The following is a 144,179-nucleotide window of genomic DNA, read 5'->3' as shown; positions in this document are numbered from 1 at the left end:
AGAGAAGAAGCGAATGTACCACCAGTTTATCGAAGAGTACGTGAGGCTTCATCATATGCGGGAGATCGGCCCTGATGAAGCAGATGACCAGCCACAATACTTCCTGCCGCACCATGCCGTCATGAAGCTTGACAGTTCCACAACCAAGCTCCGTACCGTTTTCGACGCTTCGTGCCGCTCAAAGTCAGGGCTTTCGTTGAATGACGTTCTACTTCCTGGTCCTACCATTCAGGACTCCCTGGTCAAGATCATCATGCGCTTCAGGTTCCACCAGTTCGTTGTCTCTGCCGACATCGAGAAGATGTTCCGGCAAATCCTGGTTCACCCATCGGACCAGCCGTTGCAGCGAATCGTATGGCGCGATGATCCCGATTCTCCATTGAAGACGTTCCAGCTGTGCACCGTCACATACGGCACCAACAGCGCACCGTTCCTATCGACCAGGGTGCTCCAGAAGCTTGCAGACGATGAAGAAGCACAATTTCCACTGGCCGCTCCATTCCTCCGTGATGACTTCTACGTCGACAATCTCCTTTCTGGTTCGAATGACGAAAGCTCTCTCGCCGTGACCTGTGAACAGCTCATCACAATGCTCGCTTCAGCAGGTATTACTCTCCGTCAATGGTCGTCAAACAGTCAAGCCGTTCTCGACACCATCCCGCCGGAGCTCCGAGAGACTAACACACTCCGAGATCTGGACCACGACGCTTCTGTAACCACACTTGGTCTGCGATGGGAACCGTCAACCGACTTCCTACTATTCAAGCCACCGCACTGGGTTGAATTCCCGGTGTTAAGCAAACGAGCACTGGCGTCGCAGATCAGCAGTCTGTTCGACCCGCTAGGATTTGCATGCCCGACGATTGCGAAGGCGAAGATGAAGCTCCAAACCCTTTGGAGACTACAACTCGATTGGGATTCACCCGTACCAGACGGGTTCGCACGCGACTGGGAAGAATTCAAGCAGAAACTTTCCGGTTTCGATTTACTCCGAATCTCTCGACACGTTCTTCGTCCCAACTATCGACGGCTGGAGCTTCATGGGTTCAGCGATGCTTCACAGCTGGGGTACGGAGCATGCGTGTATATCCGTTCGACCCACGGCCAGGAACACCACACAGTTCGCCTACTCGTTGCAAAATCTAAAGTCGCGCCAATCAACATTAAGACCATCCCTCGCTTAGAGCTGTGTGCAGCTCTCCTCCTATCGAAGCTACTGGGCCCAGTGCTGGAAAATTTTCGCTATGACGCTCAAATCGTTCTTTGGACGGATTCGACAATCGTCCTGAACTGGATCTCCGGACTCCCGCTCACGTGGGCTCCTTTCGTTGCCAACAGAGTGGCCGAAATTCAAGAGCTGACCAGTCAAGCGACCTGGAATCACGTACCGTCTCAAGACAATCCAGCAGACCTTATCTCGCGAGGAATGGACCTCGATGAGCTCACAGAGAGTGAACTGTGGTGGCATGGACCGCAGTGGCTGCATTCCAACCAGCATCAATGGCCAGCGAAATATGTTCCCAAGGCGAACATCGACGACGAAAGAAGGCGAGTGGTTGCCCTACCGGCAATCGAAGAAGTTCACGAAGATCTGATCTTCCGATACTCCAGTCTGCGACATCTACTCCGCATCGGCTCTCTGCTCCGTCGGTTCTGTGAGAACTGTGTACGCCGCAAACACAATCACCCTTTAGTGACTGGACCACTCTCTCCACAAGAAATCGACCGCACTCTTCTCGACCTTCTCCGTCGAGTTCAACGGCAACACTTCAAGGAAGAATACCGTCTGCTCAGCTCTGGTCGACCAGTCAGTCACCGGTCGAAACTTCGTTTTCTCAACCCGGAGATCGTGGATGGTATAATTCGAGTTGGCGGCCGGCTCCACAATGCTAGCATACCGGTTGACGAGAAGCACCCCATCGTTTTGCCGAATAAGCATCGCTTGACTGAGATGATCGCCAGAAGAGAACACGTCAAGACACTTCACGCCGGTCCTAGTTTGCTACTTTCGACACTACGTCAGCGATACTGGCCTCTTGGCGGCCGGAATCTAGTGCGCAGCATCGTCAACCATTGCATGACCTGCGCGCGAACGAAACCCAGGAACCTGGAGCAGTTGATGGGAAATTTGCCCCGAGTTCGGGTCAACCAGGCGCACCCATTCGAGAATGTTGGAGTAGATCTCGCTGGCCCAATCTACGTTCGCAGCACACTACGGAACACTCGTAACCCGTTCATCAAGGCGTACATAGTCGTTTACGTCTGTCTGGCAACGAAGGCAGTCCACCTAGATCTGGTCACAGATCTGACGAGCGAAGCGTTTATAGCCAGTCTCCGGCGATTCAGCGGACGGAGAGGAATTCCCGCTCATATCTACTGTGACAACGGGACCAACTTCGTTGGAGCACACAGGGAGCTGAAAGAGCTCCGAAAACTTTTTGAGTCGCAGCAGCATCAGGAAGCGGTAGCGAAGGCATGCGCGGATGATAGAAGTCACTTCCATTTCATTCCGCCGCGGTCGCCGACATTCGGCGGCATTTGGGAAGCCTGCGTCAAGTCTGTGAAGCAACTACTACGCCGAATCCTTGGAAATGCTCACCTGACCGAGACAGAATTACAAACCGCGCTGATCCAGATTGAGGCTCAACTAAATTCGCGTCCAATAACACCGTTGCCAGCCAGTCCGGCAGACGAAATGGTCCTCACTCCCGGTCATTTTTTGATTGGGCGGCCGCTGAACGCAGTTCCTGATCCAGATATACGAAACATTCCGGAAAACCGACTGTCCCGTTGGCAACGTGTTCAGCAGCTTACGCAGCACTTCTGGAACCGCTGGCACAGGGAATATCTGGCAACACTCCAAAATCGATATCGATGGACCTCGGAACTGGACAATCTTGTCGTCGGTTCAGTCGTCGCCCTGATGGATGAACGATATCCACCGCAGAAATGGCTTCTGGGACGAGTTCTCAGCGTTCATCCCGGCGCGGATGGCCTAGTTCGGGTAGCGACCGTCAAGACAGCTTCCGGAGTCACTCAACGAGCCATCGGGAAACTTTGTTTACTGCCGGTGGAAATCGATCCGGCCAGTGTGTCGTCGTACCCAACTCAAGCAAACAACACTGTGTCGCCAGTCGAGGTGACTCCTGGCCCAAGCTCGGGGGAATCGAGCGTGTTCCTGGAGCATCTGTAAAGAGGAACGAAGCCTTCCGTTGGGTCCTTGGACCCAACGGACTGGACTTCGCCCTAGGCAAGTACCAGTTCGTTCCCTTTCCATCCAGAAATTCAGCCGTTCATCCCTTCCAGAGTCGCCCAGCTTCCAGAATCATGTAAACTTTGTTCACTGCCGGCCAAACTATAGCATTCCGTCAGTCGAGAGGACTCCTGGCCCAAGCTCGGGGGAATCGAGCGTGTTCCGGGAGCATCTGTAAAGAGGAACGAAGCCTTCCGTTGGGTCCTTGGACCCAACGGACTGGACTTCGCCCTAGGCAAGTACCAGTTCGTTCCCTTTCCATCCAGAATTTCAGCCGTTCGTACCTTCCAGAATCGCCCAGCTTCCAGATCCATCCAACAAGCCCCCAAACCTTGTCCATTGCCGGCACAGGTCGATCCGGCTAACGTGTCCTCGTGTCCAACACAATCAAGCTACAGCAGTCCGTCAGTCGAGAGGACTCCTGGCCCAAGCTCGGGGGAATCGAGCGTGTTCCGGGAGCATCTGTAAAGAGGAACGAAGCCTTCCGTTGGGTCCTTGGACCCAACGGATTGGACTTCGCCCTAGGCAAGTACCATGTCGTTCCCTTTCCATCCAGAAACTCAGCCGCTCTCCCTTCTAGGATCGTCCAGCTTCCACTAACGTCAACTTGACTACAAGCATTATCAGAAGGCCGGCTCAACGTCCACCATCGGCTGCCGGAGCAACCGTAGAAGATTCAAATTTCATTGGCGGCCGGGATGTTTAATACTTAAGTGTTACTTGTTTATTTGTTAAATGTTTATTGTTAAATGAAATTTGTAAATATTGTTAATAGTACTTACCTGTTACACTCGAACACCTGTAAACATACAAAAACACAAATCACCTGTAAAACACAAACATATAATCACCCAATACTTACCATTTTTTACCATGCACGCACCCACTGTGCACCGAAACATAACTGTTATACATTAGGAACAATAATGTATGTATGTGTAATGTGTACCCAAAAACGTAAATATAAACAGAAGTAAAACGACCGTCGCGAATATCAGTCGACCGTTCATCTCCAATCGCGAATTTGTTAAAACGAAATCCGAAATCCCCCACTTTGGGACGTAAAACCCGTGCGGTAGTGTCGTGTCGGTGGTGGAAAACTTGAACCTGCAAAGTGCAAATAAGTAGCATATCTATGTGAAGAATTGCTACTGGGGAAAGTGATAGTGCAACATCAAGGTGAAGAAAAGTAGCCGTAGTCAAACGGCGAGTGCTTGAACAGAACCCAATAGAGCTTGCTGACGTTTATTCACCTCTCTCTTTCAAGCATGCAGGCGGGATAGGATTTGTTTTCATCGGGAAACCTTTCCTGATGACAACAAATCCTATTCCGCCTACATGTTTAAAAGAGAAAGGTGAATAAACGTCAGCAAGCTCTATTGGCTCCATTTAAAAATACCCCTTGAAAATACCCATTTTTATGAGTTGGGCTGCCCAACTTGAAAATGGGTATTTTTAAATGGAGCCTCTTGAAGTGCGGCAGAGATAGCAATGAAAAAATGGGTATTCTGACGAGAGTGTGTGGTGTTGCTAAATTCAAATTTGCACCGATTGCTTCCATGCTTCAACAACTTTTGCCCTTATTTAAACTCAATCTGTCCCTGATAAAAAATATCATAAAAATACGATAAATTATATTGTTACAACACCATTATTTCGAAAAATATTCACCATTAAACGTATTGTAATTTGCACAGCACACTCACCATCACCCCTATTGTTCTATACCATTCGGTAAATGGTAAATGGCACTTTTACAATAAAAAATGGTGGTCGTTATGTATCTTAACCATAAAATTTTGAGAAAATTTTCATACACTTTTTCGCGAAAAACAATAGAATGTATTGTGTTTTTATGAGACATTTTTAGGGCAATTTTCAAAAGAAAACAATATATCTTAATGTTTTTTCATTGTTCTTACAATACAAATACAATTAATTGAATGGCGTCAAATGAATCGTTGTTAGAATAAAAATACAATAATATTTGTTGTTATTTGTAAGCAGTTTTTGCTTTTGGTAATCCATAGAATTTATATTTCTCGCTAACATTTATATCCAGCATTTACGAACACTAACGGCCGCCAGAATGATATGCACATTTCATGATAAGAATCAAACACTCTGATGTCTGTCTGGTAAGTATTGCTTGGCAGCTGTTGATAAGATCTATCTTCAATCTTTTCAAATAACTGCCAAATATCACAAGTCAGACCTCAAGTCGTATGATCCATACCATAAATCGTTCACAATTCATGTGGCCATTAGTATCTGTAAATGCTGGAGAAAATTGTTACAGAGAAATATGAATTCTTTGGTTTTTCAAAGGCGAAATCTGTTTACATAACAACAAATATTATTGCATGTTTATTTTAACATCGGTTCAATTGACCCCATTAAACTAATCGTATTGTTATCAATGGTAGTTTACTATTTCCTAGATTCCTTTAATTTATTGGAAAACATTAGAAAAATGATTGTTTATCTTTTTCTTGTCGTAACATCCTTTTTTGGCTAAACCTGCTTCAGCTAGTTTTCTATGAGTACTTCCTCAGTTATTCATTGAGAGCTTCCTCTGCCAACACGGCTTGACGTCTGTCAGTCGTTGAAGTTTTAGCGAATAACATTCGATAACCAAAACATCTACTGTACTCAAATTTAAAAAGAAAACTATAAAAAAATATGTCAAGTGATTTTGTATTTGATTATTCAAAAATTATCCAAGCAACAATAATATTTATTGTTATTTATTTGTTACGAATTGTTTTTAAGTGTAATTAAGAAATAAACTCTTTTTTAATAAAAAGTCCATGAGAACTTTGCACACACTTTTGCAACTATCTAAAAACAACTTAAATTAATTTTTACTGATAGTAACTTTAAATTATTATAGAACTATTGAAAAACAATCGAATCAATTAGTCACTAATAAACCTAATGTTCACTTATTGTACGAACTATATGGGCTTGATTTCTATTATAAAAAGTAACAATATATCTACTATGTGTTTTATTGTGAACAATAAAACCAGTCATATGTTAATAATATTTACCATGTAATGAATGGTATTTTTTTATCTGGGGTGCAATTCAGTTTTTAAAACTCAGTCACTTCGACAAAATATTTTTCCGTGTATGCATAGCTTTTTTTTCTCTTCCTTATTGGCACAGACCTACTGGTCCATCGAGCGCATTTTTGTCGACTCACACGGTTGTTTGCGAAAACCCATTGATGGGTAAAAAAATACCCAGTTTGGAATAAAACATGTTTCTGTCACAAAAGGAGTAAAATTGAAAATGTAAACTGAGTAAAAAAATACCCGCTTTTTGTAGTCCTATTTGGCATTTATATGGGTGTTTTTTCACCCGTTGGTGGGTGAAAAAATAGTTGGAAATAAATTTGTATCGGAGTGGGAATCGCAAGGAGGAGGAAATCTTCAATAGTGCTGCTGTGCTGTTTAAAAACTTTTTTGATTATCACCACCGGTATGTATCAATTGTGTAAGTGCAAAAGTCCATGAATGTTAACAGATTCTTTGGTTTCACATTCCAGACACTTATGGCAACATAATTAACTACACAATCTTCCTACTTCGCACCAGGCAGGGAAACGCGGTGAGCCTTTTCATTGGAATAAGGAAGCCGATTTTGATCAAATTTAAGAAGACACACAAGGAGCCGAGCCCCAGAGAATGAAGAAGAAAGTTGTCGTCGGATAATGCCCGAAAATCCGGAGAGTTCCGGAAGAAAGCGTACCCCGCTGATGGAACACATACAGACAAATAAAATTCAGTGTTAAAATAACTTATTATGTAATATTTCAGTGAAGAGTGAATAAAGATAGAATTTATTCTTTAATATTATCTAATGAGCCATTATTAACATGCTAACAATATATTTTGGATTTCCTCCCCGTTGCATGAATAAAAATGGGTAAATTTTTACCCATTTCGCTGAGAGATTTGGTTTTCAATAATGGGTAAATAAATACCCATCATTTGACATAAACCATCTTTACCCGTTAATGGGTAAACAGCCTTTACCCATTAAATGGGGAGAGGCAGTTCTAAAGAAAATGGGTGTTTTTTCACCCATTAATGGGTTTTCACAAACAACCGTGCAGCTAATGTCGACCGTAACTGTCAGGCGAAAAAAATTAAAATGTCACATTTTGACAGCTCTCTTCTCGCAGAGAGTGCGGGTGCGAAGAAACAAAAACATTGTGGTCGGATGGTTACTATCGATTTTATATCGGAGGATTAATTTTATGAATAGTTTGTTCAACACCGGTTTTTGAAATGTCTCTTATTCCTGCAAGTGGAACCGGAAAGTTTTGGGCTCATTCCGCCAAAATTATCCGTTTCGCACGACATGGTTGTACCAACAGACCCTTCTATCACATTGTCGTTATGGAGGTAAATGGAATTCATGTTTAAAATATTCAACACGTATTTCTGAACAGGATTATTATTTTTCAGCGACGGAAAGGCCAACATCAACCTGTGATAGAACAGATTGGAACCTACGATCCCATCCCAAACGAGTACAACGAAAAGCTGGTTTCCTTCAACTTTGAGCGCGTGCGCCACTGGCTAGGCAGCGGAGCTCACCTTTCGACACCGGTCGCGGAATTGTTAGGTAACAGCAAAGACAGATGGTAGCCTTTGAATAAAACACAAAATATCCAATAATCAATACCATTCTTTAGGTATAGCCGGTCTGCTTCCGGTTCATCCACGGACTTACATGAGCGCATGGAGAAGCCGACAAACTGCTGAGAAACTGGCCGAACTTGAAGCGGTAAGCCAAAAAGCTGGAGGATCCGCCCAAACCGCCGAGACAAGCAGTTGAAGAGTTTTGTCATATAGGTAATAGCGCTGTTCTCGTGAAATTCTGTAGTTGAATAAACGATTTTTTTTTTCTTTAAACATACATTTTTATCGCAGTACCTGCCTATCAAGCGTATGTGGCAAATAAATCCATTCTCTGTTTAAGAATCAGAGGGTTGTCTAACCTTTCTATACCTATCTTCAACAAATATTTATTGCTCGAATGTTTTTCATCAAAATCATTATTAATGCACATCACATGCAAACTAGCCTTCCTCAGTTAGTAAACGAGGGCTTCCTTCACCAACTACATACAGTGTATCAAACAATTGCCCGTACAGAATTTTTTTCGCCAATATAATTTTTCATTCAAATGTTCAACTTTTTTATACGTCAATCAAAAACGCTGAAATTTTGACCAGTCATAAACAATTTAATTCATAACAATTAAAGGTCCATTGGTAAAATTTTGAGCAAGATTGAATTGGTTTTGTGAAAGTTATAAAACTTTCAATGAAACTAGTAAAATTTTTGAACAAATTTTTAAAACATTGTGTTTCAATATGTACTATGAAACTTTTTCATTTTTTGTTGTGTTATACTTAGCTTATTGCATCTAAGGCTGAGATATGGGAACGTCCATAAATTACGTCACGCTTTTAGGGGGGGGGGGGGGGTTGTTTAAGCAAAATGTGACGACCGATACAAAAATTTCAGAGGACTCATACAACAAGTGTGTGGGAGGGTTGGTTTGAAAATAGGCAGTTTTTGCGTGACATAATAGGAGGAAATCAGTGAAGTACTAGATTGAAAGTAGTGAGCTGGATTTTTGTATGGTGAGATGATCAATTCTCCATTTCTGCAATGAAATGGTGCAAACAGCGTAGGTTATATGATTTATTGACTAATTTGATGCTGTTTGAGCAAAAGTTTGGATAACTGTGTTGTTGAAGTTGCAGGAAAAAATAATACAACAATACAGTTGTTCAAACTTTTGCTCAAATAGCATCAAATTAGCCAATAAATCATATAACCTACGCTGTTTGCACCATTTCATTGCAGAAATGGAGAATTTATCATCTCACCATACAAAAATCCAGCTCACTACTTTCAATCTAGTACTTCACTGATTGCCTCCTATTTATGGACGTTCCCAGAGTATTGAAGTTCTGTTTGATAAACCATCAAGCTTCCTATTGATACACTGTATACTAAGTAGTTCCTCTCATTCTACATTCGTTATCGTAGAGCAGGCACAAAGATACCCTATACTCAAGGAAAAAAAAAGAAAATTTTCACTGTTAAAAATTGCTAATAGGACAGATCGATGAAGTACTAGATTTGTAGTAATGAGCCGAATTTTAGTATGGTGAGAAGGTCAATAGGAGAGATCGGTGAAGTACTAGATTTGTAGTAATGAGCGGAATTTTAGTATGGTGAGAAGGTCAACCCAAGTAACCACAGTGCTGAAGCCTTATTGCATGCAGATATACGGTGTATTTAGTGCAATCATTACTTTACATGCAAACTTAAGGTTGTTTTAAAGTGGAAGTGGGCAATTATAGAATCAAATTAAGATTATACCACAGAGAACAGACATCCAAGTCCAGTTCCGAAACTGTGTAAGAAATTTAACGGCCATTTGAAATCGGCAACTCAAGTGGCAATAGCGTGGCGCTGCAATCGGTTAATTTCCCATACTAATTGAATTCACCACTTGAAATGTTTCAATTCACCACTGACTGTGGCAATATGGTGTTTGGTGGCGTTAGTGTTGTCATCGTGTATTGGTTTGCAACCTTACTCAAGTAAAGATTCAAATCCTTACACAACTTTCCGAATGATATTTGTTCTAGCCTGGATGTCTGTTCTCTGTGATTATACTGGTATAATCGTGAAGCAGCCGCATAACCGTCTTCGGCAACATTCATCATTGAGATCTAAAAAATTCAATTTAGCTTTGACTCTGTGACTTCATCCATGTGGTAATGTTCTACAGCGCGGAGAACATTTTTCGAAAATTCTCCATAGTAATTCCCATATAAACCTATTTTGCTTTTGGGCCACCATTAAATCACCACCGAAATGGCTGAAAATTTGACAGGACTTTAGTTTTGCACCAAGGATTGCAGTGAACATATGGGAGCTTTGAATTTTTGACATGTATAAAGTCTGAACTGCCCTATTGCCCATTTCCACTTTAAATCAACTTCAAGTTTGCATGTAAAGTAATGAATGCTCTAAGTACACCGTATATCTGCATGCAATAAGGCTTCAGCACCGTGGTTACTTGGGAATTCTCCGTTTCTGCAATGAAATGGTGCGAAAAGCGTGGGTATTATGATTCCTTGCCTAATGGGGCACGTTCGGTGTAGTACTAGATTTGTAGTAATGAGCTGAATTTTAGTATGGTGAGAAGGTCAATTCTCCGTTTCTGCAATGAAATGGTGCAAAAAGCGTGGGTATTATGATTCCTTGCCTAATTTGATGCTGTTTGAGCAAAACTTTGGATAACTATGTTGTTTATGTTACAAGAAATGGCGAGAATAACAACACTGTTGCCCAAAGTTTTGCTCAAACAGCATTAAATTAGGCAAGGAATCATAATACCCACGCCTTTTGCACCATTTTATTGCAGAAACGGAGAATTGACCTTCTCACCATACTAAAATTAAGCTCATTACTACAAATCTAGTACTTCACCGATCTGTCCTATTTGATGCTGATTGAGCAAAACTTTGGGCAACAGTGTTGTTGTTTTCTCCATTTCTCGCAACATAAACAACACAGTTATCCAAAGTTTTTCTCAAACAGCATCAAATTAGGCAAGGAATCATAATACCCACGCTGTTTTCACCATTTTGTTGCAGTAACGGAGAATTGACCTTCTCACCATACTAAAATTCAGCTCATTACTACAAATCTAGTACTACACCGAACGTGCCCCATTCTCCGTTGCTGCAATGAATAGGTGCAAAAAGCGTGGGTATTATGGTTCCTTGCCTAATTTGATGCTGTTTGAGCAAAACTTTGGATAACTATGTTGTTTATGTTGCAAGAAACGAAGAAAACAACAACACTGTTGTCCAAAGTTTTGCTCAAACAGCATCAAATTAGGTAAGGAACCATAATACCCACGCTTTTTGCACCTTTTCATTGCAGCAACGGAGAATTGACCTTCTCACCATACTAAAATTCAGCTCATTACTACACATCTAGTACTTCACCGATCTGTCCTATTGCTGAGAAAATTTGCTTACGACGAAAAAACATTGTGTACGATGCTTCGTCCTAATGTCATGTTTTTTTTAAACAAACCGCTCATATAGTACATCTGGGCAAATTCCACATAACTCAGGAACGGAGAAAAACCACTTCTTGAAAATTTTACAGAATATAGCTTATAAAATTTCCTTTCAAAAACATTTTTCTTGTGAATTTTTGCGGATTTCGAAATAGTTTTTTTCCGACTTTTCCAACCGATTTTCCTCAACCGTGGAAAATTTTGTGGAAAACAATTTTCATTTTGTACTTTTTTTTAAATTGCTGAGAAAGTTTCACAAAATAAATTGTGTCTACGATGCTTCGTTCTTGAGTTATGATTTTTCAAAGTAGGTGGTGTCTGTGGAAAATGTTTGTATACCACAGGAGTTATCCGAAAATTATTATTTTTTTAATCTGTATTAACGAGATTTTTAACCCTAGGCTAGTTCATCTCGGGACACACGCTTTACTTCCATTCCGAAGGAAGGACAAAAGGTAGGGCAAATCCTACCTGTTAAAAAAAATCAATAAATTCTGAGAACCTTCGTACCAGTTTGTACGATAATAAAAAAAACCCCTCATGTCCCTCTTACCGAAGAGAACAAAACTGCCCAAAATACCCTACATTAAAAAAAGAGGCGAAATGGTTCGAAAATCCATAATTTGCTGAAACGACTTTGCTAAGGCCAGTAGTAGAAAAATGGACATTTCTTTCGAACAAACTTTGACAAGAGTTTTGATGGTACTATGTCTTTCATATTTTCTATAATTCAAATACATTTTTCTGTTAAAAATATCTAAACATACTTTTCATGTGTCTTTTCCATGAACCACTGCTGCACCCTCTTCTCGAAGAGTAAAGCATGCTGATTCCTAAGTGCTGTTCAACTCGATACTTTTGAGAATCGAAATTTTGCATTGTTTTACAATTGTATGTTTGCTTGTGTTTTTCTTTTACTTTCAACAAATAATGGCATGATGTTTTACTTTCAATAAATAGGCCTGCGATAGTATTTGTAACATGCGTTGCAGAAGATGGATTAAGGCAAGTGCGTACACAGGTGATTATGCTTTTGGCTTGAAAAGTTGTTGCTAATGATCACTTAATTATCCTACCATCCCGTTACCAGGATTCGTCACGGTTGAGGCGTTTTACTTCAACCGTCTAATATATACTACCATATTGTACAATCAATGCGCTAAGCTAAACACCTTGTTCATGTTCGAATAAGAGAAAACATACCTATCGAATTGGATTTCATTTAGTGAAAAGATCGTTCTTTTTTTTCGCGTGTGATGTTATTACAATACCTGCCAGATACTATAGTAAAAATGAGTGAAAATGATGCAACCGCAGACGGATAGTTGTCGCTATGTATACTACGTACAAGGAAAGTATCTTAAGTTTCTAGGCAACATGCTACAAAAATTCTGATAAGAGCTACGTATGGTGTGGTGCTTTAAGACAGCTTCTTGGAGATCACGTCACCGGCCACCTGCTTGATCTTATCAGTAGCCTGTCCGATCAGATTGTCCGCACCTTTCGAAAGAGTACAATATTGTCAGTTATGAATGGAACAATTTTTCTATGGAATTATTAATCATGTTTAAATTTTCGATACCAAAAACATTCCCCAAATAAAAATAAATAAAGATAATATAAAACAAATGAAGCTGCGAATGAAAAACTTACCATATTTCTTGAATGTGTTTTTTTGAATGCTTGAACGAATGTGCTTGAAAACTTCTCTTGGGCGCGTTACTTACTTTTTTCGTATTTCTTGAAGTATGGCAGGATGACCTTGTGGTACATGATGGTCGATCCGTTGTTCTCAATTGGCACCATGCACCAGACGAAGAAGATGCACTACAAGTGTCGGAAAGAAATGTTTTTTTTTTTCGATTAATATTCCTCAAATGGAAAAGCAAAAAATAGCCAGCATTACCTTCAGCAGCCAGTAGAAGGGGATGATCTGCACCAGGAAGAAGGAGAAATGCTCGAACACCGACAGAACACCGTAGATGACCCAGTAGGTGAGCCATCTGGTGTCGTCCTCCTTTGTGCGGGTTTCGATTGCTTTCATGGAAATGTACGCCGGATAAGCCACGCCAATGGCATTACACAGGATCTGTGCGGCATAGCCGAAGGCCAGATAGAGAACCACAATGGCAACACCTCCTGTAAGAAAAGCATGTATACATTTGTTAGTGGTTTAGTATGAATTGCTTTGCTACATTATGAATAACTGGGTTTAAAAGTTTATAAAATATAACTTAAAATAACTGCAAATAGGAAGTAATCCCAAGTAACTACGAAGCCGTATATACAGGGGATGGCCAAAATGTTTGGGATAGGCAACTTTTTTTCTCCCACAAAAAAGTTCAACATGCTGTAACTTTTCATAGAGTGCACCAAAAAATCTAAAATTTTGACTATTTGTCGTCCTATTTTATGTGCATCATTGGTACAAATTTGAGCTCGATTGATTAATTTTCCGCGAAGTTAGAACCGTTCGGGTAAAACACTATTATTTAGACAACTAATTTTTTAACTGTCATATCTGGGAAACCAGTGAACCGAATTGAATGAATTTTTTAACGTTTATCAACAATATATTGATACTTAATACGACGTTATAACATGTAATATTTTCTCACGGCGAATTAAGTTATAAAGGATTTAAATTTTTACCCATATAGAGGAAAATAAGTCAAATTTACAATACCACACAAAAATTACTAAATGTGTTCTTCCTTCAATCCAAATAGGCTCTAATATAATCGAGATAATTTGAGAACAGAAGTGGAAAATCTTTGGATATCAACACTAAAATTTAGTGACATTGATGTAAAAAAAATACATTTTTTCGAGAAAAGTCCAAAAAGTGTTAATCTATGATAACTTTTTTCAACGTTTAAAAAATACCTATATTTTAACAGTTTGTGAAGCATTTACATATTGTTAGTGTACGTTCAAAATTTCATTCAATTCGGTTCACTGGTTTCCGAGATATGACACCTCAAAAATGAGTTGTCTGAAAACAGTGTTTTACCCGAACGGTTCTAACTTTGCGAAATATTAATCAATCGGGCCCAAATTTGTACCAATGATGCACATATAATAGGTTGACAAACAGTCAAAATTTGAGATTTGACCATCCCCTGTAAATGCATCAATTTTGCCATATAGTGATATTTAAAGTTGTGAATATAATGCTGCATTACTTTAAACACCTTATTTCATTTTCATTTTCATTTTGCAGCATTTGATGGGGCAATGAGAGCGCAAGTCAGTCCAAAGCCGATGATAAGGAGGGGTAATGGCTGAATAGTCTTTGCTGACCACATAAACGCCATGGGATAGGAAAAGGGTATTTTGGTGTGGGATTAGGGTGTTGGTACAGACTTGACAATATCAATGCTATTCAGATGCAAAATAATGTTAAGGCTCAATAGTGAATCGCATACCTTCCAAAACCAAAAAAAAAACAATAATCCACAAAATGCCAAGCAAGTCATAGAAAGAAAAAACGCCCGATTGTTTATTTTGTCAATTATAACAAACGGAAACTTCCACCCTCTCCGACTCACCAGTCACTCGATAAAAAATGTTCCTTCAGTTCTGGAAAATATATTTTTTGCAATTTCTCATCGTAATAGGCTGTTTTACCTCATGCAAGTCTGACAGGAAAAAGCCTAATTTCCCGCACCAAATAAACAGTGCTGTAATGGTTCATTACAGCACTGATTTGCGTTGCGTAATGAACCATTACAGCACTGTTTTCAGTTTTGGTCAACTTCTTGATGCTTTGTGGATGCAGTTTTGAAAAATTGTGACAACTGCACAGTATAACCTGTTATGTTCAGATTTTCTTAAACATGGCTATGAACATCAGTGTGCAGTTCGATGAAAAAGTTTTGTTAAAAACTATCCTCAAGGGTAATTTATGAAATTGCAAAAAACGTTGTACGCAACTCGGTGCAGAACTCGATTTTTCCAGCACTCGTCGTAATTATCCAACTCGGCAAGCCTCGTTGGATAAATGTACGACTCGTGCTGTAAAAATCGTCATTCTGCACCTTGTTGCGTAAACTACTAATCCCCAATTAAGCCTTTAATCGAATTGTCCGCGTGGTCTTGTAGTACCCCTGCTAGGTAAGAACCGGTCATTGCCATACATATTAAATGCTAGACATGACCCCATGGATAGCATTTGCATATGTAAAAGCTTTGCTGATGTGACTTTCCTATTAGGCAATTCTCTCATTTCATGTTTGTCTTCAAAACCTTGTCAAGCTTAGAAAATTGAAGTTAATAAACAATACATTACAAGGCTCGAATTCCCATAGAATGAGATCATTCATTCGCACTACAACACCATAGGAGATAATATCACATTGGCTGATTACAGTACAAATGCGAAAAATCTCCCTTTTCCCCCTATCCGGCGCAACCCGGGGACGCGCCCTGTTGGATTTCGAAAGCCTCGGAGAATATTACAAACCTTCAATGGCATTCCCATACACTAACCCACATTGCCCATTCAGGGGTCTGTCTGCCTATTACCCTCCCTCAGTTTGTAATATTCTCACCAACTTGGAATTATATTTTCCCGGCACATAAATGACTTCGACAAATGTTCGATATACTATGCAGCATCATGATCAGTATAACTATATCAGATGATTTGAAGATCTGATTTTTACAGAATTGTTTGCCATTGATTATACATTCAGCTATTCCAATCATTACTGCAAAGCACATCGACCACATGCCTGAAATTAAAGCTTCCTGGAAGATATAATCCAAGCCCAGGGCATTACTTTAAACACCTTATTGAAGCAATATTAAATTCGAAAAGGGCCCCACGGAAATTAAATTAGTGTCACATATTGCAGCATGTTGACAGCCATTGCTAAAGTATAAGGAAATTAAAACACTTTAAGCACACTGCTCATATGCAAATTGTAATTTTCATCATTTGGCATGTGATAGCAGTCAACAGAAAAGAGAAAGGTCATCTCTAAAAAGTTTTTGCTGAAGAAAGTCGTCGATCGGTGGTTCAAACGGGGATTAAGTTAGTCGGGAGTCGAGCCAGAAGTGTTGAAGACCGCGAGGAAGACCGCAAGAGTTGACCGTAAAGTTATGCACTCTTCTTGATTTCATTTGTTTACCATTAGAGTCAAGCTTTTGTAATGGTATTGTTAGAGCAACCTTTTCTAGTTTGTACATCGCATATATTCAGTTTTTGCAGTGTTGAATTATTGAAATATCGTATATCAACTTTAATGTAATGCATCATTACATTGATAATGTCAATCTAAAGGATGCAATGATATAATACTTGTAGTTACTTGAGGTATTTCAGATGACATCGTATATTACACTGATGGCTCCTTTCTTGAAGGTCGAGCAATTGCTGGTGTTCATTCTCGTGAGCTAAGACTGTATCAGTCTTACTCGCTTGGTAGACACTGCACCGTTTTTCAAACCGAAATCTTTGATCTTATGTGCGGAGTACAATCAGCACTTGAACAGCACGTAATGGGCAAAGTAATATACTTCTGTTCAGATAGCCAGGCTGCTATTAAAGCACTTGCTTCGGCCAACTCTAGGTCGAAGATAGTTATCGCTTGTCGAACTCAAATCGAGGAGCTGAATTCAGCAAACGTTGCTCACCTTGTATGGGTACTTGGGCATTCTTCCATCGCTGGAAATTAATTGGCTGATGAGTTAACTCGCACTAGAACATCACATGACTTCATTGGCCCTGAGCCAACTATTCCGACATCGAAGTGTTAGGTGAAGCTTCAGATTCACACCTGGGCGGCCACTCAATACAGACAATACTGGAGTAGTAGGGGCACATATAGCCGAGGCGGTAATCGCACGGGTATTCAGCATGACCATGCTGAGGGTGACGGGTTCGATTCCCGGTCGGTCCAGGATCTTTTCGTAAAGGAAATTTCCTTGACTTCCTTGGGCATAGAGTATCTTCGTGCCTGCCACACGGTATACGCATGCAAAATGGTCGTTGGCAGAGGAAGCTCTCAGTTAATAACTGTGGAAGTGCTCATAGAACACTAAGCTGAGAAGCAGGCTTTGTCCCAATGAGGACGTTACGCCAAGAAGAGAGAGAGAGTGGAATAGTTTGGAGTCATGTCGTCAAACCAAATTGTATGGTACTGAGCCATCTCCAAGGGTGGCGAAGTATCTTACAAATCTGTCAAGGCAGAATTGCAGCATTCTGGTCAAAGCATTGACTGGCCACTGCCGACTCTGCTATCACATGACGAATATTCAGCAAGCTGATTCATTTGTATGTGATAGGTAGCTGTGAATCCGATTATGGAACTTCGTATCATTTGATATGTAACTGTCCAGTTTTTGCGCAACTACGTTTCCGAATACTCGGGTAACACTTATTAAGAGAAACTGACTTCAGAAACCTGAATCTTCAGGTTATTTTGATGTTCTTAACCCACTGTGGTGAAGGGCTATAGGCTCCTTTTCGCTTTATGCGTTATTATAGTGCCCTTTGAATTCATTGTGGTACGCTTATGCGTTAGGTTCCTCTTCCAGGTTTTTTTTTTATATTTCCGTACCTGTCCTTATCCCCATCCTTATCCTTATATCCTATATCCTTTCTTTTCCCTCAGGTAGATGATGAAATAGGGTAATAGGATATTATTATGGCAATCGTACAAATGTCCCAAATGGAGGATAACGTGCCTCTGGAGCCGGTTTTCTGATATCTGATACGTCGGAAGCATTGTGCTGTATACCCCATCTGATGTTCTGTATAGTGCACCACTTCCGACGTTTTGTTTTACGTATAGAATCGGCATCGGAAGTGAATCCCTGCCCTTCAGTTCAGAGAGGGTTTGGGCAGCGTCCTGCCAACTCGGTCGAGGCAGGATTCTTGGGAGAACAAGTAAGAGGTTGTTGAAAGATTATGTAATGTTATTTATTTTGTGTAATTAAAATCTAATTTCCTAAGCATGTTACGTAATATTTGAACAGCTTCATCAACGCTGATATTCTAAAGGGCTAGAATGATGCATCACTTGTAGTGATCCCTTGAAGATGGGATGTAAATCATTATCTCGCGATCGCGTGTTTTCGTACTTTATGGAAAGGGTACATTACATAAACGAGCAATTTTAAAAACACATCCGATATGTTACAATATTTAATGATTTGCTATCCATGTCCGTGGAACCATTCTGAATAGCCATTGAGTGAATACACTGGATTGTTTTATATTTTCATCTTGCGAATCGACCAGCCATATAGAAACTGAATCCAATGTATCACCACAGCCTCTCAAACTATTGTACTGAATAACAACTACTAATCATATCCTTTCCTTTCCTTCTTTTCTTTTCCCTTCCTTTTACATGAGCAAAATAAATACACCGAGTATTTCTATCACCACGTCCAAAGGCAAAACACCATGCATCATAAACAGCGGAATCGAATGAAGAGGAATCGTGAGTAAAAATCATAAAAACACCTAAGGTAAGAACATAACTATTCTGTTTCCAACGTGTGAATAACCATCAAATAGATTCACTGGTCACGTGTAAGACGGATTTTTGACGCCGGAACGTCGCGACTTGACTAAATTCGACAGAAATGGCTCACTACTTGACTAGGTTGACATCGTGACAGGTTCTATGACGTTTTCAATGTAGTTGGCATTATAAAAATAAGACAAGTTTGCTTACAGTTGAAGCTTTCATGTTAACCGTTATGTGTCCGACAAACTTTTTGCTTTTTTCTACATCGTGCATTTTAAATGGGCGCTGGGTACCCGGGTACCCTGTCGGCCACATAAGGGTTAACATTCAAATTAACTGCTATTAAAAGATTATGAAGAAAATCATTATTTTAAAATGAGTTAATTTCTCATTTTTATAGATTCCGTTAGGGATGAGTACACCATAGTTGATGAATGATCTGTATTAGTTTTAATTGCTAATACAATAACCGACTAACCGACCTTGCCTTACGACCTTACTTAGACGATATTATGTCAATAAAAGCAAAAGAGCAGGAGTTATGTTGCTTTAAACAATGGTGTGATCAGAATTAAAACATAATCTTGTTCTTTTGTCAGGATCTAGAAACATGGAAAACTTTAGTAATTTGAATGTAATATAAACTATGTTATGATACGGTGGACATAAGGATAATTCAGACTTCATAGGGATACAAGAGATGAACACAGAGGAGCAAAAGACGACTAGCGACGACATAAGATACATTAACTGTATATTAACATAAGGCGTTCGACTGATAAGTTTTCTGTCCACAACATCGAATGGAAGCTCAAAAAGAGAGTTATTTGAAGATGATTCCAGTGCTGTAGATGACCAACATCGGGTCATCATAACAAAATTGGTATTTAACTTGAAATAACTTTCAGAATGCACAATGTAACTTGAGATATTTTTTGATTATTGTTTGGAGATGATGTCAGAAAATCTAGTTGCCCATACCGGCTAAAAACGCTAGTTCTGAGAATTGTCACTGGGTTGTCTTCAAAAGTATCAGAACATTACATTTTCAGAGCTTCCACAAAATACGGGTGGGATGGGAACAGTAAGCGACACTGTATTTTTGATAACTACTACGACCCAATACTAAATACTGCACACTTTGCTCAAGTTGACGACATCGTCTAGTTCATCGTGAGTTTTGGTCATAGTAGGGGGAAAGTAGGGAAAGGGTCCAGGCTTTGCTTTCAGCTGCCCTGCAGCTCCACCTGGTTACTCTTAAAAAAAAAAAAAAGAATCGGCATCGGAAGTGAATGTTTCGAAGTTTCGACTGTCAACTTAAATCTGGTGCTAAATCCACATTATAATCTATACACACATTCGAATGCGCAGGTCTCAATTAAGGAATTAAAATATTCGAATATAATTATATGAATTAAAGGGCCCATATAGCCGATACGGTCAGCGCACGAGTATTCAGTAGGACCATCTTGAGGGTTCGATTCTCGGTCGGTCCAGGAACTTTTTGTAAAGGAAACTTGACTTCTTTCACACTTCTGCCACACAATATACACATGCAAAATGGTCATTGACAAGGAAGCCCTCAGTTAATAACCGTGGAAGTGCTCATAGAACACTAAGCTGAGCAACAGGTTTTGTCTCAGTTGGGACATTTCATTTTCATTTTCATTTTGCAGCATTTGGTGGGGCAATGAGAGCGCAAGTCAGTCCAAAGCCGATGATAAGGAGGGGTAATGGCTGAATAGTCTTTGCTGACCACATAAACGCCATGGGATAGGAAAAGGGTATTTTGGTGTGGGATTAGGGTTGGTGCAGACTTGACGATATCAATGCTATTCAGATGCAAAATAATTTTAAGGCTCAATAGTGAATCGCATACCTTCCAAAACCAAAAAAACAATAATCCACAAAATACCAAGCAAGTCATAGAAAGAAAAAGCGCCCGATTGTTTATTTTGTCAATTATAACAAACGGAAACTTTTACCCTCTCCGACCAGTCACCCCGGAAAAATGTCCCTTCAGTTCTGGAAAATATATTATCCCCAATTAAGCCTTTAATCGAATTGTCCACGTGGTCTTGTAGTACCCCTGCTAGGTAAGAATCAGTCATTGCCATACATATTAAATGCTAGACATGACCCCATGGATAGCATTTGCATATGTAAAAGCTTTGCTGATGTGACTTTCCTATTAGGCAATTCTCTCATCTCATGTTTGTCTTCAAAACCTTATCAAGCTTAGAAAATTGAAGTTGATAAACAATACATTACAAGGTTCGAATTCCCATAGAATGAGATCATTCATTCGCACTACAACACCATAGGAGATAATACCACATTGGCTGATTACAGTACAAATGTGAAAAATCTCCCTTTTCCCCCTATCCGCAACCCGGGGACGCGCCCTGTTGGATTTCGAAAGCCTCGGAGAATATTACAAACCTTCAATGGCATTCCCATAAACTAACCCACATTGCCCATTCAGGGGTCTGACTGGGCCTATTACCCTCCCTCAGTTTGTAATATTCTCTCCAACTTGGAATTATATTTTCCCGGCACATAAATGACTTCGACAAATGTTCGATATACTATGCAGCGTCATGATCAGTATAACTATATCAGATGACTTGGAGATCTGATTCTTACAGAATTGTTTGCCATTGATTGTACATTCAGCTATTCTAATCATTACTGCAAAGGCCATCGACCACATGCCTGAAATCAAAGCTTCCTGGAAGATATAATCCAAGCCCAGGGGTTTTGTCTCAGTTGGGACATTACGCCAAAAAGAAGAATGTGAAATTAAAATAGGTAAGGGCCGTCCATAAACCATATTGTCTTTCAGAGGGGAAAGGAGTCTAGGCCAAAGATAAAATTGGGTCTTTGGCCTAGGCTCCACACAAAATTTTCATTTTTTTTTTGTATGCACAATATTCTTCAAGAGGAGAGCAGGTGAATAGCTCCCTAATCTGGAAACTTCCAAATATACAACCATATTATAATTAAATTATTACCGATTACAACACATTGCGTCTTGATATCCTTCTTCGGTTCGCCATCCTGTGAACTGTTCTCCTGCGACATATTTCTTTCACCAAAAGTTTCTCGGCTTCTAGAACAATTAACCTATTAGCACCAACCACTGCACAGCTAAAGAAACGACACCGGCTTTTTCCAGTCAAAACAACTTGCACAAATCCGGAACCACACACTCTGACGCTACGGACAACCCCGACCGATCGGACGCGACCCCCAAACGACGGTCTACGTTCTTCAGACACCTGTACCACACAAAGGATGGCAGAGAATTTTTAAACTGAATTATCATATTCACAGTCATCATCGGGGATGTGGAAAGGGGCAGGACGAGAGAGTGGGAATATTGGGCGCAAACAGAAGAGTAAAGAGCAAAAGTTCCCCGGGATCATTAAATTTGCGCTGAAGACAAACCACCAACAGGAGGAATTCCTCGCCATGCTTTCGTCCACCACAGGTCGTCGCAGTTATAGAGGAGGCAACAAACGCGTGGCTTGTCCCAAGTTCTATGTTTCTAATAATAACCGCATTTCTAGCGAGTGTACGTACAAACTGCTCGGTGGTCATATCAACCCGCGGCAGGCTGAGCGAAGTGCCAAATGGTAATTTTTCGCTTCAACCGGCTTTATCTACACTCCCGATCGAAAGATTGGGGTAATGTCCTTAAAAATATTTGACTTTAACATGATTTGGCCAAATTATTCTACTTTTTTGTAGGAAAACTTCACCCAAACATGTTCTGAAAAATGACGAAGATATCAACAAATCATTTTTTCTAAGTTTAAAAAAATGAAACTGAAACTGTTGGCTGATACATCATATTGAAGGTTAACCCCAAACTACAAATCGATGAGATCCATAGTTCATTTTCAAAAATTACTTTTTTTAAGATTTTTACTCAAGTTCAGTAACAGCAAATATATTATATAAACAATATGATTCACTTCCGCGTTCCCCATACATTGAATTGGCGAATAGCTTACAGCACCATCTAGCGTCAAACGTGGCAATCAACCCTAAATTAAACCACATATTTGATAAATATGTTAAACCGTGTCTCCATGACATTTACGTTTCTTATTGTCGTCAATCATATTTAGGGATGTACAAGATTAAATTTGCACAAACAAAATTATGATATTGGACAAAGCAAATATTAAGTTTATATTTTGTAACTGTCGTATATCAGTGATGGAACATGCACAATTTGACGTTTCGCAATTATCATTTTTTTCCAGGAGCATATTTGTTGGAAGTACCGATAAGTGAAATATTTTGGTCAAATTGCTATAGCTAATGGGGATACTTGTTGATTCATTTTGACTTAAAGTATATTGTGTGCGAAAACTATTGCGCAAAGAATATGATTTGTTTATTTAAACGCTAAACATTTTGATATTATTTATCGATAACTGAAGAGATTATTGACATCCCTAGTTCATTAATATTGACAACGTGTGTATTTCTGAAGGGCATACGTTTTTAGAGTGTAATAGTTGCCACGTTCGTCACAAGCGGCGCCACAAGCACAGGATAAAGGGTCGCCAGAAATAGCTGGAAGTGAGTTATATTATTAATATAGTATATTTGGTAACAGGCAGCGTCCAATAACAGAAAATAGGTTATGTTGCCGTTCTTTGGTAGATTTCCAGCGACTCAGCCAGCTCAGTTTTAATATATATTGTCTGAATCATGTCCAAAGTTTATTTGACCATAGCTCGTTATATCGGACACCGAACTATACCTAATCAACCGGCGATCAACCGGAAGAACAAACTTTCCATCCGCACTACCAGTGTCTGTTGGATTTGTGTACAATCACAAATCTGAAAATCAAAACAATAACACAAACAGAGTTGCCAAATTTCATCGACCAGCTTGACGAATTAAAAGTTTACCGGGTAATTCGACAGCAATGGTTGTCGAATTATCGGGGTAATACGGCGTACCGTATAGTGTAATACGCGGATCGCCTGTTTCGGTGATAAGGGGTCGTCCATAAACCACGTAAACCACGTTGGTTTGAGTTTGCTAAATTTCGGTCTACGTGGTTTATGAACAGCCCCTAAGAGACCATTAACAGTTGACCTCTGATTCATGGTGTAATACCGCTTCATGTTTACCGTACCAAGGAACGGATCTAATAAAAAACTCAACCACAAGCGGAACCTGTGGAGAAATCGGGCGTCCTCCACAGTATTATGCCCTTCTTACTGCATTAACCGGAGCAATGGTGCAGTGGACTGGACCGTGTGTTTCTCTTAGATGATCAGTCTCAAATTTTGTAGCCTCAAATTATTAATTTGAGGCGGGATTATTAAAATGTTGTCGATTAGCTTACATGATTTCGTTTTATATGCTGTGAACTCAGTTTTTTCTTAAGGTTACCTTGAGAACCCAGTCCTTTATCATACATGCACGCGAAAAAATCCTTTCTGATAAACGTGAACAAACAAATATACACCGTGAACTGGAACTAGTTCCAGCTATCAATATGGGCGTTCTAGAGAACGTGACATGTAGTTCACGGTGTATATTTCTTATTGTTGTTATGGTTGCTATGCATAGTTCCCGTTGCCGTGACTGGGAGTGCACGTATATCGGAACGGATTTTTTTTGCGTTTGAAATAATAGAGAATTCGCGTGTTGTGCCTCGAGCATGCTATACTTCAGGTTAACAGTTGGGTGAATCTTTCTTATGGATGCTTTCAAGCAAGTTGTTGCATATTGTTTTCAGCATATTTCGCTTATTTTTGGCAGTGTTGCTAGGATGATTACATCATACGAGGTAACTCAAATATTAGTTTGAGAGGCTTCCTAACTCTGGTTGTGCAGAAATTGTCAAGAGTTGACTGATTGCCATGAGTCAAATGAGAAGTCTCCTCATTTGAGTGTTCCTTTGCAAACTTTGCGTATTCCAGCATCCCTGCTCAACAGACTGGGGAACCTGTACTAATTTGGTTGCGAACACATTTCATTAATAACTCGCTTCCATTTGGCACTCCACGAGAATTTCATGATGGTTTTGTTATTACAACTACTTCCATTGGAGTATACCATTACTATTGCTTTAAAAGAAGTTTGTCCTCTGCGGTCTGTGAGGATCTCAAGAGGTACTCCTGAATGGAACTTTGATCTGGTGTTGTTCAAAATATCTTCGGATAAACCAGTCTTTTTACATAGTTACGAAGCTTTAGCATCCGCTCTGAGTTTTGTAGCTTCTTCTTCTTCTTCTTTATGGCACGACGTCCCCACGTCGACTTGGCCTGTCTTGCTTCAACTTAGTGTTCTTTGAGCACTTCCACAGTTATTAATTGAAGGGCTTTCTTTGCCTGCCATTGCATGAATTTGTATATTGTGAGGCAAGTACAATGATACAATATGCCCAGGGAGTCGAGAAAATTTTCCCGACCAGAACGGGAATCGAACCCGCCGTCTCCGGATTGGCGATCCATAGCCTTAACCACTAGGCTAACTGGAGACCCCGTTTTGTAGCTATAGAATCGATTTGTGGGCACTTTAAACAGGGTGTCTACTCATAACTCAAAATAATATTCCTTGAGTTTTTCAGGTTTTTCCAGGGGAAATATTAAAAGTTTATAATTAAAAAAATTACAATTTTCAAAAACTATACAAGCACATCCCCAAAAATTATGTAAACATCTTTCAAGATTTATGAGAGTTTCCAAGGTTTCCAAAAGAGTTTCATCTTGGATTTCACGAGAGTGCCTACCTACCGATACTTCTTCCAGAGGCTTTCCGATATGCTTCCAAAGTTTCTCGCTGAATTGCTCCTGAAGATCCATCCAAAATTATTCCAAGTTTCTTAACGAATGTCATTTGACCCTCCTAGGCTCTTGGGATTGGCGTACCACGCTGGCTGTAAGCATGCCCAGCGTGCCTGCTTGGGACATTATTGACTCCAACATCTTACTAGGGTTATGATTTACGGGATTTCTTTACGACAGTTTATCTCGGGATTTTTGCCGATAGTTTTCCGATATTTCTCTTGGATTTCCTCACGGAATTTCACCCGTAGCTGCTCCCAGGATTCCGTGAAGTTTTCAGAGTTCCACCTTGGATATCCTTAACATATCCTCTCGGGATTACTCTTACAAAGTTCTTCCTGTCGAGTTTTCTTCAATAAGACTTTATGGAGTTTCTCTCAAGATTATACACCTAAACCTCGTTTTACGTCCACTATTGGCTTAGCGAAATAAAATTCTACTGCCAAAATAATAATTAAAATATACATTTTTATATTTTTGTACACTTCTCCTAATCACGGAGATATTTAAAAAATATAAAAATGTTGAATTTGCTCATTGTCTTGGCGGTAGAATTATTTGTCGCTTAGCCATGCATGGACGTAAAAAAAGGACGAGGTGTACTTGGATTCCTTCGAATATTTCTCCGGGAATCTCTTCTAAGGAATTTCGTAAGTTATCCCATGAGGCATTCTGAGGAAAACTCGTGAAAATACCCAGCAAGAACTCTGGGAGTACCTATTAAAGAAATACCTAAAGTAGTATCCAGAATCTCGGGACAATTGAGTTTTTAAATTTAGAAAAATTCAATGATTTTATATTTTTAAACGAAAAAGCACCTTTTACTAAGCCTCTATGATTTTTTTCAGATTTTTAAAACTTTGTTTTGATACCTAAAATCAATTTCAAAAAGATTTATTCAAAACACCTTTTGACAGCTCGGCAACTGCTTGACAGCTCCGCCCAGTACAAAATCCGACGAGGGGTGATTCGACAAATCGCTCCCATACAAACTTCAAATTGATTTTTAAATAGGTTCCCGGGCTCCAAAATTCATGAAAATTTGGATTTCGGCTCAGTTTGGCGTGCAGCTTCAGAATATGGAATTATCTCAACATTGCTTAAAAAGCCAATTTAACTTCTTAACTGTATTTCTTCATATTCAAATGAATTCATCAGTTGTTAGATACTTTCAATCTAATTCGGAATCACCATCATAAAGTTTAGCATACCAATTACAGTCATTGAACAATTATGGGTCACACTGTCACAATTATTATTAGTCAGTCAGTTTGGAACACTTTGTCGATAATTGATCAACTTCACCCCGGATTTGCGGATTTGAAGTTTTGAATTTGAACTTTAAAATATGCTTTGCAGAGTTTTTCAATTATTTGTGGAAATTTAGTTAACGTACCTTGAAAACAGCCCTGTCAGAGTCAGTGCAAGCTTTAAAAATATTTAGTGGGTAATATTTTTGCTTGTGAAATCGTGTAATTTCATCGAATAAAATAGTTGAAAATGATCAATTTACACCCCCCCCCCTGCCGAATTATACTACCATGTTTTCGAGGGGGCGATCCCAAACTTTCAATCTTCGGTGTACATCATCGTCGTTAGTGCCTCTCTATATGCCTACCTACTATCTGCAGAGACCGGCTAGCGCGTCGTCGTCATCGTTATTATAATTCTTTTCTTCTTCGAACCAGATTGGCTTTGTTTCGCGCTCTGGGAATGCCGACGAGTGACGGATATTGTGAGGAAACTAATGCCAACGCCAACAGCTGATTGATTTTGACAGTTGCTCGATCGAAATGATATTTTAACTCTTCCGTTAAAATGAACATATGTAGAATGTAGATATTTCGGCGGTTTTGATAGAGTAACATGTGCAATGAACGAAAAGTTTAAATTGTCAATACTTTGCATAATTCCCCATGTTGAAATTAACACTGAAAGTTTCAAAAATAACTATTAGGTATGCATTTAAGAAAGCTGAGAAAAATATGTATGGTAGTATGTTTTGAGCACTTGACTTTTTCGCTTTTGCTCAGCTTGATAAGCATGCTAAGAACGTCTACGTTTGACTCCAGATACGATCCAGAATATTTTCGCTACTTCTTGATATTTATTGGCATATAGTGTAAAATCGCGCCTTACACATGATATGAAATCAAATAATAAGTGTGTAAGTGCTCATAGAACATGAGGCCAAGAAACATGCTCTGTTCCAGTTGAGTCATCTATAGTCGCCAGAAATAAGCGCATTGTGCTAAGATGGTAGCCTTGTTCAAATCAGTTTTAATTTAATTCAAGTTCAATCACGTTTGCTTGCGATCAATCGAAATGTACTTTCCAATTACTCAAAATCACACGGTATTAGGACAGCTCGTAGATAAGGTTCACTCCACTGCAGCTTATCTTATCTACATCTTTCACTTTTATTTTCATTTCTCGAGCGGTTTATTTTGTTACACTTCATGAAGCACATAAAATGCCCTACATATAATTCTGCACGCTCTCTGCGTTTAACATACGGTGGAAAGAATGATGCAACAGACACTTTAACACGTGGAAAGTTTAGCCACCGAGGAGATCGCACTGGATGCGTGCATATGACAAGCAAACAGTGTTGAACGCCGACAATATCCAAGAAAGTGATAAGGTGTCCCAATGGAAGTAGATCATCGAATGCTTTTACGGAACTACAGATGTTACACGTCGTCTACCACCGAGCGTAAATGATAACCACCGCGCCGAAACTGAAAATCATACACGCGTATTAGCACAGACGATCGAACCTGGTACGTACCCGATGCCAACTGAATGGTACGGTACGTCTCGTACAAATTTGGCAATAAGTGCCGCGTTGCAGTTGTACCTACGTATGACAATCTGTTACGCTATTACAAGTACAACGTGCGTGTCTTTTTCTTTGCCGCAGCCGTTGGGGGTCTTTCAAGGGTAGACAGCACACCTATCTAACAACCATCTGGAAGTCATTGAAACACTCACAAGAACATATGAGCGAAGTTTGCAGGTGGTGATAGGAACAGAGCCATGAATTCACGCATTCCGTAATTCTGACATTTGGAATCAATCCAGTTCATGGATTACTTTGTTCAAAAATTGATTCTCTCTGGGATTAATATTCCTATAATATTATAATACTGCCTAATACCGCTAATTAATATTAGAGCTGTCCCGCCCCTAGACAACAGATCACGATCACAAAAGATGATTGCAATCATTCAAACTTCACAATTTGCTCAAATTATGGTAGAAATAAATAATTTTCCTTAACTTTTCGGCCTCCTTGCACCCTATTTCGCCATAGTGTATCAGTTATGGCAACTCCCATAAGGAATGCATGTAAATAGTGCGAAGTGGAACCCAAATTAACAAATGTGTCCATAACTGGTACAGGGTTCCTATCATTGGCACACGCCGTAATAAATACTAAAAGTGGTTTTGGCTCCATTTCTATATTTTTCCTGTAAAGTATTGAAACAAATCAATCATTTGACTTATTGTTTACATTCGTCGGTCTTCTTATTTTTGTAGAAATAGTTTTTCTTAGGTAGTGCGATAACTGGTACAGGCACCCTAGTATAGAACCGGTACTAAGAATTTACACATATATAAGACCATTTACCTGTTGATCGGGGAGTAGGTAACGTGCTTTGGTACATGTTCATAAAGTATGGGCTTCCTGTCTAGTGAAAATATTGATCGATTCGTTTAGCTCTTCCACTTTAACTTACAACAACACTGTTAAACTTCCCTCTCCTCTTCTTGACGTAACGTCCTCACTGGGACAAAGCCTGCTTCTCAGCTTAGTGTTCTATGAGCACTTCCACAGTTATTAACTGAGAGCTTCCCCTGCCAATGACCATTTTGCATGTGTATATCGTGTGGCAGCAAATATATTATATAAACAATATGATTCACTTCCGCGTTCCCCATACATTGAATTGGCGAATAGCTTACAGCACCATCTAGCGTCAAACGTGGCAATCAACCCTAAATTAAACCACATATTTGATAAATATGTTAAACCGTGTCTCCATGACATTTACGTTTCTTATTGTCGTCAATCATATTTAGGGATGTACAAGATTAAATTTGCACAAACAAAATTATGATATTGGACAAAGCAAATATTAAGTTTATATTTTGTAACTGTCGTATATCAGTGATGGAACATGCACAATTTGACGTTTCGCAATTATCATTTTTTTCCAGGAGCATATTTGTTGGAAGTACCGATAAGTGAAATATTTTGGTCAAATTGCTATAGCTAATGGGGATACTTGTTGATTCATTTTGACTTAAAGTATATTGTGTGCGAAAACTATTGCGCAAAGAATATGATTTGTTTATTTAAACGCTAAACATTTTGATATTATTTATCGATAACTGAAGAGATTATTGACATCCCTAGTTCATTAATATTGACAACGTGTGTATTTCTGAAGGGCATACGTTTTTAGAGTGTAATAGTTGCCACGTTCGTCACAAGCGGCGCCACAAGCACAGGATAAAGGGTCGCCAGAAATAGCTGGAAGTGAGTTATATTATTAATATAGTATATTTGGTGGCAGGCACGAAGATACTCTATGCCCAAGGAAGTCATGGAAATTTCCTTTACGAAAAGATCCTGGACCGACCGGGAATCGAACCCGTCACCCTCAGCATGGTCATGCTGAATACCCGTGCGTATACCGCCTCGGCTATATGGGACTGTTAAACTTCTCCAGGGATTCTTTCAGGAATTCCTCAAGGGACTCCTCCAGGGATTTCGCCTTCGTGGGCATCTTGCGGGATTCCGATAGTGATTGTTTCAAGAAATGCTTAAGGAATTCCTCCCACGATTCCTTCAGAAATTTTTACAGATGCTTCTGCAAGCATGCATCGAAAATTCCTTCAGTATTTTTTCATAGCTTTCTTCAGTGATTCTATCGTGGATTGCTCCAGAGATTTTTTTAAGAATAGCTCTTTCACCAGACATTCCTCCGGGAATTGCTCCTGGATACCTTTAGAGGTTCCTCCAGTGATTGTTCCAGTGCTTTTTTTGCGAATTCCTCCAGGAATTTTACCAAGGATTCCCAAAGACATGTCAACAGAATTCCTTTTAGGTATCTCTGCAAGAGTTTCTTCAGAGATTTCCTCATATATTCTTTCAAGAATTCCACTAGAGATTGCTCCAATAATTCAATCTGGAATAATTTCAAGTATTTCAGCAGGAATATCTTTACGAAACCTGTACAGAAAATTTTCCCAGAGATTATCTTATAATTAATCCAGGAATTCCTTAAATCATTGTACAAAGCATTCTTTTGGGAGTCCCATCCAACGATTCCTACAATAATTCATCCAGAAATTATTGCAGACATTGATTCCTTCATATCTTTTTCTAGGTATTCATACAGAAATTCAATCGAGAATTTGTTAAGAAAGCATTCCTGGGATTTCCTAAAGAATTCCTCCAGATTTTCCTCCAAAGATTCCTCCATGGATTCTCCCATGAACTCTTTAAGATATCCTTTTGGAATTCTTTTAGGAACTTCTTCAGTACTTTTTCCAGGAAATGATTAGGGATTCTTTTAGAAATTCCCCTTGGTATTGCTTCCGGAATTCCTTCTGGGGTTTCTTCAGGAACTCCTCTAGGGATTCCTTCTGGAACTTCCACAGGGATTACTCAAGGAGTTCTTCCACGAACTCTTCTTAGAATTCCTTCAGGATTTCTCCATGAACTTCATCTGCGATTTCTTCAGTAATTCGTCCTAGAATTTCTCCAAGAATGCCTCCAGAGATCCGCCCGCGAATTTCTTCTATGATTCTTTCAGGAATAACTGCAAAGATTATTTTAAAAATTCCTCCAAGGATTCTCCCAGGAACTCTATTAAAAATTCCTCAGGAGTTTTCTTGGAATTCTTTTAGGAAGTCATCCAGGAATTAATCCAGTCCTTCCTCCTGGAACTGTTTAGGAATTCCCTTAGGAATTCCTCCTTGGAATTGCTACCGGAATTCTTCTGTGATTCCTTCAGGCGCTGTCCATAAACTACGTAGACTCATTTTGGGCCATCTCAGAACCCCCCCTCCCCCTCCGTAGACTTTTGTTCATACAAAATTTTCGAAATTTGTATGGAGCGTAGACTTTGGCCAGACCCCCCCGTCCCCCCCTAAGAGTCTACGTAGTTTATGGATAGACCCTCAAGAAGTTTTCCAGGGATTTCTCGGGGAATTGCTGCAGGGATTACTCTAATATTTTTTTCAGGAATTCTCAGGAATTTTCAGAAAGATTCCTCTAGGAATTCCTCCAGGAATTCTTCTAAAGATTCCTCTGGTAATCCCTACAGGCATTCCTTTGAGATATCCTTCAGGGATTCCCCCAAGAATTTCTCCAGGGCTTCACTCGAGAATTCCTTCTGTGATTCTTTCTGGAGCACCTTATTGTGAAAATTCCTCCGAAAATTCCCCCACGAACTCGTCTTAGGATTCCTTCAGATCTCTCTCTTTATTCTTGGCGTAACGTCCTCATTGGGACAAAGCCTGCTTCTCAGCTTAGTGTTCTATGAGCACTTCCACAGTTATTAACTGAGAGCTTCCTCTGCCAATGACCATTTTGCATGCGTATATCGTGTGGCAGGCACGAAGATACTCTTATGCCCAAGGAAGTCAAGTAAATTTCCTTTAATTTCCTTTAGATCCTGGACCGACCGGGAATCGAACCCGTCACCCTTAGCATGGTCATGCTGAATACCCGTGCGTTTGTTCGGCTGTTCGAGTCCGTATGAAGTTGATCATCAATATTAACTTCTTTTCTCGATCAGCCTAGATAGCTGTGTAGTGTCGGTAGCGATTGTCTCAATTGGCTAAGAATAACACTACGGACCGCCTGTTCCGGTGGTAAGAATCCACCAACAGGTGACCCCTAATTCATGGTGTGATGCGGCTTTATGCTTACCGTGCCTAGGAATGAATGGCTAGGGGGGTCTAATAAAAACCTAACCGCTAACGGAGCCTGTGGAGTACCAGGGCGCCCTCCACAGTATGTAGCCCTTACTGCGCTAACCGGAGCAATGGTGCAGCGGACCTTGTGTTTCTCCGAGACAATCAGCTGCCCTTCTTTAGTCTCACTTGAGGCTAAATAAGGGCGGGATTATGAAGATGTTGTTAATTAGTTTAAATTTTCACCTATATGGTTTCGCATTATGCGATTTACACAGTGTATTCTGTGTATCCTCGCCTTTGGCGTTTTCCAATCGATACCGATTTGGTTTTATTGTTGCTGTTCTTTGTTGTGCTGCTGTTGCGAAGAGTTTAATCTTACCTAGTTTGGGTAGTGGCTACGGTTAGGATAGCTCAGATCAATCTTCAGCATAAAAGAACAGCAACGATCAATCTTTGCAGACTTATGCAAAATGGTACAGCCCAAGTGGCCTTGGTACAAGAACCTTACTTTCGTAAGGGAAATTTCTATCTAGGAAACCTTGTGAACCCGGTGTTTGCCACTTTCAGTAAACATGAAATGGCAAACTCGCGTGTCATGCCTCGAGCCTGTGTGCTTGTCAACAACGCAATAGTTGCTATACTCATCTCTGAACTAACCACCAGAGATGTATGCGCTATCACAATTGATGTATCTGTTGGAAACCTCAACAGGAAATACGTCTATTGTTCTGTGTATTTACCACATGATGAACCATCCCCTACGGATGCTTTCAAACAAGTCATCGCATACTGCACTTCAAAAGGCCTTCCGCTAATTGTTGGCAGTGATGCTAATGCTCACCATATCATCTGGGGCAGCTCAGACATTAACTTGAGAGGCTCCAGTTTGATGGAGTACTTAAGTAGTACAGATCTTGCATTACTTAACATAGGCAACCGCCCAACCTTCATGGTATCTGCTAGAGAGGAAGTGTTAGATATAACGCTTTGCTCTAGCAGAATTAGTCACGAGCTGACCAATTGGCATGTGTCAGATGAAGAATCTTTATCTGACCATCGCTATATCTTTTTTGAACATTTAAATGTTACTTCGCAAACATTGCGTTTCAGGAATCCTCGGTCAACAAACTGGGATCTTTATACTGATTTGGTTGCAGCCAAATTTCATGGATATTCACCATCCATTGACACTCCAAGTGATTTAGATGATGCCGTTGATACTACAACGACCTTCATCATGGAAGCTTTTGAAGAAGCATGCCCTCTACGGTCTGTGAAGATCACAAGAGGAACCCCTTGGTGGAACTCTGATCTGGCGAAACTCAGGAAACAATGTAGAAAGAGTTGGAACAGACGACGTTCGGCTGGTTCGGAGGCTTTCAGGTCGGCTCGCAAGGCCTACAGGAAAGCTCTCCGGTCTGCTGAACGATCCGGCTGGAAAAACCTTTGTACAAATGTTTCCAGCTTGAGTGAAGTCAGTCGGTTAAACAAAATCCTTGCGAAATCTAAGGATTTCCGGGTGAACGAACTTCGTTTGCCAAATGGCGATCTGACTTCCTCTGATGAGGAAGTTCTGGAATGCTTATTCAGCACACACTTCCCTGGATGTGTGGATATTACATCTTCGGATGATCCTGATGTCTTTTCTTGTAGTTATGATTCTTTAGCTTCGGCTCGGAGTATTGTAACTATAGAATCGATTGAGTGGGCTCTTAATAGCTTTGCTCCTTTCAAATCTCCTGGGGCAGATGGGATTTATCCTATTTTGCTTCAGAAGGGATTTGATTATTTCAAACATGTTTTGAAAAAACTACTTGTTTGCAGTTTTGCTACAGGGTATATTCCCAAATCCTGGAGGGATATTACTGTAAAGTTTATTCCGAAAGTGGGTCGTGCGTCGTATGAAGAAGCAAAGAGTTTCAGACCTATCAGTTTGACCTCTTTTCTTCTGAAATGCTTAGAACGCATTGTAGATCATCATATCCGTGATGTTCATCTGGCCAACGTGCCTCTTCATGTGAACCAACATGCCTACCAATCTGGTAAGTCCACTGTGACTCTTTTACACAAGGTTGTTTACGATATCGAGAAAGCATTCGCTCAAAAGCAATCTTGTTTGGGTGTTTTCTTAGATATCGAGGGTGCCTTTGACAACGTGCCTTTCGATGCCATATTGGAAGCCGCACGAAGTCATGGTATATCTCCAATGATTTCCAATTGGATTCACCAAATGCTCAAAAACCGATATCTCTTCTCGACATTGCGTCTAGCAGGGATTAGGAAATTGAGTGTTTGTGGATGCCCCCAAGGGGGAGTCTTATCACCGCTTTTGTGGAATCTCGTAGCAGATACGCTATTGAGGCAACTCAATAATAGCGGTTTTCCTACTTATGGTTTTGCCGACGACTACCTAACATTGTTAGTTGGTATGTGCATCAGCACCCTTTTCGACCTGATGCAAAACGCCCTTCAGGTAGTTGAGGGTTGGTGTCGCCAATATGGCCTTTCGGTTAATCCGAGTAAAACATCTATTGTTCTTTTCACGGAAAGGCGAAACCGTAATGGCGTTCGACCTTTGCGTCTCTTTGATTCTGAAATCGATGTGACTGAACAGGTAAAGTACGTTGGAGTCATTCTTGATTCCAAGCTTTCCTGGACACCTCATATTGAGTTCAGAATCAAGAAAGCTTGTATGGCCTTCGGGCAATGCCGGCGTACTTTTGGTACAACTTGGGGTCTAAAACCCAAGTATATCAAATGGATTTACACAACTGTGGTTCGGCCAATATTGGCTTATGGATGTCTTGTGTGGTGGCAAAAGGGTGAAGTGAGAACGGTCCAATCAAAATTAGGCCATCTCCAAAGGATGTGCTTAATGGCGATGTCTGGAGCGTTCTCTTCAACTCCTACGGCAGCGCTAGAAGTTCTCTTTGACGTTGCCCCACTACACATTCATCTCAAACAAGAAGCCCTTTCTTGCACTTACCGGTTACGGGTACTCGGTCTACTAGAGGAAACTCCTGTGAACCGCAGTTCAACGCACACCTCGTTGTTTCCACTTTTGGTGAATTGGGACAAAATTGTCCTTGCTCCAAGTGATCTTACAATTGCTTGTAATTTTCCATATAGGACATTTTCCACGAAATTCCCTTCCCGGGAAGAGTGGACATCTGGTTATCTGGAAAGAAGTATTTCAGACGGCATCGTATGTTACACTGATGGATCCCTTCTCGAAGGTCGAGCAGGTGCTGGTGTTTATTCTCGTGAGCTAAGGCTGTATCAGTCTTATTCACTTGGTAGACACTGTACCGTTTTTCAGGCCGAAATCTTTGCTCTTATGTGCGGAGTGCAATCAGCACTTCAGCAGCACGTAATGGGCAAAGTAATATACTTCTGTTCAGATAGCCAGGCTGCTATTAAAGCACTTGCTTCGGCCAACTCCAGGTCGAAGATAGTTATCGCTTGTCGAACTCAAATCGAGGAGCTGAATTCAGCAAACGCTGTTCACCTTCTATGGGTACCTGGTCATTCTTCCATCGCTGGAAATGAATTGGCTGATGAGTTAGCTCGCTCTGGAGCATCACATGACTTCATTGGCCCTGAGCCAGCTATTCCGATATCGAAGTGTTGGATTAAGCTTCAGATTCACACCTGGGCTGTCACTCAACACAGACAATATTGGAATAGTTTGGAGTCATGTCGTCAAACCAAATTGTATAGTGCTGAGCCATCTCTACGGGTGGCGAAGTATCTAACTAATCTGTCTAAGCAGAATTGCAGCATGCTGGTCAAAGCATTGACTGGCCACTGCCGACTCAGCTATCACATGGCGAATATTCAGCAAGCTGATTCATTTGCCTGTGATAGCTGTGAATCCGATTATGGAACTTCGTATCATTTGATATGTAACTGTCCAGTTTTCGCGCAACTGCGTTTCCGAGTATTCGATAAACACTTATTAAGTGAAACTGACTTCAGAAACCTGAATCTTCAGGATATTCTGTTGTTCTTAACCCGCTGTGGTAAAGAGCTATAGGCTCTCTTTCGCTTTATGCGTTATTACAGTGCCCTTTTCAGGGCGCTGTTTGAACCCATTGTGGTACGCTTGTGCGTTAGTACCCTCTTCCAGGGTATTTTTCCTATTTCCCTACCTGTCCCTATCCCCATCCAAATCCTTTTTCCTTCCTTTTCCCTCAGGTAGATGATGAAATAGGCTGTTATTTTGGCGATGGCACAAATGTCCCAAATGGAGGATAACGTGCCTCTGGAGCCGGCCTTCTGATACCTGATTCCTTTAGATCCTGGACCGACCGGGAATCGAACCCGTCACCCTTAGCATGGTCATGCTGAATACCCGTGCGTTTACCGCCTCGGTTATATGGGCCTTCAGGTATTCTTCAGGAATCGATCCAGAAGTTGCTCCTAGACATTCTTCAGAAATTATGTCAGCAATTTATCCAGGGAACCCTCTAGGGATTTATTCAGAAATTCTTCCAGGAAACTCTCCAAGAATACTTTGAGGATTTTTTTGAGGACTTCTCCAGCAATATCTCCAGAGATTCCTGCAGAAGTTGCTCCAGGGATTTCTCCACGATTTTCCCCAGGGATTTTCTTATGGATTCCTCCAGGAAATTCTTCGAATATTCCTCCAGAATATGCTCTAGAAATTCTTCCAAGGATTCTTCCAGGATTTCTTGATAAATTCTTTCAGGAAACTCTCCTTGCATTCCCCCAGATTTTCCTTCAGGAATTGCCACATGGATTCCAACAGGGATTCCTTCAGAAATTCCTTCGAGAAAATAATAGGAATAGAAATAGAAATCTCCCAGATTTCCTCTAGAGATTCTCCAGAAATTCAACCAGTAACGATTTCAAGAATTCCTCTACGGATTCCTCCAGGGATTCCTCCGGCAATTCTCCCAGGAATACCTCTTGGAATTCCTCCAGCCATTCATCGAGTATTATATCCAGGAATTTCTCCAGGAATTGCTTCTGGACATTTCTTCCAGGAATTTCTACAGTAAATCCTTTAGGGATTTCTTCAGAGATTTTTCCGAGAAATTCTCCAAGCATACCTTCAAGAAATTTTCAGGGATTCTTCGAGGCATTCCCAAAATAATTCCTCCATAACTTCCTTCAAGGATTATTCCTGGAAATGCTCTTGGAATTTCTCAAGCGATTTTTTCAGAAATTTCTCCAGGAATTCCTCCCAGAATTTAACTGGAGATTTCTCCTGGAATTCCTCCAGAGATTGTTCCAAGAATTCATGCAGGAATTCCTACTAGATCTCATCCAAGAATTTCTCCAGGGATTACGCCAGGAATTTATTCAGAGAATCCAGAGGCGTCTCGTCGGCGTGTTCAACCAGTTCATTGCACAGGTATTCGATTTGGAAGAAAATAATTAGGAATTGTTTCACCATCTCAGTCTTTGTCATTTTAAATTAACCTAAATTATATGAATTAAATTTTTTATTATCACAGAATTTGAAAAAAAAAAAATGTTTTTACAAGCCTTCAATACATTGCATATCCGTTGGAACAAAAAATCTGGTGCGTACCACCCATCCCACCACTATAAGACAGTTGCCCAACCACCCACTGTGAAGCGGACGAGAAGCAAAACAAGCACACCGCACCGTAGTTCAACTTTTTCTGTTGAACAAGCTCCCATATATGAATGCCCCAACACACTGCAATAGGTCGGATGTTCGTATACGGCTGGAGGTGTAAATGTGTGAGATCAACCCGTTCTACAGGCGAATTTGAACAACGTTTGCTATCACATGCTGAGAGTCTCTCGTGCGCGTTTTTGTTTGACGCTAAAAATGATTCGCATAGGATTGAGTTTAAACACTCATATAAATCGCACATGACAATGCTTCCGCAGAAAACGGATTTCAGCAGAAAACAGTTTAATTACGTGAATGTCGTCATGTTCTTATCTCAATATCAAAAAGCGCTCTATGATTACAACTTAATTCTAACAGAACCATTTTTGCTAAACCGACATACCGCTGCGTGAACCACTCTTACCGTGTTGTGTCAAAAAGCGCGGTAAACTTGCATGCAGCTTGGCGTCGGTGTCTCTCATCGTGTTCAACCCACCGGCTTGAACGAGAGAGAAAAAACGAAGAAAAAAGAGATACTTTCTCACCGTAATCATTGCATGCTTTCAATGCGCGTGGCTTGCGCACCAACCAACCATGCGTACCTGGCAGGTCCTGCTACTGAAGCTGAATGTGCTTTCATTTGGCGTATATTGCGTACATTATTCAGTGTAAAAATGCAATTTAATTAATTAGTTAAATTGTTATTAAACTTTTCCTAGCCGGGCTAGCTTGTATTGATCAACATATATTTAGTTATGTTCTACTCCGCGAATGCGCAAAGAAAAAGCCACGCTTCAATATTTTTTGGCAAGAAATTTGAAATGCAACCCGTTTTCATTCTACACATCACTTGTTTTCTGATAGAATGCGTTTGGAAGCGTAAGATTAGTAATGGTACTAAGACCCCAGTCCCTTAATTTTCAAACAGAGCTGAAAAACTTATTTTGATCGGCTTTAACATTGAACCAAGTTAACCCAGATGATTATAAGGATTATATTGATTAAGGTCCATTTCAGAATCTTTTTCATTATCTGGAAAAGTAATTTTATGATTGTATGTTTTGTTAATCACGTCAGACGGACATTCAAGCACCACAACATGGTGGTCATGCGAAGGATTTGTTGTTTGACGAAAGCTTCCTTCCAGTAGTGGGAAGGAAAATAAACCCAAACTCCAAGTATGACGTCGATAATCGAACGGCCACGAATTCATTTTGGCTCCAACAAATCTGCGATTATTCAGAAGAAAAGTGCACCACTTTCAGTTTTGGAATGCATTATAATATATAATTCTCAACTCTCATACCTGTTCTTAAACATAAGTGTACCAAATTCCAATTTTGAATTTATCCTCAATGTTGAACAGGTCCCCTATTAGACCACGCGTCGCCTCTGAAATCCTCCAGACATTCTCCAGGATTCTCTTTAAAACTTTTTTCCAGTAATTGCTTCTGGGATTCCTCCAGGAATTCCTTCAGGGATTTTTATAAGAATTCCTCAAAAGATTTCTTCAGAAATTTTTCTGGTGATTCTTCTCAGAATTTCTCCAGAAACTTTTAGAAATTTATATAGGAATTCCTATTCCTCAAGAGATTTCTTCAGAAATTTCTATTGGGATTCCTCCCAAAATTTATCCAGGAATTCCTCCAGATATACTTTCCGAAATCCCTCCTCTGGGAATTCCTCCAGGGATACATCCAGGTGTTTCTTCAGGTATTTATCCAGGAAATCTTTCAGGGATGGCTCCGAGAATTCTTCCAGGGATCGCTTTATGAATTTTTCAAGTGTTTCTTCAGAAATTCATCTCAGATTTTCTTCAAAAATGTAATCTGGAGTTCCTTCAGAAACCCTACAATCCTCTTTTCCAGGAATGAATCCTAGAATTTCTCCAGAATAACCTGATGTTTTTTTTAATTACTTTAAGAATTTTTGGAGGAATTCTTTCAGCGAATAGTATTGGAAGATAATATAAAAATGATACATACAGGAACCTGGACATCATCTAGGGATTGTTTCAGGAATACCTTTTCTAAAGAGACGAACCAGCCAAGGGCTGAAAGTCTCTCTAATAAAGACAAATCAATCAATCAATACCTTTTCTTTAGCAGTTTCTTCAGAAGTTTACTCAGGGATACCATAAAGAATTCTTCCAAGCAACACACATGCTACAAAAGAGTTACGGCTGTGCAGGTTTTGATTGCGCAGAAGTCACTGTGACTTACTTTCAACACGCAGAAAAACAATTAAATTATAGTTCAAATCAAACAATTTTTCAGTTTGTTATAGCGACAAACTGATTTCTAGTTTAAACTGAACTGTTCTATTGTTTGATAATACAAATATTTTCATTTGCCGAAATTTTTAACAGTTTGTTAGAACAAACAGATATTTGGTAATTTCAACATGAAATAACAGATTGTTTTGAACGACTGCACTTTTGCAACTAACAAAGCCGGAATGTGATTGTGTTGGTGACGGCAGCTCCTGCGGCAGCTCGGAAATCTATTTTTAGACACTCGGCAAGCGAATGGAAGCGAGAACGAATAAAAAAAGGCAAAACATCGAAACCGACCAACTTTTTGTGAATGCTGTCTTGAGTACAGGCGCGTTATCCACCACGGCCAAAACTGCACTTGGAGGTTGGAGTGATGGATTTGCTACACTTTCTTCGTTGTGTCGATGTTGGGGTAAGGATTTTAAAGATGTGTGAGTGCTTCCGGGCCATGTTTATGATTCTAATTTTGTTGAAACAATTGAAGATTTAAACGTTATATGGAATGATGGGAATTGGTTGTTTTGATCGATAAACTATAAGTAAGAACAAAGAAAGATAACTTTGGAATAATTAGGGTATTGTACCATTTGGGCAGGTGTACCTATTTTGGGCACTTGCCGCTATAACTAAGCCAATTTCAAATCGATTGATTTGAATTTTTGTATAGAGTTAGGCACGTACAGTATCTAACTCTGTACAAAAATTTAAATCAATCGGTTTGAAATTGACTTAGATATAGCGGCAAGTGCCCAAACTAGGTACACCTGCCCAAATGGTACAAGACCCTAAATGCTCAGTTTGAAAATCAATCATGCGTTTTATTGTTTTAAACAAGCCTCATTTTTCTGCGTGAACATAAGTACTTACACGATAAAACTACTTTCAGACATTTCTCCAGGGAATCCTTCAGGAACTCTCCCAGAGATTCCTTCCGGAATTTCTCTAGAAAACGCACCACGTATTCCTTCAAAAATTTCTCCAGACTCTCCAGTTTCTTTTTAAATAAATTTCGGGGTTTTTCATAAATTCTATTATTTGAGAATTTTTCGGAAATACTTAGAGGAAATTTCTCCAGGCATTTCCTGGCAATTACTGAAATAGATTTCTATAGGATATACGCTCATAATACACACTTAAAAGTATTTGAAAATTGAAAGTGACATTGCCAAAAAAGCCCTTTTTTTAAGAAAACAATATAACTGTCTAAAAGTTCGCCAATGTGTGCATGAAAAAAAGAAATACTAAATTTTTAAATATATTTTTTAGCGTGTAGTAGTCGTATTTTCAATTTTTCAATTCTTTTACATAAAGGTTAAGATTTTTTTCAAAAATACTCTTATTTTACTTTATTCTAGGCCGTGCGGTTTTTGAGTTACACTGATTTAGAAAAAAAATCAGTCAAAAAACTTTAAAAATCATAAGTCAAGAAAAAAAAAACAGAGTATGCGAAGTCTTCATTCTCACAAACTTCCATTCGATTCTAAGAGGGTGCTGCCAATCCTAAAAACAAGGTATTGTGATATTCATCTGTGTCGATGTTTTGTATACCCCCCCATATATTTTTTCTTTGCGTGCATCTGTTTTACTGCCAACATGACGAGCAGCAATCAACTGGCTGGGTTGTTATCAGAGCGGTTGGTTGAACTTGAAAATCGAACCTGTGTGTTCCATAGAGCGTACGTACCCTTCGTTGCCGATAGTAGCTTCAAGTGCCACACGGCACGCTGCTACCGGTAGGATTACGTGAACGAAAGCGAGACGCGTGGGAAATGATAGGAAAATTAGTTGACATCCGTCTGGCTGCCACTGAGCAACAGAAAGTAGGGATCTTACGATTTAATTCATACAATATTTTCAAGAAGTATTTGAAAATCACACCAATAATAATTCGACAAATGTTCAGAATATGTAGTATCAAACCTCTTCAACAGTTTTTAAGAGAGATCTACATTAACGTATTACTCAAATATCAATACAGTAACTTCATTTGAGATTACACAAATTTGCTCTAACGCTGGTACATATGTACCAAGGTACATATTCTTACATTTTTGTTTATCAAAACGCCTTTTTTATATGGTTATCTGGTTTGATACATTTTGAACCTTTTGAAGAATCAGCATTAAGTTAAAATTCAGAAATACAAAAAAAAAATAAAAAAAACCTTTTGAACCTATTTTAAACAAGAAAACCTTTGAAATTTGTATTTTTGTCAGGCGTATTGTAATCAACCATAAAAATATTGTATTTTATTCAGAATTTAAACATTCCTAGTTTGACAAAAAGTTTTATTTTATCTCTTATTCTGATTATATATTTTTCAAACCACTACTTCAAAAATGTCTTACCTTGTCATAGTTCTCAAAATGTTTTTTTTCGTCATTTATACTTATATTTTAATTAACAAGGTATTATTATATCTACTTTACATTCCATGTTAAAAACCATCAATTGAATTTGCCGATCACTTCAATACAAATGTGAATCCATATTACTTTATATGGTGGTAGTGTTCATGAACAGAGAAATGTATTTAGTCTTTGCTTATAAATATGTAAGTGCCAGCAAAGTAAGCATGTGAAAAACCACCAAGCCGGCACTAGCAGTTAGACGGGGATGCGATTAAAAGGTTACCTCTGCAAATCACTTGCTGAGTCGTGTACATATATGTGGCTTGACTCGGTGACGTCTACCCCAGCAGCAGCGTCGTGATGTAAGCGCAATTTTCCACACGCATGGAAGCGTTAGGGTGTCTCATAAAAATGTCAACTTTTATCTTGTCTTAACCCTTTCCTTTCAACGAGTTTGAACGATTATTTCTATACCAAGAAAGCATTTACGAAAAAAAAAAAATGCTTGAACAAAAGTTATTGAACATTGGGTTGATTTTTCGAAATCAATGAAAAAACAAATTATCTTTTCACACGTGCAGCGGACCTGGTGTGATGGGTAGAACACTTGACTATCACGCCGAGGACCTGGGATCGAATCCTACTCCCGACAAACTCACAAAACGTGGGTTCTTCCTTCGAAGGGAAGTAAAGTGTGGGTCCCGAGATGAACTAGCCTAGGGCTAAAAATCTCGTTAGAACAGATAAAAAAAAGTTGAAAATCAAAACTTTTGATTGTATTCTAATAGTTCCATTGATGAAACAAGTATGTAGTTAGCATTTCGGTTCACTCTCAGATTGTTATCTCTTTCGACAATATGAGCGACAATCATAAATATCAATAGAAAGTTCAACCTTTAGCGAAATTTTCAGTTATATACGTAGTTGAACTGATCTTTTGATATATACAAGATCTTTTGATATATACAAAAAAAAACAGCATCAACGTACATTATTTACCAAATTTATGTTTATGAGAGCATCGAAAACATTACCTAGAAGCCTGGCAATGTTTTCGATGCTCTCATAAACATAGCTTGTTATGCGTTTGTTATGCGAAAAAGTTCTAAAGAAGGATGCATAAAAGATCTTACAAATAATTTGTGAAGCATATCTTCAGGAACCTAGTAATTGTTGTTGGCAAAAGATCATCCAAAAGCATTCCAGAAATTCGAAATAAATCATGTCAGGGTATCGATGAGGTTTTTATCTAAGAATTCATTCTACATTTTCCATTTCACCATTTGGGTGGCCCATTTAATAGGGTACGAGTACCGGTTTGGGCCAGTCTAAGGAAAATATTTTTTATAAAAATAACCAATAATTATTTGAAAATTACCAATGTGCCAAATGAAAGGTTTCAATCTATATTTTGTTGGAAAAATGCAGAAATCAAGCTAGTACTTGATTTTTGTATTGAAAGTGCCCTGACCAAAATAGAAGCATTACCGCAGGTTTGGCCATGTTCTCAACATTGGTTTCTATTTTGGCTAATCACGTGTATTTTTTAATTATGCGAGAGGCAAAATTAGAAGCACCCTGACAAAAATAGACATCTGGGAGCTGATTTTTTAAGGAAATTTCATTTTCTTCCAGTTTTAACTAAAATTTATGTTTTTCGAATGAGTGTAATCAGTTTCGTACCTTTTCGACGCGACCTATTTCGACGCGTATCTGTCAAAGGATAAGCAATTAGGGCGAAATTAAAAGGTACGAAACTGATTACACTCATTCGAAGAGGGTATTCTGCTTAGAGGGTTCGAAAAGTCGGTACAAGATAAAATGTATGGTTTTCACAACTGAAATCATCATATTATATTAGGATCTACTAGTAAAACATAAATTTATGCCGATTTAGATCGCAACAGGCTGAATATCGTACTATGACCCACAACTCCGGACTGGCCAAAACTGAAGCTTCTTCATTTCTCATCTTTACAAACCTTTATAACTTTAGTACCAATCGACCGATTTGCAATCTTTTTTCACGAATGAAAAGATTATTAGTTCTAGATTTAAGAAAAAAAGTAGTACCGTCTACCCCCGTTGATTTGAACGACACCTCATGCAAACTGTGGTACTTATCCAGTTGACGTCTCGACTAATAATAATAATTCCAAGAGCTTGGCCTACTTATTGACGTGCTAAATTACCACATCTCCTTTTCTTTAACAACAGCATTATAATTTTGGCGTTAATTAGAAACGTGAAGCCTCAACTTTTGATGTATTTGCGTTTTAGAAGATTTTTTTTTAGAAATATCCTTCCAAGACAGCCACGCAGTCACCAATAGAATCGCACGGATATTCGATAGTTTGGAGCGTTGAAAACTTCAAACTTACATGGGAGAGACTTTGAATTCGAATCCGGCTATCATCCGTTAGCCGCAATCTTTAAGCCGATGTCACTTACTTCCTCTCAGTCGCATCGAGAGATGGGTGCGTAGACTACAACGCTACAACCGTTCGAATTTAGGAATGAACATATGCCCGAAAAGCAAAACGAAGCAGATCTATCTCGTCTCGAGATTCACCTTACTCAACGGAAAACTCCGTTCCTGAGGCAGTCTACACACTTAATTTTGATTACCGAGTTCGGTAATTTTTTGACGAGATTAAAACTGCTGAGCACCGAACTCGTTCAGCAAAAATGCATTGTTTACCTTTTCCATACGATTTTGACAGTTGTTTTACTGAGCCTCAGTAAAATCGATTACCGAAACTACCGAGATCGTACTGCTGTTATAATCTCGTCAAAAAAGTACCGAACAGGCAATTCAGAAATAAGTGTGTACCTTTTAAGCAAACTTTGTAATTTTGTCGCCTAACTCCACGGACAGAAGCCGTTCCTGAGGCAGTTCACCTCTAGGGCTGAACTTGGTAATGATGTCGCCTAACTCAACGGGTTGAATCCGTTCCTGAGGCAGATCACTTTTGATTTGAACTTCAATATTTTTCGCCTGGCTCAACGGATTGAATTCGCTCCTGAGGCAGTTTACCTTTAAGGTGAACTTGAACATTGTTTCGCCTAACTCAACGGATGGAATCCGTTCCTGAGGCAGTCCCTTGCAAAGGAACTTGAACTTGGTAATGTTGTCGCCTAACTCAATGAATTTAAACCATTCCTGAGGCAGTCCACCTTTGAGGTGAACTTCATTGTTTTTTTTCTCGCCTAACACAACGGATTTAATCCGTTCCTGAGGCAGTCCCTTACAAAGGAACTTGTTATTTTGTTTTCGATTCAGGGAACCGAAGTTCGTTGCCTAGGCACTAACTTGTTTGGCTTGATTTTTTTTCTTGCAGGATGTCCCATATTTTCGGCACAGCAGAATATTTCCTTCTTGATGGTCAGCTTCACTTGCAGCACTTGCACGTCCTTCCACGGACAACGGATCTTGATTTTTTTTTCATTGTCTGGATCCCCAAAACCGTTGAGACGTCTTGCCAATCGCTCCGATAATCGTTTTGAAGGTTCAAAAAGCAAACGGTGTTCGTTCGTCGCCAATGTGGTTCTTATCCAGTTGACGTCTCGACTAATAATAATAATTCCAAGGGCTTGGCTTAATACTTATTGATGTGCTAAATTACCACACAAACCAACGGGGTTCATTTTTAATTTGGCTTCTAGCAATCTTGTGGGCGTCGGAAAAACACACTGCTGGCAACCTTATTTCATGCTGTTTTGATTCTGCGTTCCGTTTCACCCCGTTTCATGAACAGAATGACGTTTTAACCATTTATAATTTGAACGATGTTCAGATTAGCGGGGGTCGAAATGTTCAGATTAGTTGCGATCAAACCAACGGTGGTAGACGGTAAACTTTAATAAGTCAAAAATATTTAAATATCAGTTTTTTATGCATTTCACAATGTTGAACCATAACGACTATACTTTTTTATATTTTTAAGGAAAGTTTACCTATTTTTACATAACATATCGAAATGATAGCAATGTTCTTCAGTCGTTTTTGTGCTGCACTTTTTGATAATTTCAAGTTTTCATATACGTATGGAATGACCATGCGTCTTCATCACTTTAAAATTGCCGTTTATTCTATTTATTGTTTTTTTTTATGTTTTTATATACAGCTACTGGGATAACCTCAGTTAGTAAAAAAAATGCCAACGAATTCGCCTGCTGCAGAGTGATAATCCTCCTTGAATTGGTTTAGGCAATCAGAAGTTCCTTCTGAATTCTTCCATAAATTCATTCTGATTTTCCTACGAAAGTTTCTTCTCAGATTCCTCCTAGAGTTTTTTTCCAAGATTATTTCACGACTCCTTCTGGAATTCCTCCAGGAGTGCCTTCTGAGAATGATCTAAGATTTCTCCAGTTTCCTCCGAGAAACCCCCAGGAGTTCCTACTAAAATTATTCAAGCAGTTTCATCTGGTGTTTTCTTCCAGGAATGGGGCACGTTCGGTGTAGTACTAGATTTGTAATAATGAGCTGAATTTTAGTCAGGGTCTCCAGGTCAATTTTGGTCAGGGTCTCCAGTTAGCCTAGTGGTTAAGGCTGTGGATCGCCAATCCGGAGACGGCGGGTTCGATTCCCGTTCCAGTCGGGAAAGTTTTCTCGACTCCCTGGACATAGTATATCATTGTACTTGCCTCACAATATAAAAAATCATGCAATGGCAGGCACAGGAAGCCCTTCAATTAATAACTGTGGAAATGCTCAAAGAAAACTAAGTTGAAACGAGGCAGGCCAAGTCCCAGTGGGGACGTAGAGCCAGAAAGAAGAAGAAGAAGAAGAAGCTGAATTTTAGTATGGTGAGAAGATCAATTCTCCGTTTCTGCAATGAAATGGTACTAAAAACGTGAGTATTATGATTCCTTGCCTAATTTGATGCTGTTTGAGCAAAACTTATGATAACTATGTTGTTTATGTTGCAAGAAATAGAGAAAACAACAACACTGTTGCCCAAAGTTTTGCTCAAACAGCATCAAATTAGACAAGGAATAATAATACCCACGCTTTTTGCACCATTTCATTGCAGAAACGGAGAATTGACCTTCTAACCATACTAAAATTCATCTCATTACTACAAATCTAGTACTTCGCCGATTTGTCCTATTATATCTGGGAATCCACAATAAGTTTCTTCTTGAATTTGCGAGAAGTTCCTTAGGATTTCCTTTTTTGAGAATACCTCCAGCAGTTCCTTCTGGGGATTCTTCAAATGTCTAGCTTAGCGTTACGAGCCATACAAAATATTATTGGTTCTCATACAAAAACCGTTACATGAGGGAGGGGGGGAGTCTGAAATCGCTGATTTTAGCGTTACGTAATTAAAGTACCATGCCTAAGTCAACAACGATCTTCGTAGCTTGGTAATTTTTGAGAGTCACTCCACCGGAGATGACGTAAGGCGCAGCGCACAAATTTACGTTGAATCGCCTCGATACGACAAATACTATTTTGTACGGTGCCCACACAACTGCTGAATATTCTATGACTGACCTAACTAGGGAGCAACAAAGAGATTTTAGACTCTGTACATTTTTAAAACTTTTAGCCACGCGGAAGATGAAGCCTAACATCTTGGAAGCTTTAGAGGTAACGTATGCGACCTGATCCGTAAAAGTGAACTTGGAATCTAATAATACACCTAAGTCTTTGACTACGATGTCTCGCTTGAGAATAGTAGATCCGATCGTGTAGTCGAAGAGAAACGCTGAGCGTTTACGGGAAAAGGATATTACTGAGCATTTAGAGGCGTTGAGATCCATACAATTCGTATCCATTGGTGAATCTAGCTTTTTCTTTTTTCTCACTCATCCTCCTTGATAAACACGAGAAAGAGCGGGATGCAAAGGGGTGCGGCGGCATGAAACCATGCTGGTACTCAGAGATGACTTGATACTTAGCAGTTGTAAAGAAGAAAATCATAGACTATTTTTTCGAATGGCGCATAGAGCAGCTATACCACGGTAATTGCGGACTTCCTGTTTGTTTCCCTTCTTATAGACAGGAAAGACATACGATTTCTTCCAGTGACTTGGGAAAATCCCGGCTAGTAGTTGAAGAGACGAGATAGAGGTATGGAAAGACTACTGGAGCATTTTTTTCAGAACAATCGCTGGAACACCATCAGGACCGGATCTAATTATTATTATTATTTATCTTTATTAAAGAGATTTTCAGCCGGCGGCTGGTTCATCTCTGCGGATCTAATTGAAGACTTCAATAATGGAAAAGCATGCATTTCCGACTGTCTCTGCATCGACAGTAGGGTGGTCTCCAACTGGAGGACGAAGAGGAACATTATCTGCGGCATCGTTCACTTATTGTTGATGAAGAGATTCTTGTGTAAACACACTTGAAAATCGATACAGAAAGATCTGGGAATCCACAAGAAGTTTCTTCTTGGATTTTCAAGAAGTTAATTAGGATTTTTTTTTTGAGAATATCTCCAGCAGTTCCTTCTGGGGATTCTTCAAAAGTTGTTTCTGTTTTATATCAAGGATTCTTTCTGAGATTCCTTAAGGAGTTTTCTTAGAGGCTTTCTTGGATTCCTCCAGAAGCTCCGTCGAGGATTTCCTCAGGAGTTCCTTTACGAATACCTCCTAAAGTTTCTTCTGGGATTCCTCCACAATGTTCCAAAATTGATCAGAAGTTGCTTTTGAGATTCATCCAAGAGTTCCTTCGAAGATTCATCCTTCAGGAAATTTTAATCGAGGTTTTTTTTCCGGATTTCACTCCTTTCGTTTAGGATTTTTTCAAGAGCGTTCTGGGATTTTTCTAGGGGTTTCTTTTGAGATTCTTCCTTTGAAAATTTCGAGATTCCTTCCAGGATTTTCATTTACGAATACCTCTTGAAGTTTCTTCTGGGATTCCTCCACAATGTTCCAAGATTGACCAGAAGTTGCTTCTGAGATTCATCCAAGAGTTCCTTCAAAGATCCATCCTTTAGAAAATTTCAATCGAGTTTTTTTTCCGGATTTCACTCGTTTCTTTTAGGATTCCTTCAAGAGCGTTCTGGTATTTTTCAAGGGATTTCTTTTGAGATTTGAAAATTTCGAGATTTCTCTAGGAATTCCTTCCAGGATTCTTCCAGGATTTTTTTCCCGGATTGCTTGGATTTCTCGGAAAGTTCCTTCTGAGATGTCTTCAAGAGATCTTTCCTGGATTTCACCAAGAATGTCTTGCGGGTTTTTCCATTATGACTTATCGTGATTACTTCAGAAATTCCTTCAGGATTTCCTCCGGAGATTACACCAAAAGTTCATTGTGGGATCCTTTCAGGAATTTCCCCTGGATTTGTTACAGGTTTTCTTTTGTAGAATATCTTCAGCAGTTTTGTATTAATTGCTCCAGATTCAAAAGTTCCTTCTAAGATTACACATCTCCAGGATTTTCTTCTGGGAATCCCGGTAAATGTACTTCTGAAGGTACATATTTCAAAAGGAACCCCAATCCCTAAAGGAACCTTTATAGAAATCTCAGGAGGAATTCCTGGAGGTATCACAAAAATAATTCCTGGGGGAGTCCTGGTACTCCTGGATGCCTGTCAGATTGAACCTCTTTAGGAATCTCAGTCAAAAAAAAAACTCGTGCAAGAATCACATAGGGCACTTCTGAAGGAATCCTGGATAGACCCGTTGGAAAATATCAATTGATTCACTCATATTCAATCACGTTGTAGTTTTCCAGAGTCATTCCGGAATTTCCCCGGTATCCCAGAAAAAATGGTTGAAAAATCCCAGAAAACTCTTGAAGAAATCATAACAGGAAGGGGTGAATACCGAAAGGCACATCTAGAGCAATACCGGAAGAAATCACGGTTGAAATTCTCAGAAAGAGGAATCTTTGAAGGAGCTCTTGGATAAATCCCAGAAGCAACTTTTGATCAATCTTGGAAAGTGTTGGAGGAATCGCAGATGGAACTTTAGGATGTATTTGTAAAGGAACTTCCTGAGGGAATCCTCGACGGAGCTTCTGGGGGAATCTAAGAAAACTCCTTGAGGAATCCCAGAAAGAACTCATTGAAAAATCACACGTTGAACAAATTTAGATTTTTATATTCCGCATAAGCACGGAGCTGGCGGTGGTGGCCAAACGCACGAGTTACGGCGTTTAAAATGACAAACAAGATAAATGAATCACATTTCATATGCATTACAGTTATTGAATCTTTGATTGATGGAGCACCCTAACGAACGTACAATACAATACAATGCACTTGTTTGATGTGTGCGCATATAAAAGTTGCATGACGTTTAATACCTGAAGCATTATCACCGGCAATTATCGTGCCTGGATTACGGAAGATGACTAGAATATTTTGAAATTGTCAAAAATAAAAGTATCGCTTCTGCCCAAAGTTTCAGCTCATACAATAACCTCAATGAAATTGCAGTAAGTTGGTCATCGATTATTCATAGGCATTACGTTCACTAAGTAAAATACATGCAAAGAAACAATCCGAATCACTTACCCAGGAAAATGTACAGCCTCGGAACGCCGGTTTTCTCTTCGGCCAGCTTGAAAGCCTGTGTCCACGGTTTGGTGTCGTCCTTCAGGGACGTTTCGATGGACGTTCGCACCTCTTCGATTTTGTTGGCCATTTTTTCTGCTGGAGATAGATAGATGGGTGACACTCACACGCGCGTTCAAGAGCTAAATTATCAACGAGACAGGGAGGTAAATGCACAGCACACAATGTGACTGCATGCACACGGCAGATATTGATCCGGGACAGGAATACGTCTAGTTTAACATGTGAAAAGCTTTAGGAAGAGAGTATTTTTTTTGTGTATTTGCAAAACTTTACTTTCGATCAAGAAAAAAATATTCAAATTTCACCTTGAATGGGAAAAGTAAATAATAATGCAGAAATTTTCAACAGCGTTGGGAGCTTTTCAAATGTTACGCTAGAAGTGATTCCCACCAGCACTGACGGTCGGCGGTTGTCCAAAAAAAAAAAACGCGATTCGGGATCTTCACGGACTCGCGGACACTTAGAGCAAGTGACAAACTCACTGCTTCTGAGAAAATGATTATTTTTAGACCGTGAGCATCAAATCTCTCGACTGACGACAGGGAAAGTGCTGCAAACCCGTAAGATAGAAGCGACGCACAAAAAGATCAACGCTTTTTTGTCTGTCCGTCCGCCGTCACACAGGAGGAAAAACTCGCAAACACACTACCTTTTTACTGTTGTGCCGACGCTGCTACTACTGAACTTCCACTGGTGAGTTGAGTCACTAAAGCGTTTCTACTATACGACCGCACGCGGAGGAACGATAATGCGAATGTCCGATCCGATGGAACCTATACGAGACGTGACGATGACGACGCGGTGGTGGCAGATGCAAACGGAGGGAAGATGCGTTTTTTGCGATTGTCTTTTTCAAAACCGAAGCCGACAGCTGTCCAAAATTTGATCTGTCATTTTGAAAGTGACATTTCGAAAACATTTCATGGTTGGCTTGTTCGAAAACGTGTTGTCTGTTTATGCTTTTGGCAGAAATTTCCACTCAAAGAAAAATATTTTTGCTTTTTTCACTGAAAATTTTCGTTGCTTCGGTTCATTTAAATATTACGTAACGCAAAATTTGTCCATTTTAGACCCCATCCCTCCCCCACGTAACAACTTTTGTATGGGAAATTTTGGAATTTTGTGTGAAGCGTAACGCAACGCTGGAGCCCCCTTGGGAGCCCCTCCCTCCCCCCTTAGCGTTATACCCCTGACAGACATGTGATACGAGTGTGATACACGTACAACGGTACTCACTGTCAAGAAAATTCTAACAAGACTGACTTGAATGGAGAGAATTCAGTGTGGCACTCATTTCAAGTGCAAATTTACAATGATTCTTGTATCACATGTGTGTCATAAGTATTACGTAATATTTGAATGAACGCCTTCGCTGAGCGGGGAATTCGATAGGAATCGCGATAGGTGAATTCGGATGACCCCCAATTGTAGAGGTGCTACACTCAGAAATAAAAGTACACACTAAGATCAGCTCGGTATTTTTCCAATGTTTTTACTGAGTTCTCAACAGCAGATTCAAGTGTAGAATTAGCATAAGTTAAAATACACGTAAATACAAACAAAAAAAAAAAAAAAAAAAAACAGCAGATTTAACTCGGTACGCTCGGTTGTTTCTTTTGCAGATATTCTGTAAATGAGTTCCCGAGCTCAGCTAACAAACTGTCAAAAGTTGCTGATGCACGGTAAATATCGTTACTGGTGAACGGTAAATACGATTACCGAGTGTACCGAGATAAATATGCTGTTGAAAACTCAGTAAAAAGATGGAAAAAATACTGAACTCAGTGAAAAAATTACTGAGCTGGTACATCTGAATCTTAGTGTGTATTGTGGATTTACCGGCTACTTGTATTCTACCGGTCGCTTCAGTATGGCCTCCAAAGTAGCCGTTTTATGAAAAAAGTAATTTAAAAATGTTTTTAAACATTTTTATTGTATGCGCTATTCCTTGTTGCCACTAGCTATTCAGCGTCATTCATTTTTTGACAATCATGTTGATTTTTATATGAAAACGGCTACTTTGTAACGGCTACTCAAGTAACCGGTAGAATACAAGTAGCCGGTAAATCCACAATATACACGGATACTATTAAATATTTATGCATTTTGTATCCGCATCTCTCTCACTCTCTTTTTGTTTTCATGCTATCCGCTGCTTCGTCTGGGTAGACATATCACTTTGCTTCAACCCAGGCTAAACGGCAGATAGCATGAAAATAGAAAGAGAGTGAGAGAGATGCGGATACAAAATGCATAAATAATAGTAATTCCGTGTATACTTTTATTTCTGAGTGTAGGTGAGATAAGGTGAAAATCGTTTGTATTGCACAGTTCCCACTAAATCGAACTGCACAGTATGAAAGTGTGACGGTTGAAAAGTGTGACGAAAAGTGCAACCGCGCTCTCTGACAGCATTTTGACGTCGAGAAATGTCACAAATAAGCACGTGGTGTGTGTTTCGCCTGATTCTTTCTCGATTTTGTTTTGATTCTCATCCATCTGACAACCCGCGTATTTGGCTTTCTTTCTTTTTTCTCACCCAGAGTCATGACCGGGTGGTCAGTTATACAGGTTTATACATTTCTCTTGTGGAAAAATAAATCACAAATTGTTCATAAGTACCTACCGGATCTAAGCGAATCTGAAAGATAATTTTTTTTTATGTCTTTATATATGAGATTTTCAGCCCGAGGCAAAGAGAATTAAATTTTCTTTCCAAAAAGTGCTCGTTTGTTTCTCTCCGATGCGGAATTCGATACGAAAAAGTGAAAAAAGTGCAGTTTGCCTATGCTGCGCCATGGCAAATTTTGGCGAAGTCACGTTTTTCATAGGGTTCTTATTCCTACCACCAGAGAAAAGAGTGATCGTTACAAGGGGTTGGTCGCTCCCCGCATAGTTGAAAACTGCAAGCGTACTATGTCGCTTATTGTTAACAACCACTTACAACTATGCCTGCACAACTTCACATGTTATCCGGCAGCACATCAAGTAATAATGTTTGTATATTGTAGTATACCATTTGGCAAGTTGTAATGGGCCAATTCACAATATGGCGAATAGGCGGTTAAGTTAGGTTACAATAAAAAATCGGAATTTTTCTCGAACAAAATTTTCGCAAAACAACAAGCTGTGTTGTAGACATATAGTTCATTTTCAGCAACAAAAACAATAAATCAAGTTGTTGCAAAGACGTCGAACCATAAATTTAAAAGAAAATTGTAACTATCAATGAAAATGTTCATTTATTGTCCTTTACGTTATAATTAACAGCATACTGTATTGTTTGATTATATTTTCGGGAATATGGTGTTATCGTATTATAAAGCAACTTACTGTTCTCGAGTAAATGTTTTCACAAGCCAACAATTTCCATAATAATTTACAAAAAATGTTTTAGATAGCATGACGCTATTATAATGTTTGCATATAAAATTGCTTGTTTAGTTTATATTAGAAAAAATGTTTGTTTGTGAAAGCAATTACTCAAATACAGCAAGATGCTTTAGTTTCTTAAGAAAAAAAAAACGAATAGCAATATTAATGACACTTTGAATTGAAATATTATTTGTTTACATTGTTAGTTTGGAAAAGATCGAATCAAATGATAAATAGCACTATGATCTTTCAGTACGAATTGGTCGCCTTTCTCCTAAACACCGGACGTCTGCATGCGAATTCGAATTCCTGGAAAACTTGTTTTGTCGTCCGGCAAGGAACACTGTAGGACCGGTATAACCTTTTCCAACTTGAAATTTTTTCGACCGCGTATTCCTTCCGGCTGTGCTTCTTGGGCTTCTTGTCGGTGGATACTCCCGGATTTCCTCGTCGTCGTTCGCACACTTCAACTGCACATGATTCGCCACCCCTTTCACGAAAACCGGTTTCCTCAAGATCTCCTCCAGCTATCCCAGCACCGTCTCAAAAGCAGCTTTATCGACACATCCGGCGGGGTATTCTACCGCGATAACTGACACAGGTGACACATCGGTATACCGGAATCCTAGGACGTTGGACTACCCCCAGCACGGTAAACGAGGGAGATTTTTTGTCTGCGACACAGTGCCCTCATCGGTGGTCGATTAGTGGCTGCCGATGCAGCCGAAGCCGGTGATGATGTTCCGGGGGAAAACGTTTCCGACTGCAGGAAGAAAATATCTGTTTTTGTATGATTGAACCTGCGTAAACAATTTTTATCTAAAATACTTACCGCTAGTGGCACGATAAGGATCGCTTTGGAGTAATGTCCTGATCTTGGACCGGTTTTTAAAACGGACACAAATCAAATTCAGAATTGAGTCCGTTGCTGTTCGGTACTACTGCAAAATGTGAAAAATTTCACAACAACAATCAGTTCATCGGTACCCCTTCGCTCACAAATACCGATGCGTGCAACAATTTGTCAAATTGTTCAATATCAGTTGAATATATTGAAATGTGCGTGTGTAAGTGTGTTTGTCTGAAACAAGCGTTAACAATTTGACAAGATGTGACTTAATTTTTAGACAATTGCTCGTAACCCAAGAAACATTTTTTGCTTTAAGAAATGTTTCTCAAAGCAACGTTATTAAGCTGCAAGTCGTATTATATTTGAATAGTTTTGAAATAAAACTGTTCTTCAACTCTTGTTCGCCCAAAAATGAGAATCTATTCAACATCAACCGTTATATAAGCACGATTAAATGAATGTTTATTCATTGATAGTTCATCGGTTGTGAAACTCTTGTTCAACGTTAGAACCATCAGCAATTTACACAAACATCACAAACTTTTCTTCAACGTTTATTAAACAATGTTGTATGACGCCATTTGTTTAATAATTTAAGAATGGTTTCAGAAACCATTATTTTGCACTAGCACCATAGTGCATAATAACAAGCTTTCTTCGATATTTATTCCACCATAATACAATCAAAACATGCTGAGGCCGTGATACAACTCTCGAAATTTTTTTCTATTAATAGATATGGTTTAACAATTGCTACAAAAACGATTATTAAACGTTTCATCAATATCATTGTAACAATAAAATAGCAAAAATGATTTAACTTTCTACATTTCTGCATTTGTATTGAATTTTGAATATTTCTCTCTAATTATCTACCCCCAACATCTTTATTTTATTACATTTTATGAGACAAATCACATCAATGGAAAGACTCGAACTCTGGACCTTTGGGTTCACACTCGTCTGCATCCGCTCTGCTTCAATCCGAATTACATGAATCGGCAAATTTCAGCAGTATATAAATAATAATTTCCTGAGTCGAATACAAATGCCGCTTAAACATTGCTTAAATATTTTATTCAACTAATTATCTTCATAAACATTGAAGCTGATCAATGTTGGAATAATTGTAACCGCAACGTTTAATCATAAGGCATGCATGCTAATTATTTTGCTAGTCCGTCAGTAATTCACGGTGTTGTGTTGTGAGATTGGTATCTTTCCGAACTTTTGATTTATTTGAACGCCCAAACAAGTGAATTTTGTTTTATTTTCACTGCTTTTGTTTTGTGTCGGGAGAAGAATATGTAACGCTTGTGCATATCTCCAAGCAGCTATAAAATATGAACATAAGGAAGCTGAGCCCGGTTTGACCGGTGCCTCCAAAGTGGGTACCAATACCAAACAGAGGAGCCGACCAGGATCCACTTCAGCTGCATTCTCTGGTGTTTTTGTTGCTGATTATGGTGTCGTTGGAGCGGGTAGTGTAAAAGGTGAGTCAGAATGTTTGTGAAAAGTGAATATTTTGAGCTGCTGCAAGAAGTTTGTTTGATGTTCAAGCCTGTAGCCGCGGTTGCTTTTCTTAGGCTGCTAATCAGCTATCGTGTTTACAAAAAGAGGCAGGGCGAACAATGATAATTAAGTGATACAGTACCACTGCTAATCAACGTTGCTGGAATAAAAGTGTAACATTTGTATTGAAGAAACATGATAACAACTTGTTGTTAAGCTATATCAGTGTTGTTGAATAAAATGATCAAGCAAAAGTTGTTAAACTTTAAATAAGCTACTTGTTCAATTGATAATCATACCGTATTACCCCGCTAATACGACACCGACTGTTGTCGTATAACCGGGGTATACTTTTAATTCGACTAACTGGTCACCCTACACCACCATGCTCATTGAAATTTGGCAACTCTATGTTTGTTTTTGTTTTGATCTCCGGATTTGCTATGAAACATTATTTTATCAAATATTGCTGTGGCGCGAATGAAAAGCTCGTTCTTTCTACGATTGTTGCCATCCTCAGTTCATTCCGGTTGGTCTCCAGGCGGTTTGGGTGTTGAATAGCACCAACTCAGAACTTCCGTAATTTGAGGCTGCAAGAGGAGTTGCTGGGGGTGCGAGTATAAGCGCAATATCAAACTGTTTTGCATTTACAGTGTACATCGCTGTGACATTTGCACATTTTTTAATTCGACATGTGTCGTATAAGCGGGGTACGAATTAAAAAGTGTCGTATTAAAACGTGTCGAACCAGAGGGGTAAGACGGTATGTGGAATAGCGGCATCTAATAAGTCGGAAGCAGCTTGTTTTCTATAATTATTAGAGCACTATTAGATAGATGATGTGAATACCTAAGCAACTGTCTTTCAACTTTTGTACCATTGGTTATTCAATGAGCAGAAAAATGTTTAACAAACGTGCAGTTTTCACTGCATGAAACATTTATTTGCCATTTTGTTCAACATTTACTCTTGTACAACTGTCGGCGCCTTTGTAGCACATTTAATCAACTGGCATGCTTATTAATGATTTTGAATTGTTACTTGGGAAGTCTCCATCTTTCTACCGTTCAACAAAGTCTGCACCTTATAGTACATAGCTCCCACTTGGTATGAATTACCTAAACTGTGATATATAGTTGAGTGCTTTAAGTTTCATGTCATTCAACACCAAAGTAACCCTTTGACATAGACTAACCCTATCAGAGAGAAGAAATTTATTGTTTGGAGTTCAAGACAAATTGTATTTCTCTATGCGGGTCGGCACATTGTGCCCGGCACACATGCCGGCACAATTCGGCACACATGGGCACAACAATAAAATCCAACGTTGCTCTATAGAATCAACCTGTCAAAATACTCACGATTGAAAAAAACCGTTTATTTACATTTTTATCAAGTATGCTGGGTTGGATTTTGTTGGTAAACACCAATCAGATCAACAACATTCTACAAAAATTGACAGGGTGCTTCATTAGCGCAAAAACATTCAAAGAAAAAACCCCACTGGGCACGTGCGGCACACCTTCGGCACGTTCGGCACACTTGGGCACACACTGAAAATTATCCGGCACAGTTTTGGCACACATTGGCACACGCTCAAAAATAATGGCACAAACGAAGTGTGCTGAATGGCCAACCCCTTGGATCGTTAGCTTTTGTCAGATTTGCCTATAGGATGAGCCATTTTACGAAGTGACATCAATGTTGATGATGATATTGATTTTTACGGGTTTGGACACTCTCCTGTCAAAATTTCATTCATAAAATCGGCTCGTAAAATGGACTATACCCGGATAAAAACTAACCATAGGGTGTTTGGTGAAAACCATTCCTGCACCATACAGTGTACCACCCGGATAAAAAATACAATAGAAAAACATAGGATTCTAATGTAACAGAACCATTGAAAACAATGCTCGTACAATAGAATTCAATGTTAAAATAACAATAGAAAAACAATTGAATCAAATGTTTCTAACAATAGAATCAAATGTGAATGAGCATTTCACATTGAATTGTATAGGTTGTTAAGTATCGTAACAATACAAAAAAAGACTTTTTTCCATACAACTTTTTTCACAAAACAGAAAATTCCAATGTTAATGAAATGTTGTAAATGCCGATACGTGAAATGGAATATACCGTAGATTTTTATGTATTTGTATTGTTTTGAACAGTTAAATATGCCGAGAACTGTCTGTTTTGAACTGTGAATTTACATTAGATTCAATGGTTTGGGGATGGTTTTCTATTGTGATACAGATGATTCTTATGTTTTCGAATTGTTGCAAACAGTGAAATGTACGGTAAACGTACTGTTTTAGTAGTGATTTTATTGCTAGTTCCACATTCGATTCAATTGTTTTGAAATTGTTTTCTAATGTGAAGCATACTGTTTGTACTGTTTTTACAATGAAGTCAATGGTTTGAGTATTGTGTTACAGAGTTTTCTATTGTGATACAGAAAATTCTTATGTTTTCGAATGGTATTAAACAGTGAAATGCACGGTTAACGTATTGTATTGGGTAGTGATTTTATAGCTGGTCCCACATTCGATTCAATGGTTTGGGAATTGTTTTCTACTGTAATACAGAAGATTTTTATGTTTTTATATTGTTCTTAACAGTGAAATGTACGGTAAACATATTGTATTAGTAGTGATTTTATTACTGGTTCCACGTTAGATTCAATTGTTTTGGAATTATTTTCTATTGTGATACAGAACATAATATTTTTACATCAAATCCAATGGTTTGGAAATTGTTTTCTATTGTAAATCAGGAAATTCTTGAACTGCTTGAACAAATCCTGAACGAAGCGACACTAAATTATCATTATGCATTTGGTCTAGAAGCTTGTGTTAGGCTACATTTCAAAAACACAGATCGAACAATTATCTAATATTTGGATCAATCATGTCATAAATCGAGTAATGTTTAATTGCATTAATGATTGAAGCTTAGGCTCCCATGCCCCACTGGCCAGATAACTGGGTTTAGCAGACTTAGCATTATATGTGGCAACACTACCCAGTACGGAGGGTTAGCCTAACATTAGCCTAATGTGAGACTAACTGGCCAGCATGTTAGGCTAACTTTTTGTCTCACTTTTGGCTAATGTTAGTCTAAAATTAGACAGATATGACACACTTTTGTTAGACATGTTGCAAATTCGAAACATGTTTGTTAGTCTAACATTAGACTAACGTTAGACATGTTTTACTATGGGCTGTTAGACATATGTTAGGCATAATTTTTATGCTGCTTGTTTTCATTCCAGCTGTCATCCGAGCAAGAAGTATGATTGTAGTAGTGAAATTTTGTCGACGTTCACTACTACAACCGTACTCTTGCCTCGAATGAAAGCTGGACAAAACAAACTCAATAAAAAAAACTCTGAGCCTGTTTCAATTTCAATTTTAATTTTAACTTTAATTTTAATTTTAATTTTAACTTTAATTTAAACTTGAATTTGAATTAAATAAAAATTAAATTAAATATTAAAATTAAATTAAAATTAAATTAAAATTAAATTAAAATTAAATTAAAATTAAATTAAAATAAAATTAAAATTAAATTAAAATTAAATTAAAATTAAATTAAAATTAAATTAAAATTAAATTAAAATTAAATTAAAATTAAATTAAAATTAAATTAAAATTAAATTAAAATTAAATTAAAATTAAATTAAAATTAAATTAAAATTAAATTAAAATTAAATTAAAATTAAATTAAAATTAAATTAAAATTAAATTAAAATTAAATTAAAATTAAATTAAAATTAAATTAAAATTAAATTAAAATTAAATTAAAATTAAATTAAAATTAAATTAAAATTAAATTAAAATTAAATTAAAATTAAATTAAAATTAAATTAAAATTAAATTAAAATTAAATTAAAATTAAATTAAAATTAAATTAAAATTAAATTAAAATTAAATTAAAATTAAATTAAAATTAAATTAAAATTAAATTAAAATTAAATTAAAATTAAATTAAAATTAAATTAAAATTAAATTAAAATTAAATTAAAATTAAATTAAAATTAAATTAAAATTAAATTAAAATTAAATTAAAATTAAATTAAAATTAAATTAAAATTAAATTAAAATTAAATTAAAATTAAATTAAAATTAAATTAAAATTAAATTAAAATTAAATTAAAATTAAATTAAAATTAAATTAAAATTAAATTAAAATTAAATTAAAATTAAATTAAAATTAAATTAAAATTAAATTAAAATTAAATTAAAATTAAATTAAAATTAAATTAAAATTAAATTAAAATTAAATTAAAATTAAATTAAAATTAAATTAAAATTAAATTAAAATTAAATTAAAATTAAATTAAAATTAAATTAAAATTAAATTAAAATTAAATTAAAATTAAATTAAAATTAAATTAAAATTAAATTAAAATTAAATTAAAATTAAATTAAAATTAAATTAAAATTAAATTAAAATTAAATTAAAATTAAATTAAAATTAAATTAAAATTAAATTAAAATTAAATTAAAATTAAATTAAAATTAAATTAAAATTAAATTAAAATTAAATTAAAATTAAATTACAATTAAATTAAAATTAAATTAAAATTAAATTAAAATTAAATTAAAATTAAATTAAAATTAAATTAAAATTAAATTAAAATTAAATTAAAATTAAATTAAAATTAAATTAAAATTAAATTAAAATTAAATTAAAATTAAATTAAAATTAAATTAAAATTAAATTAAAATTAAATTAAAATTAAAATTAAATTAAAATTAAATTAAAATTAAATTAAAATTAAATTAAAATTAAATTAAAATTAAATTAAAATTAAATTAAAATTAAATTAAAATTAAATTAAAATTAAATTAAAATTAAATTAAAATTAAATTAAAATTAAATTAAAATTAAATTAAAATTAAATTAAAATAAAATTAAAATTAAATTAAAATTAAATTAAAATTAAATTAAAATTAAATTAAAATTAAATTAAAATTAAATTAAAATTAAATTAAAATTAAATTAAAATTAAATTAAAATTAAATTAAAATTAAATTAAAATTAAATTAAAATTAAATTAAAATTAAATTAAAATTAAATTAAAATTAAATTAAAATTAAATTAAAATTAAATTAAAATTAAATTAAAATTAAATTAAAATTAAATTAAAATTAAATTAAAATTAAATTAAAATTAAATTAAAATTAAATTAAAATTAAATTAAAATTAAATTAAAATTAAATTAAAATTAAATTAAAATTAAATTAAAATTAAATTAAAATTCAATTAAAATTAAAATTAAATTAAAATTAAATTAAAATTAAATTAAAATTAAATTAAAATTAAATTAAAATTAAATTAAAATTAAATTAAAATTAAATTAAAATTAAATAAAAAATTAAATTAAAATTAAATTAAAATTAAATTAAAATTAAATTAAAATTAAATTAAAATTAAATTAAAATTAAATTAAAATTAAATTAAAATTAAATTAAAATTAAATTAAAATTAAATTAAAATTAAATTAAAATTAAATTAAAATTAAATTAAAATTAAATTAAAATTAAATTAAAATTAAATTAAAATTAAATTAAAATTAAATTAAAATTAAATTAAAATTAAATTAAAATTAAATTAAAATTAAATTAAAATTAAATTAAAATTAAATTAAAATTAAATTAAAATTAAATTAAAATTAAATTAAAATTAAATTAAAATTAAATTAAAATTAAATTAAAATTAAATTAAAATTAAATTAAAATTAAATTAAAATTAAATTAAAATTAAATTAAAATTAAATTAAAATTAAATTAAAATTAAATTAATATTAAATTAAAATTAAATTAAAATTAAATTAAAATTAAATTAAAATTAAATTAAAATTAAATTAAAATTAAAATAAAATTAAATTAAAATTAAATTAAAATTAAATTAAAATTAAATTAAAATTAAATTAAAATTAAATTAAAATTAAATTAAAATTAAATTAAAATTAAATTAAAATTAAATTAAAATTAAATAAAAAATTAAATTAAAATTAAATTAAAATTAAATTAAAATTAAATTAAAATTAAATTAAAATTAAATTAAAATTAAATTAAAATTAAATTAAAATTAAATTAAAATTAAATTAAAATTAAATTAAAATTAAATTAAAATTAAATTAAAATTAAATTAAAATTAAATTAAAATTAAATTAAAATTAAATTAAAATTAAATTAAAATTAAATTAAAATTAAATTAAAATTAAATTAAAATTAAATTAAAATTAAATTAAAATTAAATTAAAATTAAATTAAAATTAAATTAAAATTAAATTAAAATTAAATTAAAATTAAATTAAAATTAAATTAAAATTAAATTAAAATTAAATTAAAATTAAATTAAAATTAAATTAAAATTAAATTAAAATTAAATTAAAATTAAATTAAAATTAAATTAAAATTAAATTAAAATTAAATTAAAATTAAATTAAAATTAAATTAAAATTAAATTAAAATTAAATTAAAATTAAATTAAAATTAAATTAAAATTAAATTAAAATTAAATTAAAATTAAATTAAAATTAAATTAAAATTAAATTAAAATTAAATTAAAATTAAATTAAAATTAAATTAAAATTAAATTAAAATTAAATTAAAATTAAATTAAAATTAAATTAAAATTAAATTAAAATTAAATTAAAATTAAATTAAAATTAAATTAAAATTAAATTAAAATTAAATTAAAATTAAATTAAAATTAAATTAAAATTAAATTAAAATTAAATTAAAATTAAATTAAAATTTAATTAAAATTAAATTAAAATTAAATTAAAATTAAATTAAAATTAAATTAAAATTAAATTAAAATTAAATTAAAATTAAATTAAAATTAAATTAAAATTAAATTAAAATTAAATTAAAATTAAATTTAAATTAAATTTAAATTAAATTAAAATTAAATTAAAATTAAATTAAAATTCAATTAAAATTCAATTAAAATTAAATTAAAATTAAATTAAAATTAAATTAAAATTAAATTAAAATTAAATTAAAATTAAATTAAAATTAAATTAAAATTAAATTAAAATTAAATTAAAATTAAATTAAAATTAAATTAAAATTAAATTAAAATTAAATTAAAATTAAATTAAAATTAAATTAAAATTAAATTAAAATTAAATTAAAATTAAATTAAAATTAAATTAAAATTAAATTAAAATTAAATTAAAATTAAATTAAAATTAAATTAAAATTAAATTAAAATTAAATTAAAATTAAATTAAAATTAAATTAAAATTAAATTAAAATTAAATTAAAATTAAATTAAAATTAAATTAAAATTAAATTAAAATTAAATTAAAATTAAATTAAAATTAAATTAAAATTAAATTAAAATTAAATTAAAATTAAATTAAAATTAAATTAAAATTAAATTAAAATTAAATTAAAATTAAATTAAAATTAAATTAAAATTAAATTAAAATTAAATTAAAATTAAATTAAAATCAATTAAAATTAAATTAAAATTAAATTAAAATTAAATTAAAATTAAATTAAAATTAAATTAAAATTAAATTAAAATTAAATTAAAATTAAATTAAAATTAAATTAAAATTAAATTAAAATTAAATTAAAATTAAATTAAAATTAAATTAAAATTAAATTAAAATTAAATTAAAATTAAATTAAAATTAAATTAAAATTAAATTAAAATTAAATTAAAATTAAATTAAAATTAAATTAAAATTAAATTAAAATTAAAATTAAATTAAAATTAAATTAAAATTAAATTAAAATTAAAATAAAATTAAATTAAAATTAAATTAAAATTAAATTAAAATTAAATTAAAATTAAATTAAAATTAAATTAAAATTAAATTAAAATTAAATTAAAATTAAATTAAAATTAAATTAAAATTAAATTAAAATTAAATTAAAATTAAATTAAAATTAAATTAAAATTAAATTAAAATTAAATTAAAATTAAATTAAAATTAAATTAAAATTAAATTAAAATTAAATAAAAAATTAAATTAAAATTAAATTAATATTAAATTAAAATTAAATTAAAATTAAATTAAAATTAAATTAAAATTAAATTAAAATTAAATTAAAATTAAATTAAAATTAAATTAAAATTAAATTAAAATTAAATTAAAATTAAATTAAAATTAAATTAAAATTAAATTAAAATTAAATTAAAATTAAATTAAAATTAAATTAAAATTAAATTAAAATTAAATTAAAATTAAATTAAAATTAAATTAAAATTAAATTAAAATTAAATTAAAATTAAATTAAAATTAAATTAAAATTAAATTAAAATTAAATTAAAATTAAATTAAAATTAAATTAAAATTAAATTAAAATTAAATTAAAATTAAATTAAAATCAATTAAAATTAAATTAAAATTAAATTAAAATTAAATTAAAATTAAATTAAAATTAAATTAAAATTAAATTAAAATTAAATTAAAATTAAATTAAAATTAAATTAAAATTAAATTAAAATTAAATTAAAATTAAATTAAAATTAAATTAAAATTAAATTAAAATTAAATTAAAATTAAATTAAAATTAAATTAAAATTAAATTAAAATTAAATTAAAATTAAATTAAAATTAAAATTAAATTAAAATTAAATTAAAATTAAATTAAAATTAAAATAAAATTAAATTAAAATTAAATTAAAATTAAATTAAAATTAAATTAAAATTAAATTAAAATTAAATTAAAATTAAATTAAAATTAAATTAAAATTAAATTAAAATTAAATTAAAATTAAATTAAAATTAAATTAAAATTAAATTAAAATTAAATTAAAATTAAATTAAAATTAAATTAAAATTAAATAAAAAATTAAATTAAAATTAAATTAATATTAAATTAAAATTAAATTAAAATTAAATTAAAATTAAATTAAAATTAAATTAAAATTAAATTAAAATTAAATTAAAATTAAATTAAAATTAAATTAAAATTAAATTAAAATTAAATTAAAATTAAATTAAAATTAAATTAAAATTAAATTAAAATTAAATTAAAATTAAATTAAAATTAAATTAAAATTAAATTAAAATTAAATTAAAATTAAATTAAAATTAAATTAAAATTAAATTAAAATTAAATTAAAATTAAATTAAAATTAAATTAAAATTAAATTAAAATTAAATTAAAATTAAATTAAAATTAAATTAAAATTAAATTAAAATTAAATTAAAATTAAATTAAAATTAAATTAAAATTAAATTAAAATTAAATTAAAATTAAATTAAAATTAAATTAAAATTAAATTAAAATTAAATTAAAATTAAATTAAAATTAAATTAAAATTAAATTAAAATTAAATTAAAATTAAATTAAAATTAAATTAAAATTAAATTAAAATTAAATTAAAATTAAATTAAAATTAAATTAAAATTAAATTAAAATTAAATTAAAATTAAATTAAAATTAAATTAAAATCAATTAAAATTAAATTAAAATTAAATTAAAATTAAATTAAAATTAAATTAAAATTAAATTAAAATTAAATTAAAATTAAATTAAAATTAAATTAAAATTAAATTAAAATTAAATTAAAATTAAATTAAAATTAAATTAAAATTAAATTAAAATTAAATTAAAATTAAATTAAAATTAAATTAAAATTAAATTAAAATTAAATTAAAATTAAATTAAAATTAAATTAAAATTAAATTAAAATTAAATTAAAATTAAATTAAAATTAAAATTAAATTAAAATTAAATTAAAATTAAATTAAAATTAAAATAAAATTAAATTAAAATTAAATTAAAATTAAATTAAAATTAAATTAAAATTAAATTAAAATTAAATTAAAATTAAATTAAAATTAAATTAAAATTAAATTAAAATTAAATTAAAATTAAATTAAAATTAAATTAAAATTAAATTAAAATTAAATTAAAATTAAATTAAAATTAAATTAAAATTAAATTAAAATTAAATTAAAATTAAATTAAAATTAAATTAAAATTAAATTAAAATTAAATAAAAAATTAAATTAAAATTAAATTAATATTAAATTAAAATTAAATTAAAATTAAATTAAAATTAAATTAAAATTAAATTAAAATTAAATTAAAATTAAATTAAAATTAAATTAAAATTAAATTAAAATTAAATTAAAATTAAATTAAAATTAAATTAAAATTAAATTAAAATTAAATTAAAATTAAATTAAAATTAAATTAAAATTAAATTAAAATTAAATTAAAATTAAATTAAAATTAAATTAAAATTAAATTAAAATTAAATTAAAATTAAATTAAAATTAAATTAAAATTAAATTAAAATTAAATTAAAATTAAATTAAAATTAAATTAAAATTAAATTAAAATTAAATTAAAATTAAATTAGGTTCAAGCTCTTGCTGCGACCAGACGTGTTTTCAATCTCGCTTCGTATCGCTTTTTTCGATTTTGCTTTGTGTCTCCCACTGCAGTGTGGAGAACGTCTATCGCGTCAGTGTTTCTGGCGACTATACAGTTTGTGCTATCTACAGCGTTAGCAACCATGACCACCGTGCGTGCGCGTGAAAATACCTTTAAGGTAGACCTCTCGAACTTTCCCAAACGTCCCTCTTTTGAGGAAATCCACGCGTTCATCCATGAGACGATTGGTCTCACCGTGGACCAAGTGCTGCGTTTGCAGATGAACCACGCGCAAAACTGCGCGCATGTGAAGTGCCGTGATTTGAAGACTGCCCAAGATGTGGTCGAACGTCACGACAACCGACACGAGTTTGAAGTGAACAGGAACAAAATCAAAGTTCGTTTGGCGATGGATGACGGGGGTGTGGAGATAAAAATCCACGACTTGTCCGAAAACGTTCGGAATGAGGACATTGCTACATATCTACAGCAGTTCGGCGATGTAGTGTCAATCAAGGAGCAAGTGTGGGGAGAAAACTTCGCCTTCAAAGGCGTATCATCCGGAGTGCGAGTAGCGAAAGTCATTCTACGACGGCACATTAAGTCTTTTGTGACAATTTGTGGTGAAGAGACTCTCGTTTCGTACCGCAATCAGCCACAGTGGTGCAAGCACTGCACCAACCCATCACACCCCGGGAGTACATGTGTCGAAAATAAAAAGCTATTGGGACAAAAGATCGACCTCAACAACAGGCTGAAAGCAGCGCAAAATAAGTCGAGCTACGCCAGCGTGCTAAACCGGGCCTCAAATGTAGAGTCACTTATGCCTGAGTTCGTAGGAACCAATCTAAATCAACTGAACGATGCCGCTCGATCAGCTCGGGCACACGTAGCAGTTGATGAAGCTGCTACGTCCCACGCCGTAAACGTCTGCGCACCCCTGAAATACCATGAACGAATGGAGGAGAACGAAGGAACAGAAAACACCGTTGTGCCTACTTCTGCTGCTGCTGCTGTTGTTACTGCTGTTGACGATGGAACCCCTGCCACCACTAAAACTGCCGCCCCTGCCGCCGCCGCCCTCGCCGTTCATGCCGCTACCGATGCCTTCACAGCCGTCCCCGTTGTTGCTGCTGCTGCTACTGTCTGCCCCATGGTGAAAGATCAATCCACTCAAAAGACTACGATGATTCAACCGGATGACAACCTTGCCGCCGCTGGTCATGTGAGTGCGTTCAAAATTCCCTCAAATCCTATCTCATCCAAATCCATCATCATGGAGATTTCCGAAAGCGAGAGTAACGAATCGTCCACTGAAAGTGGACCATTCACAAAAGTCAAACGTGGTAGGGGGCGTCCGAAGAAGCAAAAAATGGACTCTTCTCTGAAAGTTGCTGTCGATTCTGTTTAAAATACTAATCATTTTCTAAAAGCTATCCGATATACTAATTATACAGTACTAACACAAACCATATCCAATCCCAATTATTAACCTCGAGTCAGCCGCGAGTATGTCGGTTTCCCGTTTAGTAACATGTTGGAATGAACCACTCGCCGATTATTAGTTACAATATTGGTTCTATAAACGTGAACGCCGTTTCAAACGAAAACAAAATTGCCTCTCTCCGCTCATTCGTTCGTCTGCTCGAGTTTGATATTGTTCTGCTGCAAGAGGTTGAGTCTGCCAATTTGCGTATCCCTGGTTTCAACATCATTTTCAATATAGACGAGAACAAAAGAGGAACTGCTATCGCTATTAAAGCGCATATACCCTATTCGAATGTTCAGAGAAGCCTAAACAGCCGAATTCTAACAGTCAAGGTTTCTAATTCTGTAACTATCTGCAACGTCTATGCGCATTCCGGCACCCAGAATATTGCTGCGCGTGAGAATCTGTTCAGAGAACAATTACCCTTCTACCTTCAAAATTCTGCAGAGCACATTATACTGGGCGGCGATTTTAATTGTGTTATCGCTGCTAAAGATGCCACTGGGTCGAGTAACTTTAGCATGTCTTTTAAACAGTTGGTAGAGAATTTACAGCTTTCAGATACGTGGGATTGTTTGCATAGGAACATAATTGATTATAGCTTTATTCGTCCAAACACAGCGTCGCGTTTAGATCGGATTTATATCTCTAGGTCGCTTGTTCCGCATCTCCGCACCTCAGAATTGTTTGCTACATCTTTTTCTGACCATAAAGCCTACAAGATTCGGTGCTGCTTGCCAAATTTGGGTAAGCCACATGGTCGAGGATATTGGTCAATTCGTTCGCATATCTTAAATGAAGAAAACTTGGAAGAATTCAAGCACAAGTGGAATCGCTGGTTGCGTGAACGACGAAATTTTGACAGTTGGTTGTCATGGTGGTTAGATTTCGCAAAACCAAAAATCCGAAGCTTCTTTAGATGGAAAACAAATGAAGCGTTTCGTGAGTTTCATAGTACTAATGAACTGTTATATCGTCAATTGAAAAATGCATACGATGGATTACATCAGAACCCCAACGGATTAACAAGAGTGAACCAAATTAAAGCAAAAATGTTGCAAGTTCAAAGTCACTTCTCAAAAGCATATGAACGTCTAAATGATCGTTTTGTATGCGGTGAAAAAATCTCTGCTTTCCAGATTGGCGAAAGATACCGTAAAAGAACAGTGATTAACTCCATTCAAAATCAAGAGCGCTGTCTCACCGATGTATATGAAATAGAAAACCATGTACATGAGTATTTCAAGGACTTGTATACAGCAGAAGAACTCAACGGTGGCGACAATTTTCCAACCAATCTAGAAATCCCTCCAGATTCTAACACAAATAATGCCATGATGGATGAAATCACGACCGCTGACATTTTTTTCGCAATCAAAGGAAGTGCTTCCAGAAAATCACCGGGAAGTGACGGAATTCCTAAAGAGTTCTACTTAAAGGCTTTTGACATTATCCACCCGCAACTTAACATGATATTAAACGAAGCTTTGAGAGGAAACATTCCTGAGAAATTTGTCGAGGGAGTTATTGTGTTATGCAAGAAGAAAACGAATGATCAAACGTTAAAAAGCTTCCGACCAATAAGCCTTTTAAACTTTGACTACAAACTCCTTGCGAGAATACTTAAGCAGCGTTTGGAAAAAGTCATGATTGAGAACGAACTTCTTACTCCCAGTCAAAAATGTGCAAACTCCGACCGCACTATATTCGAAGCAATTCACTCAATCAAAGACCGAATTGCGGAGTTCAACTGCCGTCGTATATCCGGAAAACTTATCTCGTTTGATTTTGATCATGCTTTTGATCGGGTTAACAAAAATTTTCTCTTGGTTGTGATGCGGAACTTTCGTTTGAATCCCAACTTTGTGGAACTTTTAGGGAAGATTATGTCCGCCTCAAGCTCTCGCATACTGATTAATGGAAATCTGACTCCCAAATTCCCAATCCAACGCTCAGTCCGTCAAGGAGATCCGCTAAGTATGCATCTCTTTGTCATTTACCTCCATCCCCTCCTAGTAAAATTACGCACCATATGCAACAATCCGATGGACCTGGTAGTGGCATATGCTGACGACATATCCATCGTCATAACAGACATCCGCAAACTAATCGCCATTAAGCAAGCTTTTTTGGACTTTGGACGGTGCTCAGGATCGCTGTTGAACTTCGACAAGACGTTTGCTGTGAATATCGGAATCGAAAGTGAAGGAAGAGATTCTGTATGGCCACGAGTATGCAAATCAATCAAAATATTAGGAGTAACTTTCTTCAACTCGCAAAAGAAATTGATCGATTTCAACTGGGGCGAAACCATTAGGAAAACGTCACGGTTGATGTGGATGTTCAAACCAAGGAACCTCACGCTTCAGCAGAAAGTGGTGGTGCTTAATACGTTTGTTACTTCAAAGCTGTGGTTCCTATCATCTGTAGTCAGCATCCCGAATCAAGCTATGGCACGGCTAACATCGCACATTGGAAGCTTCATCTGGGAACGCTACTCCTTCAGGATCCCTATCGAGCAACTCACCTTGCCGAAAAATAAGGGTGGGCAAAATTTGCATCTACCAATGCATAAATGCAAAGCCTTGCTCATCACGAGGTTCCTTAAAGATCTGCAACACGCACCATTCGCTAGCTCGTTCAATCACCATCTTCAGAACCCACCGAACATACGCGCTATTCCAGCCCTCTACCCGTGTATGAAAGTCATTGCCAAGGATCTTGCTTACGTTCCCCAGCAGCTTAAAGAAAACCCCTCAACAGCAACTCTACACAACTTCAATCGGGAAAAGCTGAAAACTCCCAAAGTAACAGAAGAAAACCCTGGACTAAACTGGACGAGAATCTGGAGGAATATCAGAACCAAAGGACTCACGTCAGCCGAACAATCCACATACTACTTGCTAGTAAACGGAAAAATTCCACACGCTTTACTTCTACATCGGCAGAATCGAGCAGATAGCCCTACGTGCCAACAATGCCCAAACAACGTGGACGATCTAGAGCATAAATTTTCCGCATGCCGAACAACAAATGGTTTGTGGAGACATCTTCGACCAAGGCTGGAAACAACTTTAGGTAGGAGGATTACATTTAACGATCTCCGGTTCCCGGAGCTGGAAAACGTTGCCAGTAGAAGGAAATATCAGGCGCTAAAGCTATTTATTACCTACATAAATTTTATTTTAGATGCCAATGACGATCTTTCCATTGATTCGTTAGAATTTGTTTTAAACTGTTTGTAAATGCGTATTTGTAAAATCCGACTAGAAAAATAAAGTTCAAATAAATGTGTTAAAAAAAAAAAAAAAATTAAAATTAAATTAAAATTAAATTAAAATTAAATTAAAATTAAATTAAAATTAAATTAAAATTAAATTAAAATTAAATTAAAATTAAATTAAAATTAAATTAAAATTAAATTAAAATTAAATTAAAATTAAATTAAAATTAAACTAAAATTAAATTAAAATTAAGTTAAAATTAAATTAAAATTAAATTAAAATTAAATTAAAATTAAATTAAAATTAAATTAAAATTAAATTAAAATTAAATTAAAATTAAATTAAAATTAAATTAAAATTAAATTAAAATTAAATTAAAATTAAATTAAAATTAAATTAAAATTAAATTAAAATTAAATTAAAATTAAATTAAAATTAAATTAAAATTAAATTAAAATTAAATTAAAATTAAATTAAAATTAAATTAAAATTAAATTAAAATTAAATTAAAATTAAATTAAAATTAAATTAAAATTAAATTAAAATTAAATTAAAATTAAATTAAAATTAAATTAAATTTTTTTTTTTTTTTTTTTTTTTTTTTCATAGTGATTACGGCGGTAGCACGCTGTGCTTATGTTCTAACACCGCACCCTTTCCCTACGTTTGCTTCTATGAGCCTCTATTTTTGTTTCAACACACAGAAGTACGTAGGCATATCGTGGCCCAAGTCGACACTGTTTTGGCCTGCGTTGAACAAAAATAGTTTTAATAAAAGTTTCCCCTTTTTTTCTTTTTGCAAATTGTTTTTTTTGTAGTATGGTCCATGTATTTAGTTAGGTTCTTGTCAATTTGTCAGTTATTCGAAGTAGATCTCCAAAATGTAGTCAATAAGTCAATTAAGTCATTCTGATCTGTTCTATCATAGCAGCTTTAGTCTTTGCTTTATTGAAGTGTAGTTTTATTGGAAATATGCTGAATATCGTTATTAAAAAGAGACGTCTGGAGCTGTGTCCTGCTCCGTCATGCACATACTACATATTAAAAAATGAATATTAATGCTGTCTAGCGCATTGTTTCCTATCGGCTATTATTGTAGTATAGTCCCAACTGCAAGCTTTTTTTCCAATCTTAGCGTCAATTGTCTTCTAGTTACTTCTAGACAGATTCATCGAATCAGTCGAACCCGCATGTTAAAATACAGTCGATTCTGTGTCAAATTGTTTTTTTTTTCATATTTACTTCTCTGTGTTCATCTCTTGTGTCCTCAAAATGTCATCGGTCCAAAACCCACAGAAACATGTAACTGAACTTCTAACACTTTTTCTGTTGGTGTCATAACATCATCTAAGAGATAAACAAAAATTGCTTGTCAACTATTATGTATTCATCCCCCTACAAATACTATGAAAAATATTCAAATTCGTTCTGTCCTATCGGTCCTATCAAGATAAACCATGTCATTTTCTCATGCGTGGCCTAGAAATGTCAACCTAGTCATACAAAAGTAACGTTGTTCAGTTAATAAAAAGCAGTCAGTTTTTTGTCCAGTCCAAACTGTCACGTCAAGTGTTCGCACGTTAGCTTCGAATCTATCAGCACAATTAAGTGCTGCAAATCTCCTTCCCACTATTAATTTTTTGGTTGATTTTAATTGCTTTATTTAAATAAAATATAATAAAGTATAACATTGTAGAAATTCGAAAAAGCGACTATGACATTAATAAATTACTAATCAAAATCAACCAAGAAACGTGGGAAATAGAGCCCAAACAACATTTTGAAGTCAGCTGGCTGTAAAAGGTTCCAAAACCAGTCACAAATCCTATAAAACTTTTATTAGGATTTATAACGATCATCAAAACCTTCTCAAATCCAACCGATTTGGAACTATTGCTTGGGAATAGACTCTACTGAGCCCTGGCGGTTCCTCCGTGTTTATCGAGCATGTCTGATGCATATGATCAGCCATACTCCATCTGCAGCAGCCGGTTCGTGATGAACCGTTGGAGGCGCATTAAAGTGTTAAAAAGGTGATATGTTTCACTAAAGAACACTACATTGCAATAATCAAAATGAAACTCCTTCACTTTAATACCGTCAACCCCTGCGAACTTGGCCAGGGAAATTAAAATTAAATTAAAATTAAATTAAAATTAAATTAAAATTAAATTAAAATTAAATTAAAATTAAATTAAAATTAAATTAAAATTAAATTAAAATTAAATTAAAATTAAATTAAAATTAAATTAAAATTAAATTAAAATTAAATTAAAATTAAATTAAAATTAAATTAAAATTAAATTAAAATTAAATTAAAATTAAATTAAAATTAAATTAAAATTAAATTAAAATTAAATTAAAATTAAATTAAAATTAAATTAATATTAAATTAATATTAAATTAAAATTAAATTAAAATTAAATTAAAATTAAATTAAAATTAAATTAAAATTAAATTAAAATTAAATTAAAATTAAATTAAAATTAAATTAAAATTAAATTAAAATTAAATTAAAATTAAATTAAAATTAAATTAAAATTAAATTAAAATTAAATTAAAATTAAATTAAAATTAAATTAAAATTAAATTAATATTAAATTAATATTAAATTAATATTAAATTAAAATTAAATTAAAATTAAATTAAAATTAAATTAAAATTAAATTAAAATTAAATTAAAATTAAATTAAAATTAAATTAAAATTAAATTAAAATTAAATTAAAATTAAATTAAAATTAAATTAAAATTAAATTAAAATTAAATTAAAATTAAATTAAAATTAAATTAAAATTAAATTAAAATTAAATTAAAATTAAATTAAAATTAAATTAAAATTAAATTAAAATTAAATTAAAATTAAATTAAAATTAAATTAAAATTAAATTAAAATTAAATTAAAATTAAATTAAAATTAAATTAAAATTAAATTAAAATTAAATTAAAATTAAATTAAAATTAAATTAAAATTAAATTAAAATTAAATTAAAATTAAATTAAAATTAAATTAAAATTAAATTAAAATTAAATTAAAATTAAATTAAAATTAAATTAAAATTAAATTAAAATTAAATTAAAATTAAATTAAAATTAAATTAAAATTAAATTAAAATTAAATTAAAATTAAATTAAAATTAAATTAAAATTAAATTAAAATTAAATTAAAATTAAATTAAAATTAAATTAAAATTAAATTAAAATTAAATTAAAATTAAATTAAAATTAAATTAAAATTAAATTAAAATTAAATTAAAATTAAATTAAAATTAAATTAAAATTAAATTAAAATTAAATTAAAATTAAATTAAAATTAAATTAAAATTAAATTAAAATTAAATTAAAATTAAATTAAAATTAAATTAAAATTAAATTAAAATTAAATTAAAATTAAATTAAATTAAAATTAAATTAAAATTAAATTAAAATTAAATTAAAATTAAATTCAAATTAAATTCAAATTAAATTCAAATTAAATTAAAATTAAATTAACATTAAATTAAAATTAAATAAAAATCAAAACAAAATTGAATTAAAATTACATCTAAATTTAATAAAAATTTAATTAAAATTTAATTAACATTTAATTAAAATTTAACTAAAATTTAATTAAAATGTAATAAAAATTTAATTAAAATTTAATTAACATTTAATTAAAATTTAATTACAATTTAATTAAAATTTAATTAACATTTAATAAAAATTAAATTAAAATTGAATTTAAATTTTATTAAAATTGGATTGAAATTGAATTCAAATTAAATTAAAATTTAATTAATTTTTTTAAAATTTTATTAAATTTTTTAAAAGTTTTATTAAACTTTTTTAAAATTTTATTAAAATTTTATAAAAATTTTATTAGAATTTTTCTAAAGTTTTATTAAAATTTTATTAAAATTTTATTAAAATTTTATTAAAATTTTATTAAAATTTTATAATTTCATTACAATTTTATTATAATTTTATTGAAGTTTTATAAAAACTTTATTTAAATTTAAAAAAAAATTGAAAATTTAATTAAAATTAAATTGAAGTTTAATTAAAATTTTATTAAAATTTGATTAAAATTTATTTAAAATTATATAAAAATTAAATAAAAATTAAATGAAAAATAAATCAAATTAAAATAAAAATGACTCACCGACACGATGAGGCCAAACTTAACGGAATCGGACACTGTTTTGGAGATGACTGGTTCCGGCAACGGTACGACGAGAACGAACCGGACTTATTGGCCAGTAGCAGCGGCGAGGAGCTGACGGGTCGGACGACGGAACGACCGAAATGGTTCTTACCAGGTTGTTACGGTTTTAACTAATTGAAACGCGCAATTTTTATCATTTTCCCGACCGACGAACGCTGCCGCAATCAACAAAGTTATTTTTTTAACTGCCGTTCAGGGAACTGTCAACAATGCGCGAAAGAATCGAACACTGAGCATAATTTCGGGGTTATGATTTATGCTCTCCAGAAATTTTCGATGAGCAACATATCTAACAAATGCCTAACAGTGTCGAACGCCTAACTTCCTCCGTGCTGGGTATAAGCGGCATGTTGGAACCGTGCCGAAGCGCGCTAGTGTTATTAGACCACTAATGTAGTTGCATTTAGTGGGTGATGAGGTACAAAAGTAGCATTACAGCGTGCCTCGCCATTATTCTAGAACTTAAATATACTCGATATACTACAACTTGAACCTATACTTGAAGATCGTTCGAATGGTTTAAAATGCAAAATATTACATAGATTAAGTTCGTTAAATGTTGACTATACACAAGCTTCTATGTAGTTTGAATAGTTCTTCAAATACTCGAATCGCTCATTTTATTGTTCAAGAAACGTCTAATTGCATTAATGGTTTAAGCTTGGGCTCCCATGTCCCACCAGCCAGATAACTGGGTTTAGCAAACTAAGCATTATATGTGGCAACACTATAAGCGGCATGATGGAACCGTGCCGAAGCGCGCTAAGTGTTATTAGACCACTAATGTAGTTGCATTTAGTGGGTGATGAGGTACAAAGGTAGCATTACAGCGTGCCTAACCATTATTCTAGCACTTCTAGACATTAAATAAACTGCAGCTTGGAGAACAACCATACAATTGAGTCAAATTTAATAGTTGTCTCATGAGAAAACTATTAAATTGGACTCAACAGCATGCATGCTTTCCAGGCTGAAAGAGCGAACCTATATAAGAAGACCTAGCAAAGTGGCCAAATACAAAACAATAATTCAATTTCAGTAACAAGCTTCACCAAGAGTTTGGTATAAATGAGTCAAACAATGCTAATTCTAATTCTATTTCATCGGAAAGATTCCCGTCGATGTCACCTCAGGATGTGATCGAACAAGTTCTGGGTTAACTGCTCCTGCATTGGCTTCACGTCCTTGCTGAGGAATAAGAAAAGATGGTTAGTTGGACACTTACTTAAGAACCATGAAGATTTTACATTTTGAAATTTTGTATGAAGCGTAACACAACGCTAGACCCCCTCCCTCTCCCATTTGCGTTACGTAATATTTGAACGAGCCCTAATTGTACAGTCCTGAATCATTTGAAGATACAATGACATTTTCAGGTCATTAAAAAGTTATCACAAAAGGAAAGTGATTTCCGCTCACACAAACTATAAACATACCTACAAACCCCATTTTACGGTAACTGCACAACTAGATGTAAATTTCGAACATGTAAAAACCTGATTTACTTCGTGAATCATTTTCACGCATAAGGCAGCATCCATTCATTACGTAACGCTAAAATCTACATTTTTTGAACCACCTCCCCCCTCCGTAACGCTTTTTTGTATGAAAACCCTCAAATGTTTATATGGGCCTAGAGCGTTACGTAATTTGTGGACGGCACCTAAGTAATTCAACAGATCCAATAAACTAGCAAAAACTAAAAGATCCTACCTTCGTGCAATGACATTGCGGTTCGTTTCACCTGCAGCTCCCCCGCTGGAAACACTACTATGCCCTTACAGAAGCTTCCATTGCTTTGCTCGAAAATTCGCCAACTTCTCCGGAACACGAACAGCCACCATCCCCACCAAACTTTCCGTCCTGCTAGAAAGCAATCGAATCGGTTAAACACTTTCAAATTCCTCCAAAATAGTTGGTCAACACTACTTACTCAAGCCCCGCCATCACTGCACCACTGCACCTCCTTTGCTTCCAACGGGAAACAATCCTGTTTCGGCCCATGGAAGTGCGATACCACCGGGTAACGTTCATCACTGGTCCACCGGATCCCACTGCAAGGGATCCCCTGCGGCGTCAGTGCAGGTTCGATGAAAGGCCCCCGGGAAGACGATAACTACGCGGAGGTTGCTACTTTTTTTTCTGCTGCCGCTGCGATCACAACAAACACGCTTAAAAATCAGAACACTTAAATGCGTGAGTGCTACCCAAAATCAGTCAATGCAACTCATCTGAGTGTCATGGAGTTCGGTGTGAAATATATTGATAACAATGAAATCTAATGTTACTCTATTGTACGCCCATAGAAAATAATGTAACAGTGAAATCAAATGTTCATCAATTGTAATTGCTTCAAAGATTGAAAAATATTTTACAATACATTTACAATAGAATTCATGGTTTACATAAGAATCTTCTGTTTTTTAAAAGTTTTTCCAATAGGTTTAATGGTTCATTTTTTTACGGGCAGCTACAATAATGTATATTGTAATGAAATGGTTCACTAAAAGCTTCGCACATTGTAGCTACTATACATTTACATTCGATTTTTATGTAACACTATATTATATACTGTTTTTCTTACGTTTGAACCATTAACTTTTCCGAAACATTATTTTTCCGTGCATTTTTAATTATTTATTCAGTTTTAGATTTTTTCCGTGCTTTGTTTTGTTGATCTTTGTGACTTTTATGATGCAAAGGAAAGGAAAGAAAAAAGTGAATATGTAAGTTGAAACATCAATTTAAAGTCAATAAAATGTTTAAATAAGTAGTAAACCAGATGTCTTAATAATCGCAGATCCAAGAGATATGGCGGGCTAGGTATGTAGAGTGCGATGAGAGGAATACGATTGACGAACTTTATCTTTGACGTAGAGCCATCTTTAACATATGGACTGGACTGAATACTGAACGAAATTCTAATATAGGTTCGTCTGTGGGTTCGCTTTTTAACCTAACTTATACTTGAATCGAACTTGACAGTTTTATAATGAGTTGTTAAATACATACAGGGTGTTAGGTTTCTGAGTGCAAACTTTTTAAAGGGTGATAGAGGACCATAAATGGTGAAAAAAATTGTTCTACGCATATGGTCAAATCTCAACCGTTACGTAGTTATTGAACTTCCCATGTTTTTGACTCTTATTGCCTTAATTGGCAATAACTTGAAAATGGTCAAACTTTTCGAAGTTTTTTTACCCTTATTCGAAAGATTATTGAATTTTCTATCAAATGGCATCTTTGAATCGATTGGTTTAGTTAAATAAGTAAGTTTTCTAGAGCAAAATGGCTAAAAATAGTGTATTTTTATTGGTTTTTGTCGATTATCTTTGAAACATGCGTAATAAATTAAAATTCTTTCTTAGGCAAATTTGTGGCCCCTGTTACACTCTACAATTCGTTCTTTGACACTAAACTTCTAGCTTTTATCGTTTGCTTGCAATTTCGATTTAAATGCGTGGCACAATGCGCAAAAAAGTGCTCTCCATGACAGTTTTGATCTGAAATGCGATGTTAAAATCGAAATTGCAACAAAACGATAAGAGATAGAAGTTTGATGTCAAAGAAGGAATTGTAGAGTGGAATAGGGGCCACAAATTTGCCTAAGAAAGAATTTTAATTTATTACGCATGTTTCAAAGATAATCGACAAAAACCAATAAAAATACACTATTTTTAGCCATTTTGCTCTAGAAAACTTACTTATTTAACTAAACCAATCGATTCAAAGATGCCATTTGATAGAAAATTCAATAATCTTTCGAATAATGGTAAAAAAACTTCGAAAAGTTTGACCATTTTCAAGTTATTGCCAATTAAGGCAATAAGAGTCAAAAACATGGGAAGTTCAATAACTACGTAACGGTTGAGATTTGACCATATGCGTAGAACAATTTTTTTCACCATTTATGGTCCTCTATCACCCTTTAAAAAGTTTGCACTCAGGAACCTAACACCCTGTATGTACGTGTATTTCAAACTTTAGTCAAGATGGAGCCTCAGTATTGCAATAACGGTTAAGCACGCTGTAATGATACTTATGTACCTCGTCACCCACTTCATGCAACTACATTAGTGGTCTAATAATGCTCAGCGCGCTCGGCATAGTTCCATCATGCCGCTCAGAGTGTTGCCACAAATAATGCTTAGTTTGCGAAACCCGGTTATCTGGCTGGTGGGGCATGGGAGCTTAAGCTTCAACTGTTAATGCAATCAGAGACTACTCACACCTCGACTCAGACTTAGACGTGGGCGATCCAATATATGAAAGGTTATCCAAAACGCTCTGGAGAATTCCCAAAGCGCATTCTCATAATGCTAGTAAGCCTAAGATGCCATTAACAGGAGGAAAATGACAACATAATATTACATTATATGGTTTATGTAATGTAAACCAATACAACATAACGAAAGAGAACCATTCCAAAACCATTTAATTAAATGTATAACCAGTGGTGAAACTACAATTAAAAACAATATATTTACGGTACATTTTTTGTTTGAAACCATATGTGTACCATACAATGTACGGTTTATTAAAACCCACGTATCAGTATTTATAACAATTCATTTACAATATAATGTATGGTTTTGCAAAAAAATATATATGGAGAAAAATAATTTTTTATATTGTACTTAACAACCCGTATAGTATATTGTAAAAATCTTATTTACAATTTACTGTATGGTGTTCTACATTACATTTTATTGTTTTTGTATTTTTATTTTTACAGTGGTTTCTATTGTAAAAATATGGTTTTGAATAGTACTGTTACAATACAACGTTCGGTTTCTCTACTGTATTTTTTATTCGGGTACTGCAAGACTGTTTTTAGATATTTACAATTTCAGTGAAACTGTTAAAGGAAGGTTCATTTATTACGTCCATCGTTTTTCGGGATTTCTAACCCCCCTCCCTTCCCCCTCTGTCACGCTATTTCCCTATCCACTTATCCGCGAGCGGTAATGGCGGCGGCGGGCACAATTAACCGATTCGAATTTTGACGTTTCTTGGGGATCATAATCGGTTGGCGCCACTAAACGGTGAATGAAGGGGTGAGGAGGAGAATGAAACTGTTTTGACTTTCCCCCATGAAACGTCAAAATCTAAACCGGTTGGATATGCCCGCCGCCGCCATTACCGCTCGCGGATAAGTGGATACCTTATATATTTACAAGTACTGTCACACTTTCCTAGAAACCCCCCCCCCCCCGTAATTTATGAACGTTCCCGAATTACACAGCAAAAACAGTTGTGTAATATTACATATGAACTGCTGCAACCCGATCAATATGTCGGTTGCATGAATATTACATCGGACGATGTATTGATTGATGCACCAAGCGAAAAGAAGAAGAAGTTTTGACATCTAAGGGAAGATTCAAATATTACGTCCATCGTTTTTCGGGATTTGTAGACCCCCCCTCCCCCCTCTGTCACGCTATTTTCCTATACCCAATACACGTACTGTCACACTTTCCTAGACCCCCCCCTCCCCCAAAAGTTGGACGTAATTTTTGAACGTTCCCTAAGCGGTGTGCCGTCGATTAGATCCTCATCGCTGATTGGTCGATGGATGTAAACGGCACACCGCTTGGATGTCAAAATTCTTCTTCTTACCGCTTGGTGCATCAATCAATTATGTATTATCACAGACAAACAGACGTAACACCTTGAACGATTTTCATGAAAATCCATCGCCCAGTTTACACTACCATCACCTGGTGGAAAAGCTGCACGAATCACTGTGTTGTGCAATATCGTCAACAGAAGTCGCTAGTGTGAAACGTCAAACGCATAGAAAAACCACAGACAAACAGACGTAACACTTCGTACATTTTTCGATTCAAATCATAGTCACGGAAACATATTTGCCCAATGCTAAAATGACTAAGTTTGGCCGACCATCAACTAGGTGGCGGTAGTGAGCAAACGTCAAACTCGAACAAAAACGATGTGAGCGCCACAGGGGGGTAGTTGGCCAACTATCAAATTTTGAAAAAGATCGTTAAATCGAAGTACGATGGGAATTATTCAAGGAATTATTAGAGTGTTACGTCTGTTTGTCTGTGGAAAAACTATGCGCGCGCCTCTGGTTGTGAAAGTCACAACTATGAAAATTTAAAATGATCGTTAAAAGCGTGGTCGATGGAAAATTCGCAAGTGTTACGTCTGTTTGTCTGTGGTATTATCATAGACTTATTATGCCTCATCATAGGTATTTACTTTTGACATGAATTAAAAACGTCGCGAGTTGGGTCAATTGATTGTGTGATGTCCGGTTTGGTGGCGGCCCGACAATAACACCAGAAAATCAATATCAATCATCAACATTGTTGGGGTTCATTCACAAATTTCATAACGCCAAAATTGTCCTTTCCTGACACCCATCCACCCCTTCGTAACACTATTTATATGGGGAAAATTTTTATTTGTTCGGGCTGTAACACCATGAAGGACACCCACCCACCCCCTTCAGCGTTATGACATTTGTGAACAAGCCCTTGTCATTTCGTAAAATGTCTCAGTGTCGTTCCCCTTACTTCCGAACTGAATGAATTTTGACCAAAGTTTATAGAAAATGTTCCGATGTGATTTTCGAAATGTCAGTTTGCTAGTTTGTTTACAAAACATTAAATACATTTTTTACTTGTTTACATAGGCTGGCGGCAGCTTGTTCTATACATTTCACAACCAGATTTTTATTAATTTTTTAAAATTACTAATATATATTAGAAAAGTTACAGAAACGTTAGTTCAGTATGGCAAATGTAATGGACATCGATGGAAGCTTGCTTGAAGGGGTAAGTTGTTTTTGTGCTACTTTCAGTCATGTTCTCAAATTTGAGCGATGATTCACCGACAGGGCGGACAAATTCTCCGGATGGCTCTCTGTTTCAGCATATTGTGCAAAAAGCCCATCCGGGTGTTCAACATTCGTGCAGGGCGAAAGAAGCCCGGTCTAATGGCACAGCACTTGAAAGGTATTGAACTACTCAGGGAAATTTGCAACGCTCAGGTCCGAGGTCTGGAGCTGGGCTCGACGGAGGTTGAGTTCCATCCGGGTGACATCGGACGAGGAAAGTTCGTGGCCCATGTCCAGACGGCCGGTAGTGTGAGCTTATTGTTGCAAGCGGCACTGCCGGTGGCCATATTCGGGTCCGGTCCGATAACGCTGGATCTTAAGGGGGGCACCAACGTGGATATGGCCCCACAGGTTGACTTTATGACGGAAATCTTTCGACCGAACATGGAGAAGTTTGGGGCAACGTTCGACTTTGACATGTTCCGAAGGGGATACTTTCCTAAGGGAGGAGGCCACTGTGTGGCTCACATCAAGCCAGTGCGGTCTCTGAAGCCGGTGACGCTGGTAGATTTCGGAGCCATCAACAAATGCTTCGGATGGAGTTTTGTTGCCGGGGCTGTTCCTATTAGGGTAAGCGAAATGGATTCCTAAAATGTTTAGAACTCTAACCAGATTTTTGCCTTTCGTAGGTGGCTAAGGATTTAGCCGACGGTGCCAAAAATATGTTGAAACGCATCTATCGGGACGAGATTGACATTGAGGAGTACAGAGAGAGTGTCGATATGGCTCCAGACAACTGTTCTGGTATAATGTAAGTATAACTTGAGAATATTTTTTTAGGAAAAGTATACCGGGAGCTGTGTGGATAAATGTGCAATGTTACTCAGTATAGCAGATATGGCTGTGGTTACGAGTATAGACCTGAAGTTCTCCAAGGTAGTTTGGCTGACCTGGAATATCCCTGTAATGTCTCTAAATGACATTTGAGATTTCAATAGCTTTGCGGATCCCAGCAGATTATTATTTATGGCGAAAACCATTCTTGTTGATTTTAAGGACTTCATTATAGAACAATTTGGAAGACCCTGGATATCCGAAAGGTTTATAATAAGGTAGTTGCCTTCAGATTGCTCCAGTAACTGTGGTTGATTATACAACCTTCAGAAGGCCGGCTCCAGAGGCACGTTATCCTCCATTTGGGACATTTGTGTAAAATATACTTATAGATTTGAAGGACTTCACTATAGGACAGTTTGGAACACCTAGAACATCCCAGAATATGCAACACCTTTTGATATTCTTGACGAAGGCTAAATGAATACATATAAACGTAACCCATATCCTAGTTCAGCTTTTATAACAACTGATATGCAAGTTTATTTCGTTTTTTCCAAATTTCGTGATGGTTAATGATAGTAAGAAGGCAACAAATATGAAAGTCAGGATTACTCTTTCCTCGGCCCACCTTCTCGTGGCCGCTAAATCCTTCGTCTCCTCAGCAACGGACATCAATGACTCGCTTTGAAGAGTCCAACGAGGTAGCATGCTGGCTAGGGTGGCCCACACTTATATGAAAAACAAAAAAATTGAAAAAGGCCAAGTCTTATAATTACACAGCGCAACAAAATTTATCTATTTATCTGTTTCAAGAGCAAACTTATGTGTCTCCGACTGATTTTGGGCCGCTGATTCCGAATCTGGGTTCAGATTTGCTACAGCACGTCACAATTTTGCAAGGGGAATGACATATCCTTTTCTAACCGGAATATCCGCATTTATCCGCTTCTAACCGTCGCTAACCGTTGCTAAGCGAGCTGCTAAGTGAGCAGAAGTTACCGACGGTTAGAAAAGGATAAATGCGGATATTCCGGTTAGAAAAGGATATGTCATTCCCCTTGCAATTTTGAGCTATACCTATAATATAGGGCAAAATATGCGATTTTGGGCTTTTTTGTTTGCAAGCCATTAGACAAGGATTTTTTTTAAGCAATGAAAGGGTAAATTGGTCAATTTACATCTTTTTGGACTCCCAGAAGCTTCGTTCAAAATTTGAGCAAAATCGATAAAGCCTAAGGGGACGCTCAATAAGCTTGAAGTTTGTATGGAAAATCTTGGCCAAATGTATGCATAAATTTTAAGTTTTCGAATTTTGCCGCTAGGTGGCGCTGTAAGCGTTAAATATTCAAACCCTTTGGTATTTTTTAAGGTGACTATATACCAAACAACTTTGTCAAAGACCGCAAAGTGATCCAACGTCTGTGAAAAAAGTTAAACCCTAGGCAACGTGAGGCAAAGTATTGAGATTTCATTATTGATATTATTCCTTTACATGTACTGGAAAAATATCAATAATGTTTCACCTCACTTTACCTAGGGTACAACTTTTATCACAGACGTTGGATCACTTTGCGGTCTACAAAAATGCCAAAGGGTTTGAATATTTAACGCTAACAGAGCCACCTAGCGGCAAATTTTAAAACTTAAGTTTTCTGCATACATTTGGCCAAGATTTCCCATACAAACTTCAAGCTTGTTGAGCGCCCCCTTAGGCTTTATCAAATTTTGAACGTAGCTTCTGAGAGTTCAAAACAACTGATTCCGGAGGCAAGACTTGGCATTTTTCAAAAATTTTGTTTTTCATATAAGTGTGGGCAACCTCAATGCTGGCGCTTAGCCAGTTTCTTGAGTGATCAGTCAGCGATTAGACCTTCTCGTAAGTAAGACCCTAGGGGCTGTCCTTTTATTACGTAAGGAATTTTCACGATTTGCTGGCGTCTTCTTCCCCTTGTAAGATTTTTTTGTATGAGAACCCAAATATTTTCACTCTTTGGCGAGCGTTCGTGCGAGACAGTCGCAACTTTTCGTTCGTCCGGTTTGTCTCCCGATACTATCCAGTTCGGTGGCTTTTTCCAGTGCTAGTTTTCCGAGTGATCAAGTGTTGAAGTGAAAATCCCTAGTGGGACGCGTGCGGTTGGCTAGGCCACAATTTTTGCCGCAAAAGTTCGTTTAGTTTGAGTAAAGTTCACGTTTTCATTTTATCACGTGGCGCATTGACCGATTATCGAGCACATCAGTGCAGCACCCCCCGCACACCGCGCCGCTCGCGCGGCCGTGATCGGCTTCTTCCAGTGAGTACCCAAGCTCATCGTCGTCGACAGCAGCAGCCCACCGAGAGAAGAGCACACTCAGAAAAAAATCTATACTATTTAGTATAAATCCCACACTAAATACATTTCTCCTGGTTGACCCTAGACTCCGTTTATATGCCGGATATACTGGCCAAGTATAACTTGAATATACACGTTTTCTAGTATAACCACGGTATACCGCGACTAGTATAATCGCAATTTAGTAAAAAAAATGATTAGGATTTGTTTTGTTTTGCTTTTTTTTGCTAAGAATCAAAATAATTTCGACGAAATGAAACAAGAAGCTCAGTTTTATTCAGAATAATAAATTAAATTATTCAAGACCTCTTCGCTCTCTAGACCTTTAGGACGTTCTTTGCGGAAAAAATCTGGAATCTGTTTCCGGCGACACTCGGTGACTTGGGCTCTTCTTGAAATTGTTATGGCGTTGTCCGGTCGCTCAGTATCCATGGTAGTACCTAACCAAAACCTTCCATTATTAGCAAACAGCAGGCGGCAGTCATACTAAATAAAAAAAACCTACCTTTTTTACGAACATCCGGCAAATCCGTACACAGCACTGCTAACTCCTAAGGTTGCTCTTGATTCATTAAAATGCCGGCAATTATTCTCCGGTAATGATCGTTGCAAGCGGGAATCGAAGGTGATGCCTGCAATAAAAATCCATTTAATCTTTGCCCAAATTTTCATTTGGTGATAGTCGCGTTCAGTTCAACACTTACAATTCCTTATTAAAATACTCCAAATCGAAGACTAAAAATTACTGAGTACTTTAAAGAATTCAGCATGCTGTCGTGGAATCACTGCAGATAATTTATTTTCAACTTTTTGCTGGTGGGAATAGCTGTTGTCGTTGACTCGTAACAATTTTCGTTGTCGGGATTAAATACACAGCATTAAATATTCTCGTGTTATTCTAACACAGTATAACTTTTTAAGCGAATGCAGTATAGTTGTTAAACTACGAGAAGTGTAAATTGCGAGAAAACAAAAAAGGTGTAAATTTAAATCGAACAAAGTTTTATTTCATTTCTGAGTGCAGAGAGCGTTCAACCGCCGCACACCAGCGCAGCGTCGGGCGCTCAGCAGCAGCTCGCTTCCTCCCTGTGCGGGCCATCCGATCGCTTGGACCTGTCGTCGTCGAGCCTGTGGCTAAACAGAGTGCACAAAGATAAGTACATAAAGTTACCTCTCGTTGTTCCCCCCCTCTCCACTGACTCTTTGATTAGATTTAATTTGGTACATAAGCAGTTTTTTCTCACTTTTCCTGTAGCGTTAATTTTGTCCCTTGTTTTTTGATTATTTCTCGTCCCTGTGATAGTGGTAGTTTAAGATTTTTGAGTGACCCGTGGTGGTAGTTAGCTACCACAATGGGCGATGATGATGATGGCGGGGGAACATCGTACCGCATCAACGAAGCTTCGTTATTGGCATCGGACTGCTCGAGCCAACAAGGCGATGTAAATGCTAATCCCTTTGTCTCCCTTCACCCTGGTGCTTCTGCAATGGACACCAACAGTAAATCTGTTTCGACGTCCCCCCGCCTCAAGGCCTACCCTCCCGACTTTGGCGGGCCATATGTTGTTTTCTTCCGACCCAAAGGCAAACGTTTGAACACCGTTCAAATCAGCAAGGATCTGACTAAGCGGTATTCTTCCGTTGTCTCCATTGACATGGTCGGTACAGCTAAGCTTCGGGTGACAGTAGGCGACCGAAAACACGCTAATGAGATTGTGGCCTGCGAGTTGTTTACACTTGAGTACTTCGTTTACCTACCAAGCGCGTCGATAGAGATTTCGGGGAAGGTCGCCGACGCATCTTTGACCTGCGAAACGATCATGCAAGGCTGTGGTCGTTTCCATAACCCTTCTCTCCCTCCTGTCCAGATACTGGATTGCCGGCAACTGCATTCGGTGTCCCAGGAGGGCGAGAAGAAGGTTTACACACCATCTGAAGAATTTTCTGTGACCTTCTCCGGATCTGCATTACCAGATCTGCTGGTGATTGGCAAACTTCGGCTACCTGTGAGGCTGTATGTACCGAAGGTAATGAATTGCATCAATTGCAAGCAGCTGGGCCACACCGCTCAGTACTGCAGCAATAAACCTCGCTGTGCAACATGCGGGGAGAGACATGTGGACGGTGCGTGTAAAACGCCGCCCAAGTGTGTTTATTGTGGCATCGACCGTCCACATGACCTGATTGATTGCCCAAGGTACATACAGCAGAAAAAACATCAAAAACGATCGCTGCAGCAGCGATCACGGCGAAGCTACGCCGAAATGCTGAAAAAAGCTGCCCCGACCGTTGAATCCCGTAACATCTACTCGTCTTTATCTCTCGATGATCAGGGCTCTGACTCTGAGGTCGGGGACGGGGTTCCCTTTGTTTTCAAGGGTGAAACGAGGAAACGGATGAGGCTCCAGAGACCCACCAAGAAACCTCGGAATCTGCCTAGCAGCGACCCCCAACCCACCATGACAAATTTGAAGAGTGGTAAGAAAGCCACAAAACGTTCCCCTCCGGGATTCAAAATCCAGGACGAACGAGACTTTCCATCACTCCCGGGAACATCTAAAATCCCAGATGTCCCACGTTTTTCGAATTCTCAACCGGAAAGACAGCATTCGGAGCACCAGGAGCAACCTCAGGGTGCGCCATTGTTTACGCTCTCTGGCATTGTAGACATCATCCTCAGCTTCTTCAATGCTTCAGACTCCGTGAAGAACATTGTAAAAGGACTTCTTCCTTGCGTGACCCCTCTTTTGAAGCAGTTGGCTTCTAAAATGCCCCTCCTTGCGACAATCGTATCTTTCGATGGCTAATTTAACCACCGAGGTCGAAGATACGATTTCGGTTCTACACTGGAACTGTCGTAGTATTACACCGAAATTAGACGTTTTTAAATTTTTAGTTTACAATTTACAATGCGATGTTTTTGCACTATCCGAAACATGGCTGACACCTGATGTAACCTTACCTTTTCCCGATTATAATATCATTCGCCTTGATCGATCCGACTCTTACGGAGGGGTGCTTCTAGGGATCAAGAAGCAGCACTCATTTTACAGAGTCGATTTTCATCCGATGACAGGCATTGAAGCCGTCGCATGTGAGGTGACTATCCGAGGTAAAACCCCCAGTGTTGCCTCCATATATCTTCCACCGAGAACTGCAATATTTCGCAGGGATCTCGCCCACATCTGCTCGGTTATGCCCGAGCCTCGGCTGCTCATGGGAGATTTCAACTCCCATGGTACAGGCTGGGGGGAACTGTACGATGACAGCCGTTCAACGTTGATATATGACCTCTGCGACGACTTCAACATGACAATTTTGAATACCGGAGAAGTTACACGAGTGGCACCTCCAGCTCAAGATGGCAGCCCTAGAAACAGCCGATTAGACCTCTCAATCTGTTCGAGCTCACTATCGCTGGAGTGTACATGGAAGGTTATCCAGGATCCTCATGGTAGTGATCATCTGCCGATTGTTGTTTCTATTTCCAATGGGTCACATCAACCTCCATCTATCGACATCGCCTACGATCTCACCAAGCACATTGACTGGGAGAAGTACGCAGAAGCAATTATCGACGGTGAACAATCGGTAGAAGTCCTTCCACCGCGGGAAGAGTATCAGTTTCTATCAGAACTGATCATCAGTAGTGCGCGTCAGGCACAACGTCGACCAGTGCCAGGTCCGTCGGTTCGCAGGAAACCCCCCAATCCGTGGTGGGATAGTGAGTGTACAGAAATATATCGCGAGAAATCCGCGGCGTTCAAAGAGTTTCGGAAACGCGGTTCGGTCGAAAACTTCAAGCGGTTCGCTTCCCTTGAAAGCAAGTTCAAGAACTTGATCAAGGCGAAGAAAAGCGGTTACTGGCGTCGGTTCGTCGAGGGTTTGTCGCGCGAGACTTCGATGAGAACTCTTTGGAACGTCGGTAGAAGAATGCGTAACGCGTCGTCGGTCAACGAGGATCGAGAAAGCTCTCCTCGATGGATCCTCAAGTTCGCAAAAAAAGTTTGTCCAGATTCCGTGCCCGTGGAGCGAATAATTCGTGATGTTTCCGACGATAGGGACGACATGGATAGGCCGTTTTCAATGATTGAATTCTCACTTGCTCTTCTTTCATGTAACAATTCCGCTCCAGGAATGGATCGAATCAAGTTCAACTTGCTTAAAAACCTCCCCGACGTCGCTAAGAGGCGCTTGTTGAACTTGTTCAATCAGTTCCTGGATAACAACATCGTTCCGGATGATTGGAGACAAGTGAGGGTGATAGCTGTTCAAAAACCCGGGAAACCCGCGTCGGATCATAATTCGTACCGTCCAATCGCGATGTTGTCTTGTCTACGGAAGCTGTTGGAGAAGATGATTATCTTTCGACTGGACAAATGGGTTGAATCGAATGGCATGTTGTCAGACACACAGTTTGGTTTCCGTAGAGGCAAAGGTACGAACGACTGTCTTGCGTTGCTTTCTTCAGAAATTCAGCTTGCCTTTGCTCAAAAGCAGCAAATGGGCTCAGTGTTTTTGGATATTAAGGGTGCTTTTGATTCAGTTTGTGTCGATGTTCTTTCCGACAAACTACACGATTGTGGCCTTTCCCCAATTCTTAACAACTTTTTGTATAATTTGCTGTTTGAGAAGCAGATGAGTTTCGCTCATGGTGACTTGACAGTTTCACGAATTAGCTACATGGGCCTCCCCCAGGGTTCATGTCTAAGCCCCCTTCTTTACAACTTTTATGTTAGAGACATAGATGATTGTCTCATGGAAAACTGCACGTTAAGGCAGCTTGCGGATGACTGTGTTGTCTCTGTAACGGGATCAATAGCAGTCGATCTGCAAGGACCACTACAGGATACTTTGGACAATTTGTCTACTTGGGCTCTCAAGCTGGGTATCGAGTTCTCTCCGGAGAAAACTGAGATGGTTGTCTTTTCTAAAAAACACAAACCGGCAAAGTTTCCGCTCGTTCTGATGGGTAAGACAATCACTCATAGCATGTCTTCACAATACCTCGGCGTCTGGTTCGACTCCAAATGCACCTGGGGGAAGCACATTGTGTATCTGATACAGAAATGCCAAAAACGAATCAACTTTATGCGAACTATTACCGGAACATGGTGGGGAGCACACCCGGAAGATCTGATCAGGCTGTACCAAACAACCATTCTATCGGTTTTAGAATACGGTAGCTTCTGTTTTCAATCCGCGGCGAAAACACACTTGCTGAAGCTTCAACGGGTTCAGTACCGTTGCCTTCGGATCGCGTTAGGTTGCATGAACTCGACTCACACAATGAGTTTAGAGGTACTTGCTGGTGTACAGCCTCTGACAGACCGCTTTGCGGAGTTGTCGTTCCGGTTCCTCATCCGATGCGAGGTTGTGAATCCGTTGGTCATAGAAAACTTCGAAAAGCTGCTCGAACAGAATCCCCAAACTCGTTTTATGAGTGTGTACTACTGGTACATGACGCTGGAGGTAAGCCCATCTCCGGTTAACACCAATCGTGACAACTTCTCAGACTTCGACAGCTCCTCTGTGGATTTTGATCTCTCTATGAAGGATGAGATCACCGGTATACCGGAATCTTTTCGTTCCATAGGTATTCCACAAATTTTTGCAAGTAAGTTCGGGCATGTTAGCGGGGCCAGACAGTTCTTCACAGATGGTTCCAAAACCGATGATTCGACTGGATTCGGTGTCTACAACGAATTTCATAGCGCCACCTTTATGCTTCAAAAGCCATGTTCGGTATATATTGCTGAGCTAGCGGCTATATACTACACCTTAGAGTACATTCGCACTCTCCCACCTGAGCACTACTTCATTTTTACCGACAGTCTAAGCTCTCTGGAGGCTGTTCGGTCAATGAAACCGATGAAGCACTCAGCGTACTTCCTGAAAGGAATACGCCAAGTCTTGAGTGCTTTGTCCAAACGCTCATACATCATCACCATAGCTTGGGTCCCTTCACATTGCTCAATTCCGGGCAATGAGAAAGCGGACTCTCTGGCTAAGGTGGGCGCTAGCGAAGGCGATATTTATGAGCGTCAAATCGCCTTCGACGAATTTTTTGCATTGGCCCGTCAGGAGACCTTGATCAGCTGGCAATACAAATGGAGAGATGGAGAGATGGGTAGATGGTTGCACTCCATCATTCCACAGGTGTCGAAGAAGCCATGGTTCAAAGGGTTGGATTTGAGCCGCGATTTCATTCGTGTAATGTGTCGGTTGATGTCCAACCACTATTTGTTGAACGCACATACCTTCCGTGTTGGGCTCTCAGAAAGCAATCTCTGTGTCTGTGGCGTGGCTTACCAGGATATCGAACATGTCGTGTGGGGATGCAATGAGTATCGTGAGGTCAGATCTGAGCTACATGAAATTCTCCGGGTCCGAGGAAAACAACAGAAACCCGTTAGAGAAGTGTTGGCAGGACTTGATTTGGAATACATGAACCTGATTTACCAGTTTTTGAAACGTGTTGATGTCAGAGTTTGATGTAGTACGTTCCTTGTTTTCGTTGTCCGCCTTTTGGTTTTGTTGTTCGCCCCTGTCTGTCGTCACCCCCTTCCGTTTGTCCTCTTCTTGTCGTTTTCTACCGATAAAGTCCTTTCTTTTTGGTTCCGTTACAGATATGGACAATTTGTCCCATCAAAGTTTTAGTATAAGTTAGCAAATAATTTAGTTTTAAACCCATAAATCCGTCCTTCCCATTTTTTTTTTCTTCAATCCTTAACCTCGAAACAGCCGCGAGTACTTCGGCTTCCCAAACTAACATAGTTTTAAGGCAGTAATAAATTGTAAAATGTATAACCATTGTAAAAAAAAAACAAAAGATTTCGGCTCAGTTATGCCCATGTGGCGCCCGAGCCTTCCAAATAAACGAATAAGTAAAAAAAAACCCAAATATTTTTGTATAGAACGTAAGATTTCTCAAACCCTCCTACCCCCACAAACCCTTACGTAATTAATGGACGGCTCCCTATCAGCCAGCACACAGACGGACTTGCCGACATGGAGCCTCCACCTGCCCTGACCTTGGTGGGGACCCCTTTAAAAAGCGGGCTCGGATCCAACCCAGTAGACCGACGCATGGCAGCAACGCACAGTGGTTCCATTTGTTCAGGGAAGCGGTCATAAATCATTTTCTTCGTTTTTTGAAGGACAGAATCATTATAAATGACCAAAAATAGCATATTATGACTAAAAAAGGATATTTCAGTACGTTTTCTTGAACATCACTTGAAAAGTAACAACTTTAGACATTTTTATTAATGATAATGAAAATACCATTAAAAAAGCTATATTTTGCACAGAAATCCGAAATAATATATTTCCAATTATTATAAAGAGTGGTTCGAATTATATCAGTTTCTGCTGAGTATAACAAGTTAAAACATCTATCACACGATAGCATCATAATAGATTCTTGTGAATAGTATAAGTACTAGCATTATAATTGCGATTTTATTTATTTTTTTTTTACACTAAAACCTCCATTTAGGTAATGAGTCGGGACTGCCTAAATAGAATTTTTACCTAAATGGATTCATTACCTAAATGGATTCAGTTTATTACCTAAATGGATTACAAGGTTGCAAAGAAGTTCAACAAGGGAGAGTTACTAGGAGATTTAAAGGAGATCATGCGGAGTTTCAGATGGCTTTCAATGAGTTTCAGGAGGGGGTGGGTTTCAGGAGGGGAGGGGCTACAGGGGCGTTTTCGGGGGTTTTGGAGGGTCTTAGATCAGAATTGTCATTCAAATGACTAGCTGGGAACGAAACACGAAAAACCTTGCGAAAAACCCTGCAAAATTCCGCCAGACTGAAAAAATATTGAATGTCGGGTCAAAGTCGGGTCAATTTTTATCGTATGTTGGGCCATTGTTGGACCAACATCGAACAACTGTTGAGTCTATATTAGGTTTGGTGGCCAAAATAAAAACAGGTGAATGATAGGTTGATGTCGGGTTTGACGTCATCAATGCTGGAACTGAATCAATGGAATGATGGAAGGATGGCTGATTATCTCAATTTCAGCTAGAAATGACGCTGGATATTGGCACTTTTCAACACTGCATGGGGGGGGGGGTGTTTAGGGAACAACATTGCACCCCCCTCCTCCCGTACCCACCCCCTAACACCACTCACTACTTCACTTGCCCATATACCAGTCTTATACCTAATCTTAAGTACTCCAACTGAATTGAACACATTCAAATTCCATTTAGGTAACGTTACTTAAATGGAGGGACCTAAATAGATTTTACCTAAATGGATCCTACCTAAATGGAGGTTTGAGTGTAGTAGGTTTTATTTCTACTGTAATAAAAATAATATAAAATTAAAGAATTTCCTCAGAAAATAACTACCTCATAGTAGAAACACAGAAAAATCATCACAAATCGAATTAGTGTGTATAACTACAGTATCAAATAACCAATAGTAATAATTTTGAAACAATAGTAGAATAATTCAAGTACAGTAGCAATTACTTCTTCAATTGGGTTGTTTAGTGAATAAAATATTGCTATTTTCTCTACCCTAATCGAAAGAGCTCATTTTTCTGAGTATAACGTGATTTTATTGGATTATGGTTTAATTGACAAAACAGTTTTAATTTTCGTGGATAGAATGACAGTTCAATCGCTAAAGTGACAGTTCGACCCGAACAAAAAAAAAATCCCCATACAAACTTTGAATGCATTTTAAAAATAATTCCCGGACTTAAAAAATTATGAAATTTTAGATTTCGACTAATTTTTGGATGGAGAATCCGATTATAAAATAATCCGGATAACCCTAAAGAACCCAATTGCAAAATTTTAAACGATTATTCGGGATTATTTCACGATACGTACGTAAAAGAAAATTTAAAACTGTAAGTATAATGCTAACTGTGTGTCATACGATTCATGGGCCTTCGTTTTGAAGTATTCGAGTATTTCCAGTCGTTTTTGTTTCTAGCAATTGCATTGGAAATGCTATCCAGTAAAGAAGTACTTGGAATTTTTATCAAAGATAGCTCTAACCCAAAAAAAAAAATATACAAATATCGCTCTATATTGCTATACATTCGACAATGGGCCTGCAATAGTATCAAAGAAATCAAAATACAAAAAAAAAAACGTAAATAAATTGATAGAATATTTAGATTTGGGAAGGGAATATGATGAATTAGGCCCAGTAAATATTACTCAAAGAACGTATTTACTCCTTCGTCTTCCAGCACTACAGTTTTAGGTACTGGATAAGTTTTGACGAGGCCAAATGAGGATGGTTGTTATGAAATTACTCATACCTCAAGCTATACCTCCAGAACTATATTTTTTTTATAATTAATAAAATAAAAACATTTACAAAGTATGTTTTCAAACAAAATATCCCTCAATTATTGCAAAAAGCATTGGATTATCTCCTGTAAAAAAATTAGTCATTTTGGTACGCATTTCAGAAAGTTACAGAAGGACTAGTATGTATATATAATTTTGTAGTTATTTCAATACATATTTTTATAAAAAATTGCGGGTAACTTCCAATACATCCTGCAAACTTGTATGCAGATATTTGCAGCTACAACCTTCACAGATTGATTCTCCTACTCAAATCTGATCATTTGATGGCTGACGATTGATTAAATGTGATTAAGAACATGTTTGAAATCAAGGTTGCGACCATTCATTTGCAAAGATTTACATTCATTTGCTATTATCTCAGTTCAGAAGCATGCTATCGAAAAACAATGTATGGATGAATTTAACCTTGAAGTTTTATCTGAAAGTTTGCCGAATAACATTGGGGTCGCACACGCATTCCAAAGTCGTGAGCGAGCTGTGAAGGCAAGTGGAAAGTGGAAAGACATGTCCAAACACTGCACTGCACGAGGTGTCGATGCTCAAACACACCACCGTGGGTGCCAAGCCACCACCTAGCTCTCCGTGCTTCAGAACGAACACGCTCCGTGTCTGGCTCAACACCGGTGTCGGTGGCGGTGCTCAGGCACTGGGCACGGTGTTTGACGCTTCGGGTAACACGGAGCCCGAGTGTTTCCGATTATGCAAAACACTCGTGCGAGTTCAAGCGCTCGGTGCCGTTCATTCTCCAGCACCAGTTGCAAACTTGCAAATGCTGTTGGTCGACGACGAGAGTGAAGTACTTGGCGGCTCCTTTTGTGTCTTTCTCGTCCCTTCTGACTCAGTGGCTCTGATGCAGCCAAGCTACCACGCACTGTGGCCGAGCTCACTGCTTTGGTGTTTCATACAATCGGAAACACTCGGCCTCCGTGCCCAACCAAAACTGAAACACGGAGCCGAAACTGAGGCTCGAGTTATAACACCGACACGAGTGTTTCGCCAGTCGCACTGCGTGTTCATCAGTAGAAGCTGAACGAAGGTGGTGATATGAACACACACGGTGGTGTTGCCTTCACAGCTCGCTCACGACTTTGGTATGCGTTTGGGATCCCAATGTTATTCGGCAAACTTTCAGATAAAACTTCAAGGTTAAATTCATCCATACATTGTTTTTCGATAGCATGCTTCTGAACTGAGATAATAGCAAATGAATGTAAATCTTTGCAAATGAATGGTTGCAACCTTGTTTGAAATGTTAAATGAAGTTTTATTATGTATATATTCTATGGGTAAAATTATGTGCCTATGAATCATATCCCCATTGGTTCAAAAACATCCAGTGCCACTTCTTGGTACATTGAATTTGAAAGATAAACATCTATTCTGATTCTCTGCGTTGAAAACCATTTGAAAATCCATTTGGTTTTGTAATACGAGGACGCGGTGCACAACTCAAAAGTCATGTATTTTTTCGACAAATTTTGAGAATGTCAAATTGCATAACAGTACTCATGCTCTCAAGCAGAATATGGAACAGAAACTTGCATAAAAATAGTTTTTCTGCATTCTTGGGGGCATCATTGATATATAAAAAATATACAAACTCATTAATTACAGAATCGATTTTTTGATTTTTGGCCTATGGCGGTACCACTGTGCAACGCTACCAGGATGTTCTTTCCGCAGCCACTTAATCGCTGTAAGGGTCAATTTCGACCCCATGGCACCGGTATGACGTATCCGACGCCGAACCCTTGAATCACCTCTTGTATAGCATCTGAACTAGCCATTCTCCAAGCGACACGCTACCTCCTCTGTAGCTCCAAGACCATGATGTGGGTGATAGCCGTTGAAACGATATTCCAGCCAAACCCATACATCCTCTGGACAAGGTTGTCCAGAATTGTTTGCTCCCCGCTTGTAACAAGCATGCAGTCACGCATTGTTCAAACAAACGGGCTCACGAACAAACCGTGTTTCGTCGTTTCCTTTAACCCACAATCCGGACGTTCGGGAGAATCCGCAGGGCCAAAACGATGTCGACCCAGGAAGCAACCAGGACCCGAAAGGAGCTGAGTAAGGTGTAATGTTATTTCCCCATGGCACCTGTTAACCAAACTATCTATCCTCGGGATCAACCTGTGAGTCCACCTTCCTTTGGTGGAACTGCCCCACGAGCGCCGCCATTTGACCATGGAGGCAAATCTGGCAGTCCTGCGTATGTCTCTTGTGCTGCGCATTTCGAAACACTCTATGTCTTCCCCCATATCGACACCAACATTTCAAAAGGGCGTAACTGCTTTTGGAATCGTCACCTTCTTTTAAAGCTGTGGATCATGTGTAATGATTTCCATGTTGTTCACAACAAGTACCAGATGGGAAAAACTCTCCTCTTTCCGACAACCACGGTGGTTTGAGTGTAAGGGAGGCAGTACGACCTACAGTTTTGAAAGAAGGTATTACTTCCAAATGCAGTTACGCCCTTTTGAAATGTAGGTGCCGATATGAATACCGATAGGCCCCATACCAGTAGTGACATAGGACACAGTACGGTACGGTCAGGCCCGCATTAAGCATTGTGGGGCCCGGGGCCCGAGCAGTTGTGCAGGCCCCTCGGAGGTACAAATGCGATGAGCAATACATACACTTTTTATTTGTTTTTGAGCAGTACTTGAACCAAAATTGTTTTTTGTGGGGGCCCCAAAAATGTTCCCCCCCCCCCCACGGCTGCCCCTTAGATCCGGCCCTGGGTACGGTACGCATTCGCAACTCTTAGGCACGTTAGCCTATAAGTACAAGTTGTGCGGGAAAAGAGTCAAATATTGTATGTAATATCATGTAGTATCAAAAATGACTAAACACTACAGTTAAAGTTTACACACTTAGAAAATGTTACCGAACTCGGTTGATTTTGAACCGAGTTTTTATCTGCTGAACGCTCGGTTTCCTGCTCGGTTCAAGAAGCTACCACCGAGCCGAGCACCGAGCCCTCGTTAAAGCGTTTTGATTGTATCAAATGTCAAATTTACCGAACCTTCTCGGTTGTTTCTCCAATGGTAATTGAACATCGGTTCCTTTGATCTTACTGTCAAAACAACCGAACTCGGTTCTTATTAGCAGTACCTACCCCGGTTTTGAAAAAATCATTGATTTTTATAAAATTAATAAACACTCAATATTTAGGCATGTAGACAGTCATTGTTTTATTTTTCTTGGCGCAAATGTTTCCATAACTTATAAAACTTGTGGCACACAAACCACACACATTTCCCATTTGAAAAACAAGGGGGCAGGCCCAATGGCAGCTCTTTGGGCAAGCTGGATCATGTATTCACTTCTTGCTTGGTAATGACTTGCTATAGACAAAATATTAAAATACAGAACGACACAGTATTTACTCCCTGAGGAAAACACTCAGCAAATCTCGAAACGTTGGAATAGTATAAAACGGATAAAACGTCGTTCGTTCAATAAATACTGCGTAGCCGAAAACTGTAAATTAAACCATACTTACCTTACCGATCACCGATCGGACTAAAGCCTGAGTGGTCTCTGCTGTACATAGTAGCCGTCTCCATTCCACTCGGTCCTACACTTGGTCGACCCAACTAGCTCACTGCGCACCACGTCTTCTTGTACCGGTCGGATGACTCTCGAGAACCATTTTAGTCGGGTTGCTATCCGACATCTTGATGACGTGACCCGCCCACCGTAGCCTCCCGATTTTCGCGGTGTGGACAATGGTTGGTTCTCTCAGCAGCTAATGCAGCTCGTGGTTCATTCACCTGCAAGTCCCGTCTTCCATCTGCACTCCTCCGTAGATGGTACGCAATACCTTCCGATCGAAAACTCCAGAGCGCGTTAGTCCTCTGTACGTAGGGTCTATGTTTCGTGCCCGTAGAGGACTGCCGGTCTAATCAGCGTTTTGTAGATAGTTAACTTCGTCTGACGACGAACTTTGTTCGATCGTAGAGTTCTGCGAAGCCCAAAGTAAGCCCGATTTCCTGCCACAATGCGTCTCTGAATTGGGGTTAGTATCCGTCCTGATTTAGCAGGACATGTCCTGATTTTGGGACTAATGTTGGCCGAGTTTTACTCGTTTTTGAGAAAATACATGAAATGTCATGATTTTCTATGCTGTGTAGCTGGGAACCCAACTCTGAATTTCTCTGCTGGTGTTGTTGTCGGCGGTCACCAGTAAGCCCAAGTACACGAATTCTTCAACCGCCTCGATATCATCACCGTCGATAGAAATTCGGGGTGGCGGGCGCGGTGATTCCGCCATTTGCCATCATGTACTTTGTCTTCGACACATTAATGACTAATCCGATTCGCCTGGCTATCCAGCTTTTAACGCTGGCTGGCCATAAATTTTGAATCTGCACATAGACAAAAAACTTGAGGGCTCACCCTGCAAATGATAGCTAAGGGTGTTAGAAACAAACTTTTGTATGACGGCAACTTTTAGAAATGACGTTTAGAGGTCGCCCCGGCAAGATTTTTGTAAAATGACCATTTTTCGTGATAAATTTCATACAAATATTTTTTATCGCACAAAAGTTGGCAATACTCACCATGTTTATATTTTTTACAGCTTGCTATAGATCCAAACTACGTGGAAAAAATAATAAACGACATGTTTTGCAGGTAACTTGTTGATACTAAATTTTTGAATTTACTAAAATTTGTCATTTTTTGATATGCTATGCATTTTACCTATCATAAAAAGTATCTCATCCTAACGTTAATTTAAAACAATTTCCATAAAAAGATAGGAAATTTTATGAGGAATTCACTTTTTCCGAAGATAGCATAGTGTTTTTACTATCCGTTTTAGCGTTATTCACGATTTACTATTTGGTGAAATTTGATTTTTTGGGTATTTTTATTAAATGTCCCATAAGAACTTCCTAAAAACACATACCTACAATGTGAAAAATCACGTATGCTCAACAAGTTTTTGTCTTGAATCTGTTCAGGAATTATGGTGACTTCATTTATTGAAATTTGGCTTCTGTTGTTAAATCCATTTTCTTTGATATAGAATGGTACAGGTACATACTAGCGAGAACTTTTATCATTAGGTACAATTTTGAGATGCTTCAGTAGGCCATGGCATTTTTAAAAGTTATGTACTGACAATGGTTTATATACATGCATAATACATAATCAAACGCACGGCACATTTTCTATAACATTTAGACGGTTATATATTCCGCGAAATATACCGTTTTTATTTTTCAATGATGTTGTTTAAATAGTTCACGGGTTCCCAATCGGTGGTCCGCGGCCCCCCGAGGGGCCGTGAAGGCTGTCCGGGCCACGATATTACCAAAACAATTGTTATTCTATTTTGTGCATATTGTACCAATTTTTAATTTTGTACACCGCTACCCCCAAAAGCCACAATTTGAGGAACAAATTTTCAGTATAAAACACCTTCAGAAGAAAAACAAATTGTCTGCGCCGCTATTTTTCAGCTACGAAATGTGGGTGTCGAATAAAAAAAAAGTATCATTCGGATCGTCGAAAATCCCTCTCACAGTAAGTGTTGCAAATTGCAACGAAATGAAGAGACAGATTTCCGATTTCTTCAACGCTTTATTTAAGTTGCGATTAAACGCGATCGACAACGTTAAAAAATCCCTATTGAAGAGACAATCATAAGGATTTCCTTGTTATTTGGTACAATAATTAGGTTTAGGTGTTCTCTGTTGTACATTTCCCATAATTGTATGTTTAAATGATATATGGTATATGTTATGTTGATATAATATATGGTTGGTATATTCTGGTACCATTTTAAGAGGAATAATTGTCTGACTTACGTTTAGTGTCTCGTTTCTGTTTGTTCCTCGTTTAGTTCGTTTATCGGTGATGGGAATGCTAAAACATCAATTTTAGGATTACATTCATGTCCCAATATTTCAACAGCAAATTTTACCTGTTTTTGTATGTTTTCTGTGTTAAGCTGCTAGCTTCTGGAAAAGCGGTCGGTTTACGATAGTAGCTATAGAATTTAGGTTTAATTTTTTAATTATGTGTAAGAGCATAAACTAAACATTGCATGTGCATGAACTAATTTACTCTCATATCCGTACTATTTTCTGTAGTTTAGGCACTTTTTAACCACTTATTTTTATTAGAATTAAGTAGTTCACTGATTTAAATTAATATTTATACTAGGTTTCTTTAATTCACTTTAGTTTTAAGTAGAAACTCTAGCAGTGAAAATTTAATTGAAAATTAGCTGAAGCACACTTTGCCTGCCCTATTGTTCTGCTATTATTATCATCGATCATTTCTCTCTGGTCCTGACGTAGCGCAAATGTCATGGCCACTGTCAAGGTTGATGGGCTGAGGATGTAGGTACTCACTTAATAGGTGTTACGATGTGGTGGTGCGAAGCAACGGTTTGTTGCGACAGTAAGTTTCTGGCTACGTCACTGTACCCAAAAAAACTTGGTTTCGTTCATTAAATTCATATTTTTTCTAAACACTTTCAGTGGGCCCCAGATGTTTTGACAAATTTTAAAGGGAGTCGCCACCTCAAAAAGGTTGGGAACCCCTGAAATAGTTCAAAGGCATGAATAAAACGGTCTAGTAGTCCCTATGAGTTTAATCAACATATAGGACCATAAATATGACGTCACATGTTTACGATCATTGCTGTTGTTTACCAATAATAGCCTACCTTGTCTTATTGTATGCCGTGTACACAGAGCAACAGACGTAACACTTGGAACAAATTTCATTAAAAAACATCGTCACGAAAACGTAGCGCCCAATGCTAAACGTACTTTGTTTGGCCGGGCCGCCACTAGATGGCGGTAGTAAGCAAACGTCAAACAGGAGCAAAAACGATACCAGCGCCGCGAGTGGTCAATCAACCTACTACTGAATATTTGCATCAACCGTTAAAAAGGTAATCGATGGGAAGCGATGAGAGTGTGACGTCTGTTTCTCTGTACCGTGTAAATATGTGTTATGATAATCAAATTGTTCTAACATTGGATAACATTACGTTAACTCGCTGGTTCATCTCATCCCACCCGTTTCAATTTGCCTCAGTGTATATTGTTTTCGGTGTCGATAAAATAGTTCAAGTTAGTAAATGTCAAAAAAGACATGCTCTGCTTTTTAGAATGTCTTGAATTGGAACCTATTATCTAAAAACTACTCTTACGAAAGGTGTTTGTAACCGCGATTTCAATATGGGATGGATCAATATGGGATGGATCAACGATCAATATGGGATGAATCAATGCCTTTTTTCACTTTGTCACTGTTTCCTGGGCTGTTTAACTGGTCCAGGACTTATACGTCTTCGAGCGGAGAAACAATTGAAAAAATCGACAGAAAAGTAACATAAACGCGGAAGTATGGCTCAACATTTTGTGGAGAATATCTTTTTAAAAATCAATCTTCTTCTTCTTCTTGGCGTAACGTCCTCACTGGGACAAAGCCTGCTTCTCAGCTTAGTGTTCTATGAGCACTTCCACAGTTATTAACTGAGAGCTTCCTCTGCCAATGACCATTTTGCATGTGTATATCGTGTGGCAGGCACGAAGATACTCTATGCCCAAGGAAATCAAGGAAATTTCCTTTACGAAAAGATCCTGGACCGACCGGGAATCGAACCCGTCACCCTCAGCATGGTCATGCTGAATACCCGTGCGTTTACCGCCTCTGCTATATGGGACCTTTAAAAATCAATATACAGTACAAAGCTTGTAGAAAGACTTAGCTTTTCTAGAATTCTTTGCTAGTTAATTTCTGTATGAATTGATTGATTTGACTTTATTTAAGAGACTTTCAGCCCTTGGCTGTTGAGCATACGTGGTTTTTTACTTTGTATATGTTTTTGGAAGTCTTATGTGACATTTTCAAAAAAATACCTGTGGTACTTCTCTTTTGACAGTATTTGCCTATGTAGTGATATGGTCACACGGTTTGTGTTTGTCTCCTTGTTTGATTTTGTGGTATGGTTAAATATGTTTTTCTCCTCGTTAAGTCAGTTGTCGCATGTTGTTTTTTTTTTTCATCGAATCAATCGAACCCTGTATGTTAAAATATAGTCGATCCTGTGTCAAAATGTTTTCTTGATTTCGCTAATCGTTTTCTACTTAAGTTCATCTCTTGTGTCCTTAAATTGCCATCGGTCCAAAATCCACATGTAACTGAACTTCTGAACATCTAAGAGATAATCAAAAATACGCCAAGTTGATCAGTTGATTGCAATAAAATTTTAAAATAAAAAAGATTTCATGCCAACTTTCATCCCGCTACAAATACTATTAAAAATATTCAAATTCGTTCAATTGTCCTATCGGTCCTACCTAGATGAACCATGTCATTTTCTCAAGCGTAGCCTAGAAATGTCAACCTAGTCATACACAAGTAACGTTGTTCAGTTAATATAAAGCTATATAAAGCAGTCAGTTTTTGTCCAAAATGTCACGTCGAACGCATTGACGTCAACAATGCGTTTAAGTGGTCGCACGTTAGCTTTGAATCTATCAGCACAATTAAGTGCTGCAAATCTCCTTCCCACTATTGATTCTTCGGTCGATTTTTATTGCTTTATTTAAAGAAAATATGACCAACTAACATTGTAAAAATTCGAAAAAGCGACTATGACGTTAATAAATTACTATGTAATGAAAATCAACCGAGAAACGTGGGAAATAGAGCCCAAACAACATTTAGAAGTCAGATGGCTGTAAAAGGTTCCTAAACCTGTCACAAATCTTATAATACTTTTATTAGGATTTGTAACGATCATCAAAACCATCTCAAATCCAACCGACTTGGTACTATTGCTTGGGAATAGACTCTACTGAGCCCCGGCGGTTCCTCCTGTTTATCGAGCATGTCTGATGCATATGATGAGCCATACTCCATCTGCAGCAGCCGGTTCGTGATGAACCGTTGGAGGCGCATTAAAGTGTTAAAAAGGTGATATGTTTCACTAAAGAACACTACATTACAATAATCAAAATGAAACTCCTTCACTTTAATACCGTCAACCCCTGCGAACTTGGCCAGTTCTCTCTTTTGACAGTTATACTGATAATGATAATTCCAAGAGCTCGGCCTACTCATCGAGCTGCTAACCCGACTAGATGGACATTACAAAATTATAACAAGCTGTGTTATTTTGTTACAATAATTTTTTATAACAAGGGTTGTTATAAAACATGTACCGTTAGTAGTTAAAATAACAAAAATTCTAACAAAATTCTCACTGAAAAGAACAAAAATGTAATAACTTGTGTTATGATCATAACAAAAACATTACAAAATTTGTTCCATGAAATATGATAGAATATAACAAAATTATAACAAATTGTGTTATAATTCCTTTGACACCAATTAGGGTAAAAACTATTTTTATACTCATTTTTTGGGTAATTATTTTGAGTGTGCTATTCTATTTTTAGAAAATAATAGGTCACGCAAAAAAACTTTCTAGTTCATTATAAAACATACATACCCGGACGGGATTTGAACCAATAATCCTACCATCGCTAATTATCAGTCGCCTTTACCAATGAGGCTATCACAGCACCTGAAGCGAGCAATGAAAGAAGCTTTACTGGTTCCACGTATTGCCAGTTTCCCTATTCCCCCATCTCTTGTTTGTCAGTCGCAGAACAAAAATAGACAGAGATTTGAATGCAAGATCAAACAATGAACCTCTCTCTCTTACCAACAGCGCTATCGCGGTGCGCAGACATGCGCACTGAAACACTAATAACAGTGGTGGCGTGCGCATGGCCCGTCGTCGTTTGTTGAACAAAGAGAACGACGAAAAAATAGCCAGTCGACTATTTATGATTGAGCTTCGTCATGGGGTGCTTTCTGGCGGCGTCAAAGTTGCTGTAGTCGTGATTCTTTACGGACGGTGATGATTGAGTTTGGTTTTTTTTCTTTGCGTTGTGAGACCGACGATCATACACGTACCAACGTAGGCGTAAAAGGTGGCTTTGTTTTAATTGATCACAATTATATCATAGGCTGATATGATAACTTTTGCAGATGCTATTTAGTTTTATTCTAAGATTTAGATTATTTTTGGAAATGAAAAAGTTGATATAATGTCAAAGCAAATATGGTCAAATGATAATAGGTCGTAATAAAAAAAAAGTTTGAGTAGAGAAATGCAGTGATCAATTTAGCAGAATTGTCATTCACATTTGTATTGTTTAGGATTATTTAGTACCGCATTTGCTATCTCCACGCTCAATAACATCCATTACTTCTTAATACATAGTCTGTTCGGTACTTTTTGACGTTATAATTAGAAGTTAGAATAGCAGAACTGTTAATATGACATATAGGTAATCCTTGCGCTGATGGTGGGTACTCAATCATCATCATCATCATCATCATCAATAATATGATGCAGCAGTCAATAAACTTAAGAAGATAAATTAAGTAATAGTTATTGCAGTGGGCATTCGAAATGCAAATATCAAATACGGGAACACCAAAAGATGTGAAAACTTGAACAAACTTAATAGGAGTTCCCATTAACGAAACAGCTGCTAATATATAGTACAATTCGTAATACTAACAAATCCACAAATCAGCAGCGCCTTGAAGGCCGTTATGCGATATCATTACAGCTAGAAGCTGTACTAAAGAATCTGTTTGTATACCAACACGGCTTGTTGGATGTAAACATTATTGTCAAATCTAACTTGAAGCGGGATATATAGCTACTGCACAAATACTGTGAAATTGTTCATGTTGCATTTATTGCACTTAAATCTAACTCCGGAAGACTTGCCGGAAGATGTGCAAATTAAATAAGAGTCCCAGCCAATAAACCTTTGCTACTATACAGTACGTGTTCATTGATTTTAAAGTAATCATTACGGAACATGTTTCCCGAGAGACCATGTCTTTTCAATACGCTCAAACTACTCCAACTCCGATATTAGAATAGAGGGGGTTAGAAACAAAGGGATGTAAGTGACAAAACCCCACTTTTGAGTAAATGAGGTTTGAAGTTTTTCATTAATTTTTCATCCCATACAAAATGTATGGAGTTTCAAAAATAAACCGAATTTTCTCTGATATATTGGAATTTTTCAAATCATCATAAAAATAATCTTAAAAATGTTCCTGGGAGCTTGAAACCTGAAGTTTTTTTATATGCTCAGCTCAAAATGGTCACTTACACCCCTTTGCATCTGGGCCGCTCAATAGTATAAGGACATGTTCCAGAAAATTTGTACTTTTGGTAATACCGCATGACCCAACCGTTCTATTCGCATAATCAATAATAAAAATAGTTTCTTATTTTAACGAGTCGAAGTTCGGTTCAAAGTTGGAAAAATAAGAGTACCTTTTAGTTTTGAGAGTACTCGGATACGCTTCCGGCATTCTGCGCAGTAAAAAAAACAAACAAAAAAACGAATACATAATATTTTTATTTTTATTTTTTGTAATGTATTTAAAAATCAAAATTATTTCATATTCTGATATAATTGTGTTATTTTTCCAACGAATCATTTTATTCAGTTGTAAAACTAACAAAGTTTTAACAGAATTTGTTTTGAATCATTTATTACAAAATTAGTTACAAAAGATTATAATATATTTTGTTATAATTTAGTTCGAAAAAGTAATAAACAACCCATGTCATAACAAAATTATAACATAATTTGTTAGTCATATCAAAATGAGATATAATTATGATATATTTTTGTTATGATCCTCTAGTCGGGAAACTACCACATCTCCTTTTCTTTCGAAACTGACCATATTCCGTTAACTGCAATTACTTCCTCCCGGTCACAACAAGAGATGGGTGTTTAGACTACAACCGCTCAAACTAAGGATTGTATATAGGCCCGGAAAGCAAAACGTTGCAGATCCACTATTTTGTCTAAACAGAAAACTTTTTTTCTGAAGCAATCCACCTTTGAGGATGTCAGATTTTTTCGCGAGTGCTTCCGTAGATAAAAATTGATGAGCGGGGGGGAGAATTTTATAAATTTTATTCCGTAGATTCCGGTTAAAAATCCGTAGATTTCCCGTAGCTTTTTGTAGGTTTCCGTATAAAAAACGGCTTTTCTGTAGATTTATTCTGCGGATCCGTAGTTCCGTAAAATAAGCGCAATTCCGTAGATCTACGGAAATTTCCGTAGATCTGGTAACGCTGCTTTGAGGTGAACTTGGAAATCTTGTCGCCTAACTCAACGGACAGAATCCGTTCCTGAGGCAGTCCTCGCCTAACTCAACGGATTTAATCCGTTCCTGAGGCAGTTCACCTTTGGGGTGAACTTATTTTTCGCCTAACTCAACGGATTAAATCCGCTCCTGAGGCAGTTTACCGTTAAGGTGAACTTGATGTTTGTTTCGCCCAGATCAACGGATGGAATCCGTTCCTGGGGCTGTTCCTTGCGAGAGAACTTGAACTTGGTAATGTTGTCGCCTAACTCAACGGATTTCAACCGCTCCTGAGGCAGTCCACCTTTGGGTGAACTTCATAATTTTATCGCCTAACTCAACGGATTTAGTCCGTTCCTGAGGCAGTTCACCTTTGGGGTGAACTTATTTTTCGCCTAACTCAACGGATTGAATCCGCTCCTGAGGCAGTTCACCATTACGGTCAACTTGATAATTGTTTCGCCCAACTCAACGGATGGAATCCGTTCCTGGGGCAGTTCCTTGAAAAGAAACTTGATTGTTTTGTCCGATTCAGGTAACCGAAGTTCGTTGCCTAGACAACAACTTGTTTGGCTTGACTTTTTTTTCCTCGCAGGATGTCCCATATTCTCGGCAGACCAGGAAGAGTTCCTTCTTGATGGTCAGCTTCACTTGCAGCTCTTGTCTGGATTGGATCTCCAAAATCGCGTCCAAAGTCGTTTTGGCAAACGCTCCGATGATCGTTTCGAAGACCCGAAAGCAAACGGGGTTCGTTCGTCGCCAATGTGGTACTTCTCTCTTGACAGTTATACTGATAATGATAATTCCAAGAGCTCGGCCTACTCATCGAGCTGCTAAACTACCACAATACCCAAAAAATCAAATTTCATCAAATACTTAGTAAATCGTTAATAACTCTAAAACGGATAGAAAAAACAACATTCTGTCTTCGGCAAAGTTTTTCCTCATAAAATTTCTTTTTATGGAAATTGTTTTAAATTACTGTTGCGGCCTGGACCTTATAATATCACCACTACAACACTCACTTAGATTTTCCTTACATGTATTGCATCACAAAATGTGGCGTGTTTCACCGGATTCCGCCCGGCGCGACGACGAAAGATATGAGTTGGAACGACGACGAAACTAAAGTACGTGGTACTGATGCGAACCAAGAGAGATACTCGTACGTGTCAAGAAAGAAAAGTTCTTCTGGGGCATTTAATAAAAATTTCACCAAATAGTAAATCGTGAATAACTCTAAAACGGATAGTAAAAACGCTATGCTATCTTCGGAAAAAGTAAAATCCCCAGAAAGTTTCTTATCTTTTTATGGAAATTATTTTAAATTAACGTTAGGATGAGATACTTTTTATGATAGGTAAAATGCATAGTAGGGTAGGTAATCAAAAGTTGAACCAAATTGCGGCTTTCCGAAGTAGCGCAAATTTTGAGTAATTTTTTCTTCCACATGGACATAATTTACTACGGCAAAATCTTATGTACATGAAAGCCACGGGTATAAGCTTTCTGTTAAGTGGTAAAAAGTTTGTATTTGCACCGAATTTCATTGAAAAGTTCGATTATTCGTCAACAATGATTTTAATCTTAATTTGAACCATCGCACATTGGTCGGGCTCCATACAAAGGAGCGGCCAAAACTCTCAAAAAACGGAATTGATATTTTTAAATCTTTTTTCGCCTTACAACAAAGCTAATGTATTGTAGTTTTATGATTCTTAATTAAAAGCATACCAGCTTTTGTATTTCAATGACATTTTCACTACCAAGGTGGCCTAAGTCATAAATTTGAAAAATGAATTATTCGAAAAAAGTAAAATAATTATATTTTGAGAATGGAATATATGTTTTCTGTTATCCAGCATATGAAAGCTTGTTATTGGACTGTTTGAATGCACATATGGTGCAAAATTAATATGTCACAAAACTTTTCAAATTTTCATATATTGTACCTAAGGAATTTTGGTAATTTTTAACTTAAAAAACGGTTCGTGTCGTCACGTGTCGCCGCAATTTCGAATAGTACATCTTAAACATCATGCTTAGGGCTGCATAAAAACGTTTAAACTTTTTGCAGAAATTTGCAGTTTTTCAAATTAGAGCTATTTAAAAAAGTCGTGTTTTTTTATATGTTTTACGTTATTTTTCCATTTTTGACTGAAATAAAATTTATCTTAACACATTTTTCACACGTTTTGAACAAACTTGATTGGATTTGATCGAAAGATGATCATTTAATTTAATTCAAATTGATTTTCTAACAAAAAACGCAAAAAATGTGGGGTTTGCTGATTTTTACCGTTTTTGAAATTATTGAAGTTACGTAATTTTTGAATACCCCTTTTTAAACACTAAAAATACTATATATCATATCTAGACAACCTATAACTTCGATTAAACACATAAAAAGAGTTTTGGCCGAACTTTATCTTTTTCCGACCATTGTGCATCGTAATCATAATTTGAACCAATTTTAATCTTAATTTGAACTACTGGCGGCAGCAGCTCGAGCATCTCCCACAACAGCCAATTTTGTGCTGAACATTAGAAAAACACATGGATCTGCTAATTCCCATAACTATTTATCATTAAACAGTGGAATTTCAACTAAGAATGTTTTAAACTCTTCAGGAACTTGGAAACTAAATTTGGATTTTTTCATCCCCCAAAAGTAAACAAAACAACCACTAGCGCAGTCTGCAGGCCAACACTGGAAGCTCGCCCCCGTTTACTAGTTCAAATTTAGATTACAAATGGTTCAACTTAAGATAACATTATCCAAGTAAGAATTACTTAAATTTGATAATTTTATGACAAATAATGCGGAATATTATTCGGTTGGTCGATTCTACGATAAATAAGCTTTCATTTGACGTGTTCACATATTGCGTGTGATACAATGCATGAGCTGTACGAGTGCACCGAAAATGTGCTTTTTCTGGGGGGAAATGGGTGAAATCACAGTGATTTTTCAATTGCCTGTTTTCCATGACAAAAACGCTTTTTTCAATGCTTTTTAAGTCCATGTTATCAGGTTATATTACGGAAAGCTGTTTAACATCTTTTTCGGGACAACATTTGGCTAAAAAGTACGTCTTTTTTATGAATTTCGAAATGGTTCAAATTAAGATTACAATTTGACTAGTTCAAAGTTTGATTTCTTACCCTATATCAAAAAATGACAAATTTTAGTAAATTCAAAAATTTAGTACCGTAAACTGGGGTGTAGTTGATCAGTGGGGTGAACCTGATCACTTAATTACCTGCGGATATCGACTTTCAAGGAAGCAACAGTTCTATTTTAACCATTCGCAATCCAATGGCGTAACATTAAAATGGAATGGTAAGTTTCTTGAAAGTCGATATTCGTAGGTAACTGAGTGATCAGGTTCACCCCGCTGATCAACTACACCCCAGTTTACGGTATCAACAAGTTACCTGCAAAACATGCCGTTAATTATTTTTCCACGTAGTTTGGATCTATAGCAAGCTGTAAAAAATATAAATATGGTGAGTATTGCCAACTTTTGTGCGATAAAAAATATTTGTATGAAATTTATCACGAAAAATGGTCATTTTTCAAAAATCTCGCCGGAGCAACCTCTAAACGTAATTTTTAAAAGTTGCCGTCATACAAAAGTTCGTTTCTAACACCCTTAGCTATCATTTGCAGGGTGAGCCCTCAAGTTTTTTGTCTATGTGCAATTTTGGGACACGCTAATACCCACGCTTTTTGTACCATTTCGTTGCAAAAACGGAGATTTTACCTTCTCATCATACAATAGTTCAGCTCATTACTTCAAATCTAGTACTTCACTGATTGTTTCCTATAGTCCATTTTACGAGCCGATTTTAAGAATGAAATTTTGACAGGAGCATGCGTCCGAACCCGTAAAAATCAATATCATCATCAACATTGTTGTCACTTCGTAAAATGGCTCATTGTCGGAGAAGAGACCCAAAACAAACAACAAAGAAGGTTTTGTAAGTAAAAAACATGTTGTTGCTCGGCATCTTTAAACGTTTTATGTAAAACAAACAGCATGTGTTTAGCTGCAATAAAACTATTATCTCGAAAAAGTCGTACCGGAAGTCACTATGTATACTAGCGCCACGTGGTGGTAAAATTCGAAACTATGCACTTCATGACTTATAAGTACTCGTACTCCTGAACAACGTTGCCGAGGATCGCAGCTTCATGTTTGGTTTCAATCGCGTAATATATCTCTCCAAAGTTATGCCGGAAGTAGTGATGTATACTAGCGTCACGTGGTGATGAAATTCGGAACTATGCTGTTCATGACCTAGAAATACTCGCAGTCTTGAACAACTTTGCCGAAGATAGTACCTTCCTATCTGGCCTCAATCTCGTGCTATATCCCACCAAAGTCACACCAGAAGTAACTATGTACACTAGCAACACGTGGTGGTGAAATTCGGAACTATGAAATCCATCACCAGGAAGTGGTTGTTGTTCTGAACAACTTTGCCGAAGACAGAATGTCGAGGTTCCGAGAGAACTCGCTACAAAGACATGGTGCTCATAACCAATCTGGGAACAAAACGGAATCGGAAGAAGTTAAAAATGTGGAACTTATGTATTCGGCTGGTTCTCAGAGGAAGCTATATTAAATTCCTATCGGTTTTCTAGAGTAGTGTAGGATTCCGATAACGTAAAAAGATTGAAATTTGGTTCTCTAACTACTGAGTTCCACGTTTTTTGCCTGTTGGTACTTTACGTTACAAAAACCCTGTTGGTATAAGCAGTGTTAACCACTCATTCGGGATACAATTCGAACAGTATGCAGTATTGTTGAACCGTCTACATTACGGTCCGTGTATGGTGTTGGCTTATTAGGGTTAAAACGTATTGGAAAATCAACAATAATGTTACTACGATCTCATTCTCGTCCAGCAATGCTTGACCATCACTACACACCAAATTTTGTTTACTGGTATTCAGCAAACTTTGCTGATTTTTTTTGTGCTGATTTCATTCAGCAATGCGAATTTACTGAATATCAGCAATTATTTTTCAACTTGCTGAACCATCTAGCAATTTTGACAGTTGATCAGCAACGTTGTGCTGAAATTCAGCAAAAAAAATGCTGAAATTCAGCAATTTATTTTGCTGATTTTTTTTGTGCTGGAAGCGTTTCAAAAAATTTGGTGTGTAGGTCTGAGTCGATTGCTCTTGACGTCGATAATGTCGCAGCAAGTGCCCAAAATAGGTCGCCCTGCCGCCTGTGCAAATGGTCTCAGACCCTACACATTCTACACATAATATGATGGACGCCAAACTGGATGGAGTGTTTTAACAAGTCTTCGTAACCACACCCTGTCACCCTGTGAATATTATTAAAGCATGCCGTCATAACACCATTAATCGTTGGTTCTGTCTATTCTTATCCCAGCTTAGGCATTCAAACTACCACCGGGGTAGTGATGGGTGGTGCTTCTTTGGGCAATCGCAATAAGGACGCCTTCCGGACCGGCGAAGAAGCCGCCAACGTAATAAAGTCTGCCTACAAGGTGCGAGCGTGCGTCGACCAGCACGTGCAAGACATGTTGATAGTGCTGATGGCATTGGCCGACGGTCGAAGTCGCATCAAAACGGAGCCACTTACGCTCCACACACAAACCGCTATCCACGTGGCGGAGCTGATGACTAAGGTATGTACTCGATGGTCAATTGTTTTGTTTTGCTGTTGCGTATTAAAAGTTCTATTCTATGCCTTTTAGACGAAGTTTACTGTTACTGAACAAGAGAACGAAGGGGTCATCATAGAATGCGATGGCATAGGATATCAAAATCATAATTCGTAGGACATTGAAAAAGTTTGCTTGACTTTTCACCATTATATTCCAAAAGTTTTGATCAAATCTTGATCAATTCTAAAACTAAAATGTGTTTTATGTTTTCTTATCACCAATCCCAGAAGTGTTATACATATAGATTTTTTTTCATCATGCAGTTGTCTAAAAACTTACGTTTTCATGGTCGGATGTCACAATTTGAACTATATTTAACTAATTCATTTAAAAAATCACAAACTGCGCACATTAAAAAAAAAGTAAAATTTTTGTACATTTTCATATGACATCGCTAAAGCAGATTTTTCAATGCTAGGAATTCATTTGATAACCATAAACTGGTTCTGTAAACTTCTAAACAAAATCTATAATTGGGCTCTGCAATGAGCCATTTTACGAAGTGACAACATTGTTGATCATGATATTGATTTTCACGGGTTGGGACGCCACCTCCTGTAAAATTTTCATTCATAAAATTGGCTCGTAAAATGGAATATAGCGTGTCTGATTTTTCTCGATTCGCGGTGTACAGCTCTGCCACCGTTCCAAATATTCTGGCAATAATGTCCATGTCGTCCGCAAAGCACACAAATTGACCGAATTTTGTGAAAATCGTTCCCCGGCTGTTGAGCTCGGCTCGTCGCATCACACCTTCCAGAGCGATGTTGAACAGTAGGCATGAGAGTCCATCACCTTATCGCAGTCCCCGGCGAGATTCGAATGAACTGGATAGTTCACCCGAAACCTTTATGCAGTTTTGTACACCGTCCATCGTTCCTTTAATCAGTCTAGTCAGCTTCCCAGGTAAGCCGTTTTCGTCCATGATTCTCCTTGAAGTCGATGAACAGGTGATGCGTTGGGACCTATTCACGGCATTTCTGGAGGATTTGCCGTACGGTGAAGATCTGGTGCGTTGTCGACCGGCCGTCGATGAAGCCGGCTTGATAACTTCCCACGGAGTTCGTTTAGGTGACAGACGACGGAAGATGATCTGGGATAGCACTTTGTAGGCAACATTCAAAATAGTGATCGCCCTGAAGTTCTCACATTCCAAATGGTCGCCTTTCTTGTGAATGGGGCAGATTACCCCTTCCTTCCACTGTAGCTGTTCGGTTTCCCAGACCCTGACTTTCAGCCGATGCACACAGGTGGTCAACTTTTCTGGGCCCATCTTGATGAGTTCAGCTGCGATACCATCCTTACCAGCTGCTTTGTTGGTTTTGAGCTGGTGAATGGCATTCTTAACTTCTCTCAGCGTGGGAGTTGGTTCATTTCCGTCCTCTGCTGCATTGGCGTCGTCGTTTCCTCGTTGCCGTGGTCTCCCGTGCCTACGTTCTCAATGCCATTCAGATGCTGATCGAAGTGCTGCTTCCACCTTTCGATCACCTCACGTTCGTCCGTCAAGAGGCCTCCGTCGTTATCCCTGCATATTTCGGCTCGCGTCACGAAGCCGTTGCGGGATGCGTTGAGCTTCTGATAGAACTTCCGTGTTTCTTGGGAACGGCACAGCAGTTCCATTTCTTCGCACTCCGCTTCTTCCAGGCGGCACTTTTTCTCCCGAAAGAGACGGGTCTGCTGTTTCCGCTTCTGTTTGAAACGTTCCACGTTCTGTCGGGTTCCTTGCTGCAGCATTAGCGCCCTCGCTGCGTTCTTCTCCTCCAAAACCGTTCTGCACTCTTCGTCGAACCATTCGTTCCGTCGATTCCGTTCCACGTACGATGGTGCTCTCGGCTGCGTCGTTGATGGCTGCTTTCACTGTACTCCAGCAGTCCTCTAGAGGGGCCTCATCGAGCTCGCCCTCGTCTGGCAATGCGGCCTCGAGATTCTGCGCGTATGCTGAGGCGAAATCCGGTTGTTTCAGTCGCTCTAGGTTGTACCGTGGCGGTCGCCGGTACCGTACATTGTTGATGACGGAGAGTTTTGGGTGCAGTTTGACCATCACCAGATTGTGGTCGGAGTCGAAGTTGGCGCCACGATAGGTCCTGACGTCGATAATGTCGGAGAAGTGACGTCCGTTAATCAGAACGTGGTCGATTTGCGATTCCGTTGGCTATAATGATCTCCAGATGTAACGATAAGAGTGGCTGTGTTGGAAGAAGGTGCTACCAATGGCCATGTTTTAGGAGGCGGCGAAATCAATGAGCCGTTTTCGTTCGTGAACTAGTGGGCGCTGGCCGCTGAACTTTCCAATCGTCGGTCTGCATTCCTCCTTTTGGCGTACCTGAGCGTTTACGTCTCCTATGATGATCTTGACGACGTGGTTTGGGCAGCGTTCGAACTTCGCGTAAAAGGTGTCTTTGGCATCAGCAGTGCTTCCGGAGTGAGGGCTGTGCACCTGTACATTCTTCCGTCGATCGCGCGCCTCTGCATGTCGCCTTTAAAATGTTGATTTTTCGTGACATTACAAAGTTTAAAAAACTTATACTTTGATCAGCCATATCTTAGGGTTGTGAAGCATCACAATTAAAAATTACTGTATGCTGAAGAAACTACTCATGTTTATCTGTAAATAATTGAAGACTTCTTAAAAAATCAATGCAATGAGGTATAAAATACGGTAGTTTTTGCACCATTGATCAAAAATGTGCCTAAGCATTAGCATTAGCATTAAGGCGAAACTGGAAGCATTTCCTCACTTTTTGGTTTTTGACTTTTTATTAAATAACGAAGCAATATTTTCAAAATCGGTTCTCGTGGACATGTAGAGTATGGATCAAGGTATGTACTGATTTTTTTGTAGTGGAAAATATTTTTCGTTTTTGCAGAAACCATTTTTGAACAAAATTTCACAAAAAAATGGTTTGTGCAAAAATGGAAAACATTTTCCACCTCAAAAAAATTCAGAAGATACCTGAGCGGTTCCATATTATTTCAGCAACGAGTAATTTTCATATATGTTTATTTGGATGAAACCTTGCATACAAGTCTTTGGGGGAGAAAAACGCCGTTTTGCATACTTGGTTCGCCATTTTGAATCTAGCCTTACTTATGAGAAGAGCCTATGAAAAATGCACATGACATCTTCAAAAAATTGTATCTTGAAAACGGTTTGTCCGATCGGTTTGGTGTCTTCGGCGAAGTTTTAGACAATTGTTGGTGCTATATGGAGAAAATATGCACGGTAAAAAAAAGTTTGGTTTTTGTGATTTGAACTAAAATATAGATTTTTCCTCAAAAGTGACATGTCAATATTTTTTAATTATTCTTATATTATAGCTGACTGAAAATGCTATCTAGTGGACAGTGGGTTGCTCTGGAGAAAAATAGGTTACAATGAAAAAAAAAATGTTTTAAAAAATTACGGTTTTCAAAAAAAGCTATTAAGAAAAGTCAAAAAAAATTGTCGCCCTAATTTGATGAAAGTACATCAAATTTGCAAGAAAAAAGTACTTCGGTAACATTTTTCTAAGATGCACCGTTTAGAAGATATTACTAATTTAATATTTATTTTTTTGATAACTTAATAAGTTTTAGCCCTTTTCGGATGTACTCCGTGTTTCTCCAGTTTCAAAAGTATTTTTTCCGGAAAGATCGGAAAATTTTGAGTTACAGAAGACCCGTTTACTTTGGCGACCACGAAGCCCTCATAGGTAGTAGACACCAACTCCTGAACGGGGTATTTACCCGTCGTCCATATCGCCGCCATTTTTCTGGTCCCATCCGCGACCCAGTTGCCGTTTCCGGCGGGTACTCGGTATGGGCCCGATATGATGGCGATATCCGTCTCCCACTCAGAAACTGCCTGACAAAGCAGTTGCTGAGCCGCATCACAGTGGTTCAGGTTCAGCTGCGTTACCTGCACTGTGATTTGTTGTTCACTGCGGCTTTCTTGAAGGCCGGGCACCTTGGACCACCCATCGGATGTCTGTTGTTCGAGGATTTCCCGGTACAGATCATGCAGATGGGCGGACTCGTGCAGCTTTGGGCCTTATGACCTTCAGCGCCGCATCGCCTGCACAGTTTGCGCCTGTCGGGGCCTTTGCAGTCCCACGACTTGTGTCCTGGTTCCAGACACCTAAAGCAAACCTCTGGTGGCTCGTGGAATGTCAGAGGACATACGCACCAGCCCACCTTTATCCACCCTACTTTAACGGACTTTTTAACGTCCGCCACAGGTAGCTGAACCAGAGCTATCTGTGTCCCTGCTGGCCCCTTCCGCAGCCTGACGGCTGTGGCGGCCACCTGAACGTCGCACTGTTGCCGCAGTGCCGTGACGAGCTCTCCCGCTTCGGTGATCTCGTCTAGGTATTTGACGTTCAGAGTCGCCTCATGCGTAAGAGCCCTCACCTCCACTCCATCACCAAGGACCTCTTCTGCCAGCCTCTTGTAGGCGGCGTGTTTTTTCCGGAAAGATCGGAAAATTTTGAGTTAAAATGACACTGACAGCTTAAAGATTTGAGTGAAATTCTCTGCCTTAAAAACAAGTTACAAAATCCCACTATCAGGAACAATGATTTCTTCCAGTGGTTTTTGGTGCCTTCTGCTGAAAACGTGCTAAAAGGAATAAGATACAGGTAATTAGATACCAGTTAGCTGTACTACGTACAGTTGGTGATTGTAAACATGGTCTTTGTTGGAACTAGTCCACCATGGCCACGCTGGCCCAGGCTTGTAAACATTCGACACTTTTCACTACCTTCGTTTCGTTGTCGCGGTCGGGTGTCAGCTTGCTTTGTTTCATTCGAGCGCGACCGCTACCTCTTACACACAACACAAGCGGCAGAACAAAGATCAATTAACAAAAAAGTGGATCAAATCAACGTCGTCTGACACGATGACATTAGTCTGATTCCAGCTTTTCGCAAGATTTCAGCCAATTTTGATTGAGATTGGTATAATATTAGTTTATTCGTGTGTGATAAATCGATTACGACACATACATTTATCCAAAACAGCTCTCTTTATGGGAAAGACAGGAATAACAAAAACCGAACCATCTCCCGAAGACGCAATCGTGGTCAAGCGCATTCATTCGACATTTTTGTTTCGTACAGTAGTTTGATTGCTTGTGTTGCGAATGTTGGAGACAAAGGCAGTCGAATATCGACAAAATGGTGTCAAAGACTGTGATCGCTAACCAGAATGCGCTGGCCATAACGAGGCTAGTTCCGTCGATGACCATTTCTTAATAATAAATAAAAAGAACGCAGTAATCACCTTCCATCAAACTAGACGGCTGCCGACTGATACCTCAATCAACAACCGCCGCACTCTTTATTCATTCCAGGTATATACAATTTACAATCATCTTCAATTTTTAGAAAGTTTGATTCCGCATGATTTTGTAAAAACCGAACAATCCAATTTTTTTTAAACTACAAAACAAAACTTGCAAGATGGTGAATTTTTAGCTATTTGTGACTTTTCTGAAAATTACAGCTTCGTTTTGCAGGATGAAGTTCAATCACACCATTGGAACGTGCAACAGGTCACAATCCATCCTTTCGTAATATATTATAATGAAAATATGCAAATTAAACATATTAGCTTCATTATAATTTCAGAAGAACTAAGACATGATTCAGTCGCTGTTAATTTGTTTATTGATAAAATGATAAAGTTTTTACAAATTGATCAAAATAAAAACATAAAAAAAAAATTTATGTCAGATTGTGCTGCTTCACAGTATAAAAACCGATAAAACATTTCTAGCCATTGTAAGTTTAAGTCAAAGTATGGTATTGACGCTGAATGGCATTTCTTCGCAACATCGCACGGAAAAGGTCCATGCGATGCTATTGGAGGTACGATAAAACGCATGGCTACCAGAGCAAGTTTAGCCAAAGAACGCGAACACCCGATAAAGACTGCAAGAGAGTTGTTTAATTGACCAAACAAACGAAAAGAAGAAGAACTTACAAAGTTGTCATTTTGTTATTCTACTACAGCGAAAATATGTCTTTGCAGCTAAATAATCAATATAATAATGCAAAAACAATTCAAGGAATTCAAAAATTCCACTCATTTCTTCCTCTATCAGAAAATACAATAAAGGCAAAGCTTTATTCAAACTGTCCTGACAATGATGCCAAAATATTCGATATTGTTAAGAAAGTTGTGTAAACAATAATTTGATAAAAATACAGGAATAAAAATAAACTGATGTGCAAAATATAATGTTATTTTTTATTGCGCACAAATACCACCCCTGAAAAATAAGCCTTATTCGCTCTTTTGAATCTTGCTAATTGAGGAGCTTGCAATATGCAAGTGTTGAATGCACATTTTCAACACAATACACCAAAAACCACTGGAAGAAATCATTGTTCCTGATAGTGAGATTTTGTAACTTGTTTTTCAAAATACTTTTAAGGCAGAGAATTTCACTCAAATATTTAAGCTGTCAGTGTCATTTTAACTCAAAATTTTCCAATCTTTCCGAAAAAAATACTTTTGAAACTAGAGAAACACGGAGTACATCCGAAAAGGGCTAAAACTTATTAAGTTATCAAAAAAATAAATATTAAATTAGTAATATCTTCTAAACGGTGCATCTTAGAAAAATGTTACCGAAGTACTTTTTTCTTGCAAATTTGATGTACTTTCATAAAATTAGGGCGACAAACTTTTTTGACTTTTCTTAATAGCTTTTTTTGAAAACCGTAATTTTTTAAAACCATTTTGTTTCATTGTAACCTATTTTTCTCCAGAACAACCCACTGTGCACTATATAGCATTTTCAGTCAGCTATAACATAAGGATAATAAAAAAAATATTGACATGTCACTTTTGAGGGAAAATCTATATTTTAGTTCAAATCACAAAAACCAAACATTTTTTTTTCACCGTGCATATTTTCTCCATATAGCACCAACAATTGCCTAAAACTTCGCCGAAGACACCAAACCGATCGGACAAACCGTTTTCGAGATACAATTTTTTGAAGATATCATGTGCATTTTTCATAGGCCCTTCTCATAAGTAAGGCTAGATTCAAAATGGCGAACCAAGTATGCAAAACGGCGTTTTTGTTCCCCAAAAACTTGTATGCAAGGTTTCATGCAAATCAAAAAATACAAAAAATAAAAACTGGACAAATTTCCCACTTGTTCGTGGAATTGCTCACCTTGATCCATACTCTACATGTGTACGAAAACCGATTTTAAAAATATTGATTCGTTATTTAATAAAAAATCAAAAACCGAAAAAATGGGAAAATGCTTCCTGTTTCGCCTTAAGCGAGTCGCACAAATTCGTATTAGGAAACACCTAGAGGCAGAAAAATATTCATTACATCGGCATAATAGAAGAAATAAGTCATGAGCAATATATAGTAAATACTAAAGTCTTCAATTTAATAAGGGCGACACATACTATTGATAAGTTGATAGTTCATCTGAAGGTATGTGTAAGGCACATGCACCTTATATGTAAAATCTAATTGCAAAAATCTATAGAAGCTGACACATACCAACAATATGGAAATTTTTCTCAGTGTACGATCTCTCAGGCCTAGGTGTCACGGGAATTTGGGTGTTGTTAGTGGAAGGGTAAACTCCAAAGGATACGCTAACGTTCAGGCACACCATTGTTAGACTGCTTCGAATCAGTTGTCTGCCCAATTCATCCTGGTTTCCTCACCATCTTGTTGATATTTGGTTGAATTACTAGATTATTCGGTTGATAATCTGAAATATAAAATAATATTAACATCGTACGTCAAATAAGCTACATATTAGTGATACGCTCGCCACAGTTACATATTTTTAAAATATTATTTATATCGTACGATACATTTACCTGAATCCTGCTGAAATAAAGTGTTAATTAGCAGTACATTGAAACACAAATACTACAAAACACAAGGAAAATAGCATCAAACTTTGATCGTGGAATATTTAAAAATGCGGTAAATATCAAGATCAAAATTTGATTTGGTAGATCTTACACCGCAACGCACCATTCTAAGGTGATCTACCCACGTTACCTTACCTTGATACCTTGTTGGCAACAAAGTAACTTTACTCCAATGCCGAGCGTATAGTAGAGCACCATCTTCGTCGGTCTTGGGCGATGTTCCTCCAGTTTCCCCGAACGTGTAGGGATCGTAGATCATCTTCAACCGCGTGCAGCCAGCGAGTTCGCGGCCGCCCACGAAGTCGCCTACCTCTACCGGGTTCTCTGCTGAATATTGTTTTCGCTATTCTTTCTTCCGACATTCGCACTACGTGTCCAGCCCACTGAAGTCTGCCGTATTTTATACGTTTCACAATATTCGCATCTTCGTACACTTGGTACAACTCGTGATTCATGCGTCTGCGCCACACTCCATATTCTTGTTTCCCACCGAGAATTGTCCGCAGCACTTTGCGCTCAAAAACTCCAAAAGCTTTTCGGTCTACCTCCTTTAACGTCCACGCTTCGTGACCGTAGAGGGCAACCGGAAGAATCAGCGTCTTATACAGAGCGAATTTTGTTTGCGTTTGCAAGTTACGGGACCTAAGCTGGCTACGCAATCCGTAAAAGGCCCTATTCGCAGCTGCAATACGCCTTTTCACTTCACGGGAAACGTCATTGTCACATGTCACAAGTGTTCCAAGATAAACAAATTCTTCAACAACTTCAAACACTTCCCCATCAATCACTACCTCAGCACTAACACCATACGCGTAACTACAGCGCATTTGGCCCCTCAGCTTCAATGTTGTGCTCGCCTGTTACGCACTACAGCAAGCGTGCATGACATTGGAGCTGAGGGGCCAAATGCGCTGTAGTTACGCGCATGACTAACACCACTAGGCCTGCTTCTGTCTCTACCCGCTATCATGTACTTCGTCTTGGTAGAGTTAATCGTCAAGCCTATCCTCGCTGTCTCTCTCTTCAGAGGAGCATAAGCTTCCTCCACTGCCCTACGATCGATGCCGATGAGATCAATATCGTCCGCAAAACCGAGGAGCATGTGCGACCGTGTGATGATAGAGCCATTCCTCTGCACGCCTGACCTCCTAATCGCTCCTTCGAGTGCAATGTTGAACAATAAATTTGAAAGAGCATCTCCCTGCTTAAATCCATCCAAGGTCACAAACGACGTAGACACTTCGTCCGCGATCCGAATACTTGATTTTGATCCATCCAGCATTGCGCGTATCAGCCTAATTAGTTTCGCCGGAAAACCATGTTCTGACATTATCTGCCAAAGCTAATTTCTTTTCACTGAATCGTACGCTGCTTTAAAATCAATGAACAGATGGTGAGTCTGCAAGTTATATTCCCGAAATTTATCTAGGATCATCCGCAGGGTAAACATTTGATCCGTCGTTGATCGGCCCTCACGAAAACCAGCCTGGTATTCGCCGACGAAGGACTCCTCAAGAGGTCGCAGTCTGTTGAACAGGACACGCGACAGTATCTTATACGCCGAATTTAAAAGGGTAATCCCTCTATAATTGGCACACTCCAGTCTGTGCCCTTTCTTGTAGATTGGGCATATGAGGCCATCCAACCAACTGGTGGGCAATTCTTCATCCTCCCAAATCTTTATAATAATCTGATGGATTGATTGATGTAGCTGCTCGCTTCCGTGCTTAAGAAGTTCGACCGGGATCTCGTCCTTCCCAGCAGCCTTGCTGTTTTTCAGCTCCTTAAGGGCCTTTTTAACCTCATCCAGTGTTGGTGGTTCCACTGCTTGACTGTCATCCATTATGTTAATCCTGTTCCTGGGTGCTCCTTCGCTGCTACCATTCAACAAATCTTCGAAGTGCTCCTTCCACCTGGCTGCCACCATTGTTTTGTCTGTCAGCAAATTTCCTTCCCGGTCATTGCACATGGCGGGCACTGGCGCAGTCTTGTGCCGCGCGCCATTGACAGTTGCATAAAATCTCCGCATATCGTTCCTGTTCATACTTTCCTGCGCTTCAGCAATAACACTCTCTTCGTGTTGCCGTTTTTTCCTGCGGTGGATTCGTTTCTCTTCTGCTCTTGCAACCCTGTACCGCTCTCTGTTCTGCCGGGTACCGGCCACTAGCATTCGACTTCTGGCGGCATTCTTTTCGTTCGTCGCTCGTTGGCAGTCCTCGTCGAACCAACCATTACGTTGACGTCGCTGAGCGGTACCAATCACCTCTTGCGCTGTTGTTGTCACTGCTTCGTGGATACTTCCCCATAAGCTGTTGACATCTCCAGATCCGTTGGTCTCTCCTATCCTCTCGTCTAGCTTCTGATGGTACTGTGCAGCAACCCCTTCGGCTGACAAGCGCTGGATATTGAAACGCATCGTCCTGTTGTTTCTTGAACTCGTGACGCTGGATAATCGCGCCCGAATTTTAGCGGCTACAAGATAATGATCCGAGTCGATGTTCGGGCCTCTGTAGGACCTCACATCTATGACGTCCGAGAAATGTCGCCCGTCGACCAGCACGTGGTCTATCTGGGAGCAAGTGTCACCACTCGGGTGTCGCCAGGTGTGTTTTCGGATATTCTTACGTGCGAAGTAGGTACTGCTGATTGCCATCCCTCTAGCAGCAGCGAATGTCACAAGGCGCAGACCATTATCGTTGGTAACAGAATGAAGGCTTTCCGTTCCAATGACAGGCCGAAAGAAACTTTCTCTGCCGATCTGCGCATTTGCATCTCCGATGACTATTTTGACATTTTGTTTTGGGCACTCTCCGTAGGCCTTATCAAGGCTCTCATAGAACTCATCCTTCATGTCATCGGGTTTGTCGTTCGTTGGCGCATAGATGCTGATCAGGCTGTAGTTGAAGAACTTGCCCTTCATCCTCAACACACAGATTCGGTCGCTTATCGGCTTCCACCGAATAACTCGCTTCATCTGCTTCCCGATCTCTATAAAGCCAACTCCGCGTTCTGCCTTATCGCCGCCGCTGTAGTAGATGTGGTACTTGAATGAAGTGTTGGCGATGGGATCCACCGCTCGGAATTCGCGTTCTCCAGTTTTGGGCCAGCGTATCTCCTGGATGGCGGCCACATTAACGCCGACATTCTGCAGTTCACGAGCCAGGAGCCCAACACGTGCGGGTTCATTCAAAGTTCTCACGTTCCAAGATCCGACTTTCCAATCGTTGTCCTTTATTCGTTGCCGGGTCTGTTGCCGTTGAATCAATCCGTTTACTCTACTATTGCTTTTCTGGGTGTTTGAAGGTTTTCAGCAGGCTACCTTACCGGGGCCGCGCTGCCTACATTGCGTTGAAAGGGGCTGCCTTCTTAGGTATAGCTGACGCAATACAGCATTTCATACTCAGCCGCTGGATGCCAGAACAGACGCTGTTTGAGCCGCACCTCCTTGGTGAACAGACGCTCGGGACGTACCTCCTCAATCTAGCTGAAGTCAGAAGGACAACAGTGCCCAGGCTGCGCTACCAGCTAAGCACACAACTCTTAGCTGGCGGTCTTTGTCATCCTTTGACCCGTGGAAGCATGAGGTAGGAACTTGTGAGGACCAGAGCTATGTTGGACGCTCTCCTTTTCGACTCACCGTTTTGCAGCCCACGTTACGGGTGCCTAATGTGCCTAAATTCCTAAAACACGATTTGATTGTTAAAATCTTAATCGTCATTCAATAAATAATTCTTTTTACACTAATATCATATACAATGCATTTTTGGACGACAAGAGTAATGTAGGATGTTGTCAAATATGACAAAAATTGGTCAACTCTGAAAAATTGGTATTGATGATATAAATCTAGAAATTGGTATTGTTGATAGAGGGCTAGTTCATCTCGGCCGTAGAACGGGTCCTATTAGACCTATCAAATTAAAAATTTGATGTCATATGGCCATTACAACGACAACGACTACGACACTATCATTGAGTATGCGTTGATGTGCTTCGCCCACAGGTCTGCTCTGTGTCAATGCTACTCCTCGAAGTCAAAATTGATGTTACACGGTCGTGATATAAGGTGAATTTCGTATGTTCGTTCATATTTTTTTCATTCCCTCTTTCCGCTCGGATGTAGGTGTATAGTAAAAGCATTTTCATTCAAATTCTAAAAATAACAACAGTTCATTGATACAAAAATCGTCCGTCAATCATTGCGGCGTGGGCGTGCTAACTTGTTTGTACACAACACATGGATCCGAGTTGAGTCGAGTCGAGAGTGAGCTGAACGCTCGGTTGGTTGGCTTGGCTGGCTGGGCCGGTCGATCCGACAACGATGCCAACGGATGATGATGATGGCGAGGACCAGGATGACGTGGGTCGGTTAACAAATGGCGTGAAGCGCAGCTTTTGGGAAGTCGTGATGTGACGGCGCGAGCGAGGAGAGCATAATATTTTCGTTCATTAGGGTTACGCTTAAGCAGCAGAGTGCCAAACCTTGGCCCGCAGTTGGAAGTGATTCGGATTAAAAACGCTCGAGACGAGATTTCAAGCGTTCATTTATGACGCGATAGAGTTTCTTTGATTGTTTTCATTAGAGAGCGGATAATATTTATCTGATAAATGTACAAATTCGGACTTCATGTGTGCAAACAATAATGGATGGCTTCAAAGTACTTTACCTGGAAGGGGTCATATGCCTCATCTACAAGAAGGGTGACAAGTTGGAGTGTTAGAACTTCCGAGCGATCACAATTCTAAATGCCGCCTAATAAGTGCTATCCTTGATCATCTTCCGTCGTCTTTCACCTGAAGTGAATGAGTTGTGTTATCAAGCCGACTTCGTCGATAGAGCCGCTCGACAAACAGACCAGATAGTCACACCATCGACTTCAAGACGGCTGCACGAGTCCGCCCATCTGCATGATCTGTACCGGGAAATCCTCGAACAACAGACATCCGATGGGTGGTCCAAGGTGCCCGGCCTTCAAGAAAGCCGCAGTGAACAACAAATCACAGTGCAGGTAACGCAGCTGAACTTGAATCACTGTGATGCGGCTCAGCAACTACTTTGTCAGGTGATTCCTGAGTGGAAGACGGATATCGCCATCATATCGGACCCATACCGAGTACCCGCCGGCAACGGCAACTGGGTCGCGGATGGGACCAGAAAAATGGCGGCGATATGGACGACGGGCAAATACCCCGTCCAGGATTTGGTGTCTGTGGTGCCCTGTAAGTGCGGACCTGGCCCTTTTGGTATCTCGGTTTGTATACACATCTTAGCAATGGGTAAATAGTTACACATGTTGTCTGTTTGAGTATAAGAGTGTCGTTGCGACACTCAGGGCCGATTTCTTCACCCGGGCTTAAAATTTAAACCAGGCTTAGCAAAATTTTAAGCCGGGCTTAACATTTTTTCAATTTCTTCACCTCGGCTTAACCACTAAACCCGGTTTAATAAAGCTACGGTTTACGTTAAGTGTGGCTTATCTTAAGCGGTGCTCTGAGGTGGCTTAGCAGCGCTAAGCCAGGCTTAAGCCGCAAATTGCAGAGTTTGGGTTTCTTCACCTGCTTCATGGTAAAGTTTTTGAAACAGCAGACAATATTTAAAAAAAAACATTATATAGTATGTATACAATTGTAAAACGTTTGGATACGGATGGAGGCGATGATAAAGAAAATGATGATCTACAGCTGGTGTGTCGTAAATATAAAATATTCAACATCGGTTTTTGGGACAATCAAGTTTTTACATTAGATTGAAAGTCTTCAAAAAGGCACCGTGTTGATACTTTTGGAAATTTGTCATCCTGATTTGGAAGTCGAAAGTACATTTGCATTGAAGTTCTATTTATTTGAAGTCAAGTCCTTCCATAATTTGAGGTCACAATAAACATATTTTTGTCTCTTATGGTTCAAGACATATTATTTTTTTAACAAACAAAATTAGGATGGCACTCAAAAAAAATTCTTCTAATAACTTTTTATACACTGATTTCTTAGAGAAACTTAGTTCAAAGCACGTTTAACCCATCGAATATTCAACATTTCGAATTATAATTCTAAATATAAAAAGTATTATTCGTGGTGTACTTCTAAACATGACTTATTTTGAATACCTAATAGGGTGACGTTGGATATTATCGGTAGGTTTGTTCTCTTCGTCGTAGGGGGTGTTTGTCGGCAAAAATGCCTGAAACATGGGCATATCATTCAGCTCACTTTGGAAGGATTTGAGGCCAACTTTGAGATCAATAAGTTTCAAAAAACCCCCCATGACGAAGAGAACAAAACTGCCGAAAATACGTAAGTTCCCATATCTAAAAATGTCGCAAGCGGATTTTAAATATCTTTTTGTAAATCAGTACTATGAAATTTGATTTATACTTGCCGGATCACAACGGACTAGCTTTTCGTATTATACCAAACAATTGCAATATGATTCATAATGCAACTGATTTCGGTTGTACATATTATGAATCATAATGCAATTGTTTGATCCACAACCATCATCGTATTAATGCATTTTTATATTCAAATCCTAAATCTTTTGTATGGGCCGTAACGCACGATCATATTTTCCTTTCCTTAAGAGCGTTACGTATTTTGTGAACGGCACATAAGCATTTTTAAAATAATAGTTATTTATGTGACGAGTTGCAAAAAGTTGATTTTTTCAGCACGAGTCGTACATATATCCAACGAGGCTTGCCGAGTTGTATAAATACGAAGAGTGCTGAAAAAATCGAACATTATGCAACTCATTTCAGTTGCATAATGAACCGGTACGGAAAAGTAGGTCATTATGATACTGAAATGAGTAGTATAATATAGAAATTATGATACTGAATTGCATAAAGTATTTTATGCAATTCAGTATCATAATTTCCATTTTATTTAACTCATTTCGGTATCATAATGGTCAATTTTTCCGAACTGGTTCATTATGCAACCCACTTGAGTTGCATTATGAACATTATGCAACTCAAATGAGTTGTATAATGAAAAAATCATTGCATAAAATTTTGTATGTAACTCGTTACAAAACTCGATATTTTCAGCACTCTTCGTACGACTTGTGCTGAAAAAATCAACTTTTTGCAACTCGTAACATAAATAACTATAAAAACACCAACGAATGGGATAAAAGTGGCATAAACTGTTTCTATTGAGGGATTTCAGTTTCTAGTTGAACTTGAACTTTGTTGTGGCTTTCATACACAGTTCAAAATTTTAAACATATTCAAAAACTCACTATCGAAATGCAACTCTAACAGGGCGATAATGGAGATTATTTATTCGAAGGCGATTCTGGATATCAAAGCATAAAATCAACCTTGCAACGCCTGTGCTGCAATGTGGCACTGGTGGCACTCCAATTTTGTACAACGAAAGGCAAATTTGAACACCAAATGATGTAGAACGATCATAAGGAGTAGGTACTAAATCGAAGATCTTCAATACTAGCGTTGGGTAAAATATCAACACTATAGGTAGTTCATCGTTGTTAATTTCCTTCTGCATTCGAAAAATTTACCGATTCCGCTTTTCCTACTAAAATTTCAGCGGATGTTTTGTTGTTGTTACTCCATACTGCATATAACGGGCATTTCAAAATATCGGCGGCTTAAAATGACGTTTCCATTGGAAAGTCACTGGAATGATATGGGAAATTTCGTTAAGCTTGGCTTAGCGTAAGCCAACGCCTTCATTTGCTAAGCCGGTGTGAAGAAATGCAAATATTTAAACCTGGCTTAAGAATTTGGCTTAACTTTAAGTGTGGTTTAAGATAAACCAGGCTTACGTCGTTAAGCCGGGTAGGTGAAGAAATCGGCCCTCAGTCCGAGAGTGAGCAAGCGGAGCAGCATTAGAGTGAAGAAGTAGTGGAGTGAACGGTGAAGATCCGGAGCCGGAAGGCACCGTTAAATATAGCGAATCCTAGAAACTAGAGTCTGAAGTAACAAGTTCTACTAAAAGCTCTAAAGTAATAGTAAAGGGAAAAAAAAAAAAAAAGAATAGCGAATCCGTAAACTTCCGGAACCATAAATGGTAGATCCCACAGTGTCTACTGCCTATGAGGGCATCGTGGTCGCCAAAGTAAACGGGGTCTTCTTCTGTAGCTGTTATGCGCCTCCGCGGTGGCCGATCGAGCGGTTCACGCAAATGCTGGACCGCTTAACGACCGTGCTAACAGGGCGAAGGCCGGTGGTAATAGCGGGTGACTTTAATGCCTGGGCCGTGGAAAGGGGAAGCCGTTTCACGAACCAGCGGGGTTAGATCCTGCTAGAAACACTGGCCATCTTAGATGTCGACATGGCTAATGTCGGGACCAAGAGTACCTACACTCCCGATCAAAAGATTGCGGACCTGCGCCGCGCCTGCCTACGGGCTAGGCGGCGGATGCAGGAGCACGATCAGAGGAAGAGCGAAACGAACGACGGGTGGTGTTCGCCGCTGCAAAAGCCGCGCTTAAGACCGTGATAAGAGCAAGCAAACAGGCCTGCTTTGAGTGTCTCTGTCAGAGTGCCAATACGAACCCGTGGGGTGACGCCTACAGGATCGTTATGGCCAAGACGAGAGGTGTGATGGCTCCTACAGAGCAATCTCCAGAGATGTTGGAGGGCATCATTGGAGGACTTTTTCCGCGTCATGATCCTAGTCCTTGGCCTCCTTTCGTAGGACAGCCGGGGACTGGGGCTGGCGATGAGGAGAGGATCACCGATGTGGAACTTGCGGGGATAGCTAAGTCCCTTAGCACAGGTAAGGCCCCAGGTCCGGACGGAGTTCCGAACCTGGCCTTAAAAGTAGCTATTGCAGAGGCTCCCGAGATGTTCAGGTCTGCTATGCAGAAATGCCTGGACGAGGGAGTTTTCCCAGAAGCTTGGAAGAGGCAGAGCCAGGTACTATTGCCAAAGGCGGGGAAACCACTCGGAGACCCGTCGGCATATAGACCAATATGCTTGATTGACACGGTGGGGAAGGTGCTCGAAAAGATCATCCTCAATAGAATGTTGAGGTTCACCGAGGGCGATAATGGTCTTTCAAGCAACCAGTACGGCTTCCGGAAGGGGAGGTCCACCGTAGACGCTATCTTGTCGGTTACAAAAACAGCCGAGAAATCACTCGAGCCTAAGAGGAGGGAAATTCGCTTCTGCGCGGTAGTGACTCTAGATGTAAAGAATGTGTTTAATAGCGCCAGCTGGTCTGCTATTGCGATGCGCTCTTGCGCCTGGGGATACCGGAGTACCTGTACCTGTTCTCGGAATCTACTTTCAGAATCGTGTACTAGTTTACGACACGGAGGTGGGTCGGAGGTGCTTTAACATAACCTCAGGAGTCCCGCAAGATTCCATCCTGGGTCCGGTGTTATGGAATGTCATGTACGACGAGGTGTTGAGGTTAGAGTACCCAGTGGGAGTGGAGATTGTCGGATTTGCCGACGACATTACGCTCGAAGTCTACGGTGAAACGATCGAGGAGGTGAAGTTGACTACCGACCACTCGATCAAGTTTGTGGAGGCGTGGATGCGGTCCAGGAAACTGGAGCTGGCTCACCACAAGATAAAGGTGACGGTTGCTAACAACCGGAAGTCGGAGCAGCAGACGGAGATCAGTGTAGGAGAGTGCACTATCCTTTCAAAGTGCTCCGTCAAACACTTGGGCGTGATGATCAACGATAACCTTACCTTCTGTAGCCACGTCGATTATGCCTGTAAAAGAGCCTCCACAGCTATTGCGACACTGTCCCGGATGATGTCCAATAGCTCTGAGGTGTACGCCAGTAAGCGCAAGCTTCTGGCTAGTGCTGCTACGTCCATAGGCCAATTGGTTACGACTGTTCTTGGTGTATTTTTAGGATTTTTCTGGCTTTTCAGTCCGATTGTGAGATCAAAAATAATCTTATGTTCTCTTACTCCGACGTTTCGATCCGTATCGGATCTTTCTCAAGGATTCGAGCTATCGATTGCTTTCTTGTCATTTGGATTTTTCAATCTCTCAACCGTCATTTGATTTTTGTGGAAATCCGTTTTTTACCCGGAAAAACCACAAATTTGATTTGACTATTCGGGATTCGGACCGCTTTCGATACTATCTATCTACAATTTCAAATTGACGGTTCAAAACCGTCATTTTGAAATTGTAGATAGATAGTATCGAAAGCGGTCCGAATCCCGATTAGTCAAATCAAATTTGTGGTTTTTCCGGGTAAAAAACGGATTTCCACAAAAATCAAATGACGGTTGAGAGATTGAAAAATCCAAATGACAAGAAAGCAATCGATAGCTCGAATCCTTGAGAAAGATCCGATACGGATCGAAACGTCGGAGTAAGAGAACATAAGATTATTTTTGATCTCACAATCGGACTGAAAAGCCAGAAAAATCCTAAAAATACGTCCATAGGTATGGCGGCCCGGCCTGGGGCACCGCACTAAGTACTGAATGCTACCGACGGAAGCTGGAAAGTACTTACAAGCTTATGTGCCTGAGGGTTGCGTGTGCGTACCGTACCGCGTCACACGACGCTCTCTGCGTCATTACTGGTATGGTGCCTATCGGCATCCTTATCAGTGGAAGGTGGACCCATAGGTTGATACCGAGGGTAGACAGTTGGATTAATAGGCGCCATGGGGAAGTTACATTCCACCTGACACAGGTCCTTACAGGTCATGGTTGCTTCCGACAGTATCTACACCGTTTCGGGCATTCGGATTCTCCCGAATGCCCAGTGTGCAATGGTTTAGAGAAAACGGCGGAACACGTTTTGTTCGTGTGCCCGCGTTTTCGCAAAATGCGTGACCGCATGCTTGCCACATGCGGGGAGGACACAACTCCAGACAATTTGATCTAGAAGATGTGTAGGGATGAGTTTGATTGGAACGCCGTTTTAACGGCTATCACCCATATCGTCTGGGAGCTACAGAGGAGGTGGCGCGTGGACTCGGAGAATGGCTAGTCCAGATGCAGTACAAGAGGTGGTTGAGGGATCCGAAGTCGGCTTCGTAGGTCATACCGGTGCCCTGCGGTCGAGATCGACCCTTACAGCGATTAAGTGGCCGCGGAGAGGAAGTCCCGGTAGCGGTGCTGTCGTGGCGTCGGTCTACTGGGTTGGATCCGAGCCCGCGGTTGGAAAGGGGTCCCCGGCAAGGGTCGGGGTAGGTGAGACCCTGCTGTCTGCAACCTTCGGGTGCATCTGATAGGGCCTGAAGGGTAGTGATACCCTTCCTTACGGGCAGGTCAGATCGGGTTGCACGTGGGCATCAGTTCTGGATGTCTGCCAAGCAGTTGGACACGGGCGGGGTTGACCCAACCCGCCTTCCGAGAACAAAGGAAGTAGCGAGGACCGCTCGGGAAACAGGAGGTTGCGGAAGATTTCGTCTACATCGGATCCTTATTAATGTCAGACAACAACCTTAGGGGTTGTCCATTTATTACGTAAGGGAAATTTTACGATTTTCAGACACCCCCTCCCCCCTTGTAAGATTTTTTGTATGAGAACCCAAATATTTTTGTATGGCGCGTAAGATTTCTCAAACCCCCCCTCCCCCTATAAAACCTTACGTAATTTATGGACAGCCCCTTAGTAGCCTAATACGAAGGTGCATCATCAATGGAACTCGGGACTACTATGGGCTCCACAAGGATCTGCGGTCAAAAAAGATTCACCCCCGCACCAAATGCACCATGTACAAGACGCTAATGAGACCGGTAGTTCTCTACGGGAACGAGACCAGGACTATGCTCGAGGAAGACATGCAAGCACTCGAAGTGTTGTATTTTCTTAGTTTTCCTTTAGCAAAAGTGAAGTAATAGTTAAGTGTTTTGAAAAGTGTTTCAAGTTCTCACTCTTATTAAGTTTCGAGTTGCGGGCCTATTCCATTATTTGATATATACGAAATAGCAATATTTTACAATGCCAACAAAAGTATGTTATTACATATATGTTTACACATGTAACCGTAGCTGTTCGATAGAACAGAAAATGGAAAAGTTTTTTTTCCTACTTATAGGCTGCGGCAAATAACATAATTTAATGTGCTTCACATTGGCGCATATATAGCTAATGGAATCGATTCCATTACTTCCACAAATAAACGGCCCACACATCAAACAGAACGCCCTAGCCAATTCCTGTCAACGTTGCACATACCTACAGTACAGAGAACTAACGAATCGTTGTGCTCAACCGCGGGCTGGCACACTGGTTTTGATTGCACTAAATTTGTTTTCCTACGTACATTTGCCGTGCAATATGTAGGCACGGCGGGCGCGGCTGATTTCGGGTTGCTCTCTATAAGTAGTAGGCAGACAGATGTGTCCCGGCATAAAATATTGGCAGAATAGAAAATGTTGTATCCATTTATAAAATAACCTTGTGTTATTATCATAGATTATACTGTGTGGGCATTACAGATTTTGCAAAACTTGATTTTGAAATTTAAATAGTAATCACCCTATGTTTATTGATTCGTTGGATCGTGTTTTCTATCCTATATCTTACTATTAAAATTTTAAACTAAACGTAAGGCTTACACATTTCAGTACTGAGCGGTTTTAGCGTGATCCGTGATGAATTATACATTTTCTTCAGAAGCCAATAAATAGTCGACATCATCAAAATCAATCGGTTTGGTGAAACACAAGTGTGTGCTTTATTTAACCCTCTATGTATACCCAAATTTTTTACTTTGATCTAGAAATGATTTTTCGTCATCTAAAATCGATTTTGGCAGCGATTCTATTTTATTCGCGACATTGTTAATTTCGGCTTTTGAAATTTTTAATTTTCCTTTTTGAAAATTCCAACACTTTTCAATTTTTTCTGGACACCTATTTAGGAAACAGATTTTTTTTTGACAAAAACATTTTGAGAATTTGGAATATTTTTATTTTGAAATTTATTGATGGGATTTTTTCTTAAAGGAAAATTATTTAAGAGTGTATTCAATTCCACTTAACTCCTCCAAATATGATAGCATGATTGAGGAACAATTTTAAATATGTAAATTGTTACAAATCAATTTAGAAGAAACAACGACATCTGAATGATTGCAATGTATGTGTTTGTTTTTGTATGATAAAAAAGTTAATGAAAATACGAATAAAAAGACCCAAAACCAGCTTGAGATATTAAAAACAGTCCTGAATGTCAGCCAAACATATTATATTTGATAGGCAGAAAAGAAAAAAAAAATACAAAAATGCTCAAACTATACCCCGTTTAAACGCGGGATTGGGTTTTAGAGGTTTAAAATTAAACTAAGGTATCCAGGGATGAGAATTTACACGACCTGTATGTCAGCCAAACATATAATATTTGATTGCCCAGAAAAGAAAATTAACGATTTTAATGCTGATGAGATTAATAATGCATTTTGCCAAAATTTTTCAACTAGCGATACTCCCATTAATAATTCCTTTCATCACAATGTGCGCAATAGTGATTGTTTTTGTTTTGATGATATTGATCAAGACGATGTTGTCCATGCAATGTATTCTATCAAATCAAATGCTATTAGGCTTGATAAAGACTGGCCTCGAAAAAAATGAGACGCTCAAAATAATGTATAACTTTTGATTGCGTTCACAAAAATAGCTGATTTTTTAACCAGGAATAACATGTTATGTGTAGTTAATGCCCTAAAAATTTTATCAAAATCGGTTCAGTATTGGCGCAAATATTGTCGATACAATAAAATGTGATTTTGTAAATTTTGGGCTTCCATTTTAAAAATTGTTTAGGCTATAACTTGGTTGTTAGCTCATCAAAACGTCTGAAAATTTGACTGTAAATTCTTCAAGTAAGTCATAATAAGTGGTGAAAATTTCATTATAATCGGTTCAGTACTTTTTTCTAACAATTCAAACAAAAAAACGGGGTTTTCAAATTTTGGGCACTTTTTAACATTTTAAAATCAGTGTGCATTATTTCGGCTGTAGTATTGGCAACACTGTCCCGTTTTTTTTTGAAACTTTGAGAGTGTAAAATCGTTGTGTTAATCTGTTCTCAGTGAAAATTTCAGCCATTGTGATTTAACATTTTAAAAGTTAGAGCAGTTTGAATGTCACTATACTAAAGACTACATCTGCTTATTGTGACATAGTGCTACATATATGCAGCCATTCCATAGAAAAACGATATAGTGCATCTCCGATTGTCGTGAAACTTGGTGGGTTTGTAGTTCTTCGGAAATAATTAGACCCGTATTTTTTATTTCGTCATTAAGGTGACCAATTTTCATATAGGGTGGTCCAAAGAATCAAGGTTTTCAAAACTAAAAATTTTCAAAAAGAGGTACCCTGGTTTTATATTTTTATCAGAAAATTCAGGAAATTTGGCGTAACATATCAAAAAATCAGAAATGTATGTTGTTTTGTTTTTGAGATATGATTTTTTGAATATAGAGAGTCATATATTTTATTACTAGCTACTCTAAAATTGCTTGAAATTGCAAATTCTCATAAAACTATGCATATTGCTTTTTAAAGTGATTCCTGGTTTTGGTATCCATAATATTATAAGGAATCAAAATATAATCAAATTTAAAAAAGTGTCTTGTATGGGAAAATTTGACCTTTTATTTTCAAAAAATCATATCTCAAAAACTAAAAAACATACATCTCTGATTTTACGCCAAATTTCCTGAATTTTCTGATAAAAATATAAAACCAGGGTACCTCTTTGGTCCCGAGACCATGAAAACGTGAAAAAAACTAATATATTTGCATATTTTATAGTACTCTTTACATTTTAGCCCCTTTAACGTATTTTTCCTGAAAACTACAATTCAATAGCTTTCAAACAAAAAATAGAAGTTTAAAATCGGTCAACTGGTTCAAAAGTTACGATTTTTTGAAATTTTTTTGTTTTGAAAAACCTTAATTTTTTGGACCACCCTATACGGGTCTAATTATTTCCGAAGAACTACAAGCCCACCAAGTTTCACGACAATCGGAGATGCACTATGTCGTTTTTCTATGGAATTCAAATCAAATTGAATGAAATTTTGACACAATATATCAACATAGGTACATACTTTTTGTACAGAAAAATTTTCATTGAAATCGGTTCAGTATTTTTGGCTCTACAGTTTTAGGTAAAAAATGTGATATTTTTTAAAGTGTTTGTTTGGCCCAAGATTCTCAAGAGACTTACTTGTTTCGACGATATCTCCACCAACACTTTGATTTTGATGAAAATTTTATGGTATTAACTACACATAATGTACTATAGGGGTACTCACTAAACAGATTAAATTGCTGCGTAAGCCATGATTTTCTGCTTTGAAATGTTTCATGATTTTGCGAATAAAATAATCAAAGATTGCCTTGGTGATCGCGACGTTTAATCAGTTTAATAATTTTACGCTGTTAAGTGAATCCCCCTTATATTCTTCGTGTCTCATTTTTTTTTTCGAGTTCAGTCTTTATGATACCGATAAAGTTTTTGAAAACCATTTGCCCTATTATAATCAATGGGCCCATGTAGCCGAGGCGGTAAACGCACGGGTATTCAGCATGACCATGCTGAGGGTGACGGGTTCGATTCCCGGTCAGTCCAGGATCTTTTCGTAAAGGAAATTTCCTTGGCTTCCTTGGGCATAGAGTATCTTCGTGCCTGCCACACGATATACGCATGCAAAATGGTCATTGGCAGAGGAAGCTCTCAGTTAATAACTGTGGAAGTGCTCATAGGACACTAAGCTGAGATGCAGGCTTTGTCCCAGTGAGGACGTTACGCCAAGAAGAAGAAGAGAATCAAGCCTATTAGACAACTATTCAATTCTATAATTACTGCTAGTGTTTTCCCTGACGCTTGGAAAAGTACCTATAAAAAAGAAAACGAATATAACCTCGGTGGATAACTTACGACCAATTATCATTTTATGGGCATTGTCGAAAATATTAAAAAAAAGTTTAAAAAAAGTATTTGTAATTATATTGGAACAAATGATATGCTATGTCAATATCAATCTGGTTATCGTTCGAAGCATAGTACCAACACAGCTATGCTCAAAATGTTGGATGACATAGATTTGATTCTCGATAAGGGTCGTCCAGTTGTAGGTATACTTATTGTTTTAGATTTTTCGAAAGCATTTGATACAGTTTCACATAATATTTTATGTAGAAAGTTAGCTACCCAGTTTAACTTTGCCAATCACTCTATGAGTTTGATAAAACCATACTTAAAATCAAGGTTTCAGACGGATTTCAACAATTGAACTTATTCCTAGTTGGCGTCTATTAAATCGGGAGTACGACAGGCATCCATTTTAGGACCCCTCCTGTTCTCTTTATACAGGGTGTTAGGTTCGTGAGGGCAAACTTTTTAAAAGGTGATAGTGGACCATAAATGGTGAAAAAAAAATGTTCAACGCATATGGTCAAATCTCAACCGTTACGTAGTTATTGGACTTTCCATGTTTTTTTATTATTATTGCCTTAACTGGCTATAACTTCAAAATGGTCAAACTTATTGCAGTTTTTTACCCCTTTTCTAAAGATTATTGAATTTTCTATCAAATGGCATCTTGAATCGATTGGTTCAGTTAAATAATTAGTAATAATTTAATAGTTAAATAATTAGTAATAATTTAATTAAATAAGAGATAGAAGTTTGATGTCAAAGAACGAATTGTAGAGTGAAACAGGGGCCACAACTTTGCCTTAGAAAGAATCTAAAATTATTACGCATTTTTCAAAGATAATTGACAAAAACAAATTAAAACACACAACTTTTGAGCTATTTGCTCTAGAAAACTTAGTTATTCAACTAAACCAATCGATTCAAATATGCCATTTGATAGAAAATTCAATAATCTTCCCGGATAAATACTAACCATAGGGTATTTGGTGAAAACCATTCCTGTACCATACAGTGTACCAGCTACAATAGTGTATTGTAATGGAATGGTTCGCTAAAAACTGTGCACATTGGTAGCTACTATACATTTACATCCGATCTTTATGTAACAATATATTATACTGTTTTTCTTACGTTTGAACCATTCACTATTCCGAAACAATCTTTTTCCGTGCATTTTTTTTTTTTAATTTTAATATTGTTTTGTTGATGTTCGTGACATTTTTGTTGCAAAGGAAATGAAAGAGAAAAAAGTGAATAAGTTGAAACATCTTTTTAAAGTCAATAAAATGTTTAAATAAAGTGGTAAACCAGGTGTCCTAAGGACTGCATATCCAAGAGATATGGTGGGCTAGGTATGTAGAGTGCGATGAGAGGAATACGAATGTAGGTCAATCCGGTAAGACTCAGGCCAGATTACCGTAAATCAGTGGATGAGTTCAACACTATTCTTTCTCTTCTTCTCTCATGTGAAATTGTCTTGTACCACAACCGAATTAAATGCGATTAATCTTTGACATTTTTAACATATGGACTGGACTGGACACTGAAACGACTTCTGATATAAGTTCGTCTTCGCTTTTTAACCTAACTTATAGTTGAATCTAACTTGACAGTTTTCTCATGAGTTGTTATGTACATATTTCATAGTTCAGTCAAACTGGAGCCTCAATATTGCAATAACGGTTAAGCACGCTGTAATGATACTTATGTACCTCGTCACCCACTTCATGCAACTACATTAGTGGTCTAATAACACTTAGCGCGCTAGGTATAGTTCCATCATGCCGCTCAAAGTGTTGCCACAAATAATGCTTAGTTTGCAAAACCCAGTTATCTGGCTGGTGGGACATGGGAGCCTAAGCTTCAACTGTTAATGCAATCAGAGGCTACTCAGACTTAGACGAGTTTAGGTTAGTTTGGCTAGAACTGCCATTATCGAAGGAACATGACGAGATAATATAACATTATATGGTTTATCTAATGTAAAACAATACAACATAACAAAAGAGAACCATTCCAAAACCATGATAAAATTTATAACCAGTAGTGAAATTACAATTAAAAACGATATATTTACGGTACATTTTATTGTTTGAAACCATACGTGTACCATACAATGTACGGTATATTAAAGCCCACGTATCAGTATTTCGAACAATTCATTTACAATAAAATGTATGGTTATGTAAAAAAATATATTTGGAGAAAAATATTTTTTTTATATTGTTACGATACTTAACACCCCGTATAGTATATTGTAAAAATCTTATTTACAAATCACTGTATGGTGTCTACATTACATCTTATTGTTTTTGTATTTTTCATTTATACAATGGTGTTTATTGTAACAATATGATTCTAAATAGTACTGTTACAATACAACATTCAGTTTTTCTACTGTATTTTTTATTCGGGTTTCGAATAAGGGTAAAAAAAACTGCGGTAAGTTTGACCATTTTGAAGTTATAGCCAGTTAAGGCAATAAGAGTCAAAAACATGGGAAGTTCAATAACTACGTAACGGTTGAGATTTGATCATATGCGTAGAACATTTTTTTCACCATTTATGGTCCTCTATCATCCTTTAAAAAGTTGTCACTCAGGAACCTAACACCCTGTATATTAATGACTTGGCTGGATTTAGTGACCAACTGCCAAATTCACTTATGCCAATGCTGTTCAATTGTATTTACGATTGTTCTAAAAGTTCTGCTGCAGACATATCATTGAGCATCAATTCAGATTTGAGAAAAATCCAGGAATAGGCTTACCATAACATGTTAAAGTTAAATTCTTGGAAAACAAATGCACTTTTTATTTCTAGTTGTTCTTCCCATGAAATCTTAAAACCAACTTTAATATTAAATCAGGAAACAGTTGTATATGTTAAAAGTGCAGCAAGTTTAGGTATTCGAGTTCAGTCTAGTTTCAAATGGGATAAATATGCGATGTCTCAATGTGGAAAAAATATGCTTGTTTACGCTCACTCTACAACACATCATAACTTTTAAAATTTTAAACAAAAGTTTAACTCTTCAAAAGTCTTATTCTACCGCACTTTTTGGCTTGCGATTTTCTATTGGATGAACTTTTTGTATTCATTTTCAATAGGTTGAGAGATACTCCAATATTTCTCATTTGCAGTACCTGCTAATTGGATGTCGATTTGAAAACTTCAGTAAACTACGTTCTTGTTTTTTTACATGGGCTAAGCTCAAAGCAACCAGATTATTTCTATAATAGGAGTTCTCACTAAACAAATTAAATTGCTGCATAAGCCATGATTTTCTACTTATTTGAAATGTTCCATGATTTTGCGAATGAAATAATCAAATATTACCTCGGTGATCGCGATGTTTAATCAGTTTAATCAGTTTACGCTGTTAAGTGAATCCCCTTAATAAATTACAAGTTGCGAGGAGTAACTGGTTCAGACATTTCATATTGCCACGACATCATTCATCCAAGTACGGGAATTCTTTTTTCGTCCGAGGTGTTGCTCATCGGAATTCATTGCCAAGTAGCCTGTCCAATGAATCATCTTTCATAGCATTTAACAGGGGATGTATTAAACATTCTAGATAGTTGAATAATTAGTAATGTGAGATAGTAAGCAGAACAACCGAACTGTTATTAATATTGTAGTCAATATGGCGCTTGTTCTACTAAATATTACCACAGTAACAAGAAAAAAAAAGACAATTGTCTTAAGTTACTGAATAAATGCAATAAAATAAATAAATAAATAAATCATGGATATCAGTTAACATTAAAGGTACTCACTAAACAGTTTAAATTGCTGTGTAAGCCAGGATTTTCTGTTTATTTGAAATGTTTTATGAAATAGCTAATGAAATAATCAAAGATTGCCTAGGTGATCGCGATATTTAATCAGAATAAACTATGAGCGTGTTAAACTTTCCCGTAGTCCGAGCGTAGCTCGCGACTCGACTGTAAATATATTTCGTTTAAATAACTGTTCAGGACATAGGTACATGTAGGTTACTTACAATTTAGTTTGATTATACTTTGAGCGTATTGGACCTCTAGCGGCACGGGTATTTGCTGTCTAGGACCTGTGGTAATTTGTTGTGGGTCATAATCTAACATCTGTTCACTAGCTCATAGTCCATAGATACTTACAATAAGATATTTGTTATCAAGTCCTCGGGTTTTAAACTGATGATTTTCAGTATTTATCGACTAAACCTACACGGATTATGTCCGCAAAATAAGAATGAAATTGGTTGATGTGATATGCATTGGAATTCAATGTTAAGCATTATAACTATACCTGCTCTTAGTTAAGACTCAGTTCAATGAACGGGTTTAGCCTTCGAATAATTCTAGCGTCAATATTACAACGAATTCAATTATAACTTAAGAAATTACAATAAGTTTTCACATTGGTTGTCCACGTTTTGCAATTAATAACAGAATAAACATTTTCGTTTGACAAGCTATGTGATGACGGGATAGTTGTCGTAGTGGTGGTAGACTTCAAACGACTGCTTCAAAGGGCCTATTCGTCTGACGCGCCAACACCCCCACCCGTAAGGCCTTACCGCTAGTTGGTCTTGCCATCCTGAACCACGTCCAGAAGAGCCACTTTTATGGCAGGTCGTTGGAGTAATCCTGTTTCTGTTTGGACATCTACCTTGCGGACTTGCCCGTCGATACCTGGGTATGTTTTGGTAACTCGCCCACGAAGCCAGCCATTCCGCACCGTATCGTCAACTACAATAACGAGGTCACCTTCCTGAAGCGGTCGAACATCCACAAACCATTTGGTTCTCCTGGCGATTGTTGGGAGATACGACTTGATCCAGGCTTTCCAGAATTGATTTAGGAGCTGAACCATAACTCCCCAATTGGTACGTAAGGAAACTGGCTGGTCGATGGGAATTCGAGCGAGACTGGTATTTCCGCTGGAGCTCATCAAGAGGAAGCTATTTGGCGTGAGAACCTCCTGCTCGGGGGATTCTAACGGCACGAATGTGAGCGGCCGAGAGTTGACTATCATTGATGCCTCCGAAAGAAACGTCAAAAGCCCTTCATCATCTAGTTTTTCGCGATGGGCTAGGACTTTGAAGGCATCCTTAACCGAGCGTACTTTCCGCTCCCACACACCTCCCATGTGGGGAGCAGAAGGTGGGTTGAAATGCCACTCTGTTTCGGCATTAGTGAAGGTGCCAGCCAAAGCGAGATTAAGAGACTTGATTTCAGCGGCTAGTTCTCTGGCTGCTCCACGAAAATACGTTCCATTGTCGCTGAAAAAGTTCTGCGGAGCTCCACGCTTATCGACAAATTGACGAATGGCCATCTTGCACGACTGGAGCGACAGGGAGTGCACCACCTCAAGGTGCACCGCACGAACGGTGAGGCAGGTGAAGATTGCCACCCACCGTTTAAATTGCTGCGCCCTTGCTTCACGAGGAGAGGTCCGAAATAGTCTAGGCCTGTGTGCGTAAATGGGCGCACGAAAGGCATAACACGTGGCTGCGGCAAGGGGGCCATCCGAGGCGTATTGGGTTTGGTTCTGTATACGCGGCACCACATACACTTGTTGATGGTCTTCTTTACAACGGAGCGCATCTTCGGAATACTGTAAAGCTGCCGAAGCTCATTCACCACGGTCTCCGTGTTGGCATGCCCGTACCGTTGATGGAAACGAAGCACCAATAATTCGGTGACGTAGTGAGCCTTGGGAACGATTATCGGATTGCGAAAACTATAGGGATAATAAGCAGCTTTCGGATCGATTCTGCTTTCCATCCGTAGAATTCCATCGTCATCTAGGAAGGTCGACAGTTTTACTAATGGGCTGGATTTCGCTAGGCGTGCATTCGTCTTCGTTGAGGAACTAGTGGATTTCAAGGCCGAAATTTCCTCCCCAAATTCCTGGTTTTGGATCATTCGCCACAAGCCTTTTTCTGCCGATACGAAGTCTTGGCGTGTTAATGTTGCCACGCGTGATTTAGTAGGAACGGATTGCTTAGACGAACAGCGATTGACGAAATGGTACAGGTAGGCAAGCGATTTAATCAAATCCTCCCAACGAGAGAATTTACTGAACTCTAGCACTGTGTCGGTTGTTACTCCCTGGTGTACGTTAGTTGTTCTTAATTCTTCCGTTGGTTCAATCATCCTCTCTGGAGCCACCAATTTTCCCCGTGGCCATTCACTTTCCGGTTGCCATAGAAAATCCGATCCACGGTACCATTTACTCTGATCATCGAAACTGGGACCGTTGCCCCATTTGGTGGCCTCATCTGCGATGTTTAACCGGGTGGGTACCCAGCGCCATTCCTCCACCGATGTTTCTGCCAGGATTTCCGTAGTTCTGAACTGGACGTAGGGACGATACTTTCGAGGGTCAGCACGTAGCCATGCCAAAAGAACTGTTGAGTCAGTGTGGAAGAACCGCTGGGTAATTTGCAGCGAATGATTCTCCGTAACGCTTTTCATCAGTCGCACGCCAATGACTCCTGCGTTCAATTCGTTCCGGGGAATAGACTGTGGTCGTAAGGGAGTTACTTTGGCTTTCGCAGCTACCAGAGAACAACGAGGGGTGCCCCGGTCGATTATGCGGAAGTATGCTACACTACAGTAGGCAAGCTCGCTTGCATCCACGAAAATGTGTAGCTGCAGAGATTCGTAACTTCCGCGCTCGTAGTTTGGGAAATAAAATCGCGGAATCTGTACACGTTTCAACTCGGGTATCAGTCTCGTCCATCGTTCCCAGTCCGAGAAGTTCCTACTGCTAATGGGGTCA

At 37.4% G+C, this 144,179-nt stretch overlaps 6 protein-coding genes and 3 long non-coding RNA genes across 16 annotated transcripts in view; 3 read left to right on the top strand and 6 right to left on the bottom strand.

Annotated features, from left to right (window-relative positions):
- Positions 1 to 3,721, top strand: part of LOC109427243 (uncharacterized) — a 6,015-nt gene extending 2,294 nt beyond the window's left edge. The window contains exons 1-2 of the mRNA XM_062848374.1: positions 1 to 3,139; positions 3,362 to 3,721. The exon at positions 1 to 3,139 is cut by the window's left edge and continues 2,294 nt beyond it. Coding sequence (XP_062704358.1) covers positions 1 to 3,139; positions 3,362 to 3,721 — 3,499 coding nt within the window. The remainder of the gene's footprint in view (positions 3,140 to 3,361) is intronic.
- A 3,714-nt stretch (positions 3,722 to 7,435) lies between these two features.
- LOC134287205 (small ribosomal subunit protein bS16m) lies at positions 7,436 to 8,181 on the top strand. Its single transcript, XM_062848878.1, has 3 exons — positions 7,436 to 7,668; positions 7,732 to 7,891; positions 7,962 to 8,181. The coding sequence occupies exons 1-3, from the start codon at positions 7,552 to 7,554 to the stop codon at positions 8,102 to 8,104; spliced, it is 420 nt and encodes a 139-aa protein (XP_062704862.1). The 5' UTR covers positions 7,436 to 7,551; the 3' UTR covers positions 8,105 to 8,181.
- Positions 8,182 to 12,080: 3,899 nt separating this feature from the next.
- Positions 12,081 to 52,263, bottom strand: LOC134288263 (receptor expression-enhancing protein 5). Of its 6 annotated transcripts, none has more exons than XR_009997856.1 (5): positions 52,057 to 52,251; positions 51,345 to 51,482; positions 13,293 to 13,525; positions 13,040 to 13,213; positions 12,081 to 12,886 (listed from the first exon to the last, which is right to left on the bottom strand). XR_009997856.1 is itself a non-coding variant. In XM_062852551.1 (5 exons), the coding sequence occupies exons 2-5, from the start codon at positions 51,472 to 51,474 to the stop codon at positions 12,807 to 12,809; spliced, it is 543 nt and encodes a 180-aa protein (XP_062708535.1). In that variant the 5' UTR covers positions 51,475 to 51,526; positions 52,057 to 52,263; the 3' UTR covers positions 12,081 to 12,806. The 6 variants fall into 6 exon arrangements, 5 of the variants coding, with proteins under 5 accessions (XP_062708535.1, XP_062708534.1, XP_062708536.1 ...); XM_062852551.1 differs by having other exon boundaries at positions 13,114 to 13,213; positions 51,345 to 51,526; positions 52,057 to 52,263; XM_062852550.1 differs by having other exon boundaries at positions 13,114 to 13,213; positions 52,057 to 52,263.
- On the bottom strand, positions 25,604 to 28,368 carry LOC134288264 (uncharacterized). Its single transcript, XR_009997857.1, has 3 exons — positions 28,211 to 28,368; positions 27,313 to 27,625; positions 25,604 to 27,045 (listed from the first exon to the last, which is right to left on the bottom strand). It is a non-coding gene; the product is annotated as an uncharacterized LOC134288264 (long non-coding RNA).
- Positions 52,264 to 55,173: 2,910 nt separating the features above from the next.
- On the bottom strand, positions 55,174 to 60,552 carry LOC115269677 (uncharacterized). Its single transcript, XR_009997855.1, has 2 exons — positions 55,615 to 60,552; positions 55,174 to 55,545 (listed from the first exon to the last, which is right to left on the bottom strand). It is a non-coding gene; the product is annotated as an uncharacterized LOC115269677 (long non-coding RNA).
- A 16,219-nt stretch (positions 60,553 to 76,771) lies between these two features.
- On the bottom strand, positions 76,772 to 78,782 carry LOC109408001 (uncharacterized). Of its 2 annotated transcripts, none has more exons than XR_009997114.1 (3): positions 78,363 to 78,782; positions 78,143 to 78,295; positions 76,772 to 77,617 (listed from the first exon to the last, which is right to left on the bottom strand). It is a non-coding gene; the product is annotated as an uncharacterized LOC109408001 (long non-coding RNA). The 2 variants fall into 2 exon arrangements; XR_009997115.1 differs by having other exon boundaries at positions 78,143 to 78,292; positions 78,363 to 78,781.
- Positions 78,783 to 83,072: 4,290 nt separating this feature from the next.
- LOC134288262 (RNA 3'-terminal phosphate cyclase) lies at positions 83,073 to 113,854 on the top strand. The gene is made up of 5 exons (XM_062852547.1): positions 83,073 to 83,235; positions 83,298 to 83,867; positions 83,927 to 84,048; positions 113,351 to 113,609; positions 113,679 to 113,854. The coding sequence occupies exons 1-5, from the start codon at positions 83,194 to 83,196 to the stop codon at positions 113,760 to 113,762; spliced, it is 1,077 nt and encodes a 358-aa protein (XP_062708531.1). The 5' UTR covers positions 83,073 to 83,193; the 3' UTR covers positions 113,763 to 113,854.
- A 27,463-nt stretch (positions 113,855 to 141,317) lies between these two features.
- LOC109397242 (uncharacterized) lies at positions 141,318 to 142,740 on the bottom strand. Of its 2 annotated transcripts, XM_062848877.1 has the most exons (3): positions 141,699 to 142,740; positions 141,548 to 141,613; positions 141,318 to 141,480 (listed from the first exon to the last, which is right to left on the bottom strand). In XM_062848877.1, the coding sequence occupies exon 1, from the start codon at positions 142,725 to 142,727 to the stop codon at positions 141,972 to 141,974; it is 756 nt and encodes a 251-aa protein (XP_062704861.1). In that variant the 5' UTR covers positions 142,728 to 142,740; the 3' UTR covers positions 141,318 to 141,480; positions 141,548 to 141,613; positions 141,699 to 141,971. The 2 variants fall into 2 exon arrangements, with proteins under 2 accessions (XP_062704861.1, XP_062704860.1); XM_062848876.1 differs by having other exon boundaries at positions 141,318 to 141,613.
- Positions 142,741 to 142,857: 117 nt separating this feature from the next.
- Positions 142,858 to 144,179, bottom strand: part of LOC134286714 (uncharacterized) — a 1,891-nt gene continuing 569 nt past the window's right edge. Inside the window, exons 1-2 of the mRNA XM_062848373.1 lie at positions 142,952 to 144,179; positions 142,858 to 142,863 (exon numbers count right to left, since the gene is read on the bottom strand). The exon at positions 142,952 to 144,179 is cut by the window's right edge and continues 569 nt beyond it. Coding sequence (XP_062704357.1) covers positions 142,858 to 142,863; positions 142,952 to 144,179 — 1,234 coding nt within the window. The remainder of the gene's footprint in view (positions 142,864 to 142,951) is intronic.

This window comes from Aedes albopictus, chromosome 2 (assembly GCF_035046485.1).
Source record: "Aedes albopictus strain Foshan chromosome 2, AalbF5, whole genome shotgun sequence".
NCBI classification, from domain to species: domain Eukaryota; kingdom Metazoa; phylum Arthropoda; class Insecta; order Diptera; family Culicidae; genus Aedes; species Aedes albopictus.
This window is presented reverse-complemented; position numbering and strand designations above follow the sequence as displayed.

Bases quoted from the DNA above. Each gene is read 5' to 3' on its own strand.
- LOC134288262 (XM_062852547.1), top strand. From the start codon at position 83,194: ATGGCAAATGTAATGGACATCGATGGAAGCTTGCTTGAAGGG. The intron at 84,049-113,350 runs GTAAGTATAACT...TTCTTATCCCAG, and splicing joins GACAACTGTTCTGGTATAAT to CTTAGGCATTCAAACTACCA. The intron at 113,610-113,678 runs GTATGTACTCGA...TATGCCTTTTAG, and splicing joins TGGCGGAGCTGATGACTAAG to ACGAAGTTTACTGTTACTGA.
- LOC134287205 (XM_062848878.1), top strand. From the start codon at position 7,552: ATGTCTCTTATTCCTGCAAGTGGAACCGGAAAGTTTTGGGCTCATTCC. The intron at 7,669-7,731 runs GTAAATGGAATT...ATTATTTTTCAG, and splicing joins ATCACATTGTCGTTATGGAG to CGACGGAAAGGCCAACATCA. The intron at 7,892-7,961 runs GTAACAGCAAAG...ACCATTCTTTAG, and splicing joins ACCGGTCGCGGAATTGTTAG to GTATAGCCGGTCTGCTTCCG.
- LOC134288263 (XM_062852551.1), bottom strand. From the start codon at position 51,474: ATGGCCAACAAAATCGAAGAGGTGCGAACGTCCATCGAAACGTCCCTG. The intron at 13,526-51,344 runs GTAAGTGATTCG...CTTTTCTTACAG, and splicing joins GAGGCTGTACATTTTCCTGG to GAGGTGTTGCCATTGTGGTT. The intron at 12,887-13,113 runs GTAAGTAACGCG...CTCTTTCGAAAG, and splicing joins CTTCAAGAAATACGAAAAAA to GTGCGGACAATCTGATCGGA.
- LOC109397242 (XM_062848876.1), bottom strand. From the start codon at position 142,727: ATGGCCATTCGTCAATTTGTCGATAAGCGTGGAGCTCCGCAGAACTTT.